This window comes from Anomalospiza imberbis, chromosome 1 (assembly GCF_031753505.1).
Source record: "Anomalospiza imberbis isolate Cuckoo-Finch-1a 21T00152 chromosome 1, ASM3175350v1, whole genome shotgun sequence".
Classification (NCBI taxonomy): Eukaryota; Metazoa; Chordata; class Aves; order Passeriformes; family Viduidae; genus Anomalospiza; species Anomalospiza imberbis.
Genome location: NC_089681.1, coordinates 9,250,096 through 9,394,274, shown reverse-complemented (window position 1 = coordinate 9,394,274; position 144,179 = coordinate 9,250,096). Strand labels below are relative to the sequence as shown.

The 144,179-nt window shown below is 38.7% G+C and overlaps 1 protein-coding gene across 2 annotated transcripts; it reads right to left on the bottom strand.

Annotated features, from left to right (window-relative positions):
• Nucleotides 1-24,903: 24,903 nt before the first annotated feature.
• ADCY8 (adenylate cyclase 8) lies at nt 24,904-143,218 on the bottom strand. Of its 2 annotated transcripts, XM_068180999.1 has the most exons (18): nt 142,290-143,218; nt 112,290-112,439; nt 95,000-95,130; nt 92,415-92,526; nt 81,307-81,434; nt 72,157-72,315; nt 67,916-68,186; nt 62,037-62,234; nt 55,725-55,825; nt 51,555-51,756; nt 49,080-49,169; nt 47,576-47,748; nt 44,653-44,734; nt 40,088-40,246; nt 36,267-36,413; nt 30,581-30,673; nt 28,302-28,416; nt 24,904-25,459 (listed from the first exon to the last, which is right to left on the bottom strand). In XM_068180999.1, the coding sequence occupies exons 1-18, from the start codon at nt 143,208-143,210 to the stop codon at nt 24,972-24,974; spliced, it is 3,720 nt and encodes a 1,239-aa protein (XP_068037100.1). In that variant the 5' UTR covers nt 143,211-143,218; the 3' UTR covers nt 24,904-24,971. The 2 variants fall into 2 exon arrangements, with proteins under 2 accessions (XP_068037100.1, XP_068037110.1); XM_068181009.1 differs by lacking the exon at nt 62,037-62,234.
• Between the last annotated feature and the right edge of the window lie 961 nt (nt 143,219-144,179).

Below are 144,179 nucleotides of genomic sequence, written 5' to 3'. Positions count from 1 at the left end.
TTTATTTGTTTTACATGAGTTTTTAACAATAAATCATCATAACTTTCATCTAAAACAATGAAAGTTGTACTCCTGCAATCACCTGCTAGAATTGCCATCCAATTTTAATTTCTTACTCTTTAAAGGTGTTTACATTGACTGCAACAACTTGTTATTGCCACCAAGTGTAAATACTTAGGGTACTTATCTGCCTCGATGTCACTGCAGAAAAATCACAAAAGTATTTAGCTGGAAAGCCTTGAATACTAAAATAGAAGCAAGTGAACACAGACTGTGCCTGGCAAGCACTACCATAGGAGCACACACAGAATGTGATCAAAGCTGTGATGGATGTAATGACAGAAGATAAGATGTTGCTCAGATGAGGGGTTAACCTTTGACCATGTCATGTGAAACACATTTTTATCTTTATATAGCTGGCAAAAGAGTAAATTCTTTGCTAACTCCAGCACTTATCCCCCTCCAGTTGATTGCAATGAATGTCTGGCAGATTCATTTCTCATGAAAAAGCAAATTTTTTTCTTGAAATGTTTTATTTCTCATTATTTCTCAGCTTGTACAAAATGATTTAGCTCAGTAGTTATATTGGCATTGGTTTTTATTGCATTTGAGGCATCATTAGCCAAGTTGATTTAGTTAATTAAAGGGCTTGTTACTAAAATTTAATATCCCAAATTTCACTTTGCATAAAACATGAATTTACATGAAGTTTACAAGGTGTGCATTTCTGGATAAAACTACCATTCCTTCCCAAGAAAATACATGAGTGTACTACCCGTGTGTGGTGTGTGAGGAGATTTTCTGTGATGTTGCATAAGACATTGCTTTCATAAAATAATGAGGGGGAAACTGACCCTGTTTCTTCTGAAGATGTAGCAAAGTCAATCACAGTTATCTTGATTAGATGGCAACAAGTATAATTGCTGTTGGAGTGTAACATCCTCACTGATTGCTGACTATGTGAATGTGAGGGGTTGAAAACACCCTGGCAGCACAGTGGTCCTTAACTCTCTTCAGCTTTTCTGGAATTTTAAAGAAAATATATGGATGTGATTGGTAAAAATTGGTATTGAAGCAAGTTATTCAGTTGTCATGTTGCACTTCTAGCACGTTATAGAAGGTAACCAAAACATTATTAAAAGACAGATATGTAAATCCCACCCTGTGCGGGCTGAGAGAGTGACCCACATTGATTGATGTGTAAGGATTGGACCTCGGAGCTTTCTCCTCTGCATGGGTCAAAACTGACATTGTACAAGGTCCGAGGGAGCTGTCCAAGGCACTGAGTTGTAAAATGCATATTAGAGGCTGGTCCTGTGAGTAAGGCAAAAAACACCTCAGGTCTCTTGTGACTTTCACAAATTCTCTGTGATCTTTCTCAAATTAGGCTTTTCATACTTTAGCACTCCTGAAGTAATACAGCTGTAGCAGTTGTCTTCTGTTTCCAGTAGCACTGATGCATGGCCTCAGAAGGATGAAAGTTAAAGGTGATTAAATTTCATCTGGGGGTTCATATCCTGTTGTTAATGAAGAACTGCCCTCCTTGGTTTTGCAGGCTGAAGTCTCAAGTCTCCCTTTAACATATCTGTACAGACTATTTTCCTTTGTTGAGGGTTTGACAGATGTCACAAAAAATCCTCCCATCCCCGGGCATGACTTGATTAACTTGAGTCTGAGGTTATTTTTAAACCTTACTTTACACTGCTTCTTGTCAGTGGTGACAATTCATTATGATAATGAAGGTTAATAGAGAGGAACTTTTTCCCATCAGCCATGAGAGATGATCTTTAATTTTCTGTATAGAACCCTTATAAAAATTTGCATTTTCCTTGAATGGCAGACATCATATTAATAACAGTTATAGAAAGGGCGTTTCTGAAGAGAAGCACATTAATATCAGCATCAATATTAGCCAGAAGATTAAACAAAAAATTTAGTCAGTGAAAAGCAAAGCAGGAAGATAATGAATGGTTATGCCTTGAAAAATAAAAATGTAGTAGAATTTTACGAGTACCTTTTATAGAGGTCATTAAAGAATAAAAGAAGATAGAATGAATTTGGAAGATCTTGTGTATGAACACTAATGCCCAGCTCTCTGCAAAGGATGGAGCCAGACCTTCCACCTTGCAGTTGTCTTTGCACAGAAGAGCTGATCTCTCATCCAGGATTCTAGTTCTGATTTGCATTTACATTTCCAACAATTTCATATGGCACCTACTGCCCCCAAAATCCAAGATGGCACCTGTGGGGGAATTTATCTCACTTAGATCTGGGTGTTTGCAATACAGACCCCTGTATGAGATCCATTGGGTGGAGTTAAAGGACTGTGGGATGTGATTGTCTGACTGCAAGGCAGGTGCCCACATTTGACCAGCTGGGTCACAACCCAGACTCCACTGACTCACCACTGGCTACAAGAGCACTTAAGCTGGTCAAGACAATACTTGATGACAATGTCTGATACACTTCTAGGAAAGCATTTTTTTTTGCTTATTTTCCCTGTGCAACAACATAAGAATAAAATGTAACTTGTCAAGAGTGTGAGAAGTTACTGTTTAGTAGTTTGGAAGCACCTCCTGGATGTAAAATGGACATTTAGATATCCTTACCTTTTTAATTTGACCAGTGGGTCTTTCTATCAGTAAACCAGTGTCTTGAGGCAGTGATTTCAATGTTAATTAAATTTTTCCTAATTAAAACAGGTGGCTGAATTACAGGTCTATTACATAGATCATTTGCTGTTCTAAGAGTGGTAGCTGTGTAATTGTGCTGGTGTTCTTCAAGCATTTAACCACAGGTTTTGGATTTTTTTCCCCTCTCACAGAGCGGGGCAAAGATTTCTGCAGACTCCTATTCCTGTGAATAGTTTCTCTGCTATCTGAAAATCCAAATCTCTCACAGCCATATCTAAATCTCTCACAGCCTAAATTTTCTTAAGCATAAAGCCAATTAAAAGTATAGAAGAATATCTCCCAAAACTACTTAGGTCTTCTTAGCTGAGCTTTTAAACCCTCCAGGTTGGAGCAGATCTTGAGGCAGAGGCATCTGCCAGGTCTGTGCAGCTGTTAATGTGCAGCCTTGTAGCCCAGGTGTTGCAGACTTAGCTAGAAAGCAATAGCCTGGAATTGTGTCACTTTTTCATGAAAGGCTGACACTGAGTGTCCTGGCATGATGCAGAGGTGAGTGAAGGTCTCTGGAGAAGTGTATCCCAGAGGCAACCGAGGCCAGCCACAGCTTGAGGAACTGCTGAGATGCTCAGGTCCTCAGGTGTGCCACACTTCTGAGATCTACAGATCACCTGTCAACCACCAAAAGGTTAAGGAGTTGTCTAGAGCTTCTCAGCATCAGAAAAGGAGCCATTGTGCTATTTTGCTGAGCACTGTCTCTCAGAGCCATGTGCAGGTGCAGGGTTCAGCTGCCTCATCAGGTATTATCAAAAAGGCTATATTTTTTCTCACTTCCCTTGAGCTGAGACATGTCTAAATGACAAAGAAATTCATTCATTTAGGTGAATAAGCAAGAGACAATAGATAGCTCTGAAAATCCAAAGAATAGTGCTCAGAAGATGAAAGGAAAATGACCCTGGAAATTGTTGTCCCTTAAACTGCAAATAAAATTACAGGGGTGTTCTTGAATGAAGAAAATACTGTGTGAAGAAAAGCATGGGACATGTTTGGAAAATCTGATTTTTGACAGAATTATGCTGCAAAGGTTTGTCCCCTGCAGCTCTCCTTAAAGCCAAAACAGCTTTTGATTTAAAAGAGATATTGAGAATTATGTGTGAATGGATTCCTACCCAAAACACAAATTCAAAATGTCTTTGCAGGCAAGTGGGCTAAAAACCACTGAAATTGCAGTGTTTTTGAAGTCATGGCTAATGGTTACAGTTAGAATCAATCTTTTTTAACACCCATGTTAGTGGTTTAAGAAGAGTGAGTAGGCTGATTGTTAATGGGGTTCTTAGACCTTTAATTCAAAGGGAAATGTGAACACCAGTAACAATGATAAAAGCACAAAAGCTACTAGCAAATAAAATAGTAGGTTTGGTTTAGAGGAAAATAAACAAAATGATCCAGTGAAATGATATTTTTGTTTAGGCAGTAGGTAGAGGAATATTAAAAATAAATGGTGCTGGCTAAAATATAGAAACGGATATATATGTATAGGAATGTTATGGATAGAGGTGACAGGGTTTGGATCAGGAGGATGGCCCAGATGTTTTCTTCCTTTCTATCCAGCTGTCTAGGACTCTGCAACTTTTCAACAAGCTACTACTGTAACCTTTGGCCACCATAAACAAACTGGGCAAAGCAAAGTAATTTAGTTGAGCAGTGTCAGTATCTGTATTCTGAGCATCACTGTACACAGGACAATGCAGTCAACACAATGAAAATTCAGAGAAAGAAAATTGAGTCATTTAGGAAAATGGAGGAATTATATATATACATACATACATTTATATATATATATATAAATAAAAGATATAGATAGATGTAAGAGGAAAATATTATATATATAAATAAAAGATATAGATAGATGTAAGAGAAAAATATTAGATGCCAAATTGATAAAGCTAAATAAGGTGCTGTAAGCAGGGCTGGGCAGAGTTCCAGAGCAGAGGGAAAGTGGCTCAGCTGTGGCATTTCTGACATGACAGTTCACTGCTGTGCAGGTCTTCCATTCGGTTGGATGGATGGGCAGAGTCCAATGGGATGAAGTTTAATAAGTCCAAGTGCCGGGTACTGCATTTTGGCCACAATAATCCCCTGCAACGTTATAGGCTGGGGACGGTGTGGCTGGACAGTGCCCAGGCAGAAAGGGACCTGGGGGTGCTGGTAGATAGTTGTCTGAACATGAGCCAGCAGTGTGCCCTGGTGGCCAAGAAGGCCAACGGCATCCTGGCCTGTATCAAGAATAGTGTGGCCAGCAGGAGCAGGGAGGTCATTCTTCCACTGTACTCTGCGCTGGTGAGGCCACACTTTGAGTGCTGTGGCCAGTTCTGGGCCCCTCAGTTTAAGAAGGACGTTGAGGTGCTTGAGCGCGTTCAGAGGAGGGCAATGAGGCTGGTGAAGAAGGGCTTGGAACACAAGCCCTATGAGGAACGACTGAAGTAGCTGGGGTTGTTTAGCCTGGAGAAAAGGAGACTCAGAGGTGATCTTATCGCTCTCTACAACTTCCTGAAGGGTAGTTGAGTCAGGTGGGGATTGACCTCTTTCACCAGGCAGCAAATGACAGAACAACAGGACACAGTCTCAAGCTGCGTCAAGGGAAATATAGGTTGGATATTAGGAAAAAGTTTTTTACAGAAAGGGTGATAAAGTACTGGAATGGACTGCCTGGGGAGGTGGTGGAATCACCATCCCTGGATGTGTTTAAAAAAAGTCTGGATATGGCACTCGATGCCATGATCTAGTTGAGGTGCTAGGGCATGGGTTGGACTCGATGATCTTGATGGTCTCTTCCAACGCAGACATTCTGTGAATTCTGTGAATTCCAAACAGGGTGAGCAGCAGAGAGGCTGGGAGGGGGGCCCTGCACCTTTCCTTAACAGCAGCTGATGCCAAGAAGGCCAGCACCATCCTGGTTGTTATCAGTAAAGAGTGAGCAGCAGGACTGTACTCGGCACTGGTGAGACTACACCTGGAATTCTGTGCCTGAGAGTTTTGGGTCTCTCATGAAAATAAAGCTATTGAGGTTCTGGAGCATGTCCAGAGAAAGGCAATGGAGCTGGGGAAGGGTCTGGGGCACAAGTCTGAGGAGCAGCTGAGGGAGCTGGGGGTGTTCAGCCAGAAGAAAAAGGAGCACAGGGGAGATGTTATCACTCTCTACAACTCTGAAAGGAGGTTGTAGCCAGGTTGGGGTTGGTCTCAGACAAAATAATGCACTAGATTCACAGAGTGTGAATAAGCAGGATTGTCTCTACAGCTTGGGAATCAGAAATTGTTGCAGAGCTGAATGTGTTGCTCATTACTGAAAATCAATAGGTGAGATACTAATTGACATCACTTCCTTCTCTCATAATTTATGTTGTGTTTTCTGCGTGTTAAAAATTATTGTGGGTCCAGTGAGTGGAAAACTGTGATTTGACATTCTGTATGAGGACATAAGAAAAATGATTGCAGAAAATTAGGACCTCAAGGTGTTGGTTTGTTTTCAATGCATTGAGCAACAGATTGGTGAAGCTGTTCCTTAAATTGAACACAAGGAAAATGATACCTTATGGGCTAGAATTTCTGCAGGTGGTAATTAATGTAGCATCAGTCAATGCAACAGAGCTACACCCATTTGCACTAATCAGTGATTTACAGAAATTTGCATTGGCTTGGAACAGTGTCCTGATTTCCATTTCACACCTTCCCCACATCTCAAAGCAATATGTATTTTTGTTCTTCATGTTTGGACTGTTTGTTAAAGAGATACGCAGCAGGCAGTGCATGAATTTACAGGTGTCAGTGATTTAAATGAATCAGTAGTTACTGTAGCAAATTACTGATGCTAACACTTGCCTGGCTCCATCATGGGGTAGTGCTGTCTCCAGCTGTGTGTTGCTACGTGGTCAGAGGAGATAAAAAAGAGCTTGGAGCTCACATGGGTGGAGAGCATTAGTGAGTTGTCAGACTATTTTGCACTCTGGATGGCATTCATCAGCCATAGAAAGGCACTCACAGTTATGTCAGACATTACAGGAACAAACAGAGCATTTTTTGGCCTGCGAGAATGCAAACATTATGCAGTTTGGTCAAGTGGGCAGAGTAAGGGTGTCCAGTTCAATGAAAGGAATGTGCTTGTTTGCTGTGTGACCTTGAATAAATTGATTTGCCTCTTAGTTTTTAGTTATCTCATCTGTAGAATTGTGGCTGTGTTGCTGATCTCCACTGAATAATATTTTGGGATACTTTGCTAGAAAAAAATCCCAGTGATGCCTACTTCATTATCTCTAGTAGAGCCCAGTGAGAGCACTTTAAATTTTAGTGCCAAGCTCATAGTAGATTAATCCCTTCCATTACAGTGATTCACCCTCTTGAACCGAGGTTCTGGCTCACAACACTTACCACTTTTGATAAGATATGTTCTATTGCTTCCTGAAAAATTAATGGGGATGTAGCTGTTCTGAACTCTTCCAACATAATGAATTAATTGCTTGCTGACGATCTTTCCCACTCCAACTACCAGATGTCCTCTCCTAGGATTTGTGGTCTCTCCCTTTAAACACTTTTAAAATAATTCACCAAATTTGCACAAATAATTTTCTTTGTTTCTCTAAATGATCACAGAGCCATTAACACAGAACATTTGTAGTTGTTCTGGATTTGGGAAGTCACATACACCAAAAAAACTGAGATACAGCACAATCCAACAGGAAGACCTACAGTGATACTCTTTGAAAATAAGTAGGTACCAATGGGAATCTTTGAAAACATCCCCTTAGGTGAACTCACTATGTTTCAGAATAGAAGGATTTTACATAAAACCTAATGTTTGCTCTTACTTTAGAAGTAGCTGTGAAGTACCGCAAAGAATGCACTTGTTTAATGAATTGTTTTTTGGGGAGGGGGGAAGTGGCATAATCTCAAATCCATTTCTTTTAGGGCTGACATTTAGTTCCCTTGGCACCCTCAAACAGCTAACTTGGCCCACTTGTGTATGCCAGCATCACCCAAAGTGGCATCTGAAGAGGGTTTGTGGTGGATTTCTGGGGCGTGCTCCTTCATCTACTTCAGTTAATGGTGACTCCAAAGGTTTTTGCATGCCCAAGGAAAGAGAGACTGGGGCATCTTCTTGAAAACTCAAGGGAAGAGTTTATGGTGGTATAACCTGCCAGAGTTTGGAAATGTCAGCCACGTCTTAAAGATGTGAGTATCTGCCTGCTGATTATGGATTTCAGCCTTTGCCATTCAAAGAGATAATTTTTAACTGGAGAGGAAAAAAGAGGCAGAAATAATCTCAAGGTAACATTTAAATTGTCTGAGCTGATGCTGTTTTCAGTGCCTTAGTGAGAGACCACTTTTATTTGCAATGCAGCACCTACAGAGCCCTGCAGTCCCCCAGGCTTTTACAGCACTGTTTCACAGGGATGGCAGAGAGACCTCCAGGCCTCTCAGGATTATGTCACACATTCTGTGGATATTTTCTTTGACAGTGGAGCAAGCTGGAGGCAGCCTTGGTTGCAGCTCATCTAGAGATTATTACATTATCTGCTCTGGGCCACCCTGTACTGGATAATAACATTTGGCTACTCATAAATAAACATCACGTGGAACCATTAGTCAGAAATTAAAGATGTTAATAAACTGGTTCTGTGAAAGGGAACTTGCCACAGCTGTAAAATACTCAGGTAAATTGTTATGATTTACCACCATAAAGCTACAGTCTATGTTCATGATGCCAGAGGACGTCCTTAAATTGCCTCTGAGTTTTGTCATTCCTATGGGCTTGAGCAATCCTTACACCATCAAATGAATGATTATTTTTATTTTTTAAGAGTATTTTCTGTTCTTCCCTATTTTGTAAAAAAAGACTGTCAGCGTGGAGAAGTGTACCTTTTATTGTCATAATCATAAATAAAAAAGTATTTAACTGATAATAAACAAGAGCTTGCATAATCTTCATCATTCATCATCTCAAGCAGTTCTACAAACATATAAACCTCAAAATTAGATTTCTTCACCTTCATTTTAGAGATAAAACTGTATTACCCTGAAGAATAAATCTCTTCTTGGAAATTCTTGGATAAAAATGTACTTACAAAAGTGACAATCATCTGTAACATGAGATGAATGCAGAGTGCAAGTGACACTGAGAACCTCAGAACTGAGGTCAAAAGTTCAGGTTTCTTATAGAACCTTGTAGGTACTGGAAGGAGATATCAGTTTTTCCTGGAGCCTTCTCTTCTCCAGGCTGAACAACTCCTCTCACAGGAGAGGTGCTCCAGCCCTGTGATCAACTTCATGGGTGTCCTCTGGACTTGCTCCCACAGGTCCATGTCCCTCCCGTGCTGGGGACCCCAGAGCTGGATGCAGCACTCGAGGTGGGGTGTCACCAGGGCAGGGTGGAGGGGCAGAATCACCTCACACAACCAGCTGTCCATGTTTATTTTGATGCACTCCAGGACACATTTGGCATTCTGGGCTGCAAGTGCACATTGCTGAATCACAATAAGCTTTTTGTCCACAAAATGAATTTCTCTCCTGTGCTAATCTTGACCCATTCCCCATCCAGCCTGTACTTGTGCTTAAATGCATGTTTACATAATACCTGTGTATGCAGTACGTATTGATATGTATTGTATGTATGCACATATGTCTATTTTGCCCCAGTTCATTAAGGGAAAAACTATTTCATGCTGACTTCACCTGCCCTGGCTGATGCTGTGTTGCCTCACAGATATTTGACATTGAGCTGCTGCACCATACAGAGACTAGAACCAACAGAAAGCCTCCTCCTGTGAAGAAATTGCATGAACTAAAACAGGCTTGTTTCACAGAGCTCTATCTCCAGTCTAGGTGAATTCATGTCAGGATATATTTTGGTGAATGAAAGCTTTTATTTTTGCTCTGAATGGGCATGTTCGTGCTGTTCTCCCACAAGAGGGCAGCAAAGGAAAATGGTTGCTAAAAGCCAAGACGAAAACATTCAAGGACGTTTAAGCGCTTTAGTTTCCCACTGTGTTTAACAAGATTCTGAAAATACCATTGTGTGGGAACTAGGAGAGCTTGTGGAAGCCACCTGGTGAGAGAAAGAGAATTTTGTTTTTTTTCAAAAGCTCTTCAAGCTTCTCAATCTATTGATAGCTTAATGAAGTTATTTGCTATTACCTTCAAATATGCTCCCCGATCATGTGATAACAGCACAGCAGCTGAGCAAGGTCTCCTGGGCTTCAGCATCCTCATCTCTAGTGTTAATTGCTCCATTATCTCAGGATTTAAGTGCTTTATCTCAAATCCCTCCTTCCATTTCTAAACACTCTTTGCCTGCGGAAGCGCTGACATGAATGGAAAGAGCTACACTTGAAGAATGACCTGGTGGCAACAAAACGATCTCACTCTGGGATATTTTATCCCAAAATCCAACCTAAGTAATAAAGGAATTCTGATTGAGTATGTGGGGGTGGGTGGAGTGGAGGTTTGGGGGGTGATGTTTGGCACCTTTACCCAGAGCTATTCAAGCAGGAGCCAGGGTGTTATAGCTGGTTCGAGCTGCTGGGGGAGTGACTGTGAGCCACGGTGGCTGTTCTGAATGCAAATAGAGGCTTAATCAAAGTGGATCTGTGCAGTAAGCTGCATTTTCATTCTGTCTTCTGTAGTCCTTACAGGCAACCAGAGCACCAGCATGTTAATTACCTATAAAATATACAGGAGAATTTTGCCCATTTTAAATGTTTCAGCTTCTAAATAGATGACAAAAAGAAAGTAAAGGGAAAAAAATTAGCATAGGAAAGTGAAAGCATCTTTCCAAGGAGTGTATTAGAGCTTGGACTTGGACCCAAGTCTCAGTCATTTTGTAGCCTCAGGATAGTGGCATTTTCTGCTACCACTGCTGCCATATTGTACCTAACAGAAAGTGTGCTCTGGGTGATAGTGGAGCAAAAGTGAGAGGGACAGGGACAAGGAACAGGTTTGTTTATTCCAAGCAGGCTCTCCCTCCATGCTGGTGTCTTCCAGTGAATGCAGTAGAATTAGAGGTGAATTGCAGCAAGCCACAAGTGAAGCCAAAACCGTGACAGTTTACCCGAGGCTGAGGATGTAGAGAAATCCCCCTTTTTAAAATAATGTCCCAGGGCTACTGAGGCTGGGTGCAAGACCTGGTCATCCCCCACCATGTGCCTGACTGCTTAAAAACAAACCCTGAACATCTGCCCCAAGGGAAGCACCACGATGCTCCAACCTGCTGCTCAGATGAAGAAAGGGACCGTCCCCACTGCCATCTGAGGTGTATGTGGCCATAAGGAGCTGTTGAATTAACTGAGACAAACCTGGCTGCCTGGAACATTGCTCTTAAAAAAGGTTGTTACCTCTATGTGCTTCTGTGCCCACCTTTGATTTTTTACTATAAACTGACCTATTCCTTTTTTTGTGGTGGAGATGTCATCTTCAAACTAAAAGAGTCACTAAGCACTCAAAGTAAAAGTGATAACTGAACACTGTACCTTGTCTGCTGCTGCTCATAGGCTGAGACAGTCCGGCATTCACTGCAGAGCATCCCATTTTGTGCAGAGCATCCTGCTTTGTGCAGCTCTGTGGAGCAGCAGGCTGGGTCTTGTCTGGGACCTGCCTGCAGCTGTGTAAGCTTCCCTAGCACATCTGCCTGACACCAGGGCACCATGTCTCTCTGTGGTCTTTGGGTCTTGCTTCTGCTGTGGCTTTTTATAGTCAGGGGCATGGCCCCATCCCTTCAGGATTGCAAGAATCAACCCTAAATTTGTTCCAGGGCAGGAAAGGCTCTAGTCCAGCCCTGGTTAAACCCAAAAGTGAAACCCATGTGGGATGCAACTATGAACACAGTGTAACACTTTAAAACAAGGGAAAATGAAATCTTTTTTGTGTTAGACTGAACATCTAAAATTGTAAGCACCATTCAGCTTTCCAGAGCTCTAGCAGATGGATGAACTGGGAGTGTTTTTTAAGCCAATGCACATCTCTCCAAGTAAAATGCCACTCTCCATTACTCTGAGTTGGAAGAATAATGAAAGAATCAATCAAATCCTTTAACACTGACAGAAAACAGACAAAAATCCATGAGTCCCTTTGAGGCTCTAAGAGGATTAAACTCCTCAGGCAGGAACTCTTCTATAAGGGTTTGTTTATGGTAAGAAAAAAGTTTGATAGATGTGTATGGTGAGTTCAAACAGCAGCCTGAAAAACCTTGTCTGTTATCTGAAGCGAAACAACCCCATTCTATAGATAACAACCTGAAATACGACTTTGATACAAACAGGCCAAGAAGCATCAGACAAATCCCTTTGGTGCTTAGAGCTCTTCACTTCCTTCCATATTCAACCCATTTGTCTCTGGTAGCAAACTCCTCAAGGCTGGCATTATAGACACACTTACAGAAGCAGCTAATAAGTGATTAATGCAACCTGAGACCACTCAGGGAGCCTCGTGTAGTCTCACTGTGCTGGATCTGTGTGTAGTGATGGAGTTGAGGAGAACCAGGGAAGAACCCCTTCCATCAGCAATGCTTTCTGAGGTGTCAACACCCCACAAGTCTGTATCAGTGCAAAAGCACTGCTGAATTCTTCCCCTCATCCACAGCATAATTGCACTGGACCAGCATTTGATAACATTTTCAGGAGCACTGAAGAGAGAACTAACTCCTTTTACACAGTGTGGAGCGGGGTTCCAAGTTTGGCTAGAGAAGATTACAAATCAAGGAGCATCTGGTGTAATATAAAAGTAAGTGTAGCATGAATGAGCCATTTCCTTGTATTTTGCTCAGGTGAGGCAATGTTTTGGAGGATATAAGGCACAGGGCAGAGTTTTCAGGATTTCCAGTGTTGGGTCTCAGGTTATGTTCTCCTGATCAAAAACAACAAAAGTCCTAGAACTTCATGGGTTGCAATATATTGTTAAGGTTGTTTTAAGCATTATGGGGAGCAATGATTTGTCTGTGCAGCTGGAACATGATGGTGTTAACTACTGCAGCATCTCTGTGATATTGACAGGGATATACACACTGGATACTTGCAATGCTATAAAGCCCAGGGCTTATGGAGGTCCATCAGGGAGATGTCCTGGGTGTTATTCTCAGTATTAATTCCATTTAGGTATTCCTAGCACATCTGGCTGTTGTACAGGACAAAGATACTAAAAAAATCTTTGGTCTGGCTTGAAGGGAAACACAGGAAATGCTGGGGATTCCCAGAAGAAATCAGGTTAGAAAAGTTCACCGGTTTTCTTCCACCTTGCTTCTTGTTTCAATTGCTGTCTCATTCACAGCATTAGACTGGTTTGGGTTGGAAGGGACCCTTAAAGATCATCTCGTCCAGCCTCTCTGCCAAACCTCAAGGTTAGTTTGGGTCTTACAGCTGGTCTGAAAACCCCAGATGTTATGTGTCCTTCTGGGAAACTGATGTGATCATTGAGTAAGGTCAGATGATTTCCATGCACTTTAATTTGCATTCTAATTTTTTTGCTCTGCTATAAATACAATAGCACTATATTTTTGGACATATCTGCATTCCTCGTTCAAGGCAGAGGGTATTGAGCATGAGCAGAGCATCTGATAGCTGTTTATTAGAGGTCCACATGAGCTTCTTTTAAAAATGATGCACTGTAGAGGAATGAAAACAGCAGATCTTTCTGCACATTAGCATTCTGTGCTGGTAAAAGACTGAGTACTATTTAAGGGTGTCACAGAAAAGCAAGAAAGAGAGAAAGTTGTTCATAGCTACCTAAACAATGATTGCACAGTAAATGGATCCCTCAGAAAATACTGGAATGATTTCTAATGCTTGTGGTTTTCCTCTGCGTGCAGCATGACAGATTTGCAGATGAATTAGATTGCAGCAGTCAGCAGATGTGATTGTTTTCCAGAACCATTTTTTAAGACAACCCTACTTAATTCCTCTGATTTTTTCAAGCACACTACCTCCAAAAGGAGCTTATTTTGTTTCTTTTTTTCACGACCACCCACAACATATTACAGACTTTAGTGTTTATTTACTTATAAATGAAGTGAGACATGAGAGCAAATCGGTTTCATGACAGCTTGTTTCAGATGAGCAGAACTGAGCCAGTGTTTGCCCATGGGTGTGTTCTGCATGCAGGTTTGCATCCTGTCTCTTTACTTGTGACTCCTTATAACTTCCATCATTTTCATCATAGAATTATAGAATATGCTGAGTTGGAAGGGACCCAGCAGGATCATCAAGTCTTGGCCCTCCACAGGACACCCCAAGAGTTACCCCATATGCCTGAGAGCTTTGTCCAAACCCTTTTTGAGTTCTGTCAGACTTAGTGCTGTTATCAGTTCCTTGGGAAGCTTGTTCCAGTGCCCAAACACCCTCTGGATGAAGATCCTTTTCCTAATATCCAGCCTAAACTTCCCCTGGCACAGTTTGAGGCCATTCTCTTGGGTCCTGCTACTGGTCACCTGAGATAAGAGAGCAGTGTCTGCTCCCCCTTTTCTCCTCACGAGGAAGCTGCAACTGCAGTGAGGTCTCCCCACAGTCTCCTCTCCTTCAGGCTGAACAATCCAAGTGACCTCAGCTGCTCCTCATGGTACCAGCTGTCTTACAAAAAAAAAAAAAAAAGGAAAAAGAAAAAGAAGGATTTGCATCTGTCTCTAACAAGGGTTCAGGTAATGCCAAGTGTGGGAAGATTCATATGCTGAAATAATTTCATATAAGTGTGCATATGAGTGTTTCAGCACCAAACTTGATATGATGCAGCCAAGTGCTATAGCATAACTCAGGAGAGGTATCTGTTATGATCTGCTCTGGAAATAGAGCTCACAGTCCCTAATGTGCTTTGGCAACCACAGTAATGAGCATCACACTCGGGGCTACAGTCCAGCAAGAGTACAAGATTCAACATGAAGAATGCCAAGATTAGTCCCTGGAGAGGCTGTCAATACTGGCAGGATGATTATTGTGATGGAAAGTCAACAGCAAAGATCAGATTAGGAGGAGAATTCACAGGGGTGTCTGAGACACCAGTAGCCACTTTATACTGCTTGTCTTGGAAAGAAAAGCCTTAGTTGAGCTGGTTGGTGCTCCAATAAAACTTTGGGCTCATTCATTCCCCCAATTCACATGACTGAGATTTGCACCAGGAGAGTGGAGACCTAAAGTGATTAAGGAGTCTTCAGACCCAGCTGAAGGGAAATAAGTTTCATTGAAGAAATGCAATATATGTACTCCTGAGGAAAGGATTAACTGTCCCCAGGCTGGGAGAGAAATTTCAGGACTTGGTAGACTGACAGGCTCCAGGTCATAGATTAAAATCAAGTGATGTCAGAAATTAAGGCTAATTTTTGGTTGGGTCATGAAACTCATTTGTTTAGATTATCCAGCCCTAGATGGTTTCAGTGTAAGACAATAAAAACAGGGGCATAACATGCAGAAGGACTGTGCCCACAGGCAGTGCCCACAGGCAATGCCCACAGCTCTGAATAATGATCCCTGCCTTTCCTTGTGGTGGCATTCTGAAAAGGGTTCATACAACAGCATTTTTTGTCTGGATTTATCCTGAGCCTGATTCCTTGCTGCTATGGGAATGAAAATTAGTAACTCGGTCAGCTGTGTCTGCTTCATCTTTTCCATCTCTCTGGCCAATAATTTCATCCTGCCTGCAGGTGAAAAAAGGAATTGCTGTGTCATTTATACTTTTTTCATGTTTTCAGTGTTTCTGCAAAGGAATAAAAAGTGATCTTCTGCAGAAGAAATACAATCTTATGTTTTCTAGGTAAATTAATCTAAAAAAGAGGTTCATGGTTCCTCTGTGAGCCATCACGCCTTGATTTTTTTCACTTATCCAATACAGAGGAGGTAGGAAAAGTTCTAAATAAAGATGTTTCTGAAGAAAGAACTCTTTACATATTTCAAGAGCAACCATAGAAGGGCACAATGGACACAATTTACTCCATCATACTACAGCTTAAACTTCAAGCTTTTTAGAAATCAATGTCATTGTATTTCAGAACATTTATGTGGACACAGCAAAAACATGACTGACAAACCCCTAAGTTGTGCTTGCTGGCATTTCCCATGAGTTATAATGATTTCAGGACACCTTGGACAAGCATCTAGCAAAGTGCTTTCCTGTTGTCTCGAAGAAGCTGCTTCTCTGCCTCAAAAACAACATTTAAGATGGTGTAAGATATATTAGGAAAAGACTGAACATCAGAACCTATGGGGTAAACTACATAAAGACAACCAATAGAAAGGAATCAGTGCATGATATTTCAGATGCAATTTTTTGCCTACATAATTAAAAAAATTACTATTTTTTACAGCATCCAAAGGGCTTGATGTCACTAATCTGTTCTCCCTCCACTTAGATGCAATTGAAAATGTCTTCCCAAAATTAACATTTGTGAACTTCTCATTTCATGCCCCTGGGCAGGACGTTAAGTCTTTAAGAAGTCTGCCCTGCCCTGACACTACCCCGGTGTGAAATAGCTGTGTAGGCTCAAAGCACTGTTCAAAGGCTTGAATCGCACTGGAAACTGTGCTCCCTTCTCCTGAGGCCCCTGACAATGAACAGTGTGACTGGGCTGTGCTCTGAGGTGAGGCACTACTAATAATTCAGAGCAGCAGAGACTTATTCTGCCTTGCCATTGTGACTTTCCAATACAAATCTCTCACCTCTGTCACTTGGTGGGAACTGCTAATCCAAGTGAAATATTGGGAGTTATTCTCATCAGAATTAGGTAACTGCATTTTGTGTAGTGAAAGGGAAAAATTCTTCTTGTCAGACTTTGTAAGAAGTTTGAGAAATACATGATGCATTGCAGGTTGTAAGTAGGTAATTGGGTTATTTGTAAGGTATTTTATGAGCATTTAATGTGCCTCTTTTTCTTCCCTCCAGACAAGTTCAGAGGTAGCTTTTCCTTTCATTCTTCTTTTACTGCATCCTCTGTTATCTGTTCCCAAGAGGCTTTTCTGGATGTAGAATAAAACTGTGCAGAAACCTTGTCAGGCTGAGTATCTTACATATGTAATAGCATATGTTTATACAAAAATGACAGAGCACATCCTTATAATAAACTACTGTTGTAGAAAACCCTTCATTTATTCACGTCAAGGCCTCATTCCTCGTTATAAGGGAAAGTGCGAACACCCTCACTTGGACAAGGTCACTCAACACCATAAACACCATAAACCTGATATCTTACTGATCCCTGTGTGAACAAATTATTTTAAGAAACAAATGCTCTTCCTCAGTGGGTCTTACAGCCTTGCTTAGGACAGCTGCAATGGGGAATGATTGCTCTGAGCACTGGGGTAAGGAAGGAAGCATGGCAGAGTGAGCAGTAAGGGGGTGGGAATGGTGGAATGCAGTTTTGGGAGTAATTCAGTTTCTTTCTTGATGCTTGACTACAGAGTTTTTTGGTAAAATCAATGAAGCAGTTATATAAGTGATTGGGAAGCTAAATAGCTTGGTGGAGTGTCTGCCAGTGAGCTGAGCCACTGGTTTGCAATGCGTCCAGTGCATTCACAAAGGGAGACATATAACAAATTATATATTTTTTCCAGGCTCTGAATCAATGCATGAAATTGAAAAGGTTTTCCTTCCTCATCCTCAGTCAGCATTTCATCTTCAGTACTAGCAAGAGCTGTGAAACATTCTAAGGGCTGAAGCCTTTGCTTCTTTCTTTTTTGGTTGTTTATCTCAGTGGTGAAGAGATAATGCTAAATTCATGGATATAGAAAACAGAAAGCTTGAAATATCCACCCTCTCTGTTGGAATTTTACAGATTGTAAAAACCACATTGTTCCCCATCAGTGGACTCAGGCACTTGTATTTGAATAAAACATAATTTCCACAAAGGTCTCCAAAATCCCTTTTTGAATTCTTCAGGAGATAACAGATCCATTGTTTTTCATTGTGTCCTGTTCCAGTGTTAGGCATATGTGTCCTGTTCCACTGTTAGGCATATTTGCTGTCAGATATTCTTTATTTCCAATTTGATCTTTTGTAGCTTTCTATCATAATTTTTGCTCTGCTTTTCTTCACTAGATTAAAGAAATCTCCAGAAATGACTAATTTTGGCCCATGAAAGCATTCATACACTGGAATTAAATAAATTAACTCCAGTGAAGCCCTTATTTCCATAAGCTACACAGCTTGACTTAGTTTTAGCACTGACTTACAGCAGAATTTTTATGAACACATTTTTGACAGTCTTAGGGATCACAAGAACATACAATCATTTAGGTTGGGAAAGACCTCTAAGATGAACAAGTCCAACCATTTACCCACCACTGCCAACTCCACCATTAAATAATACCCTAAGTTACATGCCTTCACCTCTTTTAAATACCCCGGGGATGGTGACTCCACCACTTCCCTGGACAGCTTGTTCTAATGCCTGACTATGCTTTAGGAGAACAATTTCTTTTTTTTTCTCTATCTAATCTTAACCTCTCCTGGAACAAGTTGAGGCCATTTCCTCTTGTCCTGTCTCTTGTTACCTGGGAGAAGAGGATGACCCCCACCTGGCTACAGCCTCCTGTCAGGGAGTTGGAAAGAGTGATAAGGTCTGAACCTCCTTTTCTCCAGGCTGAGCAGCCCCAGGTCCCTCAGCTGCTCCTTATCAGAACTGTGCTCCAGACCTATCCCCAGCTCAATTGCCCCTCACTGGAAACTCTCCAAGACCTCGAAGTCTTTCTTTTTATGAGGGACCCACGACTGGACACAGAGTTTGAAGTGCAGGCTCACCCGTGCTGAGCACAGGGGGAATGGTTACTGTTGGCCTGTTAGAGTAGCAAAGACTGTCACAAAACTGTGAGCCAGGGTTGAAAGTGCCTGGCTTCTGAAATGGACTTATGCAGAAGACAGGTGCCCAAATCTGAAGCTATGGCCTTGAGCAAAGGCAATGATGGCTGTTGTTTAGATGTAGTGGCTTCTACCTTAAAGGAGAACCTGGCTGGATACTAGTCTCTGCTTCAAATTAAGAATTTCAGACTAAAAAATTTTTTGCCATTGTTTTACTGGTAATTTCTTAACCTTTGGAACATGGAACAAAAACAACTTCCTAATGTATTGATGCTAGGATGCAATACTTTCTGAAATCCACAAGATATATTCCAGAAAGGGTTTATAAAAAGTGATTGGAGCTACAAGGATGGTTTTTGGACTCTTAATCAAAGAATCCATAGTAGGGTATAGAAAAGTGTCTGAAAGGGGTATTCCCCATTGCAGCAGTTACTATCAAAGTTTTATTTTTTGGATATTTGACAGGAGATGCTCCAGAGAGTCCAAAGGCTTGGGTTGCTGTGCCTAGCTGAGACTGGTCAATGTCAGTATGCTCTGCATGGGAATACAGACTAGATGTGAAGGCAGCATCAAATGTGAAAATAAAACCTGTGACATTGTGTTCTAGGGGCAATGGGTGATACTGGTGTTCTCTGTCCTCACTGTGACCTTAAAGCTGAAAAGAAAATATTGACTTTTATCCATAAAGCTTGAAATAGCTTGGAACTTTTTTCCTAGAGTTTCTCTTTTTTATTTTTTTTTCTTTTTTATATATAATTCTCAGGTTCATGGAGGCCCTTCTGCTCTAGTCCTCTAGCTCTGAAATTGATGTGAGCAGAAAGATGGGGTGAATTGGGATTGCCTTGCAAATATGCTGCACAGGAAACTTTCAGTTCATAGAGGTGAGGACAGCGTAGCTCTGGGAGGAAACTATGGTGGAAATCCACAAGCTGCAATGGGCACGTGACCTACCCTATCTGAGAGAGTAAGAGGAGGAAATGTTGTTGCTTAAATTAAGTTTTAAGTATTGGTGAGTTTTTTGGTTCTGAATAAATTTGGAGTGGATAAATAAAATGGAAATTACAAGTACTTGGATTTTTCTGTGTTCTGCAGGAAGCAATAAAAAAAACCCAAACAAAACCAGCAATAGAAAAGGAAGCTGTTGGAGATGGCTCCATAAAAACTTGCCTGCCAACATCCTTATGGTGGTTTCTGAAATGTAATGGGTCCTGCCATGTTAATTGCCAGGAAAAAAGGAGTCTCAACGGGGCAACAGGTGACTGCACACTGCAGCGTCAGCTGTGGCATGTGGGATGTACTCCCTGTACCCTCATTATCCTGAGAAAAGGTCTGGGACTACCAAGCAGCCAAGCATAACAATTTGCAGATTATTAGGCTGTTAATGAAGAATGAGCTGTAAAGGCAGAGTGTTGATTCACCTTGTGGTATAGATCCTGCTAGGATCTTCTTCCCAGCATCATTCAGATGGGAAAAGTGCTAAAGAACTGCTCCCAGCTTGTTCAAGCTTCTGGTCTTGCCTTTCCTGGGAACAGGAACACAGGGAATGAATTGCTGCCACTGCAAGACTTGGTCTTATCCACGCAGAATCAGCTGACTCTGCGACAGGGTTGTAACTCCTGACTCCTGGATGGAGCTTTAAAACATTGATCTGGGCACATCCAAAAGAGGCAATCACTCATATGAAGCAAATTACTTGGTGATTTATAGAAACTTACAAAACTGAGAGCCTGTCAAAATAGTCTCTGTGTAGAATAATGAATAGAAAGAGGCAGTTCTATTTTTTATTATTTTAGGTAACTGAGTTAATTAAAATTATACTTAATATCCTGTAGCTGTAATAATATCCCTTGGAGTACCCCATGTCACTACTTCTAGGAGTGGGTTTTGCGAGCAAGTCATTTCACACATATTTGTTTTAGAACCTTAGATATTCAGCAAACCAGCTGAGATTGCTTCTTCTTTGTCTCCATATGGCAGTGGTGGTTTTTTGTTTTCAGTTAATATTGCAAAGTTGAAGGAGGCAAAGGAGGCACTGATTTCAGGACCCTCAAAAGGTACATGGACTGTGAAACAGAAAGATGTTCAGTATATAAATATTAACATAATATTCTGTGATTCTGTGATCTTGAAATATTTCTCAACCAGAAAAACAGAACACCTTTAGGTCAGGGATGATCTGGGTCAGGAGAAGTAGCATGAGATGGCACTTTACGGGAGATTAACTAGCCTTGCATATAGCTGTTGTTTTCACATGAAAGAGCTGAATGAATCAGTCTCTGGTTGGCTTAGTAACTCTGACAGCTATCACATATAGAACAGCTTTGGGGTAAATAGACAGAAAAGAAGAATTTTTTTAGAAAAAAATTGAGCTTTATCTACTAAAGTTATGTAAACAACGGAAATTTTTTGTGGAAGAGCTAATGAGAGCATTCCTTAAAAACTGCTGTAAGCCTCAAGTGCCTGGAGATATGCATATTGAGTTTTTACCCCTTCCCTCCCATCTGCCAGCTGCTCTGCTGTCATAATTTTTCCCTCCTCCAGTAAAACACAGAGATGGGGAAAGAACAAACCCTGAATTGTGTCACTGCACAGAAGAAGATTGATGGGGAGGTTAATAAGTTGACTGTGTAATTATAACACTCACCATGTACCACTGATAATGGTTAATGTGGTTATTTCCCACTCCTCTGATTATTTTTCTGCCTGTTTTTCAAGTCAGCTGGGGAGCCAGGCTCTGCTCCCTGCCTTGCTGCTCTACAGTGAGCAGCCCCAGGAAACTTGGCTATCAGGCACTTTGCTGTGATGCTGTTTGGATAAACTCCTTGACTCCCAGTGCACTCAGGAAAAGCAACTGAAGTTCTGCTAATGAGAAAAGGATTAGATGAGATTTTTTTTTTTTTTTTTTTTTTTTTTTTTTTTTTTTTTTTTTTATTGCTGTGCTTTTCCAAATGTGAAAACAACTGTGAAATAATCAGGAATGGATTGAAGCTGAGGACAGTGAGTGATTTTCCCCCCTGTGTTTAAAAGCTATATTTTGAATTGCTTTTTTTGTTAGCACACAGTTCTAAATGATATCACACCTGTCACATTGTTCTCAGTAGAGTTAAGCTCAGTGGTTTGAGTCTTAATGTGAGCCAGGAGTAGGTACCTTGACTGGTATTGGTACCTAACTGTGAATTTCTAAATATACATTACAAAAATTGGTCAATGGCATAAATTAATTAACACAAAAATTCCTTCACTTCCCTTCAAACAAACACTCTTGCTATAGGTATAACTTTTTTCTAGAATATAAGCACGATGGTTACAAAAATGCATTTGGAGCACTACAAAGTAATGATTTTGGTACAGAACTGTTGTTCAGATTGTCAATATTCCATTTACTTTAATGATTGAGTACTTCAAAGCATAAGCTGCCCTTGATGCAGTTGATTGTATGCTGCTTTTTAGAGAAGAAAGCTGTGGGTTTCAGCCTGTTTATTTAGAAATCATTTAAGAGCTGCTGACATGCAGCTTGTGAGAGGAACTGAGGTACAAATTTCTGAGGAAGCAGCCTGCTACTGTTTGTTTCTGTGTAGACCACATTTGTAGAAAGGAATAAGGTGACATCAAAAAGTATAGTCAAATTTTGCCAAGGCTTTCTTCTAATAGGGAAAATCTATGAAAGTCCTCAAAACTTGCTAGCTGCTTTGCCTGAAGTGTTATGATATCAAGGCAATTTGCTTTTATTAAGCCAGGCATCCCTGTTTCAAGGGATAATTACTGGGTGTTTGGTTTATAGGTCCTTTTATGAGCAATTCTATCCTTTATGAACAAGAAACCCTCAAGATGGTTGTGAGGGAAAGCTGAATACACCAACAGTACCATAAAGTCGTGGAGTACAACAAGCAGACTGACACCATAAATAATAGCTGTGCTCCACAGAAAACAGATGCTACAATGAGAAATAACATTTCTGAACCTATAAGGTCACCACATTTGAAAAGAAACAAACAGTGCAATTGCTGTGGTGAAAAATAGCCAGCAAGTGTAGAAAAATAGTCTTATGCAGGGATTTACCTGCTACAGTAACATGTGAAATTCCTCACTAAAGAATTGCTCATGTCAATGAGCTGATTTAGCAACCTTTTTATCTGGTCAACATGGACTCAGGCTTCACTAGCCAGTGATTTTTCTTGGGAACACAGTTATGCTAATGGAGATTTTGAGAGGGATAACAGAGAAAGATATCTGTGTCTCTGATAAGAAGCAGGAAATTTGGGCCTGTGCTGAGGAGCAGTGAAGTTGCCCTTATAACTCCAGTCTGCAATCCTGTTATCCAGTTAGCACCTTCCACTCACGGTGAATTGTCATTACAGAGGTGGTGAGAATTAGAAAATCAGTTCAGCTCAGCTATTAGCAAGAATTTATAAATAAATATTTAGAGGACCAGGAGAAGTGAACCCATCCAGCACAGAAAAAAAAAAAAAAAACTGTTAAGGAAAGGACAGTTGTTAATGAACTGTTCAAAGCAGCCAAGGCCTCCTTATTTAGTGCCTGAAATACCACTGTAAATATGAAATTAATTTAAATGTTTCAGATGTTATCACTTCCTTGTCTTCATATCCTACAGTATCAGCACTTGCCTAGGTAAGCTGAAGGGTTTGGCATTCTATGCATGGCATAAAAGTGATATTTGTGGGGACTAAAAAGAATAATACATTTGGAATGAGAGCTCAGCTACTCACAGAAACATCACTGGGTATAACATTTCAGACCACTCATTGCTTTCTCTCTTCAGACCCACTATTCAGTGATACAACTTTCTGTGGAATTTACTTGTCTATCTTTCTTATTTTCTATTTCAGAATGTGGCACTTTACTGATAAAACATTGCCCTAAAACCCCATTGATTGGGTCACTTTACAATGAAACACATTGGTTTTTATCTCATTACAATTAAACACTTTCATGTTTTGGTACTTTTTTGTTAGCAAACAGTAGTATCTTCTAACATGTATTAGTCAGGATGTTCTAGCCAAATTGGCCATCTTCTAAAAATGAGGCTAATCCAGCAGCAGTGCTCCTAAGAATCCCCAGTTTTTATTAAGGGCCAGGTAACAGCAGCCTGCACAAAGCAAATCTGTATTTACAAAGAATCTGTATGTTGCACTGTACTGTTTGAGTGTGGTTCGTCTGGGGATTGCTGTGTGATTACAGGTTCTGCTCTTCTGAGATTTATTTTAAAGATCGTATTTTCTGAAACAAACCCAGCTCCTTTGAGAACAGACTTGATGAGAGGTTTCATGCAATTTACAGCCTGCTGTGAATCATGGCACAATATAAACCTGGGCTATATATTTACTCATGGCATATATAAACTTGGGCTATATATTTACTCTTTCCAAAGTAAAGTTGATTAGCCAGTCCCCAAAAAGTTAACTTCCTTTTGATGCAGGGCTTGTAGCACTGAGGAGTGCCCTTGTAGCATCTTGTAGGACTGTCTGTGCTGGCACCCAAATAATTTAGGGTATTCTCAGTCTTGGCTCCCCCTCATCTTGGGGCAGCTGAGTGGGAGCTTAGCAGTGAGTTTTGTGTCCTGCTGTACTTCAACATGCATTCATTTTACAGTCTCAGAAAACCCTTGTTTTGGTGACAACTCAGACTAGTGACAGGGTTAAGAGCTAAGCTCTGGAAAACAACACCAGAGAATCTGATTAGTTGATTGGCTGTACAGTTGATTCAGCAGTAGGGTCCAGACACGTCATTCAAGGTGTAACTCTGTTGTCTGTTTGTCTGTGTGAAAGTCAAGACACCCAAACTTGTCTGAGCCCTCCAAACAGGACTGATGGACATGACAGTGCCCACAAGAGAGCCTTGACCTCCTGCCTTGGGTGCAGGAGGTCAGGTGGACACCAGCATAACAGTTTTATCTACAGTGCAGTAACCCAGCTGTGAGGGGGATACCTAAGTCCATTTTAAGAGTGAAATCAATGGAATCGCTGAGTTTAGGACAAGATTCATCTCTTCTGTCTTCCAGACCCTCATACCTGGGCAAATCACACACCTTGAAGTCCTTCAGCTGCATTGTCAATATTTTTCCCATAGTTATGGGGACGAGGCAGCTACCTTAGATTGTATAAATCTACTTGAAGGAAATTAAAGGTGAGAACCTACTCACTTCTGTTTTGCTTTCATCTGAAAAATGTGGACGGTATTTCCTCCTTTTGCCATCATTAACTGCCTATACAATTCATGTTCTAAATCCCATCAGTAAGGGGTTTATTCTTGTCCCTTTCTGCAGGTAGATGACACAGCAAAGTGGTGGCCTACACCTACAGTGTCTGGATGTTCAGAGGTTAACAACAGCTGGCTGGGGAGAGATGCTGGCACCATTTGTTAAAACACAGGAATTTGAATCTCACCAGTTAAATATCACACCAGTTAAAAAAAAATCACACTCCTTCTAAAAAAAATTAAACCCTTTTTATTTGTATATTTATTTTATATATAAAAGAAATACAAAAACAACCCCACAAACAATGCTGATTATGGCAATTCAGTTTTGTCAGCCCCCTCTGCTTGGGCTGCTGCCTCAGATCCACCGGGAGTGAGCAAAGTCCTCCGGTTGTAATGTCCTTTTATGATTCCAGAGTTATTGTTCTCATTAAGAATTTGTTTCTGTTTTTGCCTGTTAAGAGACTGTACAAGTCCTAATACAACAGCTGCTAATGAATACTGTCCAGTCAGTTTTCTTGGTTGTAAGATTAGAGGATTTGGTTGAACTCTTCCTAGAAGAAAATATGTTTTGATTTTTCCTTCCTGTTCACTGATACCTTTGACATAAATTTCTCCACGGTAGTCGAAGGCAAATCCGCGATCCTTCAGGATCAGATACGTTTCTTCAGGCACTTGTATTCTGTCACTAACACCTGTGCTGTCCATTCGACTTGCCAAATTCACTGTTTTGCCCCAGATATCGTACTGGGGTTTCTTAGCACCGATAACTCCTGCTACGACAGAGCCATGGCTAATTCCTAATTAAAAAAAAAAATATATATATAAAAGAGAAGATAAACTGTATACAATAATGACTAAAACCCATGTTTGCACTGAAGAACCAGGTGAAGCCTGGTTCAGATACACTTATCTCCAGGCTTAAGAAAGAGGTGCATATTTAAAGAAATTAAATAAAAAAATCTGGAAAAGCTATAAAACATGAAAAGTGATATCAACAGGTTTATTTTATAGGACATGCTTGTCAGTGGAATCACAATACTTTTGTGTTATCTGTATTCTGCACATTGTTGCCAAAGCTCCTGAAAACTTATTCTCAGACAATAGGAAGAATTTCTGGAACTACACTTGTTGAGGGTGACCTTGTTAGTGCCATACAGTCAATAAATTGCATTCTTATGTTCTGTGAAGTGAAAATATTAAAGCATTCTGTGAAGCTATTGAAAGACTTCATTTTGTAAGATTGTTGCATAAAAAGACAAGCAATATCTATTGGTTTATTTTCTAGAACAGTGATTTAAGAATAATTTTAGTAGAGTGCAAGATATCTTTTGGAAAAGGATTTTAGTTTCTTAGGGTTTTTTTTTTAAAGTTTTTTTTTTTAAATGTTGATAGAAATATTATCAAATACTCTTGCACTCAGGCTCTATGAAATCTTTACATGTGATCCACACTTACTAAATGTGAATGCTCATTCCTTGAGAAATCTTGGGAACTATGAGTTTTGCATTCAAAACTGTTAGGAAATGCAGATCAGATAGTGATGCTGTGACCCTCTATGCTGTGACTGATGAATATACGTCAGTTTTTCTATGGCAGGGTTATCTATAAAAGACATATCCCTTCCAGGTGATTTCGTTGTTGTTGTTTTGGCCAGTGATCCAGTCAGCATGAGGTCTTTAAATTTGGTCCTGCTATGTGCCATATATTCAAGCCACTTTTTTATGTCCTATCTGTTGTGGTTTGACACGGAAGTGAATTTTCTCAGGAAGTTGGGGTCAAACAATCAGTGGTCAGGTTTGGATATTGGCACCTGGAGTGACCACTGAAGGTATGGACACGCCTCTGAGAACACAGGGGGTTAAAAGCAAGAACTCCCAGGGGAACTCTCTCTTTGGTTCCGGTCCTCAGAGAGTGCAGACCTCCCCTTCCCAGCCACGGGCTGGGCGGGGGAAGGGAAGCCATGCAGCCTGGTCGAGGTGAGCCGAGCAGGCTGAAAGATTGGAACCAAGCCAGCTCCTGCGGATGGAAGGGTGGAGAGAAACCAAGATGCCTTTGTCCCCTTCCACCACCCACCAGAGGGAAAGAGACAGAGAGTCTGACGGCACCTGTAAATTTACTGGCAGAGGAGAAGGAGAGGGGTCGGGGGGGCATGCCCAGTCGTGGGAGTTGGAGTTCTGAGCAGAGATTTCAGCCCTCTGGGGAGTCTGAACTTTTAACCCTATCCTGGGAAATGAAGGCTTTGTAAAATATTACTCCTCCTTGATTTGAAGTAGAAGATAGACAGTCCAGGACCTGAGATGCTAGAAGAAGAAATTTTTGGGTGGAAGGAGATGATGGAGTAGCTTGTGACTAGACTTTTCTTGTTAGCCATAGACTGAACCAAATTCTCCTACAATAGAGACTGCATTTTAGGGGGATGCAGTGGTGAACTGAGAGACCTGCTTCAGCAACTACCAACACAGGAATGGAGAGAACAGAGAAAAGCTGAGGAGGGTGTGGTGATGCCCTCTGTCTTCAGGAAGAAGATGATCTCTGTTCTTGAGACCCTTGGCCCCAGGGGAGGAAGAAAATGGGGGGGACTGTAGTCCCAAGATGAGAAGCTGAACTGTTGTCTCTTTTGGTCCTTGGCAAAGCATCCTTAAAGGAGCCCTATGAGCAGTCTGTCCATGCACAGTGGTGAGAGCACTGTGACATGGAAAGGAGAGTATCTGGCAGATTTTCTCCGGGCGCTTGCCATGTGTGACATGGAAGCACAGGAGGTGGCAACTGTGTTTTCTGGGGGTCTATGGTGCAAGAGAGACTCCTCTCTCCTTTGAGGGACTGAGTATTGATTATCTGAAGAGTGGCAACTTGATCGGGAATCCTGGGTGGTGTGTCACTGTGGTTTTGTTGTTAAGTTTGGGGGGGAGGAGGAGTGTTTTGGAGGGTCTTCATCCTGGATTTAGTGTGTGTGTCTTTTATAGTAGTAGTAGTTTAATAAATTCTTTTTCTTTTGTTATTAAGTTTGGGTCTGCTCTGATTTGTTCCTGATCACATCTCACAGCAATTATTTGGGAAGGTGCATTTTCATGGGGGTGCTGGCATTGCGCCAGCGTTAAACCATGACACTATCCCACTAACCATGTAGGATATTCCATCCAGGACAATTGCTTACTCATCCCAGCAATTCAGAGCTGCTGCCACTGGTCAAGTCAGAGATGGAATTCAATTTTTGTGCAAAATAGAAGTACTACTCCCAGGGTTTAGGAGAAATGACATTTTACTGAAGAAGAATGTTATGCAGGGAGATTAATTAATACTCTGTGTGAGTATCAGTCTTGGGGCTATTCACTTTCTGTGCTATATCTATGGGTTCTTAGTACAAGATTTACTAAAGACAGTAAATTAATTATGTTCCCCATTCACAATTCACTGAAACTTTGAACCCCTGCAATCCCCAAATCAGGGCCTATATTCTGCAAATAGAGTATTTAATGTTTCTGACTTTGCCTGGGATTAAATAATTTTCAAAACAGAGGATACAGTATTTAGACTCTTCTAAACTGTGCATGTCCTTGCAATGTTACTGGAGTGCACTCAGTGGAGTCACAATCTTGCAGACAAAAGCCCATTTAACTCTGGTGTTTGAACCATGCTTACCAATCCGGAGTTCAAAGTTGTTGAAGGAATGCTTGTTGATCTCCTGTATGCTTTCATTCAGAGCTATGGAGAAGTCAGCCAGAGCACACAAGTGTCCCCATTTGTCTTCACATTGCTGAGGAAAAAATTATACACCAATATGTTAATAAAGTTTTGCATTTGCCCAGTTGCCACCCATTCCTACAAGTACCAAGGGTTTGAATTTGGAATCTAGCCTCAGCATTCTAGATGAAAGAGAGATACACTGCTGTTAATGGTAATGCTTCCTATTTTGTTACACTTGTATAACTGGATAGAGAACTTAAAGGGCCAGAGAAAGTAACTTTCTGTGAAGCAATGTCTAACTTTTCTGACAGGCAATCGTGAGAATTAACAAGGCATGTGAAACATGTCTAAGGCTGAGAAAGAAAGTATAGAGAGGACTGAGACTGCTAAGACTCAAGGGTTAAAATCTATTGAGAACAAGGGATGACCCACATCAGCACAAAGTAGAGTGAAAGAAGTAAAGGATGTGTAATTCTCCTTTGCTGAAACTATTACCCAGGAAAATCATCAAGTGCTCTCAGAGTTGTAATGATGACAGGAACAACAGGACAAGCCAGGCAATCTGGGGTTGGTTAAGGGAGAGAGAAAAGGCTCTTCTGTAGCTCATTATTTGCCCTTGCTTAGGGCAGGCAAGTCACTCCCTGCTCCTTCCCTTCTATTTCCATTCCTACAAAGCAGTCAATATATAGATGGGGACCAGCAGTAGGTTTTAGTCTTCCAAGAACACCAACAGAACAGATGACTGTGGGTTTGGCCCAATGATTGTATGATGTCTTCTCATCTGTTCTGAAGCAAGGCAATTCCTTCTTCAAATTTCCAGTTCATAGTACAAAGGATTGTAAGTCTCTCCCTGGGTCATGCAGTCCAGCCCTTTGCAGTTTTCATCATCCTGTGTGTTTAATGCTGAACATGAACCTCTCCTTGGCATCCCTGTTCTGTTCACACCATGCTTGGTCCTTATCCTTCACTGTCTCTGTTCACAGCATGCCAACCTCCCTCAGCAGCCTGCACCTCTTAGGTGCTGACAAGGTGGCAGACGTACGTACGACAAGTATATTTAAAAGATCCATTAAAATTCCATTAAGCTATTATGGTTCAAGAAAAGAGATGAGTTAATCAGTCTTGGAAAGGCAGTGAAGTTTTTCTCCCTATTAATTTTTACCCCATCAAGAGTTAAAGGAAGTGATTAGGAGCTGTGTAGCTATAACCAACTATCTCCCTGGTGTTCTATCCTTCTTTGCTCATGTCAACACGGAAGCATTTTGACAATCAAAAATCCCATGCATATCTAGTTTTATGGATTTCTAGCTGTCAGCATCACTTGTTACTCTGTAGGTGGGAGATGCTCAGCTTGTTACACTCCACAAGTTTTATAATGTGTTCTTAACAAACAGTGGAAATTTTCTGGTTTATAAAGCTCATGATAATCTGGCTTCTGCTTTTCAGAAATTGTGATCAATGTGACCAAATCTGATTCCCGGCCTGTGACCGACCAGGGGCATTGCACCTCTTTTGTGCTGCTCTTCCTGGGGACTGGCACCAGTTGCCAAAAAAACAGATTTCAGCAACAGCTGACTTCTCACTAGATGTATTTTAGAGCCTTATCTGATTTGTTTCCAGGCAAATTCTTGGGTGGAATTATGAATGGATTTCTCTCATCTGACTTATGGGATGTTTATGGCTGTGACTGTGTGTGTGTCCTCTGTGACTATTTATCCCCTCAGCTTGGTTTGCTTGCTCTTCAGTTGAACCAACAACCTGCTCTCTTTTGATGTGTAGTTATCATGCTGTCTATAGACATGCTGTATCAAAAAAGAGTACAAATGCAGCATTACACTTGCATAAGTACACTGTCAGTTAATAGATCATCTCTCTTCATCAGTTATTGGAGGTTGCCAGTTATGTTCCTGTCTGTTACTGAGGTGGCTTTAGAGTATATCTGAAGATATAGATAGACCTGATCTAGATTCACATTGGTGTGATTGGAAGGAATTCTTTTTCTCCTATAAACCTAAATTTGAAGAAAGAATCCATATGTTTCTTGTTCCAAGCACAAGATGGCATTTAAATTCATCAAGAAGTGCAACTGCTGTCTGCCAGTAGCCCCAAATGTCTATTTTATTTTAGCAAAAAAAGTTTTATGAACAACATAAAGATAACACTTTTTATATTTTTGAATATGAATGGTCAGATTAATCACAAGCTTTGCTTCTTAAAGAAAATTATCCTCTTACCTGTTTTTCAGGTGACAATCCTGACACAGCCATGTACGTGCTACCAATTGTTTTGATTTTTTCAATGTCTTGAAATCTCTCTTCACCTAGTAACTAATAAATATGTAAAAAGAAAATACTGTTAAAATATTTTTTAATAAAAAATACTGAATTACTTCTTGTAATTCCTAACACAAAATGCTTCTAAAGATGTGAGAATGTATCGTTACACTTTCCAGTCTGTTATGGTACATAATTTATTCTGGGTCCCAGGGAACACTGATCTGGAACTCTGGAACATCATCTACTCACTAAGTGCATGCAAGCTAAATTATGCTGTTTGGTAAATTCCACAATGGGTAATACAAGACATGTGTACTCCAGCATGTAAATGTATCCAAGCCCTGCATTTCCTGAGGTATGATCACTGAATATTAGTGAAGACAAACTCTCTGTGTATGTATGTGTGAATAGAAGACTTGATCACCTAAAAGTGCTCCTAAAACTCTACTGGAGGAACTGAGTTTGCAAAGTAAGTGCTGCTACAGCAGCAATTATGGTGATGAGACTAATATTCAAGACCAAGCTGGTTGGGGCTCTGAGCAACTTGGTCCAGTGGAAGGTGTCCCTGACCATGGCAGGGGGATTGGAATGAGATGATCTTCCCACCCAAACCATTCTATACACACAGATGGAGATAGATGCCTCCAAAGAAATCCTGTAAGACACCAAGTCCTCTTATTTCCCCTGCTTCCCCCTACTTAGGGTCAGACTGGACACCAGCATGTCCATTGGATCATTCAATCTATACATTTATGTATTTTCCCCTTCTAACAAAAACTCCAAGAACCAATGGGAAATGGTAAATCCCTGTATGTATTTGGGATTTGCTATAGCTATGGGTGTTAGAAAGAATTTGTCAGACTGAGAAGAAGAAAGAAGAGGAAGAAAAAATTAAGTTGAGCGACTAAAGCACTGAATGAAGTGGGAGTGAAAGTTTGGTCTCTAGTCCAAGTCCATTTTTATGGTTTAACTTAAGACTTTCCATGAAATAGAAACCAGTCTTACATTCCTTGAAAGACTTTAGCAGAGTTCAAATGTGGATTCTATTAGTGACAACAGAATGTGTGATATGGGCATTAATCACCTCATCACAGGAAATTTTTTGTTGCTGGTGATAATGCCAAATACCCTGTGAAACTTTGTGATAAGCTGCATGGTATCTAATAAATTTAGGGATCTATTTGGTTACGAAGTCATGGGAGGAAAAAAGAAAGCACTTCACCAAGAAAAGGAATTTAAAAATTTCAATTCTAAATGCTCAATTTAGTTAGGGTTTAAATGGAAAAAAGTAGTTTTGTGGTCAGGCAAAAATATAACAAAATATTTTTCCCCTTTCTTTTTCTACACTGCTCATTCTTTTTTCCATCTTTTGGGTTGGAATTTCCTGTCCACTAAAGGGATTATTTCATTCAAAGGGAGAAACATACCAAAGGCATAACATGAAATATCCCCTGCCACTGAAGTAACCCCAGCGCCTGTCAGCCGGAGCGCCGGGGCCTCGGGAGCTTTGCTGTTGGTGTGCAGATATGGAACCATCTGTCTCTAATGGGAGGCTGCACAGCATTCCACGTTGGGAATACAAAGCCATATGGTTAATGGCTCTTGTCCAAGCCAGGAAAGTCCAAAGACTTGACCTGCTTCTCATTTTTCTTCAAACTGCCAGAGCAGCCCATTGTGTACCTTTCCCTCTTGCAAGGGCAGCTCTTCCAACTGCTCTCTTAGAGAAAAAATTGTTTCTTGTAGCTCTGCCTCTGTGAGCAGTCTGAGAGCACCATGTGTTTGAGCAAGGGGAGAAAATGGTCTTGCTTCAAAACAGTCCATATTTTCATTTCCAGATGGTTGTTGGAAGCAACAGCAAATAACACACTAATTAAAAATGTATAATAAATATCTAAAATTACCCTGTTTAGGAAAGAAAAAAAAAACAAAAACATTTGCTGTGATGCAATTTAGAAAAAAAAATATCCCAAGTTATGGGTTTTTTCCTCATTCATTATTGCTTCCAAATCTTCTGTTTGCTTCTTTTTTCCCCTGCTTTATATGACCTCTTCAATAGATTCTTTCCTTATTCAAATAATGGTCTATTTACCAATTACTTTCTTCACAGTATGACAGGATGATGGATTTTGATATTGGGGAAAGATATTCCAACTCAGTCCTAAATCAGCTGCCATTTGTTAAAACATTTTAAATAGGCTGCTAATTTAACATGATAGTCCAGGGACACAATTTCAAACACTAGAATGTGGTTTGTATCTAAAAAGAAACTAATGGTTTGATGCTGCAATTCATGTACAGCCAAGGTTGTGTGGAGGTCAGACCCTGGGATCACATGTACAAAATTGTACAAAAAAAGAATATTGCAGGACATAGCACACAACTGCAAAGTAATCAAAGAATCTGAAAGCAGGATCCAGTGTTCTGTTGAAACCTCTGCTTGTGGCAACATAATATATTAATATCTGTTGTAATATACACTATGTAAATCACTGTAGGATAAATAAAATACAAGAAAATATAAAAGAATCTGTGAACAAGAAAGCTCTTCTGAAAACACAAAGCCCAACTGTAACATTAACATACATAAATGACAGATTAAATAGCCTAGAAAGAATATTGCATTTAAAAAAAATTCCTTCAAGACTCATAATATCTGCAGAAATGTTATAATGTTAATTTTTTGGTCTAACATCTCTAAGAAAGGGAGTTTAGCCCTGTATGTGTCTTAGAACTACAGTCATATAAAAAGCAAGTAATTATAAAAGGTAGGTTTTCAATGTTCTTATTTGTTTCTTTTTGCCAGTCCAGAAACTAGCACCTCCTGTTCTGCCTCAGCTGGCAGGAATACTGGACAACTTGGAAGTCAAAACATTTGTGAACCATGAGGGAAAAAGAAAACTGAGTGAAGGCTGTACTTTGACAATAGTCAACCACCTATTCTGCAAAACTCACTTTTGGACCACATTCTCCCACTCCCTAAGAAAGACTCAATCACAATCGACTCCTCTGTGGGTACCTACCCCCTGCAGTTGTCAGTGACAGGTTCTGTTCCAGTATTCACTATTCATTTACTATTTTTTTTTTGTAACTGTCTTTGTCTCTCTGACATAGATCTATTACATGGAAAGCAAAGTAACAGATCCAGACTGTAACCTTTCTGTGTTGCAATAACAAGGAAAACCCTGTAAAAAGAAGAAATAACCCAAATTTCTTTCTCATGTACCTATCACATTTTCCAAAGCAGGTAAATTTGTATTTTTACCATGGCTTCCATTCAGAAACATAATTTTGGCCCTGTAGACCGATCATCTCTAATATTATTATCTCTGTAAAGAAAAGAGGCAATTCACAGTGAAGAATGTGATCTGAGCCTAGGAACTCAATTCAGTCATCTAAACATGTATGTCCAGTGTGATCTAGAGTACTCTTGCCTTGAACACCTCCAGTGGCCTGCTCCAGAACATGAGTTTTCTGGCAATGCAGTGTGGGAGCTGACAATCCTGTGTGGGTGTCACAAATCACTTAGGATGTATCAAATGGCATCAGGTGCCTCTGTCTTACACTCCTTGCTAAGTTTTCTGCATCAGGGTACCTCTCCAGAGGTGTTCATTTGCAGAGTTTCCCCATGGATATCAGAGCTGTTCTGCTCTCGAGGGGCAGATCTGCATTTTCCTCCCAGGGCTGTATTGGAACAGCAGGCAATCTTGGCAAGGAACACAGGGAAAAAAAGGAATTTTGACATTGTATAGTGTCAGTCAACAGTTACATGGAAACATTGCTAGCCTTGAAACATTGCACCTGGAATGATTTCTGGTTCCTTTTCCATGGATAAGGTTACTCCTTTCAGCTCTTCTTTCTGGCATATCACCTTTCAGATTGTTTAGACAGAGTAAGCTAATGATATGACCATGCTGCAAGTAGGTTAGCAGTCAGCAGGGGACCCCATAATTTCATTTGCTACCTGTACCAAGAACATATCTATTCTTCAACTAAACATGTCTGGGACATAACACAGTCTCTAATTAAGTTCTTTATTAATTACAGAGCAGGTGTTAGGGGCCTGAAAGTAATATTGTGTTAGGGTTTTGATTAAAACCTTGTCTTCAGTAATTGCCACAGCAGCAAAGGAATTTTGTTGTGAAGATTATATGAATGTGCATGACAAAATATCTTAATACGAAGACTATTGCTATGAATTAATTTGAGTGGTAATATTTTTAATCAGATCTGGAAATAAAAACAAAACTATTAATCAAGAAGAATGCTGACAGCTGTGCTAGATCCTGGAGGTAAGAAACAGGCATTTATACCCATGGGGAGTGCAGTGCAGGAGCTTAGCAGGCAACAGAGTTCTCATAAGGGAGAGATTTTGTTCTCAGTTAAAATTAACAGGGAAGTGTTCCCAGTGAATTCTTCTATTTCCCACTCATAGTTTTAGTATCTCACCAATTATATGGATAAACTCTAATTTCAGTGTCAGTAATCTTAGCCTTGGTGCAATCTTTATGAGCAACCCCATGCTCAGGTGCCCAGGATGGAAGTGACAGACCAATGATACCATATTTTCCCCTTCTCTTTTCTCTCTGGACCATTGCAGTCTGGAGCATAGGTCCAATCTTGTTGCTAGGTAGAGGTGGTTCCAATTCTATTTTTACCACTCAGGGATCTCAGGAGGGCTACACTCTCCTGAAAACTGCCTGCAGTACAGAGGTTAAAATTCTCTCTGCTAGGTAATTTTGGCAGTATTTTTATATCCTTCCTTGTTTTGAATATTTTTTAAAGCTCTTCATTGGCCTATGCTTTGTCTCCTTTCTTAATTCCTCTTGGGCTCATTTCAGGACATGATACTACCTGTCTAAGCTTCCTTACAAACTACTTTGCAGAGTATGCAAATTTATCCTGACTTCCTCTTCAATTACCAGGTTTTCGTAATTGCTACAATGGGGATATGACTTCTCTTCTCCTTTTTATCTTGTCCCCTCTTCAGCTCCTTTTCTGAAATTAACTGGACAGAATACCTAAAGAAATTATTTTTCCTTTCTCTGTCCTTTCCCTTAAAAAATGTATCCCTTCACCTGTGAATTCTTCAGTGAAACAAGCAGCTGAATTTAATTTATCTCTCTATAAAATCCTAACCAGACAAGTCTTTTCAGTTAATATGTCACCACTACCTTTCATTCTCTACCTAACACTTGCTTCTGAGCTGTGTGCTTCACATTTAACTGGACACTGTTTTACTCTAATATTCATTGAGTCTCCTCAATCAACACCTTTAAAGCAACACCTCTAACCTGTTTGTATTTAGACCACTATTTTTCAGAACAGTTGCAGATATGTTCATACTTCTTTCTTCTACAGAACTGAAGTATTTTCTACTTTCAGATACTCTGGTGCAGATTTGTGCTTCTATGGATGTTTATACTTGAGTATTGCTTTCATTCTCTATCTCGTTAGATCATTCAGAACAATGTTTGGCAGGATGAAGGGCAAAAAAGCAAACCAGACAATTGTAATTTGAGGAAAAAAAATCAGAGAACTATTGGAAGCAAAATAATTACCAAATTTGATAATTTAGGATGACATATTTGCCATTTATAAACTCATAGTTAAACACTATCAGGGTTCCTCTAGTAGCTGGCATTACCTCATCAAAGTCTGCAATGATTTCATTCAGTAAGCGCAGACATTCTACTCCTTGGTTATTCATCTCAGTCTGGGAATAAAAGTCAGCAAATCCAGGAATAGAAGCAAACATCACACCAACAGCATCATAGGATTGAGAGTATAATTCCTGAAAAAACAATGAGGAAAAATGAAGTGTTAACATAATGGAGAAAATGTAATTGGCAGCAATTAAAATAGCTTTCTTAATATTTCCATGCATTATGATACCTTAAAATCTGATGTTGGCATGAGTATATTAAGGGCTAGCCAGGTTCAACAGGAGGAGGCTGACAGCTCTTAATGTTTTTATTGCAGATTATATGCAGGGTTTTCCCTTTCTTTGAATGCCTTCTCTTTCTGCTTCTCAGGTCAAGGAGCTACACCAGCAAAAGTGAAATGGAAATTTTGCTTTTGATTTATATGAGGAATGACTTGAATACATTAAGGATTCATTGTCAAGTACAAATACCAGTTATCACATTTTCTGGTGGATAATTTGTACTTCACATTACTGCAGCTCTTTACAAGTTTGTTTTTTCAGAAGTTTTCAGAAAAACTTTACTCTCTGGTAAACTCTGGTTCACCTAAGGTGGCTGTGGACCTCTTTGGTTGCCTGGCTCTGGGAGATGTTCCTGCTTTTAGGGCTCAAAAGGAGGGAGAAACAGAAGTGGGAGTGGTAATAGAGTTACTGGGGAGGACAGAAAGCAAATTATAAGGGATCAGTTACAGAAGGCTATTAGGATAAAGTATGCCCTGGAATAAGCTTCCACTTACATTATTCATATAATTCACTCTGGTACTGAATGACAAATTTATTTATGAATGGACTTGTGTCATTACATATGTGAAAATGTAGACAGTTCTTGTCTGAAGTAAAGCTAATTTTTAGGAAAAAACACTAACTTCAACTTTAAAGATTCCAGGGATTGCTACCATAACTCCTGGTATGCTTTTCTTGCAGCTAATATACCACCATCATATGTATTCTCCTTTGATTTTCCTGGCTTCAACTTCTGTAGTTTTAGCTAATGGTGGACACTTCCATTTCTGTTTATGAACTTTTCTTATGTCATCTTTTCTCAACATTCTTGTTAGTGGCTTTAAGAAGTGTTAATGCACTGGTTTCGTGATAAAAATATTTACTGCTGATTGCCATACACTTGACATGAACAATTCAGGCCCTTCTTTCTTCATCCTGCTTCTCCCTAAAAAAGAATCCTGAACCTCTGTTCTGCTCTTTGATATGCTGCTAATGCTTCTACTTATCCAGGCTCTTTTGCAATGTGTCTTAGAGTAGATGTGGGGAAATTCTTTTAGTTTGCAAAGCCACTGCAAAGCTTTGATTGAGAAAACATGATTGATTCCCTTCCTGCCCTTACACTTTGTTTCACTGAAGAGCATCTTCAGGGTTGTGGAAGCCATACCCTAAGAACACTCTTATTCCCTTTTGTGGGTACAGAAAAAGTTAATACACACATTAATTTCTGGGTGCTTATGAAAGATCTGACAATGTGTGCTAGGAGAAGCACGAATACACTCAGCCATACTCGTGCCTTGGATCATGAAGATAGAAAACAACTGCCTGAGCCTTCAGTTGCTCCATTTTTCTATTTTTGGTAAGAAGCATAAGGACAGAAATAAAACATCCATAAGAAATTTCTACAGTACATATTTGGGAATTCATTTTTTTGAGAGCGGAGAAATTAACTTAATAGCCAGACATGAACTGCAGGATTGATTGCACTGAAATCTAGTAGATTTTTCTGTCTGCCAGCTCATGCATAAATCATCCCCAACTATAGTTACTCTGGAAATTGCCTTACAAAAAGCAGGGTTGGTGGAATTTAATTCAGTGGCAAATTATTGAAGCATCAGCAGTGATCCATGGGGCATCTGCTTGCTTCTGAAGATTATTATGCATGTGACCGTACATGAATGAAAGTGTAAGATGGGAAACTTATTCAGTGAAAATCCATAATGCAGATATGCCAGAACACATTGTTGACTGATATCAAGGTCTGCTCCACTTGCAATGAAACATTTGAACCTGGTTCCTTTCACACTCACATTTTCTCATGTGCATAGCAGTGTTTCTACGGCACTTTCATACCCGCAGAGTTTAAAATTTCTCAAGAGTGATTTCTAAAGTGCTTTTTCTTGGAGCTTCTCACTGTGTCATCCTTCCCTAGGTGATACTTGAAATCAGAACACAATGATTCCTCATTGTGCAGTCTAATTAGTCTGCCTACATGCATTTCCAAAATGTACAACAGAAAATGGTAGCCTTAATTCCTTTTTGCTGCATGATCAGTAGATATGTCAATGCTGGCAAAGTGAATCTTGCAACATTCTTTCCCATTATAAAAGATAATTCCAACATTGCATGAAAAAAATCCAATTTCATCATACAGTACCTTAATATGTATGTAATATTATAATATGCATTTACTTTGTTTCTAATGAGGAGTAAGTGACTTACTGCTGCTATCAGAAACAAATTCTAAAATTTACTTTATCCATCTTCAAGCTTCATTTTAGAAATATTCAGAGACTCCATTATCATGCTTTTCTTTGTGTACTGCAAACACTTTTTAGGAACATAGCCACAAACTGTTGCTGAAATGGGTGTTTTGTTATCTGCCACAAACAGGCAATTCAGGGGCAATATGAAATGGCAAAAATGTTCTCTTGTGTCTGCAGATATGAGAGCCTCAGGTCTGTTGCAGCTTGTTCCTTCCACGGTCACTGTCAGGGCTCTAATAATACTTGTGCAACACTGGGCTATCATAAACTTGCACAGACATTCTGTTAAATTCACATATCTTTTTATTAATAGTAGATTTTCATAGACTCAAATACTAGATTTTCATACACTCAGAGATTGGAACAGAGTTCTGAATCTCATTTAGTACAATTTGCTTTCTAAGCAGGACCAATTAGATAAGTCTTTCACAGCCTTTTTGATTTGAGGGCTGAGCCCTGCTCAGCCTTCACAGAATCACAAAACTACAGAATCATGGAATTTCTGGAGTTGGAAGGGACCTCTGGAGGTCATCCAGGTCAACCCCCCTGCCCAGGCAGGTCACCTAGAGCAGGCTACACAGGAATGCATCAAGGTGGGTTTGGAATGTCTCCAGAGAGGGAGACTCCATGACCTCTGTGAGCAGCCTCTTCCAGGGGCCTGCCACCCTCTAAGCAAAGCAGTTCTTCCTCATGCTGAGGTGGAACATCTTGTGTTTTAATTTACTGCCATTGATACTTGTTCTGTCCCTGGGCACCACTGAAAAGAGCCTGGCACCATCCTCTTGGTACCTGCCTTGGAGACATGTAAATGCAATAATGAGATCCCTTCTCAGTCTTCTCTTCCCAAGTGTCTCCTCATAAGAGAGATGTTCCAGGCCCCTAATAATTTCTTTATAAACACTCATTAGGTACTTGAAGGCAACAATGAGATGCTCTTTCAGTCTTTTCTTCTTAAAGTTGTAAGATCTCAGGTGTGTCAGCCTCTCCTCACGTGTTATGTCCCCCAGTCCCATAACCATCTTGGTGAATTATTGCTAGAATTTCTCTATGTGCGTCCCATATGTTTCCTACTGGTGAGTTCAGAACGTGGAAACATCACTCTGGGTGTGGTCCTAGAACCTTTACTTCAAAACATGATTATTTTCAATGTTGATCAGATACCAAATATTGGCAGTGTTTTTGCAATGAATCCTACCGAGAAATGAGTTTCAACAATTTCCTACCAGACCTATTTTTCTTTTACTAATTAGACAAAAATATCAGAAAATTGACACATACTTCATTATCCCGATCCTTCTCCAGGAAGTGACGGGCAACATGACTGGGTAAAATATTCCTTAGCATGTTTTCATTGTGCTCCCTCAGCTCCTTCATCTCATTGATTTCTTCTTTTGCTTGAACACGCCACAGAAAATCCAGCCTTGCTGTGTATTCAAGCTGTAGTTTCAGAAAGAAAAAGAGGCAAAAATAAAACCTGACAAGATAAGAGTAGAGATTGTATTGCCATCCTGGCAGACTGCTCCTGACATGTAACCGCCTTCAGTGCTGCTGAAGATCTCTGAAACAATATGATTTTCTTGCCAGAAAAAGAGATTTTATTCTTTGCCTTATATACAGTGAGACTTTCAGAGTAATCTTGAGCAAAATAATATTTGTCATATTACTGCTATGGTCAGTGGATATAAACTGTCACCAAATTATTTTCCCTTTAAGCATATCCTTATTATTTAGATAATGGAGTCTGACAGGAGATAAGGTATTGGCAGGTATTGATATGAAATAAATATGTTCCCTTTTTCATAAGTATTTTCAAATTAAATACAAAATTAGCATAAGGCTAACTCTAAACTCTTGGCAAGGATGTCCTTCTCAAGAATTAACATCTTTCAGCAAAACTCTGCATAACAGCCCAAAGTATTCCCAAAGAGAACGTCCAAATCTGTGGCAGAAAAATGATATAGTTATACTGTTGGGACATACAGTTATTTGCAACTTTAATCTTATAAAAAATAATGGAGAACATGCTATTTGTCATCCCTCCAATACTCTGTGCCTGTATTGTGGGATCAGAGTCTACAATCACAGTTTATCCATGCAAAGTCTCACTGCCTGCAGCTAAAAACTGAAGTGAAATGATTTCCAGTGCGCTGTGTGTGCAGAACAAAATCTGCGCACAGCAGACCTTATACATGCATACATATATGTGCATTGCTGAGATATATATAAATTCTTATTTATTTGAGTATGAATGGCAACTGTCTGCTAGCTGAAGCAGGGAACATGTTGAAGCATCGTGTCACTTGCCTGAGAGGCACGTGTGTGTCAGCACATGGACAACCCAATACTGCCAGAGATTTTGTGTTCATCACATTGAAGCAGAGTTTTAAGCAGGTTTCAAGGCACCGGATACTGTAGCTTGTGCAAGGGATGACTTATTAAGCTACAGTATTACTGAAAAGGATGGAAATATATATATATATATGTATATATAGTTAGTAAACTGAAAGAGAACATTTATTTGTGAGGTTTGAGATGCTCCAACCAGAGATGATAGCAGCCAGCAAAGAAGTGTATTGTGCCAGCAAATAGATTAATTTTACAATTTTGAAAGATATCAGAAGGTGCTGGGATAGAGAAATTTTTTGAAATACAATTCATATACCAAACTAAAATAAAGGAGCAGCCTGCAGTGGGTGGGAATGACTAAGAGGGGGTTCAGGCATTGTTTAGTGACTCATCTTGGCCACAGTTTTAGTCAGCAGCAGTCATGAATGGCAAACTCTTCAGGAGAGAAAAAGCAAAGCACTTTGCAAGGGACCTTGTATGTTGGTTGTACTCTAGGGAGCTTTCCTTCCTAAAAGTTAAAAGTGACCATGGCTTGATATAAATATCCAAAACCTGTATGCAACTTGGCAGTGATTTACTTGCCCTCTGGGTGCTGTAGCCAGCTTTATAAACAAACTTTTTTCTACTGATATGTTGATCTTCTGTCTTGTGACCATTAATCCCCTGAATTAATGGCAACAAAAAATGACTGTCAGGAAAGAGTATTTTAAACACATTTTTCAACCTTTTTCTCTTTCCTTTGGCTTTCTTTTATGCTAGAAGACAGAGCCCATACCAGATAACTGGCTTTTATCTCTATCAACTAACTGAGAAGAAAAAATTATCTGTAAGTTTTCAAGGAGCTCTAAAAGTGTTTCAAATATTGACTTCAAATAGGAGCTGCTACTGTATTTTGAGTCCTTTGATGCTTTAAGATATTTAATGCTACTACAATAAGAGCTTGGCAAAAAACTGTGGTAGTTTTTCAGAGTTGATTTTTTATGCTGCTCTACAGGGAAATGTCACATCTCTAAGCCTAGCTCAGAATAGCAGCAGCTAATCTTTACATTTTAGATAACATCGTTCTGGTTATTTATGATCACATTTAACATGAAATACTTTTCTTTCATCATCAGTGGACTATCAAGATGACACTATCAGCTCATAAAGAGTGATATATACGAGATTTGAAAATTGAAACTATTAAGATGTTTTGCTAAGATCTTATATTTGCTAAAACTAAAAGAATTGTAGGGTTGAATTTAAGGTCTGTTATTTGATTTTCTAAAGAAATATTCCTGGATTTAAATCCCAAAGTGTCCATGTTTTCCTGCCCTGATATGTAGCTTTAAGAAACACCTTTAATTACAATAGTTAGTGAAAAAAAGAGAGTTGTATTACACAGAAACCCTAACATTATTTCCTCTACCCAGCCTCTCTGCAGACAATTGTCACATGCAATTAAATTAAATCTAATAAAATGGTACTACACACGTTTTTCTCAAATTTCATTTTAAATTTTGGGTGCTAAATATGGCATTAACTTTAAATCACAATAGATTAAAAAAAAACCCAATAGTTAATTATTAAAAAAAATGAACATCCATAAATATCTTACAAAAATAATCCTTTTCAGTAAATCCACCTAGAATAAGACAAGTTTTAAGCTATTCTACTTCAGATAACTTGTGCAGCTTGTGAGCTGGGAAGACATGCTGGAGGACAGCTTTATTGGACTTAATGTGCTCCTCAATTCACACTTTAGAAAAGGTTTTGGTTTTTTTTTTTTAATGTGGTTTGAATGGAACTTTTATATATATATAAGTTGATAGCTATACAGAAATCTTCAGGTTAATAATAAGAAATTAAGCAATTCAATGAAATGTCCCTGGACTCTGCCTTTGGATGCTGTTAAATTGATAGACTGGCCTTATGAATCATTTGGGAGAGCATGCTGGATTTAGCACATCTCAGGGACCATTTCCAAGGGCAGTTTTAGTGCAGCCATCCTGTTTTATGTAACCAGAAAGGTTAATAAAATGGAAAATAACTTGTGCTCTGTTTACAGGCCTCTGGGCTGGAAAACACTCTTAAACCCCCCAGATCAGGCTTTTGTAGAAGACAGACATTTACACTCAGGATTGGGATCCTGAAGAGCATTGCCTGGCTTCAGCCTAATTCTTACTCCACCTAAACTTGTCTAGTGATGTTTTTCTTAGTACCTTGGCTGATTCCCAAGCCTGAGATTTTTATCTTGACTTATGTTAATAATCATTGGGAATACTATAAGGCTTATCCCAAATTTGAGTTGTTCGGTTCTTATTTGTTCCATATTATTCCTAAGTGGACTTTATGTCGTGGTGAAGACATGTCACAGTTCATTTCCATCAAATTTAGATGTGTGCATTGCGCAAAACGTATTTCATCCCTTGCTTCCCCTACTCACTCATTCCTCATTCCCCCAAAGAGAAGATAAACAGTAGGAAAATTAATAGAATATTTAGGTGGTGGTTTCTTTTTACATTCATGTGGAAGGAATGGAGGCTCTGACTTCTGGGACAGTTTAGAAAATTATTGTAATAAAGTGTATAATATTGTCTTATTCATCACAGCTTCATTCCTCTCTTACTACCACATTCCAGGAGGATTGAGAAATGCTGGAATTTATCAGCCTAATGGTCTTGAGGGGAAAACCTTTAGGCAAGTCTAACAATGTCTAAAGGCAACTGTGCTTGGTGCTTTCTTTAAAACAGTGTACCCCTTGCTTTTTGCGATTAGAAACTGCCTCAACTCAGCATGTTTCACATCCAGAGCTTGAGAGCCAGAAACACTGTGGAGAAAACACCCTGCTTTAGCTGGTTTTTATTCAATGCATTTGTCATTTTAAATCTAAATTTGCCATAGTTCTCTCTCCCTGTACATTGTGTATGTATTCCTGAAATACCTAGTTTCTCAATTCCTCCTCAAGGATGACAGTCCTAAAGCTCTGAGGCCCCTAAATCCTGTTTAAGATCTAGGTCAGTGTGAAAGGATTCTTGTAAGTGGTCCATGACACAGATGAGTAAGTACTGGTGCTTAACCCAAATTTTCCTCATTTCCTTGAGTCTGTTGGTTTTTCTCTATAAACAGAATAAGCTATTTCCTGTAGTTTCATTATTTACTGGGTTTTATTCCCTCTCTATATTTTGGGTTTATGCATACTCAAGTACACTGAAGCTGTCAGGTGCCTCCAGAACTGCACAAATGTCTAAAATAATGGTGTCCTGTTTGTTCCTTCAAAAAGAAAATTTAATATAATTTGAGTATTGCTGAATAGAATATTGCACATGTTCTTTAAGAATGCTAGACAGTGTCAGATGTGGGGTTTCTTTAATCAGATTCTGCATATGGTTTATTAAATTGTGAAAGGTCATATGCTCAAGAGGGTAAAAAGGCAGACAGTATTTTAAAAGTAATTGTTGTCACATCTTGTAATTGCAAGGGACAAAGGGAAAGGTTGAATAAAATGTTTGCATTACCTGTTGACCATGATAAAATACAGCTAAAAGGAACATTGCCATCAGTAGTAAAGACGCCTCCTTTGTACCCAGGAAGTCTGTGCTGGAGAAAACCAAACAAACAATAAAGTAAAATACAGTTATTTATTTTCCAGTGTTGTAATTGTTCAGAAGTTTCATTTCATAAGTGATAATTTTTGTTGTTCATTAAAAAAAAATACTCTGTATTTGAAAATTTAATTTAGCAGTAATTAGTTCAAGAGAACAGGAGTGTAATTGGAGAGCTCCCTGTTTGGAGACACATCTTAAGTAACTAAATTGTAGCCTACAGGAGGTACACAGGAGGTGATGAGCTTTCACTTTCAAATGTGATTTGCAAGCTGTGTGTCAGTCAGTCTCTTCCTGGGAGCTTGGAAACAGCATCTGTGGGGTGCAGGAGGTGACATCGTGGTGGGGAAAGGTCGAGGTGGAGCTGACAAAGGGAAACCTCCAGGCTGTGAAAGCAAAAGCCCAGTGAATAAGGCTAGAGATAAAGGATGAACTCCAAGTCAGGAGCTGAAATGAAACATCCCCATATTGTGAAAAGGGTTTGGAGATGACAGGGATATAGCATGGATTAAAAGAGGACCAAAAAAATGGCAAGCAGTAGCTAGGACTGGTTTTACTGAGCTACAAAGAGGACACCAGAGAAGCCTGTGACAAGGGATATAAAGGAAACCCTTGCAGACCACAGGGAAGCAGAGAAGATGAGCCAAGCAGGTATTGGCTGTATGAAATCTGCTGTATGAAATCACTGAGGTGCTGTGCATGGAGCGCAAAAGAAATTTTAAAATAAAATGAGAGAGGTTAAAAGCAGTAACAGGGAGTTTAAAGTATTGAGAGAAATTAAACTTATGTGGAAAGATGAATAAAAACTGAAGAAAATATCTCTGTATGCCAGGGTGGTTTTTTTTTTTAAAGCATGTTTCCCAGGGAACAGACAAAAGGGGCTGGGGAAATGGTAGAGCCAAACTTATAGTAAAGCAAATGAGAGAAAGAAAAAATTGGAGTTGAATTAAATAGAGATACTTGTAAATTATTTTGTTGAAGGGAGATGAGAAAAGGAAGTGGTTATGTGGTGATAAAACCTTGAAATTTTAAAAATAATAATAAATGAGTAAATAAGGACCAGAGATTGGAAGAGATTTTGGGACAATCTTTAGAATGTCTTGAGATCTAAGAACAAAGCAAAGTCCAGGTACTGGATCTGTTTTCCACAGTAATTTTTAAAGAAGTACGGAATGTTATTTGTCAGAGGACTCCTATGACAGAGAAATTAGAGAAAGAAAGAGCAGAACTTGAGACTAAACCAAAATGAAAATTTCTAGTGAGAGAGATAACTGAACTGCCCTTGTGGTCCTAATGAATTTACTGTGCTGGAAATGTGCTGCTATAGGGTGAGTCATCAATACAGAGCAAAAGCAAGCAGGATGTGACCTTGTCATCTGCAAATATACTGGAATTCAAATGTTACCTATTTTGAAGTTGCCCAAAATACAACCTCCAAATGAACACATTCCAAAAGGACCCCTTGTACGCTGGCTAAAGGCAGGAGCCTTAAAGGTCTTAGTCATAAACACACCTGTTATTGCATATTGTGGTGTTGTAGCTATACCCACCATAGCTGGATGAGTTTTGTAAGGAGCTGCAAACCCTTTTATTCAAATTATTATTTTTATAGCTAAAAAACCAATTTTCCGGGCACACAATCTTGAACTTCATTCTCCCTAATATCAGAGCTTAAGTTCATATCCTTGTTGTGAGAGTGGAGCATCTCAGCTGATTTCCCTATGTCTTGGGCTGTTGGCTACTCCAGGGAATATTCCTGCCTCTTTCGCACTCTTCTGTAATAACAGTCCCCAGAGAGTTTTATTAACAGGGAATAGAGGCTACTCTGAATTCTTCAAGCTTTTCACACAAAGGAGATTCTTTGCCATGCCTGGTTAGTGACAATTATAATGATTTCTACTTCTAGTTACTTAGCTAAAGTTTTGCTTACTGCTGTTTGTCAGATTTGCTGGGGTCTGTTCTGGATATATGATATGTCTGTAGGATGATAATTAACATTAGAAAAAGGAATTACACCCCAAGTCTCTGGTACCTTGGTACTGTAGGAAGCAAGTAAGGAAAGATATGCATGCAGAACCTCTCTATGTGTAAGGACGTGGCTGTTGTGAAAATTAATTGTCCTGCAGATCCCTGCTTTTCTCTCACTCTGAGCATCTTTATCTGCATGTACAAGCACAGACAACTGCAATACTACCCTGGTCAAGTATCAAAGACTGAAGAATTGTTTTTCTGAATGATTTAAATTACTGCTGCTCTAGATTCAGTTATTGCAACACTAATTGCATCTCTGACTCTGCAAATCATTGTGGTTCTTCTGTTCTCTTCAGTTCCTCTTCCTGGGAAAAAAAACCTGGGAGGAGGAGCAGGAGGAGGAGGAGGAGGAGGAGGAGGAGGAGCATGTCCTTCCAGTATTCTTCTACAAATCATGCCTGTATTCCTTATATCTTTCACAACTGCACATTATTTGTTTCGATTTTATTCTAAAAAATCAATTGTTCACTCTTTTCTTAAACTGAGAGGAAATTTTCGACTGGTATCTCTGGAGTTTTCAAGAATAGAAATTACCAAGTTATGTGCATTGCAATGCATATTTTTAGTCAATATTGATAGACTATACGAGATATGAAATACAAGTCCTGATCACTATTTAAATGCCCTCTTGAAAGGAACATTTTAATAAAAAGGCTTGAGAAAGAAACATTTGAATTAGTAATTGCCTGTTGCAACCATCACTCCATATTTAGCTATGGTGCTATCCAATACACTCATACTCTGGCAAGACTTGAACCATCACCTTAAGAAAAAGGAGTTGCTGAAGGGGGCTGTGGACACTTACTCTCCATTGTGGTTAAAGTTGTCATATTGCAGAAAAAGGGAAGCATAAATGGTTTCAGTCAGCAGAGAGTAGATCGCAATCATGATGAGAAGTACTGCCAGCTTCAGGACAGAGTTGAGACGAAGAAAGACTGCACAAGTCACCATTGCCAGCACACCAGTGAAGACAAAATACTGAACAGAAAACAGCACTGGTTAATTTTGATGATCAGAGATAAGCATCTATGTAAACAATCAAGTAACCAGAAGTATGGAAAGATTATTTTGGATTTCAGTGTTCAGCTAAGTCCTTTAAGGGCCCAGGGCACTTTGAAAATAAGTGTTTTGCCAAAATAGAAGTGAAATTACAAATTCTTTATTTTTCATTGTACCTCCATGTCAGCAGAGATAGTTTTCTGTGCCTTTACAGTATTTTCATTGCATTATAAGGGAAACAGCATCCTCTATAATTAAAAGAGGAAAGGGAGAGATTCTGCATGCAGTAGTTTGCTACTGTAAAGTCTACTGGGAGAAAACAATTTATATTCCTTTGGAGTCTAAATTTCCACAAGACCCACAAAATACTCAGGATGGGAGAATCGTATTTCTACTTTAATTCTTCCCATGCTACTGAAGAGAGAGGATAAAGCCACAGATTTGGACTTTATTTTCACTTTTTTTTTTATTTTTAATATTGTAGGTCTAGCTTGGTTACATTACTCTCTTAAAATGTGATGTCTGGAAGTTTTATTCATATCTTATTTTCTAATCTTTTCATTGTTTCATTTTTCTCAATGATTAGTCATCTGCCAAATGCAATCCATGCAGCTGATACTGGATAGAGAGAGACAATCATGGTCATGAGCTGTTCAGACTTAAAATAGCAACATCAACACCCACAGTCCAAATGTAGTTTAAATTAACTCCAATCACACAGCTTTAGGAGCTATCGTATTCATTTTTCTGGGTACAGCTTTTCTTTAGTGAAGTTTCTCTGTAGGAAAGTCTGCATCCCTGCTGTTGAGAGCATACTGCTGGCAGTATCATGACACTGCCATATGACTTTCTAAGCAACATACTTCTCTTATCTACACATGACCAACACATTGATTTTGTTGCCTGCTTGCTCATCTTAGAGAGGGTTTCTTTTTTTTTTTTTCTCCAAAACCAATCTTAAAATAACCATAGCAGACTAACTACTATCTTTGTCATGTAAGAAGTTCTGCTCTCCATTACATTCATGTAAATTAGGTAGTGTGTTTTATTGCACTAGGTTCATTGAATCATTGCTAGGTGTGTTCCTAGCATAAAGGTTCTGTATAATGTTCAAAGGTTAAATTTTATTTGTAATGCCCCATTAGATTTTAAGGTTAATTCCTTCTGTAAACAGCCTCTGCTTTTTCTATCAACATATGGAAATATTCCCTTCTTGACAGTGTTGAGCCCCTGACTCCAGCACAAGGTAGTGGTTGCCATATAACCTTTGTGGATCCACAACTCAGATTCAAAAGTACCCTCAGAAATACCTCAGGACAGGAACAGATGTCCGTAAAAGAGGCAGAGGAATTGAAGGTCTGGTTCTTCAGGGCTATTGGTTTGTCAAAATCACACCACAGCTGTGAAGAAATAAAACAATATCAGGGCCACGCTGTGCACTGGTGACTAACTGCTTGTCTGGCTGTCTGGGTTCAGGGCTGGGACTGGCTGACCTGCTGCTCTCCATGCCAGCTCTCCACCTGGCACCAAGGGCTGAATAAATGGACAGTAAGAAGACATACTGTGGAGATGAAATGGAAAAGGGGGAGCTATTTGTGCTGCAGATATTCAACATCTGAGTAGCCTCCCTATGCTCTCTTTTCAGAGTGGAAAGATGAGCTTCTCTGGGACTTCCAGAGGACTCCTGTTGGACTCTTAAAAATGACCTCTTAAAGTGCTTAGACTTTGTTATAAACTATAGAGAAAATTATTTAAATGGGAGCACAAAATCAGATTGAATGTGTGCCTTTTCTGCAAGCTGTTTTAATCTGCTATGGATAGTGTTATCTTTTTGGATACAGGACATCCAGCCTTCATTTTCATGATATCACACAGACCTGGTTGTACCAAACATGATGTGGTCCCAGAACAGCAACTGTGATGCTTAGAATGGGAGGGAATAAAAAGTCACTCATGAAACTATGGTTATGATAACGTAATATTGCTTTTTGTTGTTATGACCTGCATTGATTTTAATGGTATTTCCAACCATTGTCAAGTTGGAATACATTATGGTCTTAAAATGAAGAAAAAAATCATTAATTGCTTCATATTTTGACACTTAAAGCAGATGGAGTCTCCTGTCATATATTTATTTGCTCTGGGTGACTATAATAGGTCATGTCATCAACCTGGTGTGTACAAGCTAATTAGAGGTCTTTTTACCCAATAGTTAAAGAATTCATTTAATGAGGACCAATTTCTTATCATTAAATTCCAATTAATTTTGAACCTGGGACTCTTTTGTTTGTTCTTTTAGCCACACAGCCATCTCTGCAGTGCAGGAGTATTACCTGGCTGGCTGTGCACTCTTCTGTGACACCAGACAATTAATGGTACCTTCTGAAAACTTATGAGGTATAGAACGCCTCTCTGCAGGGCAAAATGTCACAAGAACAAGAACAGGTGTTTTTTTAAAGAGACTTTCAGGATCAGAAACTTAATTTTATAACAATAAGAATACACTTAAGACTCACAAGACTCATTTGCACCCCATGTGAAACCAAAGCTTTATGGCTCAGAAAACATCTGAGTCTTAGACGCCTCTGGTTGGCTGCATTTGAACTCAGTGAACACACAAAACTGTAAGACTGAGATGTTACCTGTTCTCAAATGCATGCAGGTCCCTCCTGAATAAACTATTATTATGGAAGAACTTTGGCATATAAAATAATGAGAGTATATTAGTATTGTCATCTCCTATAGAGATCAGGACTCAGTGACTCAAGTCATTATCCAGCTGAATATATAAAAATACATATGACTGTTTCCTGTTTTATGGAAAACTACTGGTGTGACAGTAAAATGTAATTTTCTTTTGACTGTCTTTGGATTAGCCAACCCAGAAAATTGCAGAGGACAAATCTTAAAAAATAATGTACAAGAAATCAGGGGAAGTAACAAACTGGGCATAGATAGTGTGTTAGAGATATTTTTTAAGATCAAGACCAATTGTACCAAAATCTTTCCTGAACGGTATTTGTTATACATGATTTTAAAACTTATAAATTCTAAAACACTGTTTAGTGATTTATATTGTAATGCACCACTGTCCTTTTTTTCAGGAAGTTTTCAGCTCAACTGAACTTCCTGACATTTACTGTATTTATATTTTTTTGGTAATGATAGAAACACATTTTTTTTTTGCTGACTTACTCTCCTATCAGTAATACTTTTAATCTCTCTGTGAGATATTTACCACATTCTTGGCTCAGACTTCAGCACCTGTCAGGTTGTCTGACATTATGATCTGCCTAAATTATGCAAAGCTCTCTCATGCTGCTGAATACATGAGTATAATCAGGGCTCTATTGGAATTTTTTAAAATTATTATTTTAGCAATTGTTTTATTTTTCTTAGTAATCTAAATAATAGTAGAACTGTAAGATGAGCTGAGAATTTATGAGAGGAAGAATTTAACATCCACAAGCATTTATTGCATTGACAGTCTCTAAGAAAGTATTTCACATGTCAGAAAATTACAAATGGTCGTCAAAGACTGGATATGTTTGACAGAAACTCGACAAAAAGTTTTAAAAATAGATGATACTCATGAGGGAGAAATAATTAGATATTTCAGAAATACACAGACCAAACAATGGATTGAATTTCCTGAAGCTGTGATGCTTTGCCTTTTTTATATTATCTAAATCACAGACAGCTTATAGATGTAGTTAGCAAGTCATGTAGCAAGCTTAATAATTCATAAATCATCTTTTACTGTATAATATTCCCTATAAGCTTACAATATTGATGATGGCTCCAAGGAAATTAATCAGAATGGATGCAAAGATAATGACATTCCTTGCCAAGTAGGTCTCATTAATCCAGCAGCAAGTTTTCCGGAGCATTAAGGGTAAACATTTGTAATCCTCTGCCGTAGTTATCAGCACGAGAGCGGAGTGCAGCATAATCAGGATAGAAAACTGAATGACCATTGGTATCACTCTGGGAAAAAAAAAAAGAGAATCCGGCATTAAATCTCAACACAATCAGTCAAGGGAAAAGCTGGACAACATGTCCATGTAGATCTAGTCAAGAGAGTCAGGAGGGCTTATCACCCTGATCAACCTTATTGTATTTTGGATACAATTCATCTCACTGCATAGGTATATGCAGATAGAAGTCACCTTGAGATTCAGATCAACTCACTCTCCAGTGGCTATACTTTGATCCCGGGTTATGGACACTGACAGAGGGTGATGCAAGATTAATTCCTTCAGTTTCCCACAGTACAGCAGTATTCTGCAACAGCCTTCTTTCTTTGCAAAGCCAAGTGCCTGCGATCCGATTTGGAACTGATAGTTTCTAACTATACCTCAGATATATTTAGACAGTCTATATTTGCTGGTGTAGCCTACCAGTTCTGCTAACCTAGCCTGACCCAGCTCTGAATGAAACCAATTTCAGGCCTTCAGAAAGATTAGGATCGAGCCTCAAGAGGTCCAGCCTGAGGACACTAAAAATTAGTACTTATTTTGGACTGCCAAACTCTATATGTAAGACCCATGTTATTGAATTAAGATACTATAAAGGGGGCATCTACACACCTAAGTCTGGAATATAAACCCAAAATTGCATAATAACCTGCTTATGTGCCTGAGCAACTGACACCTTCTATTTCTTCACAATAAATTTATAGGCAACAATTTTTTTTCCACTGTAGCAGTTCAATTAGAGATTGATGTGCTTGTGACTTGCCTAAGCCTGCTTGATTTAAAAATTAATCTGAAGGTGGCATAGTATGACCTCTGAGATTAACAAGTATCTTTGCTAAGATTTTTATGTGAGTATGCTGATAGGATCAAGTACAATAAAATTCATAGACAAGGTTAGAGGAATCTGAACAAAAAACTTTAATAATTTTCTGTCCATGAACTTCTCCCAGAACTGGGACACTGGGCTTGGATTGCCCCTTCATTCAAGAAGAGGTTCAAGACCAATTGATTTTCTTTTCAGGGTTTATCTTACTGCCAAGATCAAGTGAAGTTTGAAAAGAGCTTTTGCCTTCCCTCTTTCTGATGTACAGTCCCAAATCAACAGATTTGACCCAAAAGGAAAACTTATGTAAAACAGAAGATACAAGTGTTTAAATTAATAACAATTTGAAATCTGCTTTCTTTTCTTTCACAAGAATACCCCAGAGAAAAATGGGCAGAAATAAGAGTATCTCAGCAGTTTAGTCTAGTAAGACCTACTGTCCACGTGAGCATATAAATAGTTCATTGCAGGAAATTGATGACACTCCCAGGCCTCTCAGATGGAGAAGATGAATCACTGCAAATTTGGCAATGTAATATAATGGTTTCATAAAGGACGGTTATGGTAAAAAATATGGCATTGGTTTATATCACTTACAGTAATTTCTCCAACTCCATATTTCTGAGAATGAAAACTATTGTAAAGATTTTTAAATTCATGTACATCTGCCCTGTCAGGGAAAAATGCATGAATGGATCAAATATTTATCCTTAGGGGGACAGATATAAACTGAGATAAAATTCTGAAACTTCCATACCTATTAGATTTGAGATATGATTCCCTTCTTTAACATACAGACTAAGGTAAACTCTCTGGGAAACTCCCCAAAGAGCCTTAGTAATATATGTTCTATGACAATTTAAATAGCATTTCCACCAAATTTTCAGAAACAAAAAACTCAGCTCAAAAAATATTCACATGTCTACTTAAGCAAATGCAAAATTTCATCCTTGTTCAACAGAAATCTGAAACACTGAAAAACTCTTATATATGTCTTTAGGAAGTGGGTAAGTTACCATGAGTACTGAATTATAGCTTGTTAGTGGTTTCATGGAAACTATTTCCATGGTTTTCCATCCCACTATTTTACTTCTCTGATATTTACCAGAAGTGTAACAAATGAATATGCAGTTCTTTCAAGTATTCTCTGAATCCCAAACCTGCCTAACTTTGTGATAGTTTGTTCAATTGCTCATGCCTTGAACTGCTTTTGGAACTGCAGCTTAGAAAATTTGAACTTCCAGATTATTTTCTCATTCAATATGTTTAAGCATATTGAAACCTTCTCACTCAAAACCCCTATCCTGTTATTTTAGGGTTGCTCATCTGTTGACAGGCATGCTTTTTAAAAAACTGAAACACACTTTTTGAAGCAGAGTATCAGAAAATTAAAAAAAAAACAAGATCAAAATTTGTCTCTTTAATCCTTGACAGTGATCTTCAGCTCCTGACAGAATATAGGAACTGCCATAAAACACCCATGTGTCTCCAAAGCTTCTCTCACAAAAGAGGTAGTGGTAAATATCCTTTCCCTAAATATCTTCCCAGGTTCTAGCAACCAGCCTTTCACAGCATTCTTGAAGACAAGGTCATATTTTTTAAAAAACCTCTGCTGATTTTTCTTGTAGGAATTTATCTAATCTTAATTTTGACCTATTTGTATTTGCAGACTCTTTAACATTCAGTGACAAAAAGGTCCTCAGGGAAAAACACAAGACTACTGGCAAGATGAGAAACTAGGAGGTGAGACAGCTGCAGGCAATGTTTGTGTGACTCCTTCTCCCTCACTCCAATGGACTGAACACCCTCACATGAGTTAACAGAGATGAATCTGTGCAGGTAGAAAAAAAAGTTTTTTTTTTTTTTTTTTTTTTTTAACCTGGTATGGCAGTGATTGATATAGCAGCAGAAATCTTTTTGGAAAACAGGTTCTGTTAATAAGATCCATAAATCTTCTTGTACATACTGAGGAAAAAAAAAAACAAAAACAAAAAAACACACAAACAAACAAAAACATCTACCAGAAGAGAAGAATTTTAAATGTGTACTGGGAGAAGAACTTCTAAAAAGCAAACAAACTTACTAGGGGCAATATAGCACATAAGGAACAACAGAAGGTCACATACTACTCTGGGTACTTTCTCAGCTGAGAATTATAAAACATATGAGACACAATTGCTACAGAATGTAGTTGTCTGCCTGCACCTAACCACCACTTTGGTGTTCTCAGACATCAACCTGGTAACTCAAGTCTTCCAGAAATGATCCAAGAAATCTTGCTGCACGACTGTAACACAATAAATATCTTATTTCTTGTACTTTACTGTCAACCATAAGTCAAGGTTCATCTGAGTGCTAGAAACTACCAAAGAAATATCTTATTCTGGGCATTCTCTTTTAACACTTGCTCTGTCAAAGACCAAATGGGACGAGAGGGTTTTTACAGTGGCAGTCCTATTCTAGAAATCTGACCTCAGTCCTTGCACATACTCTTGTGATCTCATTATTAAATTGTAGACAAAAATGCTAAATGATATGTTTGAGTCTGTGAAATGTGGACACCGAGGTCTCATCTATGTCAGATTTTCATCCCCTTGATAGGAATACATTGCTTGGTCAGCCTCAAAGAAGAGCAAAGTGAAAACAGATCTACCAGATCGCCCTCGTGTTTATTAATGGCCTGAGACTGCTTTTCCCAGCTGGGCACATCACATTGTCAGCAGCAAAGCAAGCAGTACAATTCTCTTACAAAGCATTTATTAAACAAAACCGAGAGAGTCACTGATACCCAAGGTGATTATCAATAACTTAGCAAAGAGGCACAGCTATTGCTCTGGATCATGTTTCACCAGGACACACTGTGGCAAATTTTTGTAACTTAAATTTCCACTTAGCTTGGTGGTAGTTCTACTTGAAAACATAACAATACATACACAAAAATACAGTACATGATGCTGTCTCACTTGAAAACATGTAGCTGTAGATATTGTGGTAAAAAAGGAGTTAGTATTGCAAAAAAAGTGAACAAATATTTCCAAACACTTCTGGGGAACAAGCAGATTTTTTTGGTTCATTGCACATCAATCCTAAAAATGTTATTCCACCATGTCCCTAAGGCTGCCTTCAGATATATAGAGATATATTTCTGTATTTACCTGGAAGAAGGGAGCAAGCTTTGGATAGCGGTGATAAATACCAGAACAATAAATGCACACACCAAGTTTGATTTGAATACTTCATCCCGCATTTGAGAATACTAGAATAAAAAAAAAAACACAACAAAACACACACACACAGAAAAGCTGTTATACATGAAGTAATTTCATTAAGCTTGATGTATATAGGAGACATGGGGAAAATTAGCACAGTGCACCAATAAATCAATAAACCTGAATTTTGTTTGAAAATAAAACCCATCAAATAAATTGTTAATAGTCTGGTAAAATATTTTAACCAAGAGAGTAAAAATATGTAATTTGCAATACAAAATTGTTCTGCTTTGTTCAAAAATATTTGTTTTAAAAATCCTGAGGTAGATACTAGGAGCTTGTGCTGCTGTATAGAATACTAAACATTTAATTGCTTATAAAATACTTAATAATCAGAGAAACCACAAATTTCCTCACATGAAGACAAGCACTGGAGTCATCTGTGACTCTGCATGTATGATGGCACAGAGATGTCTCCATGATGGTCAAATTGAGGCTGGTCTGCTATTTTTTCTAATTTTCTTTTTTAAGAAAAGTATACAGTTAGAACATTCTGTGACTATTTGGGATGCTGGGATGCTGACACTCTGTATCCTAACAAAGTCAGAGGCTGTGTGGACACTTTGTGATATGGGCATTCTCCAAATGTAAAAGACTATTTGAGGTGCATTATTATAAAGATTTATTGAAAAAAAAAACTCTCCAGCATATCAAACAACTGAGAATACTATCAGGTCCTTTTTTAATGGAAATTACCAAGAAATGGAGTAACAGACACATCGATAGACCACAGTGGATCAGTTAAAGTGGAAATATTAACCAAGTCCTCAGCTGTTATTTATAATTGCTAATTCAATTAATCTGCAGCTGTTTATAGCAGATGAAGATTAGTCCATAGAAATATGTTTTGTAATTCTCTATATCTTTATGGATGCCACCAAAGTTTCTTTGTTTATAAGAAATACTGCAAAGGCTTGCCCCAGTCATTTTTCTTCCTCTAAACAATAACTTCATTTTGTTTAAGCCTTTGCTGTTGTAAAGGGGCTGAAAAAAAGTTTATAACAGTCAAAGCAATATCAGATACCAGAATCTCTCTCCAATACTTTGGAAATAGGGAAAACTGCTGCTATAAATGCCTAGAAATCATTATAACATAAAAAAAAATTATTAAGAAATGTGTCAAGAACATACAATGAGAGAGTCCAGCTTTGAACTGGATTTCATAGCTAATTTGCTCTTGAAGGGAGATCCTAGCTAGACTTAGAGTATTTTCCCTACATGGACCTTTGGTTGAGACATCGTCTCAGCATAAACATCTGATCAAAACAGTCTCAAGCTCCCAGATGGAAAAAAGATTTCACTTCCCTGCTCCTATTTGCCATGAGTAAGAGAGGGGGTTCATTTGCTGGTGTTCCTCATTTTGACTCCTCCTCTCCTGTGATTATACCTTGTGTCTGCTGTTGGCAGTATCAATTTGGCGTGATTTTTGATAGTGGCCACAGGTAATTCCACTTCATTTTGCTGCTGGAACCCCAGAGGCACTGACCCTGATTTCATGTGCAAGGAAACAAAACTGCATCAGTCTGCATAAATAATGGACCAGGGGCTTTTTTTAAATAGGGAAAGAGAAAGGTATTTTCCTTAAAATATAACACGAAATCCCAACTGTTCCATAGGGAAATTAAGGCAAACTAGATGAATAAAACACAAACATAGAATGGCCTGCTGTGTTGAGCATTATGTCAAAAGGATGGATGCTGTGTTCTAATCAGTAGCAACATTGTGATGAGGAATTGTTGGCATCCCTAGGCAGCACTGACATAAATGATAAATGTAGCAGCTCTATAGTAGCCTACCCCTTAATGACTTGGAGAAGTAACCGAAGGATTCACTAAGCCTCAAGGCCCTTCAAAAATCATGGGGAGGCATGTAGCCAAGCAGAGCTATGTAGAGTGGTAGGAAGAATTGTGATGTGACCTTGTCTGCAGTGAAAACCTTCCCTGCAGCACCCCACAGAGCCACCTGTGTTTCTGTGACTTGCTCATGGCCCAGTGAAAGCTCCCATGGGGCTTGGGCCATTTACCTGCACTGCTGGGAAGGAACTGTTTATTCATGTTTATCTTGCCCAGCCTGCTGGCTGAAGCTAAGAAAGGCCAGGATTCTTCTGTTGAGTAAGCTGCTTATTCCTCACATTTCTCTTCCAAAGCCTCTTTGAAAGGGGAGCACCAGTAACATGACAGGCTTCACATGTTCCCCTAAAGAAAAGGTTTGTGCACTGGGGAGGAAGGTTTTTGGTCTTATCTTCACTGCTGCTATTTGACTCAGAAAGGACCTTAGAGATGAAAAGGGAGACCAGGTTTGTTCTTCATCAGAGTAATGTTGGAAAAGTTTCTGCAATACAGGAGAGGAATGGAAGAATATATTTCAAGAAGTCTAAAACAGAAGAGGAAATGAAGGACTAATGAAGAGATGTCTACTCCTGAGAAGACCAAAGAGTAGACAGAGATCCAGTTGCTGACCAGCAATAGAAATGTTGCTGAACAGGCACAGAGTTTGCCCAGTGTCTCTTGCAGACCTCCTTGCAACTGGAATTTTCTGAGTTGAAGGAAGGAGGTGATGCCTGTGTCTGCTGAGATACAGCAAGCAGGAAGAGCAAAATTCTTTTCCTACTCATGTAATTTCTATTTATCTTACCAGTCAGAAATTCTGAAACAGAGAAAATCAGATATTTAGGTCTAATATTTGAACTAAGAAAACATGTACTTTGAAATTCAAAGCTCTTTTGATATTTCCAGTGTGCTCACCTCACAGAAAATACGTAAATGTTTCATGTCTAAACCTAGCCCGTTTTCTAATCCAAGTACAAATATGCAGGAAGACTTTGAATATCTTTATACAAACATTTACATTGGAAACTTTATTTAATAAATCCCTACCAGCATGTAAAATTCCCTGTCCTGTACCTCTGGTTTACCCTGCATGAAAGTACATGGTATGTATATTTTAAGGTTGCTGATGTTTAGGGAGATCATCATGATGATATATTTTAATTATTGGAGTAATCTGTAGTAGTATCAGATTTTCCTATGAACTATTATATAATTGGAAATTTTAGTATCTTTTCATGCTGCCATAAGAAATACTTTCCTGTGATGAGTTGCTCCATCTGCCTACATGCTATTTGTGAAAAAAACCTCTAGTAAAATTGAGGGTGAATTGTCTCTAAATGACATATCAGGCATTAATGAGTCAAATACAGGTTAGTGATGACTAGTCCATTTCAGTAAAGAATCTATAAAATATACCAGGTGGAGTCCTGCACAAATCCTGTGAAAAATGAAATATTGCAGAATTCCTATGGAAATACACATAATGCCTCAGAGAGTTAACCCATTCTCTAATGTAACTGCTACTACTTGCTGTGGAATACACATTTATCCTATCACCATAGAAGGACAAAGAGCAATGACAGAAGAGAGGAGTGGCAAGATGCTCCAGTGGCTTAAACTGCACTGACATAGAAGTTATCTAAACCAAAAAAAACCAGGATCTGTGCTAGCTCCATGGTACTTTTGTGCATGTTGATTCCAGAATTGTTTTGATTTTTTTTCCTAACCTTTTGAAATCTTAAAGGAAGAAATCCAGAAATTTAATGGTTAGTGTAAACCTGATATCTGGAACTGCTTTATAGTGAAAGAAATTCAACGCAGACTGTTTAAGCAGAAGCCCAGTCTTACATTTCAGATCCATTCATGTCACCCTGTTATCCCACATCAAGGTAGTCCTGTTACTAATGCAAGAGGAAGAAATATAGTTTATTGTTCATGTGTTTACTCACTTTTCTATCCTTTGAGGTACAGAACACTAACACAATTCTCACTGAACAAGGTAAAGGTAACACTTCTTGGCCAGAATCTCAGCTATTTAAACCTGAATTTGCTGTGTTTCCTAAATGGACTGGAAAAAGGGAGAAAGTGGTAGTAACAACATGGGATGGAGGAAATAGCTACTTTCTGCAGGAAAATAATTCAAATATTACTTTTTTCCATGACTTCCTGAAACCTATGGTTAAACACTTAAGGTGATAAGGACAAACCTGTAATTACTGTACAGGCATGCAGGAGGAAAGGGACATTTCCCATGCTGTCCCACGAGATAATTGCTCCTATCTACAACAAAGAGGACACTATGATTCATGATTCATCTTCCCTTAGTCCACATCATTCCTCTGTATCCTGGTACATTTCCCATAACTATCTGAGCACACTCATGATGTCCCAGCACCCTGAGCAGAAGCAAGGAGATTGCTGACCAGAGGCTGTCCAGCTGTTGGTGGGGGATGTGCCATAACAAATAAAGCAGTAGTGATATTTTTTAAAACTTTACTCTTTCCTAATATGAGAAACCAGATTAATTTATGGAATGGAAAGAAGATTCAGTCAGCTTTGCTGAACAGATTTTATATTTCTATTGCCTGTGCAATAGTTGGGACTAACACCTGAGGAAATATTGAATGAAAGCATAATTCTCCAAACACTGCAGCCCAATTCTCCACTGGAAATATCTTAGTGGGAAGAAAATGTAGCAAACCTGCTAAAATTTTAACATTTAAATAGACTTTTTTCATTCAGATGCAATTAAAAACTTTATTAATGTTTTAAATCTGACCTATGTAATGTGATGGATTAGGGCATGGATCTTTTTTAGTTTCTTAAATTGCATTTAAATTGAATTCTAGACTCCCCTTATAGTTTTTCTTTGTGCCTGACAATTGTGAAACATAAAATAATAAGAAAGTTTATTTTATGCATATGGGATCTGATTCTGGGCAGTGCCCTTTTACACCAGCCCATTCTCAGGCCTTGTGTGATTAAATAGCACAGTAAGGCGAGGTGAGCCCCTAACAAGTTTGCTCATTCATCAAGTTGTTTGTGATCAGGCTGTTTCCTCCTTTAACCAAAAATAATTCAAATTCTTTCACCATATTTTTTTATCTTGTGTCTTGAAAAGACTAAAAATTATTCATGACTTCTGGGACTTTATGTAAGTAATTAATTTGATATAGGAGATCTTGAATCATGCTTGCTCTGGGTCCCTGTCAGCTTCGCATGAAGATTGCACTGAAAGAAGTATCTTCATATCTTCCTTTTCAGCAGATAATTATTTGTGGATAATTTGGTTTTGGGGTTCTACCTTGTGTCGGTGTAAATAACCTCATGAGGAAATGCAATTTTGTATTTCTGTTTTAGCAAACATTTGTTGTTTCTTCTAAAAGATTACTAGAACAATAAGGGCTTACGTATACTTCAAGCAGAATTTTTCTTTTCCAGTTGTCATGATAAAACTCTCACTAATCAGTCTTGCTGAGGACTAGTCTCTCATAAATCAAGTAAAAATGTCAGTTTTTCAGTGGAAGTTAGAGTGATGATGGAGAAGTGAGCCTCAATGCTTTCAATTCCTCACTATTTTTATTTCCTTTCAGTCAAGTGCACATAGTATTGCAGACCTGCTGTTGCTGCACTGTCACAGCATATCAGATTATCAAAAAAAGTCAATGAAATTATTTGAGATCTGTGCAACTTCACCCTGTGCCATCAGCTTTCAAGGAGTTTTCTCCCATTACCTTATCTTTTAAAACTTATAATTTACATCTGGATGTAGACTGAAAGAGAAGTTAATGAGATCATATTGCTGTTGAGAAGCAGCAAAGACAGGAACCATATTTAGCTCTTAGAAACAGGTTTTTTAAGAAGGATGTTTAAAACAGAGAGTTGAAAAATTACTCTTGACTTGAAATAAATATTGCAGATGCATAGAGGACATCAGAGGGATTCTATGACTAAGTGGAAGGAACATATCTATATAAATATAGATATATATTTTTTGAATAGAAATATAAGTTTTTTAATATGCTCAATTATTGTTAGTGCCAAAGTAACCTGTCATCTGACAGAAAACTGCTTGTACTCGATACCAAGTTCAACCCAGCCAGTGGTTGCTGTTTTCAGAAACTGAGTTCGTTCAGTGTACATATTTTCCAACAACGAAACGCAATCATTTCAGCATTATAGCACCTGCATCATGTCACTGTGTATTATGAACTCTAGCTCAGCCCCACCTTCTGAAAATTGAAACAAAAGGAAAAAGAAAAAGAAAGCAAGAAAAAACAACACAAGCCAGAGCCTACAGCTTTTCTACTTCAGTGAACATTTATTACAATTTGAGTTGTGAATAATGTAGCTACCAAGCCCCAGCTACCTTATGCTCCAGGCTGGAGTCTTTAAACATCAGTGAAAAAGGCTTGATATGCTCTCTTCTCAATTTATCGCCACTCCGTAAGTCGATGGTGTGCTCTATTCGCTTGTTAATTTCCTCAGGCCCAGACTGGACATGCAAAGCTTGTGCAAGATGGTTTGGAAGCAGATTTATTGAATTTCTTGTTAGGGCAGCCAGAGTCTAGGGGAAAGCACATGCAAACAGAATAAACCTGCTGGTCCCCTTGGGTTAAAAATGCAATGTTTTAGTTCATGTTGCATTGCAAACCATTACAGCATTCCATGCAATTCATTCAATGAAATCTACAGAAGTGTAAAATAATAACTCTGTTCCACTAGACACATACAGTACATTAAGGGGAGCATTTTAATGCCTTCTTTTTTACCAACTAGGAGGTTTGTTGCTGCACTGAGCATTAGGACTATATTCCACTTTCAAAATCTGATATTTAATTATTAAAGCATGCATGAGGGGAGTACACACCAAAATCACAGCAGGATATCTGACTTGATGGTGTGTTTTAATAAATAAGAATGGAAGCCATATAAAACAAAACCCACAACACGGGACTTGTGACATTTTTCTTATCTCAGAGTTACTGGATGTGTGTAGTTAAGGAACAGATAACGAGTCAGGAGTGAAGAAGGTGACATTTCTGATTACTTCAGCATGTGTTTTCAGATAATATGTTCTTCTTCACTACTGGTATATTTCAGCCAATCTACATTACAGTTAGGCTATATGATTTAATTTAACTGTAATTCATATTAGTATTTAAAATATCATCTCAAGTGCATTATTCCTTTGGTATTTCAATGACTAATCAAAGAAAAAAAAATGAAAATACTTTTGCTTCACAAAGGAATTCTAGCAGATATAGTATGAAGGGTGTTTCATCTTCAGCAAAGAGTTAGAGTTTGCTTTCATAAAGAGAATAACTCATTCCCATTTTATGGTGCCATTTCATGACACAAACCACAGTGAAGCAGTTCTGTCCCACTTGAATGGGAAAAGAAACTCTACTACTGTAATATTCCCAAGGGTTAAGAAATGTTAATGAATGGAGAGGATGTGAAACTTCATACATCATAGCATAAGACATTTCAGCATTATTATGGGTGGGAAATAAAATTCTGCCTGAGAAAAGTAATTCCATAGGTTCTTCCTAAAAAGACCTACAGCTCTATCTCCTATTGGGCATTGTTGCAACAGGAGCTTAGGATGTTTTGTCATCAGATGCCCCTGGAAAGCCAATTCTTTTATATCACAGGATTACATTGGGCAAATGCTATAGGGAGGTTTCTTTTGTTCATATTCAAACCATAGTAAACAAACATATTCTAATGAATGTTAGGCAGCACATTAAAACACAGGAAGGGTCTCAGGTACCCACTGCCAAAGCCCAGGTGACAACTTTCCTTACAATCCTAAAATCAAGTCTATGGACTCTGTAGTCACAGATAGTATTTCATATTCCATCTTATTAACAGTAATTTAAGATCCCAAAATACAGGCAGAAAATCTTCTCTCTGTTTCAAAGTGAAAAGCAGTTTTCCTGTTTGTTTAGTAAAAAAGGACTTCAGTAGTGAAGGTTTGGGATGACACTCTAATCGAAACCTCCCTTCTTCTGTCAAGCAAATCACTATTATCAACATTAGGAGAAAAAACAGTATCAAAGAAACTTTTCTCACACTTAGGTTTTAGATATGTCTGAATTCATATCCTGGCCTTGGAGGAAACAATCAAGGCAAGTGGATAAATGCTATATTATTACACACTGTGATACTACTTTAGTTTAAGTACTCCTATCTCTTATTAAACTGAGCTAGGAAGAAAAGCTTTTATCAATTTTTGGTGGCTGAATGGGCATAAGTGTGTCTGAAGTCCCTGTTAAAGGGTAAGATCACATCAGATGGTGGTGTGTAAATTGATTCTTCAGAATTACCTTGTATTTCTGCTTCTGCACTGGAAAATAGGGTGGAGAATGTCCCTAACGTTTTTGATGAGCATTTTGTTTTATTCATACAATGCAAATAATCTCAGTTCATCCTAGTAAGTGACTATATTTTGGTTAAAATTCTATTTTTAGCTGTGATTGATATGAAGGCTTGACTCCTTGCTGAATGTATGAAGTGTTTTACAACTCATGGTATATGAACATGACATGATATCACCACTATGGCCATGGTGCCTGTAGTATTTTGAAAAAATAGACTCTGAATTTGCATTTATATTCACAATATAACAAGGAAATTCATATTTGTGTTTCATCATTTTCTCTCCCTCATATACATGCACATACTTAAGAAAACTGCTTCTCTGTATTTAGAAATAAAAAAATGAAAAAAAAATCATGCAAATTATAGTCTCAAGAATAAGTCCTAATCACATTTTGTCTCTTATCCCCCTCTTTGCTTTGCATCTCTTAAGACTTCTTTATGCAAGCACAAAGAAATATTGATTCTTCCTATTATCTCTCCTACACTTTTGTGAACAGCTCCGTAGAAGACACGGCTATGAATTCTACATTGGGCTTTTGAAGTTTTCTGAGGCTGACAATAACCATTCATCATACAGGAACAAACACAAAGTTCTGTTAAAAAAAAAACAAAACCTAACCAAACTTACATCTGAAACTGATAGAAGATGAATTAAAACAAGCAAATAATAAAACTGCAACTTCAGACACATTTTATAGAGACTTTAAAAGGTAGCTTAGATTAGATTTTACTTCTTTCTTGGAATTTTTCCTGCAAAAAGTCCAAGCATCCTGCTCTCAACAAGAAGGGAAATTTTTAATTAGAAAAGCATTTAGAAAACCTTAGGAAGGTTTCAAATTATTTTTTTCATACTGCAAGCATCAGGTTTTGGAAGGACATAGGAAAATAAGAGGTCAAATGCTTAAAAACAGGTTGCAGATAGGATTTAGCTCAAGAGAAAGACACCTAAATGAGAGTATGTACAAGTTTGGTGTCTACATGCTCAGTGTCTAAACTTCTATTTCTTCCCAATACACACTCCAGATACTTTAAGTTGCCCAATCATATGTAGCTGTGGTCAGCAGAGATGCTTTGGGGACAGGACAATAGTCAGGAGCCAGGAGATGTGGCACAAGACACAGGGACACCATGTACCACTGGTCAGTGGAGAGGACAGCTGGGGAGTGCCAGGGCCTCTCAGCACAGAAATAACAACAATAACAATGGGGTAGCTGTAACACGTGGGTACCTGGGTTTTGAACTGATTTCCACCCTTTTGTTTGGACTTGTCTGTCATCTTGGCAAGCTTTTAGTATAATTTCTGTGCTCACTGTTAAGCTTCACTGCAACCACTACTAAGGTACACCTACAGAAGATAGACATTTTAATATGCTGTTTTTTCCTCGTTCACATCCAGAAAGGCCCATCAGGTGCTTCCACGAGCACATCCAGTGACCATGTTATCCTTTCAGCTACTCCTTTTTTAAGGTATGTGGAAGAAATCCAACTTAAACAGCCATTAATTCATTCTAGAAGAGGAGGCCTTTGCACTTTTGAAAGAAAGTGACTTCTGTCCAATTTTCATTGCTTTGAGAAAGAAGCCCAGACACTTATTTAAATAACAGAAACCTCCATTTATATTGGGAATGTCTGAATTTCAGACAAGAACTTGCACCCTTGGCTTACCTCACGATCAGAGAAAGAGCACATAGTGATACTTGGGCTGTAGTTGTAGTTTTTGCTAATATCTGTGACTGCCTATATAAAAAGTGGTTATTTGTTTCTTACTCACATAAACACATCTACAATTCACTGATTCAGGCTGCTCATAGAACACAAGTTCGAGGTAATGAGTGTGGATTAGGATAAATTTGTTTGGCTTAAGAACACTCCAGAGATTTCTTTTCACATGCTTCATAACATAATTAGAGTTAAAAGTAAGATACATGTGATCAATTGCTCAAATTTTGTTGTAATTTGTGTTGGGTAAAGAAATAATTTAAATTCTATTGGCAAATATTCAAACATACAGAGTGATTCACTGCTGGGTTGCTGCTTCTATGATTCTCAAAGCCTGCTGCTGACAGTGACCTTTAAGCTGCTTAATTAGTGTTATTAAATGCTTATTCTGTCCAAGACTGACACACCTCTGGAAAATGCTACTACATCCTGGTATAATTTTAATCTATCACCTGCATTTTTTAGCTAAAATACATTATTTATGAGCATTACCGCCTATTGTCTCAACTGTAAATTAAGAATTACATAATAATTGAATCATACATAGAACAGCAGATTTTTAAAATCTTGTCTCCACCAAAAGCTTATTGTTAAACTGTGTTATATAAAATTACAGCTTTTCCCAACATCACTTCAAATTCTTTTAAAAAAACTGTGAGAAACTGTTCTAAAAGTAGATTGTTTATTACCATAAGAAAAAAAAAAGTTTTAAAGAAACAGTTAAGCTATGCCTATTTCAATTACTTTCAAGGCCCTTTTACTAGTACTAGGAGTTGATCAATAATTGGATAAACTCACTAATCCATTATTTTTTTTCTTTGTCTTTGTTAGCATCAAGGCCAGGTTTAGCTGAGAAAATGACCAAAAAAGTGAAAGCCTACTCTCCACAGATTTTTTTTGACTACATAAATTGGAATATCTTAAAGGGAAAGAAATAGAGAGAGATCACAAGATATTCACAGCAGCATGCACCCATATCTCTATTCCTCATAAAATGACAATATAGAGACAGGTCAACAAAATACAGAGAATACTGTAAGGCAGTGTACATGCAGATACACAGATGTACAGAACATATATAAAACAGGTGTTTTATATAACAGCAAACTGTGCCATGCTCAAATTTAGTTTGAAGAAATGAAGACACTCCTGTGGGCTGACTGATTGTGAAATTTAATCACTTCTGAGCACATTTGTAAGAAGCAGAAGACGGTTGACACAAGCAAGACCTCCACACAACAATGCTTAAGGTTCAACAGACAGTTCAGACAAGTAGCAATAAGGATGTGCAGCAGAAGAGAGGATTCATCATGTCATTACAGATCCCTCAAAGAAAATGAAAGAAAACTTCAGCTGATCTTGCATCATAAAGACTCATCAATCTTCCAAGTGCAGTGAGTGGAGTCTGAGGGCATTTTAACTTTTCCATCTTTAATTCCTCTAAACAGCCAGACTTCACAAAATTATTTTTTTTACCATACAAGAATTGTTGGTTCCCAGGTTTCTAGCAATCAGTCATGCAGTGCTTTTGGAAAATATCTGGTCAGGAGAAGTTGCTATTATCTCATATTTTTATTGAGCTACAGATGTCCTTATAGTCTAACTCATCTGCTAATTAACTTTAATTGTATCTTAGAGTATGAGTTTTTAATATTTATTGTTACAAAAGTGAGAAATGAAGAATTTGATTTCACAAGGTGCTTTTTTCCCCCTTCCCTCATATATCAATAAACTATGTGTTTTCCTGTGGGAAAATGCCCTTTCCCTCATTCCTTTAGCCCTACAGTGAAGCTATGCAATGAGATATATATTCTGACTAGAATGTTCCAACTAGTTTAGTAACATTAGATTTATTTTTAATTACTTCTTCATGGAATGGTTCAATTAAAACTAAGCCATGCAGCATTTAATTTCAGTTGATAAAAAGAAAAAAAAAAAAGAACCCAAAATCTCTGCTTCACTGGCATTTTCCCTGTTTAGATACATGATTTTTTCTGCCTTGAAACAATTTGTTCAATCCTCTGCTGTTACAGTACACGTTAGAATAAAGGTTAAAGATGAAGTGCCTCCTCTGAGGCCTCCATTGTTGAGTGCACTCAATCATGCATTCATCTCAATGACATTAAAGGAAGTTTGACTTACGTTTTGTTTTCCCACTATGTTATCAAATGGAAGTTCAGGGCTCCAGGATCCCTCGGTAAACGTAGCTCCACTGTTTCTCCTGTCAGAGGAGCTGACAGCCTCTTTCACAATATCTTCAGGTAGAGTCAACAGACTCTCCTCAGGTTGTTTAATTAAATAAGTCTCAATGTTATGTTTCCTCAGGAATTCATTGCGCTCTTTGCCGTGCCCTTCTTCAACTTTATAATCCCCATTCAGGCAGTCCAGAGTGGCTTTGGAGATGTGAATCCTCCTGAATAAGTGAAATAAGTAGTAGCAAATACTGATTGTGCTCTACTACACATAGCTTAGAAGGAGGTTTTGAACTCTATATTGTTTAACATTATGGAAAAATACAAGGTTTTCTATTGCAAACAATGAAAATTAAGTAGTGCATTTAAAAACATGAGCTTTTTTTGTGGTCAAATAATCTCAAGACATGTTTACCTCAGTAAGATGTCATTAATGCACAAAGACCCATCACAGGAAAAACACTTTGACATTCACACCTGATACCTTTGCTCATAGTTAATATTTTAATGGGAGACCTTCCCAAGTAAAACACTATTCTGAGGGAAAGCAAACTGTACTTCAAGGAAGTATGTAGAGAGAAAAATAAATGGTAGGTGTTAGAACAGTTTATGTGAAGGTCTTTAATTTCCTTCAGTTTCCTGAGGTACCTTAAACATTTAAAATTAGTAGTCTGATTGCACCTGAAGTGAATTGGGGAAATAGGGGAACTATGCAAAGGCAAGCAATGTAATAATTTCTATTAAGACTAAGCAATGAGTTCAATAAATTTTGGCCAAAGTGAAGTTGAATTTAAGAGATTACATGCAAAAGAGCTCAAATTTTGCAATGGTATGATAGGAATTTGGATGTCTTCCAGCTAAACCATTTTTAAGGAAACTTCAAGTTCCTGCATATAGGAAAATTGCAGACACCTCTAGAACCCATCAGCATGGTTGGCTATACTATACTGTACAATGCAGCATCATGAATGCAGTAGGAGCTTTGAATTAGGCATTTATCTAGCCCAAAGAAAATAGTTGTAGTGACTCTTTAAACCAGATGATTTTTTAAACTTTGGATGTATGTCACTTTCTGAAAGACAGACTTGCATACAGATTCCTAATATTCAGAGTGAGCTGAAATTCTTTATCCTTTCTTGATGACACATGCTGTATTGCTTTTCTCAGGCACCACAATTTGGCTTCCTCCTGTGAAGGAAACGGTCCTAGCACGCCCCATGGGAACTTCCTTCTGTAACTCAAAGGATGCCAACACAGAACTGAACTGCAAAATATTTTGATGGAATAAAAGACTATAAGGGCATATATGATGTGTATGCAATGCTAGAAAATAAAGTACTGGTTGTATTTAAGCAGTGTGAAGTGCCCAGGAGTATTACAACTTGGCACAAACTGCATTAAATATCAACATCTAATTAAAAGATAAAAAATTTGTATCCCAGCCATTTTTAAGCTGTCTCAACTTCCCTGCTTCTTCCCAGGTTTTCTATATCTTTCTCTTTCTAAAGTCATGTTATAATGATCACAGAGATTAGTAGTATTTTGTAGTGAAAAATCACTAAAACTAATTATAAAACCCAGTAAAAATGTTTCTTAGATATAAGCAACTTTTGGCCCGGACTTAAACAGCAAAGCACGTGACCTCTCAGAAAGATGATGAGTTTCCTTGCTCTAAGAAATCCAAATAGGCTAAATTGATTTAAGTAAAGTACTAACCTAAAACAAAAAAAAATAAAGAGAAGGTGATATACTAGTTGTCAAGGTGACTATCTCTCTCTTTAGATTCAACTAATATAATTTAGGAAATAAAGCCCTGAAATATGGATTTTGTGATGGATATGATAACAGCTTTACCAAAGTATGGAGATAGCTATTAATATGATATCCTAAATGGGCCAAATATTAATAAATAGTGGGCAGATTATAATTATTTTCTGGCTTCACCTTTTGTACTGCTTGCTTAAAAAGCTTAAAATGTGGAGAGATACCTTTTCATTTTCTACAAATACAATACATTGGGAACGTGAGTATTGAAGTCAAAAAGTATTGCCTGACCTACTCTTGAAAGCATATCAGGCCCACAGTGTTAGATGATACCTGCCATTGAGACATCATCGAAAATTAATTATTACCTAGGATTTATGCAATTCAATACTGGAGAGTAATTAGATATACTCAGTAAAAATTATTAGAAAATGGAATCCTGGTAGAAGATTGTCACTGATTACAAGATCACAAGATTTCCTTCTCAGGTGTTGTGGACACATTTTTTACTCTCAGAAAAATGGGAATTACCATTTTTTCTCAGTGCTCCTAACTGCCTTCTCCCATGGCAGCTGGCCTGTTGGCTTATGCTCCTTCTGTCAGGTGCAATCTCTCCCTGCATCACCCATGCTCATGGGGGCTCAGGGGGACAGGCAGGCATTGAGGCAAAGAGCTGAGCCCCTTCTTTCCTGCTCTCAGACTGGGTAAAAGGATGTTTCCCATCCTCATCTGCCTGTCTTCACTGTGCCCTCAGGAAAATGCTGCAGTTCATGTTTGCTCTTGTTTTACACTGTGAGAGCAGGACTGCTCATAACCCCAGGGCAGCTTTCCTGGTGAAGCTGCTCTAGGAATGGAAATGACCTCAGCATTACAACATGTAGGGGGATTTGGATGCTGGTGGCAGGGAGAAGTAAGGAGAGGCTGAAATTAACTTAACAGATCTATTATATCTGCTCTGCACACTAGGAAACTCTGATGTAAATCACTATTCTGAGGGACTTGGTTCATTGCTATCCTATACAGGCTTTGTTCTGCTGGCACACTGATATCCAGGAAATCACTCAGCTCTGACAGACTGAAAACCTGCCAGACATTTTATCTACATCATTTTATATGTGCGTTTTCTGGGTTATTCATTAATAGCCACACGACTTGCACACATCAACAGCAATACACTTGGCTTTTTGCAGGTGTGAATGGTGAAACTTAGATGATCCATTTGCTCATGTGAACAAAGTATCCTCTTAGTCATCTGGGGCTATCACGTGGGATAAGCAGCAGACAATGAAATTTTTTTCAGAAATTTTATACATGGGTGACATATGCAGAGTACAGAAGTTGTTGTCAAAGCATGCAGAATTTAATTTTCTGCTAATTCCAAGAGTATATATTCAAATAAAGATTTACTATGTAGAACTGTGGATGGGGCCTGCATTTGCAATATATGAAGCAAATTTCCTTCCAATTTCCTGGGAACATGACAGCTTTGACAGATCCTGATGTGTGTGTAGGGAGGACAGCACATGACTCAGTTTTGATGACTTAAAATCTCTGTCATTCAAGGTGACAGCACCGTTTAGATTTTTTTTCACATAAATATGTCTGCTGCTATTGCTTCCAAATTCCATGGCTAAAATTGGAATTGTCTAGGTGATCTTTTCTACATCTTTCAATAATGGCAGGTGGAACTGAAAGTGAACAGAAGATTCCTGTAATCACTACTGTTCAAATCTAGGATTTGTAGCTTCCAAACTAGCAAGATATATAAGTCAAATCAAGCAGAAATAACATTCAACTTTCAGGTAAATCAACCACATCAGCCACTGCGACATAGAAAGAAACTAGGCTATTTTTAGTGGAAAACCATACATTTTCACATATAGACAGGTTAAGATAAATATCTCAAAACATCTACTAAAGCATCAAATTATTCAAAAGACTTCCCAGAGATCCTGCTGTTCATAACAAATTATTATTGGATTATTGACCCATGAACACATAATTCTTCCCACAGTTTGTGCATTATGAAATAAAACAAATTATAGCTTTGTACCTCATAGTATCATTTGAATGAAAAAGGTGAGAGAATGAAGCCTGGAAAATCTCATGAATGGTCAACATCTAACTGGGAAATTCGGGCTACCTCTGAGGACTATGAGGGCTGAAAACAAAAAATTGATCTTTCTGAGAAAATCAAGAGTAACAAAGAAAAATAAATATTTTTGTCTTGTCTTTTCAAATGGCTCTACAAGCAGACCATTTCTACCTTTTTTGGCTGTAGCCTCACTAATCCTTGCCAACTGCAAAATAGCAAAAAAAAAGGTCATGGTTGGTGAAATGACATAAGATAGTTAATCTCTAGGGCAAGGTTAACAGTGTAATGTGCTGGCAAAGTTTTCTGACTGGGAGAAATACACTTTGCCTTACCCAGGAATTCCACCTGACTCAAGTTTGTTTGCAATATCCACGTCCCACGACCAGACATCGAACTGCCACTTTCTCAGGCCCAGCACTCCACACAGAACCGATCCAGAATGAATCCCTATTCTCATGTCAATGTCATGCTTTGTTCTTGATCTGACATATCTGTTAAACAAAACACACAAAGAAAGAAAAAAGACCAGACTTATGAAAATATATGCCACAATTTTCCATATCATTTTGAAAAGGGTATGATGCAAAATATGATGTCAATTAGCTGTAAAGTGCAGTCTAGCCTGTAAAATGAAGAGAGAACTTTCTAAATAGCAAAGGTAGAAGTAGTGATAAAATTATTCTAAAAGCCAGGTTATCATTAAGCACTTAATTGCATGCATGGCTCAGTGGCACACTTATTTCAATCAGACAGAAAGGGAAAGGTAGAGAGTGAAAAAGATATCTGAGTGAAAATATTTTGTTTGACTTATTGAGTGCTTTAGCTTGGAATTATGAAAGGTTCAGGAACAGTACAGAACTGTTGGAACAGTATGGAACAGTCAGGAACAATATGCATAGTTCAGGAACAGGAACTATTTTCACCAAACCTGTCTATTATTTTATGGTGTGTATTTTTTACTTAATTTCAGTTTTTTAAAAAATGTTATTTTATTGATTGGGATTTTCCAGAGTTACTTTTTATCAAATGATTATTTTCATTAGATTTGGCCAGAACACCATTTGCTCTGTCATGACAACCATGTGAGTTTAAAATCTGTTTTGCCCATTCTGTGGGTGGTGGTGACCATTTCACCTCTCAAAAATAAACACAAATAAGCATATTTGTTAAGAGACTGCTTTTCCAGTTCTATTTGTGCGACAAAACCTGTTTGCACCAGAAATAGTATTAGAGCTTGTGTTCATTAATCATTAAATTGTGTGCTCAGGATAGGAAAAGCACATTGCTACTGCTGGTCTACAAACCTGCTGTGTCTCTGTAAAGGGCCTCATCTCTACAGTCACTGAAGTCAATAGAAGCACAGCAAGATGACGATACAGAGCAGGGAAAGAATAAGCAGCTCTATTTCGCTGCTCTGAAGTTAACTGCCATTGCCTGAGATGCATCAGTAATGACCTTGACAGATCCTCTGTAGAGGAAAAAAGGGCAAATTTCTTTCTGCATTCAATACTTGAGCTTTCATTGTTGCAACGGAGCATCAGCTCAATTTGAAAGCAGGAAAAAAAAACCCAAAACCAAAGAGTTCTGTAATGGAAACTAGTTGCACAAAAATGTGAAAAATTGAAAATAAGGAATTCATAATTTCTGTTCCCTTCATGTTACGAATGCTTGGAGAAAGGCAGGCATATGATAAGTCTCAGTGCAGTAGTTTGCCTACAAGACCTGTTTATCACATCAGGAGCCCAATATATTTCAGATATCTAAGAGAAAAAGGTTTTAAATACTTAATAATAAAATAATAAAAAAGAAACTTTGAGAAGGGTTTTATCTGCATTTTATATTTAGAGCTTATAGTTTTCATTTACAAATTTCTTCATTTCATGCAAGCAAGAGGGCTTGAAATATCAAAATTTTACAAACAATTACCTGTCCCTGGAAGATGGGATATGCAACAACTCCTCCACATTGAAGCACTTTAAATGCTGTGAGAGCAGCTAATAAAAGTGAGACCAATGAGATTTTAATCTATTTTGAATAATTTTTATATGCTACAGAAATATCTAAACTGACACTCATAACTGTTAGAGGAATTATCACAAAACTCCTCTCATGATTGTTTCCCCAGTCTGCCTTTTCCTTTTGTTCAGACTAAGATAATTATTTTTCATTTTACATTTGATTTCCTTATCTTGAAATAAAGAATAATTGTATTTAGAGGAATAAGTGAACAAAAAGCTTTTCATTGAAAAATGCAATCCATAAGAAGGGTTTAAGTTTAATAAAATGTTTTAATAGCCTATATTTATGTAATCTTTCTCTATACATATATAGACTCACATGCTATTTTACCAATTTAATTTCTGTTTTACCAGCTGTCATGTCCTGTGAGGAGCAGCTGAAGGCTCTAGGTTTGTCTAGTTTGGAGAAGAGGAGGCTAAGGTGTGACCTCGTTGCTCTCCAACAGCTTCCTGAGGAGGGGAAGAAGAGAGGAGATGCTGAGCTCTTCTCCCTAGGATCCAGTGACTGAATGTATGGGAATAACTCACAGCTGCATCAGTGAATGTTCAGCTTGGACTTTAGGGAACATTTCTTTGTTATGACTGTGGCCAAACAGTGACAGGCTCTCTACTGAGATGACTGATGTGCCAAGCCCATGATCAAGAGGCATTTGGACAATGTCTTTAACATGCTTTAACTTTGGTGACCCTTGAATTGGCAGGCAGTTGGACTAGATGGTCACTGTAGGCCCCTTCCAACTAAAATAGATTTCCATTCTATTCTATTCTATTCTATTCTATTCTAATAATTTTAAATACTGTAAATTGTGGTCTTGCATTTGTATCTTCTATGAGAACTAACACATGCAGGTATCACTGGCGAGACCAGGTACAAACGATGGTGCAAAAGAGCCATGTTCCCCTCTGTTTCCAGAGTGCTCACAAAGGATTCCTGGAGTTAACTTTTCCCTTGTCATAAAAATGTGGTGATGGGCTGAGAAGGCTTTGGCATCCTCCATCAGCCACACAGGACTTCTGCATTTGTCCTAAACCTCACAGAGCTGTGCTGTCCACTCCACCTCCTACAGTGCACTGCAGACACAAATCAAGGTCCTCTCCCCCTTGCCTTATTTGTCTTTCGCAGTCACCCAGCAACTCTTTATGTGCTGCTCAGGTGATATTTAATCTCAGCTCCTCATCAGCAGACAGAGGGGATTTGGCCTCCTGCCTGCACCCTTTGGCTGAGGAACATTCTGTTTTTGTCTGCTGCAGTGCTAGTGCACATGCAAGGCTCTGTCTTTGCATCCTCCTCTTGTCATGCACAGCAATGTGTTCCTATGTGGATAGGTGGGAAAATAGTTAAAGGAGGGGACCTGATTGCATGAAGTCTGACAGATATTTAAACAGCCCTGTCCAGGACATGAATCAAAGCACAGGAGCGATCTAATCTTGCTCAAATGACCTTATTATTTGCAACACAAGAGTGAAAGCAGAACTGCTGATAACCTGTTGTGAAAACAATAGTCTTCATAAAATTTTTTTTTTGTAAGAAATATCTTACAAATTTAATAAATTTAATTTTAATAAATTAATAAAATTGAACAAAGAATAAATGGTTTGCTTTATTTCAAATTTTTTCTGCAAAGACGAAAAAGTTTAAAAGTGAGGTGATTTGTTAGTATGTAAGAAGTTATGGAATTATTCTTTTTATTTAAAATTTGGAGTGATGTGGGTTGAAAAGGATTTCTGAATTTTATGTAAAGAAGGGGACTTAATCATGGTCAAATCTAACTCTCTAGCAGCCAGACTACCACATACTTTTGGAGGTCTTGTTTACAAACAGGGATAGGAAAAACAAAGCCTGAAATAACAAAGCCTGGATCACCTTCATCAATAGTGGTAGTTCTAACTTATTCAGGAAAAAAAATTCTCAGAAACAATAGCACGTACTAGATAAAAAATATAGAGAAAAAATATTAAGCGAGTCCATTTTGCAAAACTCAGGTATTCCACATCTAGATCTTCTCTCTCTTAAATTTATTCAACTGTCAATGAAGCTTCTAATTTAAAAAAATGCATTTTCTTCAACTACTTCACAGGCTTTCTGCAAAGTGCATGCATAAAGATGTATTATTGATGATCTATAAAGCAGCTCTCTTTGCCTCACAAGTGCTTTGATATCTTATCCAGGATAAGGTAACTGTGACTGGTGTTATTTTTTGCCATTCATCTCATTTCAGTCTAGCCAGAGATAAAAATATTCAATGATTTTAATTGGATCTTGGCATTTCCTCCTGGTCAGCATTCTTTGATGGGTATTTGATTTTTGTGGTGTTAATTGAAACTTTTCTTATTTGCATGAAGAAGGTGAGCCAAAAGTCAGAAATTTGCTTTTCAACATTTTCTGCAGCTGTCAAAAATCTGAATGCCCTGGAATTCAGGCCCTGAAGATTGAAAGTGACACATGGGCTGCTTCTGTGCTGACCAGTTCAGTTGTACAGAGTTATGACTATGCTTTGAGATACTTAAAACAGAATGCTTTTTCATTCTCAACAAGCCCTTTCACATCCTGTTCCAGACCATTTCCAGTAGGTAATTTGAATGCAACTTCCTGATTTTGGAAGCAAAATGACTTCAGAAGAGTGGAGTTGGCCAGCCTGTTCCACTTTTTCTTAGTGATGGCTAAAATTCTCTGGGGTTGTTCGATTTATCCATCAAGACATAGTAATTATCATCCTCATGCAGGTGAAATATGAAAGTCCATGTATTCTGGTTGAAGTAAATAAGGGTTTTAGCTGACTCTGCTGAGAGCAGAAGGATGGACAGGTGATCTGTGTCTCCTGCTAACTGAAATGTCCTTTGATCATAAGGTTCAGTTATACAGGAAAAAATTTTGGTTGGATTCAACAGAATTATGGAATTTTCCTAAAGGAATTCAAATGCTTTTTGATGCTGACATGACAGGAGAGTAGATGAAGTGAGGTAAGTGATCTTTTCAGAGTGACTGGGAACTGTGTCATGCCTGTGAAGGAGATATCCATTATTTTAAAAAAGCTAGGTAACAGGATACACTAAGCTACTGAACACTTTGAATGGTACAGTGCAGGCAATGTGATTTGTGGGATATAACATTTTGTAGATGAACTTTACACAAGTTGAATTTGCAATTTAATGTAGATATTTTCCCAAGGAGCCAATTTAAAATAGTACCAGGATGACTTTACCTTGGATTTAGAACTGTAATCTAATATAGGCAGAAACTATTAATTGGAGAAGCTTCATATTGTCAGACCTATCACTAATATAGCTGACTTGCTCTGAGTTCAGACAGAAACTGTAGCTACATGGGCAGAGTTAATAGTGCTGCAATCCTCTTTCTTATGTCAATCTGCTCTGAGAAGCAGGAAAATAATACAGTACAAGGGACCACCCACAATATGATTAGAAGTTTGCTTTTTGATTTGAAAAGTATGTTATAAAAATCTATATAATCATATATGTATGCATATACATATATATGTATATACACACTGTCCTATGCCATTTTTCCAATTTGGCCTTGACTGTGTTTCATGGTGCATTCAAAGAGGTCACAGAAGTACATTAATTCATTCATCTCAGCCTGATTTAGTACATAACATCATCCAACAGCAAAAATAGGAAAAAAAAATCTATTCTGGTGTTCTCTCCATTCAGAGTCAGTGGCTGAAACAGACATGTGGAGGTGACAATATGATCAAGTCTCAGTGAGAAACCTATATTCAATCTTAGAACTGTCTAAAAAGTGCTGGCTGAATTTGTGAATATGTCACAATATCCCTTTCCAGCACCACCCGGCAATGAAGTTAAGCCTTAGTTTTTGGGTTTGTGAATACATGCTCTCTTCTGTGAATCAGAGCTCATTGCATCATAGGAAGAGCCTTGTAGATCACAAGAGAAATAATCTGTGGAAGGAATCCAGAACTGGATGAATGATATTAATATATGATTACATTCTTAAATAATTTATAAATAATGGAATATGAAAACAATTCCTGCCTTTTTTACTGCCTGAGTAACTTCTTTAACAAGAATGGATCACTTCATGATTTTTGTTAATACTCAACAGATGATAATAAAAGCAGTTTTTTCATGTTAAAGCAGGAAACCTGCCAGGGCAGTCAGTCTTCTAAAATAGTTGAGGGTTTTTTGGTTGTGGGTTTTGTTTGTGTTTTTTTAGTTTTCCTTTTTTTTCCCTCTCTCATAAATTTGCCTTAATATTAGTACTTAATTACAGACTTTTAATGAAGACAAGCTGTTATCTAATTTCTGCAGTTTAGCCTTTTTTGCATGCTGGGACCATTTATTCTGTCATAATAGTCACTCTTTCAGATGATTTTAGTGGGAAATGAAACAACAAATGAAACAACTCAGGACTTCTTCATTTACCAAACAAATATACCAGCACAAATGTTTGTTTGAATTTCCACTGTTATATGTATTGTGCCATTTCCATCATTACAGTATGAAAGTGAGTCCTTGAGGAGCTGAGTCTCACGCAATCTCCCTTCCACTCTACTCCCAGTCACAGAGGTTTTAGGAATAAGGACATTTGAGAAGGCGGTGTTATCCCTGACAAAAACTTAGCTTGGGTGATAATTGTTAAAATGAATTATCATGAAATGATAATTGTTAAAATGAATTATCATCTTGTGGCTAAACATTCCACTGGAATCCCATTTCCATCAACAGTCAGTACAGACAGGCATTGATAAATAAAATTAGACACAATGGGACAATAAAATTAAACACAATGAGAGTTATTGCTGCATGTGAAAAGATGTGAAAACCAGTTGAAAAAAAACTCCTTGTGAAGAGTTTGTCCTTTTTATTTTAATTCACATTTCCAGATGCAGATAAACAGAATTTACAGGTCTTTGGGTATTGCAGCACAGTTGGAGTAAGTATTTTTTCTCATGCCCAAATGTGGTGAAGCAAAACTGCCCTACTTTGGAGTAAATATCAGATTCTATGGAAATTTCCTGTGGTTAAAAGTTGCCCATCGATTGTTCTCAAGAGTTAAGGGAGCAAAGAACAAGAAGACAGATTTGAACAACAATAATAATGCTGCTTTTATGGGATTTTTAACAAAACATGGTGATGCAAAAAAAGAACCCACAACACATTACAGAGAAAATAATGATCTTGAATTATTCTGTTGAGTTCTAAACAGTTCTTTTCATCTGCAAAAGGAGTAGTGGAGCTGCAAGACTCAAGCTTAAAATCAATTTGTAGAGTCTTAATTAACAATAAATTAACAATTTAGCTGTATGGGTACGAGCTGTGTGAAAACACTCAGAAGTCCCTTGTGAGCCAGTCTGTCCATGTAGATGTATTTTTCATGTTGTGTAATGAAAGGATCTGACATTCTTCTTCATTCCCTTTGACCACGGAGACTTCAAGGACAATAGAAGGAGTATTCAGCAATGGTATCCTGAAATAACGGGGTTTTTTGGGCGCTGCCTCACCAGAAGGGTTGTACTGGCTGGTACAACATTACCAATGTCAATGGAGAGAAATGTTTGTCTGTATAACTTCAATGCAGCTCTCCAATCTGAATGATGGTTTTGCATATCTTAGGTCATCTCCCTATTATTTTAGATTTAGAAATATTTATTTTATGAAATCTTCTGATGATGATAAAAATTTTTCTAATCATCAAAATGTCATTTCCGTCACATTTTAAATATGGTAAAATTCTGTGGGGACCAATGTGATAAAAAACTCATGTTCATAAAGAGGATTTTTTTTAATCTTAACTGCGAGATATATATCTACTTCTTTAATTTTAATTAATAGATTGTAGATAACTCCAAATTCTCTCAGAAATGGGGGCAGAAGTATTTCTAATATTCCATGGCAGGATTGGTCATCCCTGTGAACTGTGTGAACACACATTAAGATAAGCAACACAGGGCTCCTATACTCTGAACAGAAAAGCCTGGGGGAAGAACCATCCTCATTGCATAGACAGAAAATCAGATACTGGGATTATCAAATAAATTGGGGGTAATCTGAACTGAATTAGTCTGTGATGGATGACCCAGGTTCTGATGGACTTTGGTGTCACAGCTCCAACTGATTGTAGCTGTCATTTAAGACACTAAAAATAGAGCAATATTTCTACTGGATTGCTGCCTTCAAGACCCTGTTCATTGAAGGGCACAGGATGTTACAGACTTCCACTTGTGTAAGGAGATGGAGAGAAATTTGCTGTCTTAGAAGAAAAAGAGCTTACAATGGGTTGTCTTCAGGTGGTCTTACCAAGGAAATGCAAAGATTTGATGTGTGTATCCAAAAATTTTAACAATGCTGGTAGATTTTTTTTTAATCTCTGTGTTCTCTAATTCATGTTTCACTTTCACTGTGGGGATTCCAGAAGCAAAGTATTTATTACTTTATTCAACATTTAGCCTGTGATAATTGAATCCAGCCTTCTTAGATATCAGTGTTGCATAATCATTATTCAGTTACATTTTCCATTAATTAATTTTAGTCAAATTCTTTCTCTAATAAGAGCTCAGTAATGCAGCTGCAGTGTGCATTAACTGTCTGATGTATGTCATGAGAGAGACCCAGATAAAAGGTGCAAAGTGGTCTGGACAAGAAGCAGACAAAGAGTCTGGACAGCAAAATATCCAGGGAAAGGGGAGAATGCTCACGTTAGGCAACACTATTTTAGGGAAGACAACAACAGAAAAGTATTTGAATATGATAAGCACAGTAATTTTTTATTGATATGTTGTATCAGTAAAAACCCATACGTTTCAAAAAGATGAACAAAACCTCTCTTGGAGTACTAGATGTCAGTCAATGTCATGGTAACTCATTGGACAAGCTTTACCCACAGGCTGCTGAAACATGATTATTATTAATTGTAATTGCATCAAAATACAATAATCTACAGCAAGATAATTATATTTACATGATGGGAACACAATCCTTCATTAAAATACTTCCAGTGCTTGTGAATTTAAGCAAGAACCTAATTTAGCAGGTAAAATTTGTTCATCTGGAAAATCTCAGTTCATATGAGTTTGTCTATGAGCTAGTTTCCAAGCTAAAGGATCGCCAAAGCAGTCCATTTTGTGTTTATATTGTGGTTTAATTTTATTAAAGGGATGATAGGAAGCAATTCAGACTCCTCCTCTTCAGTCTCCTCTTGAAATTGACAACACTACAAAGTGAGAACTGCCAAGAACTGTGAAGCTCTCAGCTGCACACACAGCTGTTGTGTTACATCTCTGAAGTAGCACAGGTTAATAAAATAATTTTAGTAACTGTTCCCATGCATTACATGGATCAAAAAAGTCCTGTCCTTTTTGCAGTGATAATGCTGAGATTTTTGAACCAACAGAATAATTACTTGTCTAATGACAGCATTCTCAGGTAAGAAGTTCAGAACACTGCCAGAAACAATGAATCAGGGGGAGAAAAAGGCATTACCTGATAGTCTTGATCATGCTGAGCCCCATTTCAACACAGCAGTGTGCATGGTCCTGGCGAGGTTCTGGGAGCCCCGACACGCAGTAGTAACAATCCCCCAGGATCTTTATTCTGAGACAATGATGTTCCTACACAAAATGTATCAGAGAAAGAAAATATTTGTATATTTTTCATCATTTTAAGGTGAAAGTAAAAAGTGGTTGAAAAATTACTGTTAAAAAAACCCAAAACAACCCCCCCACCTCGTTTCTGGATGTTTCCTGCTTGTCATTAGTATAATTGTGATTTATATCACTTTTGAAATAAAGTACCTTTACATTTGCAGAAATAAAAGCTATAGTGATTTTTCTTTTATGCTAATCAGAGACGTTCTTGCTGATGGGGAGAAAGGTTTTATCAGAGCTAGGTGGAACATAGGCCAAGGATTCAGAAATGCCAGCTGAGATAATGAATAACCCAATTTAAACTATGTTCCTCCAGGGCATGTTTTCCTGTCCATTTTTTACACTGGAAATAAATTAAAAATCTCTTTCCTCCCACTGAAATCCCTTCCCACCTACAGTTTCTGCAGTCACACTCAAATATTCCCAACAGCTATAGGAACTGATCAAGTATCTGCATGGCAGGGATCTCAAAGAAGCTGTCCTGCATCAAGCTCATGCTAGGAAAAATGAGGTTTGGCATCCTTTACCCTAAGAGCAAATAGTGAATTTAATTTCTAAAATACATATTAACAGTATCATTACATACTGAAACAGAATATAATTGTGTGATTTGACCATTATTTTAGAAGATCCTTTTCTAGTGAGCAGAAATACCTGAGCTGCTGAAATTTTGCAGTTCCCAGACCAGCATGTGATTCCATGATTACCTGTAAATTTGCCCAATGTATTCTGCTGGTTGGGCCCTCACAGGAGGCAATCAATGCACAGGAACAGAGAACATTACAAGTTGTGGCAAGGAAATGTTTTTATGATGGAGAGTCATTGAAATATTGAGTGTAGTATTAATAATCAATCAGTAAAGGCTGCAGTAACAGAAATTTAAAAACAAAAAATTTAAGTAAGATCTAGGAGCAAGTGTGAATGCTGCTTCTCCCAGGAATCAAGTATCGGTTCCCTTCAAAGTTTACCTTAGGAAGAATGAAGGTTTGCAGTCAACCTCAGACAAGCCTTGCACAATCCTGGGGTGACACACGGAATCTACACTCTTTTACCCAAAGCTTTTTGACAAGTCAGCTGAAGCCTTAAGCATGCCAGCAAGGGTAAAATCTGCTCTGGGCATGTGGCCAAAGTAAGCTGATTCACCCTAAAATCTCCTTAAACCATCAGTAGGAACTGACAGTGTTTGAAGCTTTGGTTGTTTCCAGCTAAAACCAGTGCTTGCCTTGGATAGCAATGCCTTGCTATCCAAATTTCACACAAAATTCCAGACTGAACTCGGGCTTCTAAAATGTCAAAATTCATATGTAACTCTCCTCTTCCCTCCTTCTTTTCAGCCCCTCTGCAGATCCACACAAGAACACTGGGAATTTTTCATATTGCTTCAAATGAAATTGTACATCCTAAACCCCTCCAAAAAACCTTTTTTTTTTTAAACTGCTCCCCCTCAATGGAAAGAATTAGAGATCTGATGTTGCCACGTTTTCCACCTGTTTTTTTAACTATAGAGTGAAACTATGAAGCATAAAAGTTAATTAAGAAGTAGGTAGGACTCAATGGCATAAATCAGTGTATGTCAAACAGTAAGTGGGCTTCCTTAAGCTTCTCTTTGTGTTCCTTGTTTAGATAAAATGCAAAGAGAAGAAGATATAAACCACAGACTCTAGAGTTCTTGGGTTTTTCTAAAGGTCCCATTCAATTGATTCTTACTATAAGTGATGTCTGCTTTTACATCTACAAGGTAAAAGGATGGTGTATAATGTCATATTGGTTTGACTGAGGCGGAATAAATCAAAAGGCAGCACTTCATTCAGAGCCACTGCAAATACTTTACAAATAATAACCTCATAGTAGAATAGAGGGGGAAAAAGGAAAACCAGTCAATGTTTAGGACAGAAAGACTGGAATAAAAGAAAGAAGAAATATATATCTCAACTATTAATATACTTTAATTTTCAATTACACTTTTAAATTAAGAATTTATTATACCTATCTGACGATATGGGAAACTCCTATTAAGTGAGAATTTATTTCAGCACAGTTAAAGACCATAGTCTTCAATAGGATAAGACTGTTGTTTGATTCTTAATGCCTCACTACAACTGGCTGAAGTGCTGGTTTCAGTAAATTCAGATGAGACTTGTATCACCTTCCTGCATATCTGAAATTCAGAATAAAGCAAACTTCAGAGGGATGTGCATTTTGTAAGAACAAGAATCTTAACACATGGCAAGATCTGCTAATGAGGATCTGATATATGCAAATATGAGTGCATGTGTTTGACACAGGAAATCCATTCAACTCCTCATGAATGTTTTCTTTTCCTTGTCATGTGGTGTCACCTTACTCATTTGCCAAAGCTCAGGAAGTTATCTGTGGAGTGCAATATCCAAGCGGAGATGATTGTGTCAGGTGTCTCTATGCCAGCTAGCAGTGGAACCCAAGGAGAGCCAGGCAAGGCAGTTGGGGAAGCCTGGGGACAAATTCAGCTCACAGCTAAAGCTGTTGGCTGGGCTTCAGTTCAGCTGTCTGTACCTAAACTCACCATGCATCTGTAAGACCCTGGGTATGTGAAACACCCACATGACGCTGTTGAGCCAGGGACGGGCAAAATGACTTGTACGATTTTGGAAGGCAAATGAGTGTTTATTCAAAAGCACTTCTCTCTTTTATTAAGAACATTGTGAACATTAATTCCATTGGTCCTAAAGTAAAAACATTTCACCTGATTGGTGCACTGGGCTTAGGTCAGTGTGGTAGAACATATCTATAAACAATATGAATGGAGAGCAAGATAACAGATTGTTTACATTCCTCTGGACTTTTTCCCAGGCTTAGGCTGGCGGAAATCTTTCTCTTTTTCTCTGTGACTGAAGTGAGAATATCCACACCCACACAGGACTAACAAATATGACATAAGATTTATGTCCTGTGGAACATTACAAGGGTCGGGCAAGGTGTCTCTACTGGCACAAGAAACCAGAGGGAGCTTTTAAATGATTCCTTGTCTTCCTGTTTTTTTTCTTGTTAATCAAATTATTATGACTGCTAAATGTGATCTGTGTTACAGCCTGACTACATTGCTTTTTCATTTTTTATTCTTCCCTAATTATTCCCATCATACTAATTTCAAAAGTAAACTATGGGCTTTTAATCACTGGAAATATATCATCTAGAGGAAGATAATTCAACGACTTTCAAGAAGGACAGGAGGCTAATGGTATCTGCCTTTGGCAGAGGTGAACTGCCTGGTCTCCTGAGATTCCCTCAAATGACTTGGTAGCTTAATCACATCTACAGTTTAGACTCAAAGCTTTGTCAGACTGGTTGTACAAGAGCATTAAGGTTAGATTCATGGATAATGTGGGCAGCCATGCTCTAGTTTTAAATCAGAGACTGAGTTTTTTCAGGGCCTGCCCACATTTCAGTGGTATAAAATGATATTAGTATCAATCAAGATTTTCCTCACACTGTAAAGCTCAAGCCCACTTCCTAAAATTATCTCACTGCAATGATATCTAAGAGTGGCAAGTTGATATTAAATGAAAATGAATGAAAAGTCTAAATATGTATGAAGAAACTGTAAAATGAGTAAATTATTTAAATAAGAGAAAATTGTCATACAGGAACTTTGATACAGGAAATATTTTACACAATAGTGTTAAATTCTTACACCATTCTGAGGTTATTATAATCTCATCTTTAATTTATTCTATTCCTCTTCTCTTTCTCATATGCAATTCTAGAAGTTGTCCTTGGGCATGTAAATGGCAGCTAATATTATACAGACATTTACATCAGTATCCATCAGTCTCACACCCCTTCCAATATTCACTCATTAATAGCATTTATTGAAGGGATCCATTAAAATCTCAGCATGTCACAAATAGGGGCTCTTTTCTCCCCTCATTTGCAGCTTTTCATTTGCTGCAAGTGGAAGATTAAGGGGCCAGATTCTGCCAAGATCAATTTAAATCAGAATTTTTTGCTGAGGATATTGAACAGACTCAAACACCCAACTATTTTAATAATAATTCTAGATTAATTCAGCCACAATGGATAAGAACCTTTTTCCAATTCACCCAAATCCAGAGAAAAAGAAAATATGCGGATTTTTCATAATTACCTCATATGTGGGGAATGATTTGTTTGAGCTTATTAAATATACCCCTAGTGTCTGGAAAGGAAGCAAAGCAAATTGGCATAAGGTGGAGCTGCAGAAATGACTTGCTCAAATATCAAGTTACTGAAAGACACAGTCAGAGATTTCATTAATATTTCTTGTTTCCTTGGGCTAAATTTCTGACAAGGGAAAAAAAGTGATTTTGTTTTATAAGCTATGCCACTTTTTCAATTCTGCCAGTGCTGAATTAATCATTTTACCTAGTTTTGAAGGCAACCCCATAGGACAGTGAACAGAACACAGAAAATTCTAAAATTTTTGCAAGTTTTATAATTTCAAGTTCATAGTTTAGAATTATGGGGATGAAAAATTACTGCAACTGAACTACAGAACAAAGAGAAGTCATACACCAAAGTCTTCTTTTAAAAGGCAGCCAGAATAGAAGGAGAAAGGACTTGGCCTTTGTGTACAATAGCTCAGTTCCTGAAACATGTGCTAAAGGCAGAGGAAACCTGGATAAACCTCATTTCTCAGCATGAATGGGGGCTAGGCCAAAGTTCTTAATCAGCAGTCTGTTATAGGGGGGTTGGTGAGAGAGCTCAATCCAAATTCTTTCTATTGCAGCTCTGTCACTTTGGAAAAGAGAACTGGGACCTTGAGAGAGCCAGATGGAGAGGGGTTCTCATGCCTGGCCTTGTAGGTAAAAAAGAGGACCAGATATGATACACAGTTACAAAGATTTTTTCGAATTTTTATACACATAAAGGGAAAAATATGACAGCCTTTCATTTGCCTGAATTAGGGAATATATAAGTATGGCCCTATATTAAACACTTTCTACATATTTTAACATACTGTGCAAGAAATGGTTTTTTTTTTTTTCTTTAGAATAACCTATAATGGAGTGGTTAGAATTTCTCTGTGCTGCCAGAAAAAAATAGGTTTGAGGTCTCTCATGCTGCAGAAGGAATTGAGGTACATTGGTGAATGAGCTTTATAATTTATTATATTGACAGCTTTGTTCCTTGACATATTGTAGAAGAAAACTGCTGTGACTGTTGTGTCTGGTGAGCAATTTGCCTTGGCAGCTCGTGTTAATTAGAAGACTATGCTTTAAGTGATTTCGGGGACAGAAATCCACTTGAGAAAGATTCAAGATATTTCTTTCTAGCTAAGGCAGGAACAATTCTGCATGGAAATTCTGCCCCTTAGGAGTTTCTAGAACTTAATTGCTTCAGGTACGTGGGACACTGCTCGACAACATTGGAACATGAGCCAGGGTGTGCCCAGGTGGCCAAGAAAGAGGTTGTAGCCAGGTCAGGGTCAGTCTCTTCTCCCAAGTAATGAGACAGGACAAGAAAAAATGGCCTCCACTTGCACCAGCGTAGATTTGGATTGGATATTAGGTAAAATTTCTTCATCTAAAGGGTTGCCAAGCATTGGAACAGGCTGCTCTGGAAAGAGGTTGAGTTGTCAGCCCTGAAGACATTTAAAAGACACGTGGATGTGCTGCTTAGGGACATGGTTTGGTAGTGGCCCTGGAAGTGTTAGGTAAACAGCTAATCTTAGAGGTCTTTTCCAACCTTAATTATTCTGTGATTCTATTAAGGATGAGTTGGAGAATTCCCAAGAATATGCTTGCAAAGACTAATTTAATTCAAATCCCAATTTAGTCACCAAGTGGAGCTTCTTTTTGGGGGAGGTTGAATTTGAGTAACTCTTAGTTTATAAATCACTGGAAAATTTGAAACAAATTTTATTTTTTCTGTCATTTTCATCTGACTTTTTTTCATAAAAAACCTATATACTATCACTTCTAAAAGTGTTTTGTGGGCTGGGGTTTATATGACTGCTTAGAGCTTTATATAGGCTCTTTTCCATCTGAAAAACTGTAAATGTAGGGAGAAAGTGGTAAACAAGGTTGTTTATTCATTAGGCTGAGCCCATTAATTATTGACACTGGTTGGGAGGAAAACATCTCAGAATTAAGCACTGCAAAAAGAGCATTCACTCCATCCCTTTACTATAAATTCATACAATGTCTTTATAATGAGATAAATATTATATATTCATACTTGTAATCCAGAAACTCCACTTATTGCTACAGCACCCCAAACATATACACATGAAAAAAATTCACACCTGGCATATATGTTTAAACAAGGCCTTTTAGGAAGTCTCTGGAATCCTGTGGGATACATGTTTGAAGAAGATTTCACCATGGAAAAAAGCACTGCCAGCTCAGAGCTGAAATGTGGCCTGGGACAGTAAAGCACTGCAGAGGAAGTGTCTTTATCAAGGAACAGAAAAGCCCCCAAAACCCTCCAATCTTCCCTTCCTGATACCAACAGGTGAAGGTATTTTACTGGGGCTATGGGGTGACGTGTTCTTGTGGAGCCTGGCAGTCAGGTTAGTTTCCACCCCTGGAAACAGCAGTCACAAGATTGGTAATAACACTGTTGGAGGAATTTTTGACAGCTTGTCTGCAGCACCACAGGAGACAATTTAACCAAGGTTACAGAAAAAGATTGCCTCCTTAGAAAAAAAATAAACAAAACGCCCATCAGTCCTTTAATAAGTTTCTTTTCCTCTTTGTTGTATCTGAAACTGAATCTACAAAGACTGTAGATTAATTCAGAAATATGATAATTTAAATCATGGTATTGGCTGACATCTAGCACTTCAGAGAAGGCAGAGGAAAAACAAACATCAAAAATAACTATTACTTCACCAAGGCAGGACTTTTTTTAGGCTTAAGTATCTTGCTGAATGTCATCTCATTTCCCTTCTCTTCTCAAAATTTCTGCCTAAGGAAAGTATTAATATTAATTGAGTTTCTGTTTAGGCCTTTCAGTAGATGAAGTATCTATAAGGGAATGTTTCCTTCAGTTCTGTTTTATGCCAACTTATTTTTCTTCTTTTGTAAATGTCACTTTTCTCTTTAATAACTATAAATCTTTTACAAATATCACAGAGTGATTAGAAATGGGAAGTAGCTGTAAAAAACATATTATTACATTTTTTTCTTGGAAGAAATATTGAACTGAGTTCTAATTTTTGTTCAGAGTATTCTGTGATAATGATACAGATACTATGGATTTTTTTGTTATTAATGATATGCATCAATATATGCTATAAACTTGATGTAATTTAGGGAAGATTAAAAAAACAATCAGCGATTTCTCATTAGTTCTGTATTGCTTAATAAAGCTTGATAAGAGAAAAAAGAAACTTAATTACATTTTTCAGTATGCTGTGAAAATGTCTTCTTTAATATTATATGATTTGTATAAGATGTTCAAGCAGATCCAACAATCCCTTACATAAGATTATAATTTAATACTTTTATTTAGAAGTAAATAAGGATTTATACATTTTTTCCCTTAAAAACTAAAGAAACTGCCTCAAGCTTTCTGCAACTGACCTCTTTCCTCTGATGGTAATTCTTAGCAAACTCCAAGAGTCTGAGAAACAGTGACTATTCTAAAGGGTTATGATAATGCTAGTTAAACTGATTAAGAACCAGTTAAGTGATAGATCTGAAATCTAGATGTGATTGTGTAATCCTCCTTAGTGGAAGATCCTTCTAGGGAGGCCTTGAAAGGACCACTTCCCAAAAGTCCTGTGAAGGATTTACAGGCAAGTAGAAAACTATTGCTAATGACATTTGCAAAAGTAATAAGACCAGTAAAATAAACAATTACCATGCAGACATGGTGGTCACAATGTGGCAGCAAGACCAGAAAACCCAAAAATAATATTTTTCAGTACAATAGTGTTATCACTGTAAGTTCAGAAACATGGTATTTGGGCAGTGATCAAGGAAAGAGAGGTTAGGAGGAATTGTGACGATCTGCCTGCTTCACGCTCATGGAGGTTAGCCCACGAACAATGTTTTCAGTACTTTTTAAAAGGGATTATCAACAACAGGAGGTGTTCCAGAAAAGTAGTCCCGAAAACTATTTGAATGAATAAATCTTACAGAGTAAAACCCTTGCTATGAGTTTGGTCGATTTCTTTTATCAAAAGGAAACCTGAGAAGCCCCTCGATCAAACCATCCAGATGCATTCCCAGAGGAAGTCAGTGGCTACAAAATGGTTCTTTCGTCTGGGAGTGATTGGCCAGAACAAGAATCAGTGGATGTAATTCAAAGTCAGAAAAAATCAAATGAGAAAAAACCCCATACTGAATAAACAGTGAGAGTTTTAAGGCACTGGAATACTACCAAGATGGACAGTAATAAAACAAGATCATCTCTTGGTGCATTCAGATGAAGACCAGGAATTTTTCCAAAAAATATACCTTTACTAGGTGTGAAAGCTTTATGCAATATCAGATGGGTAGGTTGATAGATCCATGTAATTCACAAGTCCTTAAAATTCAGGGTCACTCAGTGTCCATTTCCAAAATTTTTAAAAGGAAAAGGCAAAGTTCAATATAAGATTTAGGCCCTTTTGTTTTATGCAGCTGGTCCCCTTCATAAGAGTCCCGTGTGGAGTCTTGGTTTCCTGTAAAGTGCAGAGGGAGAATTTGTCTCCTTGAATTGGACAGAAACACCAAACCCTTTCTAGGGAAGCAAGAGAGGTTCCTCTGTGTTAGGCATCTCTATTGTCAGGGCATCACATAAGTATCATGACATCCAGGTCACAGAATCCACAAATAAGGAATACTATCAAAATGTCTTTTTACTAAATTTTAATTATTCATGATCATATAATTTTAATCTTTGCAGGCAAAATCTGTTCAATTTCTCAAGTGGTTCTTCCCTGTTTCTTCCACCTTTCGGAGGATTGTTCTAGACCAGTGGATTAGTCTATTCACTGACGTGTTAAAAAGTGAAGTAAATTCCCAGACTAGGAAAGGAAATGCATGAAGGAGCCTAGGGTCTTGAATTTAGTGACTGGGACATTCACGTGAGAGGTGATCATCCTGATAATGATGTTTTGCAGTCACAGATATTCTTTCATCCCAAATCAGAGATTTCTGGACAAGAAATTCTTGGCTATGTAAAACAGACTGATATATTTATTACCATTTCTTTAAAATAAACTCACCCACATTTTTGGGACATCTATTATTGTGTGGCATATTCAATGTTCTCGATTAAGTTTTATGAATTTAGAATTGCAACAGAAAGGTTTCTAGAAGGTTTAAGTGGAGCTGTGTGACAAGCCGCAGGGAAGGGGGAAATGTCTAGGCATTTAAAGAAGCAAAAATTTCAGTTCCCATAAAATTTAAAAAAAAACCAACCAACCAAACAAAAACAAATAAGAAGGAAGTTGACATCAGGGTTAAGTGACAAGTGAAGGAGGATTCACTGGATTAGACTTTTAAATGTAAATGCCTTCCTTGTTCCTAACTCCTTTACTGGATATAGTCATTCTATACAAATCATTATTGGTAAATATAGTTTATGGAACGGTTATAAAATATGATTAATAATCATGAATGCTGGCCAAAATTGAAATGTGAAGCAAGGCAATAAAGCAATTTTTTTTACATAGTCTTCCTAAAATATATTTCTGTGACATACATACATTCTATTTTGTGCAAAAATGTTTCTTCAGTTAAAGCAGCTTTTTTTCTCAAGCCATAAAAAAGCAGACATTATTCCTATGAGCTTTCTAAAAGACAGGACTGAGGTAATTCTTTCACCTGGCTTGGTTTACAGTGTAGACCAGAGGTGATGAGGGGTTTTTGTTTGCAAAGCAGATATTGTAGGTTGCATTTACTAATTTGCCACTGCCCAGACAATGGGTTATGACATCACTCTGTATAAGAGAAAACACATTGCTATTTGAAATAAAAATAGTTGAATCAAAAGAAATTTCAATAAGTGTGCAAGACTTGCTTTTCTTGACCTTAATGAGTACGATGAGAGAAAACCACAAGGATCTTACTGATACTGTGCAATATGTGTACAAATACCCCATAACCCTAATTCAGAAATGTATAAAAGCCAGTGAGGGATGCAAATCTCTACATCAGGCCAAGCCACTTTAGGTTTCCTTTATAGTAAATAGCATGGTCTATGATATTCAGTGCAATTAGCACTTTCCCATAGTATGTACCTATATTTGCTGGGATAAATGATAAGATAAACTACATGAAATATACTTCATTGCCTCCACTTAGAAGCCTTAATAGTCAGCTTAGATATTGACACCTAAAGATAGCCATAATAAATTAAATTTTGACCAAAGAAACATGAAAAAAATAAAATATACAAGCCTAGCAAAACTGAGCATGTTCCACTTGTATTTTTGTGCCTCACTTTTTTCTGATCAGTGCTAATTAAGGAGCAACTAATTTTCCTGATGTACTAATTTCCTCCGCTGTGTTTAATTAATTTCATTGTTGAGTTAGATAGAATCCAGCTTAAAGACTATAAACCCTGCTATTAACTAACCACTGCAATGACTGTGAGAACTGATTAGATGACCTTAAATGAATATGTCTTTTAACCTTCCTCACTTTGCAGAAGAAAAGACAAATAAAGCTAGGGTCTTAAAAAAAATTTCCAGCAACAATCCAAAATATGAAGCTTCCTTAGAAACTGTGGTAGGTGATCTGCTTTCATAGTATTCTCTGTCCAGCACTACAGAAACCTAATGTTCTGATGACAAACTCTGCATTCACTTGCTATCAGAACTCATCATTTTTCATATAACTTTGTCAGTATCTTCCAATCTAAATTACTGTATAAGATCCCTGTGGGGAGAATCTGGATATATATTGTTCAAATTGATCAGAGGGTATTTCCCAAACCTCCCAAATATGGAATTGATTTTGTGTTTTTGGAAATAAATTGTGCTCAACTCACATGTGCTAGTCGATCGAATCTGGCAAAGAGTTCATTCAGCATTCGGACCAGCTCCTGGGCTGACAGAGTTGTGGAAAGGTTGGTGAATCCTTTAACATCTGCAAAAAGAATGCTAAAAAAAAAAAAAAAAGAAAACATATTAATATTTCTGTCTATTTCCTTTAATTACTGAATGTTTTAAGTTACCTTCTAGCCTTTTACTAGTGGAAGGGTCATTTTATTACCCTTGAAGTAACATTACCTCTCTTCTATACTTCTGTACATACTGGAGCACTGAATATAAATATTGAATGAACTAAAAAAAAATACTTCTAAGAGTGAGAAAATGTTTTGCCAAAAATAGGAGTCATGTAATTCTAGATTTTCAAATCATACAAGTCTCAAATCCTAAGAGTACAGGAGTACAGACAAATCTGTGACAGTCTTGATATATACCAGGCTAAGGCCACTTTTATTTAGTCTTATTTTAGGCACTTGACAGAAGTACCTGAGTTAGAACTATAGTGCTCTCTTTATAAGGTATGAATCTTAATTGGATAATTCCTTTTTCATTCTACTGACTTTACAGGAAGCCAGTGTGATCATACTTTGAATTTAGGTGTATCAACTTGTGTTCTTGAAATTGTGGTAGGATCTCCATTAACAAACTACTTGCACACAGAATTCTAACCTGTGTTTGAACATCCAGTTATTTTTCTTGCCTTTTGACTGCTCACTGTGCCTAATATGACCACATGTTTATATAGAGAAACATAAACACACACAAAGTCTGTGGTGTGCAAGATCCTACCCAGAAAAAAGCATGTAATAGCTCAGTAATTATTAGTCAAAGAAAGTATTGGCTACCTTATAAAGCAGTGATGTTCAAAACGACACATATCATTCAGGCACAAACCTTGTTAGCATTTGAAAGTCAACCAATAACTGGTATTATGACCTGAGTACCAGAAGATTTTGTTTCACTTTAGCTGATGACTTGTGGTGAACAAAATCACAATTTGACAGCGTCTGAGAATTACCAATGTAACCACTAATAAATACAGAATGATCAGGTTGACTGACCATACATCTTCAAGTGTATGAACTGGTAAAGGTTTGGGTGAGGTTTGAACAAGATACTTAAAAACTTGGTAAGATTTTTACCAGTGAGAAGTAATAAAATTTAAAGGTAAAGTACCAAGCTACTTGAAGAGTAATGAATAGTAATAATAGACTAAATTTACAAAAATAAGATTTTCAAACTACTATTTTCTACACTTTTAATTTTCAAGCCAACAGAAATTTCTAACTGGAAGCTACTTTTAAGGATTCATGTAGCATTGGTTTAGGTAGTGTTCAGTACTGAACATTTAGGAAACAAAATGAGGTGAATGAAACCGTGTTTGAAAAGATCTAGTTTCTGGCAGCATGTATAGAAGCCAACCTGTATCTGTATTTTAAAGCATGCATAATTTTAATTTCAAATTGCTTTCAAGTATAAAATATGTTTTGACTTCTCACCCTATCTACAACCCTTTTTCTGTTAAAGCAAAAGGGCCATCTTCTCCATATTTTGATTCTTCTGCAGCAACACTTACTTTGAGTATGAAAAAGGTTAATGGAAGACATTTTAATTTAGTGCAACTCAAACTGTTATGAGGGTCCTTGATACTTTCACTCAGATTTAATAAAATAATATATCGGTGCTAATGCATGGGCACAGAAGACCATAATAATAATCAAGTTATTCTTCTGCAGAAGTGCAAATTATTTTTATTGAACTTGTCCAGACAAAGTTATATTTTGGTTTCATCGAAAGGCAAATTACTTGCTTCCCAAGCAAACTATCTACCATCATATCCATGCTTATTTTTCACTTCCTTCAATGATGATTTCAAAGATGGTCACTTAATGATTTACCCTTGTGTTTTGGGAAAGGCTTATGGAAAATGTTATTGGGTTAACAAAATATTCTGATTTTCAGGAAATACAATAAAACCAAGATTATGTAATGTCATGGAGTGAAAGTTGGTCAATCTGGTGTAAATGTACAATTAGGACTAATTACCTGGAGTAATTGAACTCATAGGATAATTATCACCCTTCTCATAGCTTCAGGAAAGAAAAAAATTAGAGAGGAATAAAGATTAAGAAAATAAGAATAAGACTGATCAAATGAAAATGGCTATAAAACAGAGGAACCGTATAACAGAACATCTTACAGGTCTCCACCTTATTTTTCAGAGTGTGGGGTGAACCATCATGTTGTGGCAGAATATGTATCCACATGTTGGCAGGGCTCCCCTTCCTGTGCAATCCTGACCACTTAAGTCAACTGAGTGTGAAAAAGTGAAAAAAAGTGAAAAAAAGACACAAATGGTCCAGATTCAGTGTTTAGTTCAAATGGGTCTTCATATTGTCATGGCATCCACCCATCCTGATGAGTAGAAGAAGGCATCAAAATGCTTCTCTGCTAAAACACTAAACAAGGCTACACTTATTTTCTGATTTATGAGTGAATAAAGCAACAGAAGGGAAACCCTCAGACAAGAGTAATTTAGCAACATCTGAGACCTTAAACATTACAGCAAGACTACTTCACCCACCTGACATTTTCATAACGATGAATGTAGATCTTATGGAACTGGTGCTGCAAATGTTCATCTTCTACATTGGTCATATCATTTATCATTTCCAGGACTACAAACCGTGGTAACACAGAGAGCACCAGCCGTTCCTAAAACAAAGAGGAAACCAGCATCAGTCTGAACTGATATTTCACAATGCCCAGTTTAAGGATCTGGATAACTGGTTATTCAAGATGTGACCCTCCTCTCTAAAAATTCTAGCTCAGGCTATTTGTGATGATTCACTTTATCAGCCTGAGTCCAGAGACCAGGACACCTCTGGTTTACGTAAGGAAGAATAAAATGAGCTCACATGCAGCCATTCAAACCAGTCCTCTTGACTAGGAGGACTGGAGAACATATTCAACGTTTCTAATTAATTTTGTCTATGTTTCAAGGACACTCAGGAAGAGTAAACATCTGAGACATATGTGTGTATATATATATATATATATATATATATATGCATGCTTATTTATAATGTTAGTAGAGTGTCCATGTATATTAGTTTATTATTAGTGTGCAAACACAGTGCATCAGTGCATATTAGTGCACTTCTAGTATTAGTGTATAAAGGACATATACATATCCACACAGGTGCTGTTTCCAGCCCTGTCACAATATAATTAACCCCAGAATTTTCATAGAATTTCACCAAATATTCTGAGTTGGAAGGGACCCACAAGGATCTTAAGTGACTGGCCTATATGGGGAATTGAACCTGCAATCGTGGTTGTTGTTAGCACCGTGCTCTAACTAACCACATCTTAGTAGAGCCAGGCAAGCCCTCAAAAAGCAATCAAATTCTTTCATGAAAACCCTAGATCATCCCCTGAGAGATTTTAGACTGGCTTCAGTGGCTCATCAGTTTAACGGCTTTGATAGATTTTTGCAAGTATCCAACCCAAATCTGTTTCTCTGCAAATTAAACCATTTTATCCTTTCAAGTTGGGCATGGATAATTATTGATTGCTTCTTTCTCTGTAATAATCTTTCTGTACTAAAATACTGTTATTGTGTCCTCTTGCCCTCAGTCTCCCCTTTCTTTCACATTAGAAAGCTTTGTCCAGTATTGGAATTTATCACTACCAATCTTTCTAAAGCAAAGCTACAATTTTTCACTTTTCTTTTGCTTTACAGGATTGCAAATACTGAAATATTATTGAACTAAAGAAGAGAATGTTACCAGCTTGTATGTAAGCTATTTATAACCAAATTTTGAACAACATTTTGGGGACTAGGATATATCTAGGGAAAACCAGATACAAACTTCCAAATCAGGCACATATGTAGACTACGGAACACATAGATGAATAAAGTCCTCTCCTCTCCTCTCCTCTCCTCTCCTCTCCTCTCCTCTCCTCTCCTCTCCTCTCCTCTCCTCTCCTCTCCTCTCCTCTCCTCTCCTCTCCTCTCCTCTCCTCTCAACTGATGTTGAATTTGTTTTGAGGCAACTTGACATCAGGAGGATATAAAATACTCTCATACTACACAGGCTCTGTGTTATGTCCCTTCTCAATGGTGAAAATTTGTTCAGAGAGAACAAGAAAAGCCAAAGAGGAATGATGGATGGAATGAGAGAGACAAGCAAACTAATAATGAAAATAATGATTTTTATGCCAGCAGAATTCAATGTTATGTGGTTGAAATGTTGCCATAGATAAAACATCTGAATAAATGAAGGAATCCCTTCCTAGTTTTTAAAGAAAGTGATATCACTACTAACTTACAACTTTCACAGTGTAGATCATGAAGAATTCTTACTCTGAACAGTCTTAATCAGCAGTTAGTAAACAATCTTCAGCTCTGATGGAAACATGTTGTGGATAAACACCCCCATTTGTCTAGATGGCAGCACCAGCTGAGGTGAACGGTATGTTTGTTTAAGAGGGGAGAACACACGCTGCCAAAAGCTGCACTGGAGCACTGGAGTGTTTCACCACTGGAGCACAGGAGTGTTACACCCCCTCCAAGAAGGTACTCCTTCCTGCATAACATGCTGACAAAACATGAGAGAACTGAGAATCTCCTAATATTTAATTTATCCACCTATTCTACAAACCTTTCCTAAATCAAGACCTGTCCTTGTGAGGAAGAGACAAAATATTATACGAGTGATGGCTGATATAGAGCAGGCTGTGAACTATAATGCAGCGAGATCATCCTTTATTTTGGGAAATACCAAGCTCAGACTTTCTGTTTCCCCATACAAGGTGGTTCTAATTTTAGCACATCTGCTTTGTCTTGGCTTCTTCCACCCTTTCCGCCTGGGAATTCTGCAATCCTTCATTCTTCTGATGTGTAAACACTGGATGTGATGCTTGTGATAGCAAGAAGTAAACCAGTCCCTTAGGAAGTCCTTCATACTCCTGCAAAACCAGTTTTCACAGGAATATCTAGTCCTCAGGTAGCTTTGCTCACAAGCAAATGTCCCATGGTTTCTTAAGATGGCATGCTAGAAAGAAGCTGCTGATTGATAGTCTAGAAGCCAGAAATAGTTTTAAAATTTTGTGTCCTTAAGCCTTCTATGATAGAAGACACTTAGAATTTCTTATTCCTTCACTATTAAGATACATAGCTCAATATGACCAAAAATAAAACCACCTTCTGAACAAATCAGATCAGTATTTCAGGGAGTTGTATGAATAAAGTGTCCAATGACTTCTTGTGAAGATACATTTAGACTAATACTAATTTTTTTTTCACTGTAAAAAGAAATACGTTATTTCCTAGCTTACGCATGAAGGATGACAGATTGGAATACAATTTTTTTTAAAAAAGGAAATTAAAAAAAAAAGAAAGTAAACCGAAATCCTGGCTGTTATTAAGCTGTTCATGAAATCTATGATAAAAGAACATTGAAAAAAAGATCAGTTCCTTCATAAATATATGGCTTAAATAGGGAACGTACTTTTTTTTTTTTTCCCAAAAGGAAACGCTTACATTCCTTATTTGCATTCACCTAAGGGGGTATTGAGCAATGCTTCTAGAAAGTTTATTTAAAATACAACATAGTTGGCTTGGCACATGTTCACTAAGCCAAGAAAAATGTGCCTAGGACATTTGATATCTTAACCTTCATGCTACTCATTAAGGTAAGTTAAATGTTCTTGTCTGCACATAAGATCTGGCAATGACCCATAAAACTGAGGTTAATTATTTTGCCTCTGTAGCAGCCCTCATCCATTAATAGTGAAGTGTGTGATGAGCCTTTGTCAGAATCACGATTGAAGGCTCATGAACAGCTCGTGTCACTTCTCTGCATGATGTATGTTGTGCTAAGGAAGAGCACTGCAATAAAAACAGCATTTTACTGTGTATGTGTGTATCTATACACACATCTTTTTGAGGAACTTCAGTTACCATCAATTCTCTGGTACTGAAACATGTCAAATGTCCCTTGCTATGCCAAGCTCCTCTGACATCACACCACACTGACAAGATGGTGGGGATGTTGAACCAGGCTTCTTCTACAAGGTGAGAGCTGAGGTGGGCTCTAGTGTGGAACATTTCCATTCTTTCTTTTCCTACAGCTGATTCTAGTATTCTCTGGACCAAGATATGTCCTTTTTCAGAGGTCTTTCACATCACTTTTCTTTAATCCAGAAGTCAAGAAAGATTTCCGGTTATTCAAGAACGAGTGTCAGGTCACTCTTTACTTGATATACAGATCCTTGCCACATAACTCCCCTTCAAGCTACTTAAATACTATTGCTCCTATTTCACAAATTTAGATACAGATTTAGAAGAACAGTACAAATGTGTGGAGGTCATGTACAAAAAAGCAGTAGCTAATTCCAGGGAAAAGAAAATTTTTTTTATTGTCCTCTGTACCTTACTATTTGCATGATCAAAGAGTCCTCACATTTCTAGTCAGTCTCTCTTGGAAGGCATTTTCAGAGTTGTAGGGAAACACATGAGAAAAAATTTCTTCTCTTACAGATAAAGCCATAATAAAATGTTATGAACTCTAGGGTGAAGGAAACTCCATTACTCAGATCTTTTGAAAGCTTACTAGTTGAGCAGTGGGCTAAGTGGAGACAATTCAAAGCAGCAGTGGTAAGTGGTTTTAAAAGGAACAGAGAAAAGGCATAGAAGAAAAGACATGTCTTTGTTCAAGAGAAAAGACATAGAAGAAAGAAAATAGCAATACAGGAATGCTGGAAAAGAGCTGGTGAACTGTTCTTCTAATAACCATTAATGACTTGAATCAACCCCAGTGTTTAAGATGGAGAAGTCAGAGTTTAGAGTAAATAAATTTAAAAAGTACCTTTAACGTGAAGAATAACTATGGTAAAGACAAAAGACTGATAGGAATCACTAAATGTAACAAATTGATGGTAGAATTCAGGTCTGCATTTGGACACCTGAGTTTTGTGACTCCAAGGTAGTTATGCCCAAATTTCCATATAATCCAATGAATGTGGAGAGATATTCAGCCAAGCAAATGACTCCTTTGTGTCACTATGGGTCTCTTTGGGTTCTGTTGCCTGTTTTGACTAGATCTCAGTCCATGGTAGTAGGAGCTCATAGATGTAAAGAGTGTGTAGTCACTTAGTTTAGGAGGTGTCAAATATGAAGCTGACTCCTACCCAATCTACGCCTTCAGAAAATTAGCAATAGTGAAACAAATCCTGCAATGATAAGTAAATTAACTTCATGAGTCATCCACATCTACTTAAAGTCCCAAGACTGCAATTTAACATTTATACTGCCTCTAAGGCCCTTTTATTGTTTTATGCATCTGCAATAGTCATTCTTTGTAGGACAGCTTTGCTGTGGTCTGCATGCACTGATCCCTTGGGTCACTTGTACTGAAATCAGGGGGTACCAATGCTATCAACTGCACAAACATAGGTAGGCACATTCGTGGAGAAGTGGGACATGGCCCTGATGAATAAATAATGACCTTTGCAGCAGTTTTTGAGAAGAGTCAATTAACTAGTGCCCAAGGCCTCAGTCTTGTGAATAAAAACCAGAGACCTGTCCACTTGGGCTGATCAAAGAGACCAAAACTCCAACAAGCACAAAACATTGACAAGCAGTTTGGGTTCTGGAAAAGATTGCTAAGAGGAAGATCAAACTCCCTGAAATTTCTCTGCAGGTCATGTAAGGGAATCACCCTGCAGGGTCTGCTGTGTGCAAAGGCTCCATGCACCAGTTCCACTTAGATGGTATAGATTTTAGTTTGTTCCACATAATTTTTATTGGGGATAGCTTTGCCAAGGCATGAAAAGCCCCTCTTGACTGATGGGTCAGTTCAGGTTTTTCTCTTCTTCCTCTACACGTACCATCAAAAGGGGGAACCTACAGAGAAGTCGTGGGAGTAAGTCTGGGTTTGGAATCATGCTGATTATTGCTGTTCCCAAGACACTTGCATAAAATTGAAGTGGGTGTACCCCAGAAGTGTTTAATGATAGGTGCTCTGAGAAACTGTTTCACATTTTTCATCTTGAATTTTAAGAATAATTTTTCCAGAACCATCAAGCTTGTCTTTAACAACATTTACAATTAATATCAGAGATTTTTATTGTCATAAACACTGAACTTAATAGGATACGAAAGAGGCCATTTAGGGCAGGACTAGTTTTAGTCTTTCTGTAGCACATGAGCTTTTATTACATTTAAGGGAAAATAAATAAAAAAATGTATTGTTTTGTATTGAAAATCTAACCATGTTCAGAATAGATGTAATTATTGTAGATGCCACTCTGGAAAATGGAAATTAGTACTTCTCATTATGATGAACTGCTATGAAGAGAAATTCCTTTGTGCTTACTAAGTGTACAGTGGACAGTCTATTTGCAGCTGTTCCTTCTTGCATTTCATCAAGACAATGGCAGTTAATTAAAAAATAGTGAAGGAACTGCAGTACCTAATTCATTCAGACTTGTGGGGTTATGAGGCTGCCTTTTAGCTTTTACCAGTTTTGCAATGTTTGATATGAGCAATATCAGCTTTGTTTTATTTTAATTCTGGCAATTAGTATCCCAAATTATCCCATACTTGGCTGCATGTTTCACTTAGGTATCTGCTGTTTTCAAAGAGAAACAAGGCCAGATCACACAGAATGTCTTGGAGTCTCCTTTTATTTAGCTTTTTCTATGAAACATATCTAGAATCTCAATCAAACTGATAACCCAGTATTTGTGAGAGTGAGTGAAAGTGAACCTTTCATGAAAGAGTCAAATGAGACATGTTACAAAGTTTGTGGCAATGAAAGTAGGAAAAAGCTTTTTCTACACAATTCCTGTAAGAAGGACATGTTATTCCATTGTTTCCTCTATGCTGCTGTCCATACCAGCATAAAACAATATACGTAGCACATGCTGAAGGGAGGAACTGCAGGGTACTGCTGGTCCTTTGTTTTGGCTGGATAGGGAATGATTTGACAATTCAATACTTACCCTGCAGTGCCTGAGATGTAGAAGGATAATTCCAGGCTGCCAGTTTTGGTTTTTATGCCTTCCCAGTATAATTTGGCTTCATAAATAGTTAGCTTATCCTGAATCTTTCTGGGAATTGGTAGAGCAACACTTTATGGTTTTGAGGGGTTGTTTTTGCATGATACTTGTTATTGCTGATGCATGTATATTTAATAAAGAAAAATTATTCCTCTTCAAAATATTTACAAAAATACTTATAGAATTATCTTTAGAAGTAACACAGTTGATCATGAAGCTAACTGAAGGCAGTAATTACACTATGGAACAGGTACAACAAACCAACTTGTCATAAGGCTACATGAATACCACTAACTTGCATGAGAGTGGATTGGAGCACATCATGAAACAATCTCCTGATAGTGCTTTGTTTGTTTGAGTTGTCTTTTAGCTTAGGCAGTAGGAACTAAAGGTCTCAGATTAAGCGCTCTCAAATTAAGTATCTGTATTGGATACATGCAATCGTTAATAATTCCAGATCCTCTGAACCCTTGCATATGACTTTTTATCTCCTGAATAAAGAGCATGTTGGATTTACATTTCATTGTGAAACCAAACCATGTTAGAAAGATGAGTGGTAAAAAGCAGGAGTTACAAAACAATTTGTGCTAATGCCCTGCCTTGTAGACATGGACATTTATCATAGAATCATGAAATGGTTTGGATTGGAAAGGCTGTTCAAGAGCAGTCAGTTACCACCTCCTGGCCATGGGCAGGAGAACCTTACTCTAGACCAAGTTGCTCCAAGTTCCATCCGACTTCCAGTCAAGGGGCATCCACAATTTCACTGGGCAGCGAGTTCCTGAGTCTCATCACCCTCACAGTCAAGAATTTCTTCCTAATATCAATCTCAACCTACTCTCTTTCAGTTTGAAGCCATTTCCCCTTGTCCTACCATTATATGCCCTTGTCAAAAGTCCTCCTTCATTTCTCTTGTAGCCCTTTTAGGTACTTGGAGGTTCTATAAGGTTTCCCTGTGGGCTTCTTTCCCCCAAACTGAACAATTTCAAATTTCTCCAGCTGTCTTAATAGCAGAAGTGCCCCAGCTCTCTCTTCATGACTCTCTAGATTTTCTCCAACAGGTCAATGTCCTACTTATTGCTGGGGATCCCTGAGCTAAGCAAGTGATACTCTTCAGCCCCACAGTAACCCATTAGACTCACCTAATAATGGAAAGGCATATTTTATAGCATTAATTTTGTTTCTTCCAAATATCATGATGATATTTTTGTTATTTATTCTTTATTAAACAATACTGGAGAACACAAATATTCAGAAGAAAAAGATTTATATGGAAATAAGACCCATATTATGACAAAAAGCTTTGTACTATCTTCTTGTGTATTGGCTTCCATAAATTTCAGTTAGTTTGCAAGGAAGGCTGGAGTCAGAGCTAAAGAACAGGAGAAAGATAGGCACAACACTGATTTAATAATGGTATAATCTTAAGCTTTTCCTTGTTGTGCTGGGATAGAAAATGATCACAAAACAGCTCCTACAATTCAAATTTGTTCTGAAATATCAGAATGGCACCATCTGACTTTAATGCTTATTGTGCTGTACTTCTCTGGAACAGCTTGGACTTATCTGCTGTTAAATCTTCATTTAATTCTGCTGTACTGGTTCTTTTTTCTATTGATTTAGATGTCTCTTTTTCCATTTTGTTACTTTTTTTTGGGTTGTTTTGAAAATTTCTAGACAACTTCAGTAAAATACACATTTGTCAGGGGTACCCATGACAGCTAATGACATGGAAATATCAGAAAGAATGTTTTTGTGCCTTTTTTTGTTCAGCTTTCTATGAATAAAACACTGCAGACGCCAAGATAAGAGCCACAAGGTCATATTTTCTGGTCAAAACAATGGATGCACCTTGTCAGAGAAATACAAGACTTCAGTACTAAACAGAACAAACAGGATAAAACTTCCTTTCAGTAGGTGGGAGAAATAGTCACCTCCTGAAATCAAACCCCTTTGAATAGGTTATAAATGGGCAGTTGAACACAGGTGATATTGTTGCCTTTTTCCTAACCTGGAAATGAAACTTGAGATAATTTTAGCAGGGAGGTAAATGTAAATGGAGGTAAAGTAAAAGGGGATCTTTAATGAAGGCCTTCAGAGGCAGTTATGGAAAGATGCCCACAAAATCCCTCTCCTACAGGGATGAGTACACATTTATTGGTTTTAGGAAATTAGCATAATTGATAAAAAAGCACCAATTAGAAGGACAAGTGGTGATGCAGTTCCCCCCCAACCCATGGTCAAACCCTTTCTCTGGAGTCCCTCCTTCAGCACTAGCTGTACTTTGTCCATGAGAATAGATCTCAAGGAGTTGTTCTCACCCTTGGTTCCCAGCAAGAACCAAGATAGCACGAAACCTTCTATCACCTGCAGATTGGAACTCTGGAATTTGTTTTGTCTTTCTGCTCAGGGAAAGGCCATGGAAAAGTACCAGGAAAACTAGCTACTAATACAATAGGTGACAGCGTTACAAATATATCTGTGAAGAATAAAGAGAATATATAAAAGAAAAAAAGGCAAAACCCAAACGGCATCAATATGAAAGACCATTAGCCTATTTATAAATGTTAATCCAAATATTCTATTTTACCTTAAATTATCTCAGTAATGGCATCAGTAACTTGACTGTTTATCTTGGAATTGGTACTGCTTATGGTTATATGATTTAAAACCATTACCTGGACTACAGAGTCCCTCTATTAATTAAGGATCTTGTAAGGACATTAATTTTAGAGTCTTCCTGCAGTCCTTTTAGGCACTACATGTAAAATCTGACTTTACAATCTTTAGATTTCTACTGCAAATGGGTTAAGTAGTGGGGTGTTTTTAGAGAAGATGTAGTAAATATACATCCTGGTATCTACAGAATCATAAGTGCATGTAAATATTTCTTCCCCCCAACAATAAGGAAGAAAAGTCTGTTATTGGATTTAGAAAACAGGTCACCTACTAAATCAAAATATGGAAATGGATTGTGAAGAACAATATAAACTTTTTACATTCCTTTATTTGTTGCATTTACCAGTATGTTATACTTTGAGCTTGATCATCTAAGTGCTGATGGAGCAACATGAAGAAAAAATTTCTGTGGCAACCATGGTTCTTTAGAGAAAAGTACTAAGATGAAAGAAAGTCTGGACAAATGTGAAGCTTTACTTAGAATCTCACAGTTAACAAATTGGTTTCTATCAAGTAGAAAAAAAAAGCTTAAAATGTAATATCTAACCAGAGGTTTACATAGTTTTCTTTTATAAATTGTGAGTTTATTGTTTGCCCTTTTAAAAAAAAGGCTCAGTTATTGTGGTCATATTTTAAATTATGAAGCACATTAAACTATTTTTATAAAGACCATGTGCGCTCTAAAATTAAGATTATTCTTTTTTTTTTAAATTAAATCTGAACTTTGTCATACCAATTTAGAGAGATTTTAATATTCTTACCACCACTGTATATATACATATATATATACACACACACACACACACATATATAAATACATATATATATATACATATATGTGTATATATACATATATACAAGACTTCATGGTGCTTAACCCTCTTAAAGTGTCCTTTCCAATCCCAGTCCAATCTGCTTTTATTTTAGATGTTGCAAAGTACTGACAGTTGATTAAATTCTAGCTTTATGAGAGCTTGATAAAACCTACATAACATGTAAGCTGCTTTAAAAAATTAAAAAAATAAAAACCAAAAAGCAAACTAGAGTTCATCAGTCTGCAGAGAGCTTCTTAAAGCCATGGGAAACAGATATTGTTGCAGAGGAAAGTGTGAAAAAAACATCCTCTGGAAGTAGAGGTAGAAGGAAACAAATGGTCAAACAGAACAGGTTTTTAATGAAAAAAGAGCTTAAGGCAGGATTACAGTTTTTCCAAAGATAACCGCCAAAAGAGACTAAATATGCCAACAGCAGATTGTTCTGAAGACTAAAGGCTGTCTTCTCGTTTTCTAGCCCTGATACCTATACTAGGAAGAAAGAATGTGTGATCATACCTAGAAAACAAAGCTATCCTCTTCTCACCTGGACAAATGGTCCTTTCAGGTGATGAGCTCTAATCCTTTATGCAAATCAAGTTAAACAATATCCAAACTGTTTTGGCTTTCCAAATGAGTTTTAATTGGATTTGTGGAATCCCCTTTGAGAAAGAGATTACCTGGAATGTAGGTGCTCAGAGAGCCAGTGGCAGGACTTGCAGGGAGGAATTGTCTGTAGGGTATTCTCTTAGGGGACTCTTCTCATTGCACTATTTAATGTAGAAAAGTTTTTCTTCTTTCTCCCCACTGGTCTGACTCAACCCATAATTAAAACTTGCAGATGCCCATCCTTGTCCTTCCTTGATGGGAAACATCCCTAGAAGCCCAGTGGATTTGGTTTGATACCAGCCAGGACCTTCTGGCCTGAATACTCCTTGCAAGACTGGAAACAGGCAGTGCTGGCTCCCCACTTCCCTCCTGCCTCCAGCCTTCAGCTCCATTTCCTCTGCCTGTATGTTAGATACCCAAGAACATTTCCATAAGAACTAAGGAAGATGCTAAGAAGGATCTTTATTTCCACATAAGAGGACCTTCTCTTTGTGGAGTTTGAGATTATTTCTGCAGAGAAATGGGCCTGCTTGCTGAAGACTGTCTTAGAGAAGGATTTAAACAATACAACTAAAAAGACTAATGTGTTGTGGCTTTAGTAACTTCTAGAACTATGTGCACTGAAACGACACAAATGTAGTGCTAAAATTAGAATAATTTTCTCCATTTGGCTTGTCAAGACTTAAAACCTGAAGGATTTGTTTCTGATTTGAGTTCACTCCCTCCCAGTAGTTTATCACAGCAGGGTCAGAACAGCCTTGCTGGCAAGTTCTGTGTAAGAGGTAAAGAGATTTCTCATCATGAATGATGCATAACCTGCTACACAGAACAAGAATGAACACCTCTCCAGAAGATGAATGTAAGAGTCAAACAGATATGGACTGTTTTTCCCCTCTGATCTCAAAGGACTTCTGTATAAAATGTTATTAGGTGCTCTAAATCTACTAGAAATAATGCAAACAAAATGTTTCAGAGAGGATATATGTTGGGTTTTCTGAACATTAGTCCAGACCCCAGGTTATTCATGTGAGTAAGATACAGTTTAACAACTTTGTTTATCTTAAAAACAGCTTCCCATGCATGTTTTCCTATTGCTTTGTTCAAAGTTCATTAGTCTCTTTGGTCTACAGCAGTCTTGGATAGGGAGTTGAAGTATGGCCATGACACCAGAGAAGTTTCTAATTATGTCTAAATGCCTTTTCTGTGAATAGCTGTCCTGCAATGTTGTGATCTTATTACAAGAGAAGGGGTAAGGGCTGGACTGATTTTTATAGTCTTCTGGCTATAATAAGTATGGCTATTTAACTTTTGTGATTTTCCCTGTATAATCCTTTTAAGGCTTCATTTGCAGCTTCAGTTAGTCAAATATTCCTGCACCAGTTTTATTCATACAACAATATTCCTGACTTCACTACACAATAATTGTTTTCAGATATGTATAACTTGACATATGTATGTGGGGTGTAGGAAAAGGCAGCATGACAAAGTTATCTGAGACACTCTTTATAATTAAATTGTAGTATTTCAGGGTTTAAGATGTTATGCAAATTTCAAGTAAAGACTGGAGAAAGAGCAGGTCAGGACACCTAATATATATTGAATGCAATTCTACATAGAGCCATCATTTCAATATGTGTCTAGATTTAATATGTCATTCATTTAAAACTCAGGGATTTTGTATCCTGAGAAATAGAAATGAGAAAGAAATTTAGTGCAGGTTTCTGCTCTTCATTAAGGAAATTTCACAGCATTTTCACAATGAGGGAAATTACATACTCATTGGTTTTGAAGGGTTTTCAGTAGCTAATTAAGAAAGTGAGTTAGACTATCTGTTTTCATTGCCCAGATATGATGAAAGCAGAATTACCTGCTGTGTCTTTACAACAAAATCAAGCTAAAAACAAAGACAGTGTCTTTAAAGTGTTCATTAACAAACTATAGCACTGGTTCTCAACATTTTTGATATCAAATGAAAGTATTAAAATTTCAAACAGGTGGTAGCAAGTTATGATATTGTTGGTATAAAATGGATTTATGAAAACTAAGTAGCCTTGTGTTTGTTTTTTATTCATATTTGCAATGTTTTGAAAACAAAATCAGAGGACATTTTTGATGGCCATATTTGGATGCTTGATAAAAATATATCTCTTAAGAACATGCTGCTAACCACATTAATTAGAAAATATTTAAATTCATTATTCTATCAATAACTGCTAAACAGAGGATGGTTTTACAACACATTTGTCTGTGCTGCCTCCTGCAGCTTGCTTCTCTGATATTTTCATCTTTTGATGATAAAGTCTTTCTGGTACTCATCAACTCCTTTAACTATGTCAAGTTCTGAAATGTTTTAGATTTGCACAAAAATTTTAGGTTTTTAAAGAAAATTAGGAAATAAGTAGACACAGATGTTCCCTTAGTTTCACAGGGTGCTGGGATTTCCAAATGGAGTCACACAGATAATACCATACAGGTGAGTGCATAAACATCATTAGCAATGAATGCTGGAGTAATTCTCCTTTGTAGCCACACCGCTGTTCATTTTCATAATAGAGTAATTAGAGTTAGGAAATTCAATGCAATTGAAAATGCTAATATGTACTTCTAAATACCCCGGGTGTTTAAAAACAAAAGGGTAACAATAGAAAATCAGATCCTTGATGATCTTAAAATACAGCTGAAAATCCTGACTTTCTGAAACACTTCAGAAAATTTTGTCTACAAGTCTGAGAGTAAATGGGGATGGGGAGGCAGAATGAAAAAAGATGTAGAAGCTTTATTGTGTATAGCCTTTTGGAAACAGACACTGGAAACTGAGTCACTTCAAAACTGGAGTCAGGTTGCCCTGGATCAGCCATGCTCCATAAAGTCTTTTGCATCATCCAGGTCTGCACTGCATTCTCTTCCTTCCTGTACAGTCACTGAATGAATTGCAATTGGTGTAAAAGCTGAATTTATACCTGAAGATATTTTCAGTGGAAAATGAGCCTATGGAGCTAATTCAGATTTACAGAGACCACAGGCCAAGACATTTCTGAACAACACAATGGCTTTGACTGTCAAACTGGAAAGCTTCACAGCAAAAATGAAATAGCTCAAGTGATTCTTGAACCCTGAAAACCCACAATGGGAGACACTGCTGGAAGATAATAGCATCTGGAAAACACATGACATCCAAATTTCAGGTTAGAGGAACATGAAGAACAACAAAAATGTTTTTTCATCCCTAGTGGGAATTTGGTGATTTCACCTCCTATTTTCATCCCTCCCTATGCAATGGTTGCAAGTGAATAAATGAAGCTGCTTTCACTGAAAAAAAAGTCAGCTTATATACATGAAATATATCAGGAAATATAGAAAAACCTCTTGTTTTTCATCAGCCGCAGAAGCTGACACAGTAGAAAGTTTATATTTGTATTCCAGAAAATCTTCATATACTCATTAGAGGATCCTTAAAAACCTCTGACAATGAGAGATTCTTCCTTGTGACCATTATTGTTTCCTTATACACCTCCACATTTCTAATGGTACCTCTTGCTTTTCTCTAAAACACAGTTCATAAAATGTTTGTCTCACAATTGGGTGACTTTCCATGACTGCCTCTTTTAGGCATTGCACAATACTACATAATGAGAGCAGTAGCATCTATCGTTATTAGAATGACAGATAATTAGAGATTATGAATCCAAGGGATATTGAGACATTGGAAGAGTCATTTTGGGAGAGCAGAAACTTAATTTCTTGGTTTTAACAATACACAGTAATGAATAGAAATATATCTGAAGCATTTATATAACTTCCATGATTACATAAAATTGGAGCCACGTTCTGTAATTGTTTATGGACAAGCATACCACTCCTTGTTGTAGTTTAAAACTTATGTTGTTTTGTTCTTACTTTAATTTTACTAGTCTTCTGATTTAAATAAAGTAAAGAAGTAAGTTTTTTACTTTAAGTAAAATAAAAAACAGGCCTTACAGGATCTTTCTGGCGAGCTGTCACACTACATATGACATGCCATACATACAACATGTCAATAAATTTTAATTTTCTATTACTTTCAGTTTAAGAAGCAGAAGACATGTGGGTATGAAAGAAGCCTCAAGAGATTTAAATTAAGTCATCCACTACTATAAAATTAGCAGTACCACCACTGAAAGAAACAAAGACCTTGCCCTTACTGTAAGTATCCTTTAGTTTAAACAGCTTATGGCAAGTGAAGGGAAAGTAAAATGAAGTGGAATAAATTTGGAATGCCTGGAATTATTGTCTGGAAGAATGACACAAATAATTATTCCTCTATTTTCCCTGCAAATTTTTGTTCAGCAACAATATTTCTAGAAATTTTTAGAAGCCACATCACAACTACCATCTTGCACACTCCTTTTCCACCTTTTTTCCCCCCTTCATAGGAAATTAAAGTAATGGAAATAATTTAGTAAACTTTAATCTTTACTTTTTAAAATTTGATGTGCATTAACAGGCAATAAGTTTTTTTACATTAATCTGAACTACAGATACCATTTATCATGCAATATTTGTCCTCAAGATGGAAAATGCTAGCAGCCACTGAATTACTGCCTGTGTACTCATTAAGTGAGCATGAGCAAGCTGCTAAAAAAAGTGGTCACCTAAAATGTGACCTTGTCAGTCTTCTTAAAGCAGATAGGTTTAAAAATTTTGTTAATGAGATGTTACCCCAGAAACAAAGGGAAAAAAAAGAATGCTGAGGGAAACAGTCTCTCCCTTCCTCAAGATGTTCCAGTATTGGAATATTTTTAATGCTGTTATTCCAAATACAAATGAAAAGCTGAAAAGTTTCTGAAATATTTTCATATATAACGGTGTGCATAATAGCAAAATTAGAAAAAGAAAATTAATCAGAAATATTTCAAATTTTTTTGTTTTTATTTCATAAAATAATATTTCAACATTTTGAGCTAGTTTATTATAAATTAAGTTTCAGAAGAGATCTTTCATTTGATGATGTCATTTTGTCTGTATTTTTCTCCTGTAGGTATTTTCCTTGGCCCAAGGACATTTCCCCTTATGCATTTCCAGTCATATGATGCCTGTGACACACTACTTTGGTTATAGCTGAATCTCAGCTGTAGTGAGGTAACACTCCAAGAAGTTCTGCCCTCAGGGAACAACACAGCCCCGAAACCTTGCAAAAAAAGGGCCCAAGACAAAATTCACAGTTCAACCTGACTTAACAAAAACAAATATTTATGATCCAGTCACTACTTCTGCCCTCAAAAAAAAAGAAAAAAGAAAAAAAATCTGCCCACCCAAATGGAACCTATCTGTTTTCATTTTCCTATTAGATAATACAAGTTCAGCAAAATTGGATTTCTCAAAATATTCTTCTTTGCACTACCTTCATTTTACATGAATGGATAAAATAATTCTAATGGGAAAACCTCAGAATAATATGGAACAAGGAAAACTTTTGTTAGTGATATAAAGTTTTTTACAATGAACTCTAGAAAACTATGGTCAAAGTAAAGCTTACAAAATCATGGTTTATGAAAAATAAGACAAGAAGGAAAAGGCAAAAACCCCAAATACCCAAAAATCCCAAATAGTCCAAAATCCCCAAAAGGCATGAAAATATGATCCTGCAGTTAAAAAAAGAACAGAGCATCCTAGATAATATCCCTCAAAGTCCTTTCAGTCAGCAATGGCTGAAGAGATGTTCTGGCAGAGACACCTGGCATTACTCAACACAGTCATGTGTACTGAGTCATTAAAGTGCAGAATAGGACATCTTCCTAGAACTCTGTGTAAGAGCATGACTTTCAAGGGGCAAATGAAATAAATTTGAGAAGTCATATACATATTTAAAAAGCAGGGCAAAATGAAAGGCTAAATTCATCTTAGAATGATACAGCAATGTAACATATGCGATACGGGTGCTGCTCCCTTGGTGCAAAATAACAAGCAGCAAACTTCTTTTTATTCAATACTTATTTTGGATCACAAAAGATGATTACCTAAAATCAACCATACCTGTTCAGATCAAAAGTGCCCCTAACCCAGTATGCTATTGCACACAGTGGCCAAAGGTTGATTTTTCGAGAGTTTAAGAACAGAGAAACAGAACAGTGATACTTTGCTGCAGCTGCAAAAATCCATCTCTGAGCCTGAAGGGATGTTTTAGTATTTGCTCTACCTAGATAAAGTTCACTTCCATGAACTTGCTTAGTTTTGAAAGACTCACAGAAGCAGTCAGATTGAAAGGGACCACAGTGTGTCATCTGGTCCAGCCTTCCTGTTCAGGAAGAGCCATCCCAGAACACATGGCACATGATTGCATCCAGATGGTTCTGGAGTATCTTTCACTTGACTAACACAAGTTTTAATATCTACAACACTCTGAAACATGAAGTTCCCCAACTTAAATCCTCTTGTGTAAAGCAGAAATTTTTAAACAGCTGCCAGGTGCTGTTTCATTTGATGGCCTCTTCTGTGGGAAAGGATAATGAACAGCTACTCTATTCATCCTGTTTCCTAGGGGAAATCTTTTAGATGCCACATCAACTCAATAAACACCACACCAGCACAGTAACAGCATAAAACTCACTTAACCTGCACAAATCAGGTGGTACCACACTGGAGCCAACAAGGCTACAAAAGCCTGGTCTTGTCCAATTATCAATATCAGTTAATACAAAAATAGGCATGTTTTTCCTGCGACCATACCTGTCGTTGGTTTTCTGTCTCTAGTCTCAGCCTGGCTTCCACGCATCTCCTGGTCTCCAGGAAGGCTTGGCGCTGGGCTCTGTCTGATAGGTAGCTAATGAAGATTCCTGCAGTGTTCATACACATAAATAACACTGCCTGAGCTGCAATCTGCAATGAACAACAAACAGGATTTGATTAGACAGGAGAAGCAAAAATATCTGTTTAAAAAATGAAAGAGGGATGAAGACAGCTTTGTGGGCTGCAAAAAATAGCAGTTAGGAAAGCTTGCATAAAAGAATGTCTTGGATCTTAAGTAGAGATATCAACTTTGTAAATTGTCTCTGCCTCGAAGATGAGATATGCAGTATTTGGGGGCATTAAACTTTGGTTGAACCACAAATTATGTTTCCAAAAATTGACTCACAGAGCTCTAGCCAGGAATGATTACAAATGTAATTAACAATTTGATTTTGCACTGCCTCTTCTACAAGAGAAACTTTGTGATTTGCTTCATGGCTTTAGTTTGGGAAGCAAGCCATATTAAGGAAAACAAAGAATATCAGTTAGCTATGAATTAATATCACTGATAATAGTTATTGTATTATTAATATCAGTGACAATATTTATTGTATTATTATCAACCAAATAAAATACATTCATTTTCAGCTGATGCCAAAGCACAAATTTACACAATCTGAATTCTGAACCATTCAACAGAGGCAGCTGAAAGGAAAAACAAATTCTTGCACAGCTAGTGCCTGTGTACACAGACTTTGCTGAAATCTATGCAAGAGCTGTACTGCTTTTCCTTGTAAAAGCTGCGTCACAGCTTCTTCCTCTTCCATATGAACTCAAGAGAGCCAAATGGGAGTGCATCCATGGGCAGTGTAAATTTCAGTGGATTATTTATCTGTCATTGACCTCTCTGTGCTCTGCATGTTTGTAAGGCAGGGCACATCAACACCATTGAAGTGAGGATTGGTTGGGAAAGTGAATAAGAAACTGGCAACATTTGAATGCACTAGAGACAGGAAAAAATTCTGCAGCCTCGGTACCTTTATCCAATATCTCATCCTTGTTATTAGTTAGGATTTCAAAGGCTTTGATAACGATGAGTGATACATACAAGATCATAACAACACCAGAACAACCACAACAAGGCAGATCAAGTGTTCATCATTCAGGATACTCTCTCTGTCCAGGCAGGAGTAGGACAAAACAGTAGATAATGTGTACAAAGTACAGCAAGAATTCAGTGATGTTTTGTCAAAACAGTCTTGGACACTCCAGCAATCTGTGATTGCTGAACATTTTGGGATAGACACTGAATTTTCTTACTATCATCTAATAATCAGTTTTCCTAAAATCCAAGTGTTGTCTGTCCTAATAGAGGACTCCCTGATCTCAGCATCATTGTGATGCTTTGACTCAGATCTGCAGGACTCACTCCCCACAGTCATGTGGGTTTCAAAGTGAGATCTGATATCAGACCAAAAGTATCTAGCAGAAACTTCAGCTTTATATATTCCCATATTTCTGAGTCTGGAGTATTGTTCTACTATAATACAGGGAATTAATTTGCAATTTATGTGCCATGATTAAATAATAATGAATATCCTGGCTCCAGATGAAGTTTTGTTTAACCTTTTCCAGAAGTAGATGTCTAGACAGGGCTTGTGAGAAGTAAGGCATGATTAGCATGATCCTTGCATGTCTCTGTCTTCCAGGATCCTCTAAGCTGGAGGTGGCATACTCAGTGCACCTGCACAACTTTTCCTTATGCCTTTATCAAGTTAATAGTGCATTTGGCTCCTATGTCACTCAATATTAAAGATTTTTTTACAATTTAATTAGGTCCTTTGTGATAAAAATGTTTCCTGTTGTTTCCTTTAGTTCACAGTTTCATCATTTCTGTAAGTGTTGCATCATGTTTATAAACATTGAGAAACCATTTCCAATTAATTTGCTCATCACTGTTCTCGATTTTACTGTCTTAAAACATGACCCCTTACTTTTACTTTTTAAATGGGAGGAAATTGAGATTCTTTACTCGCTCTGTATGTATCACTATTCTCTCTTTGTGCTTTCTGCTTTTTTCCTGTTCTTTACTATACACTGTTTTACTGGAGACATTTTGCCCTGGACCAGCCAGCTTCCCCCAGACACTCTCTGCCTTTGCTCCAAGATAAATCAGAGAAGGCAGTAATTTTTCTATGAAATAACTCCTTCTGGTGCAAGCTACTAAGAGGTGTATGATGAGCTGACATGAGATTGAGACTCTCAATCAGAACTAGTTCAGAACTGAATTATTCAGCAGGACAACTGAAATCAGCTGCGGAATGTTGGAGGAGTCAACTTTTCAAACCTTTTTGACTGACTTTAACTCTGACCTGGAATGTATTTTCACACGTGTAAGGAAGGTTAGAGTACAGGGTGTAAAAGAAGAAAATCCCTCCAGAACATTTGAAAAGTGCATTTCAACAGTGAAAGCAGTGACAAGTTGGCCTCCTTTGCTTGCAAATTCATTTGCAATTTCCTTATGAGCCCAGTTCAGTCACCCATCTCTGCTAATGCTTAGGACTTGTTCCACTCACTTCAGCAGATCTCCTTAGAGCAAATGCACTAGAATTTGGCTTTCAATTAGATTTCATGAGTACCTAATTTGATTTGGACAAAGGGAATAATGGAAAACATGTTACAGGTAAAACAACAGCTTATGCAGGGGCAGAATCGGCTTTCCTGACGCATGGTAGTCTGTTTGAAACCATTCCAAAGAGTAAAGCACTTTGACTTGCAAGGCATACTAATCTGGGGCTCTTGTCAATAAAATAATAAAAAAGACATATAAGACTTGAGTCTTTACTTGCTGCTCCTTTTTTTCTAGAGCTTACTGGGGAAAATTCCAGAAGTCTCGGAGGATTTTCTACAACCTATCAAGGCTACAAGCCAGGGCAGACTCTGTTTTCGAAGAAGTACAGAGTTTCATTCTTTTTGACTGACCTGAAAATAATCAATGCTCACACTGTAGGTAAGCTGAGGCATAATGTGAAAAAAGAACATACTTTCACAACATTTATAAGTCTAAATAATAACAGTACTTAAATAATAAACAGTAGTAGCACAGCAAGTGATCTTAAAAAGCCATGAGTGTTGTATTTTGATTTTAAATAGGGCTCTGATGAGGTCTGCTTCTTGAATATTTAAAAAATGCAAAGAAGGTACCCTTCACCACGCTGCTTGTGACTATCTCTGTAACAGGATCGTCACTGTCCTACTGAACCTGTACTTACACATAATCACATAACAGGATGAACAGAGCTAAAGGAAGTCACTTAACAAGGTCACTGAGGCAGTAGAATCACAGAATCACAGAGTCATCAAGGCTGGAATAGACCTTCAAGGTAAGTAATTTCAAGCATCAACCCAACAGCACCATAATCACCCTTAAATAACATCCAAGGTTCCACAATTAGATGCCTCTTGATTAATTCCAGACTCCACTGCCTCCTTGGTCAACTTATTTCAATGCCTGACTACTCTCTCAGAGAGAATTTTGTTTCTAATATCTAATCCTGGCACAATTTAAGACCATTTCCTTTTGTCTTTTCACTTGAGACATGGCAGAAGAGACTGACACCCACCTCACTAAAACTTCCTCTCATGTAGTTGTATAAATCAGTGAGGTCCCCCTGAGTGTCCCCTTCTCCAGATCAAACAAGCCCTGTTCTCTGAGCCACTCCTCACAGGACATGTTTTCCAGACTGTTCACCAGTTTCATTGCCCTCCTTTGGACATGCTCTAGCACCTCAATGACCCTTTGGAAGTGAGGTGCCCAAGAAGAAGAAGCCATTAAAATTCTTGCTCCAAAACTCTGCTCTTCATTTCTTTTAGGAGGTGATTAAAAACTTAGTTCACATAGAAATCACTTGTCAAATAAATTATCACTTCTGAAGTGTCCTCCATACAGGCACCTCAGAACCCTTAGCAAAATCATTATGAAAACTAGCAAAAACCAAAGGATATGAAAGGAGAGGATGCATGTCAGACAAGTAAGCTTAGTTTAAATTTGACAGAACACATTGACTGAAGTAACATAATTTTTATCTGTCACTCATATAAAAAAGGCTTTGCTAAGACAGCTGAAACCAAGGAAACATTTTGAGTTGATCTGGGAAACACCAGGTTTCAAAGAAACAATTAAAAGGTACCAAACATGGCTCATCAGGAAGAAGTGATAATCAAAGCAGGTACAATATAGTAATGCAAGAGAACAGGAAAAGGAAAATTAATTGAAAAGATGGCAAAATAACTCCTGTATCTGTTGTTAAGTGGTAGGTAATCAGCTACAGACAGTTTTCAAGGCAGAGTTGAATCTAGTTCAGGAAGCTGGAAGTTCAGAAGGGTACAGGTGAGATACTGGACTAAGCACAACAATTTTTAGGCATTTCTGCTATTAAGAGCACCTAATTGAGTTGGCCTTCCTTAGGAGTTTACACAGAATCCTGTGAGCTTATGAATAACTGGAAGCAAGTTAAAGAAGGTTTGGCAAATGTCAGAAGTTTCAAGACTTCAAAAATCATAACTGAACTGTGGTTTATTTTTACCATGATTTCCCTTTTTGAAACATGCAGCTGCCCATCAGGGATTTTGGAGCCATAAGACCAGCCATTAACAGACATTTATGGAGTGCATAGTGATTGGCTGAGTTCCGCACTTCCAAAGAACACATAACCGGAGGAAAAGTGGATATTTATGAACATTCAACAAACCAAATGGATTGGAAATATGTTGATTGATAGATGGCCCCTAAAAAACTGTAACTGATGCAGGCAATCTTCATCATGAAGTTGAGACAACAACAGCATACATCCACAGGGAAAGCACAGGGGAGGCAGAGGAGAGAAAGCTGAAATTACTCTGAAATCCAGAAGGACTGTGAACTTGTGTGTTACTACCTCAAGTGCAGAAATGCACTCTAGAATGTTTAGCAGAAAAAAAACCATTATTAACCTCTTCAGCAGACCATTTTTCCTGCCATGTAGAAACAGAGCAGTGTCGGGATTGATGTCACTCAAACACATGTGAGAAGTAAAGTGGTTTTCAATGTAATCTCCAGCTAGACATTCTCAGGGCTTTAGAAATAGATTAGAGTATTTCTTGTCTATTTTGGAAAAACAGGGAAAGTAAACTTGTGTTTCTTAGAGAGTGTTTTCAGCATGTGCCACATAAAGAATGGGTTGCTATGGTAATTATTATTGGATAACTGAGTTTGGAGTAGCATTTTGATTCTTCATTAGTTGTTTAACTAAAAATAGAAATTCACCATGAGGTTGTTTTTTGTAATTAAAATGTCTCAGAAAACGCTCTCTTCCTTCTCGATCACTGTCTTGCTTGGGTTATTTGAGGGGAAATAAATGCTCTTATAAGAATTTATCACCAGGAATGGACTGAGAGTTGCACAAGAAGACCTAAATGCTCTACTTTTTCTAAAATAGGAACATCTGGCAGCACAGACTCTACAGCTCTCTCACTGCTGGGCTGCAGCAAGCCTCTCTCTCCCACTGAGAGTATGATTTTATGAATCAAAGCTCTTGGCAGAGAAACTAGCAAGTACCTGTTTCTCTGTACTGCCTTATGCCCACCTTGATCCCTCAGTACAGCTTCCCCTTTGCTGTGCCAGATCAATTATTTGTGGGACCATACTGTGAGCTATATCAGGGAACTTAGCCAACTTAAAAAACAAACATTTGTTGTTGGCCATATCTAGAGCAATTGTCTGATTAAGTTCACAGCACAGCCTCCACAGGAAGGGGAAGCATGTGAACATTCATAGCTGGCACTGCTGCCAACTCATTAAACGGAAATCATTGCTTCTTTATTGTTAAATCACCTTGTAAAGAGTGTTTTTATTCTTAAGGTTCACTCATTCTGACTTCTCCTGGGTCTAACTGCTAAATTCCCCTGGCTGTGATAATTTTGTTTGTTTTAGTTTGGGGGTGTTTCTTCTCTAACTTTTATTGGAAACTAATCTGGCACACAAAGGTACCCAAACTGCTGCCACGACTTTCCAGAAAACTCAGCTGTTCCTGATCCTCTCTATTTTCCAATGCATAAGTACAACAGATGTTTAACTCCTACTCACAGCTGGAGTGAGTGCTACTCTTTAATCAGATCTACATATGGGTACTTTACTGAAAGACGGAAATATACCACACCCCTGGGAAGACAGGGATGGCGATTAGCATAATGTTTATTTATTGTAAAGTTAGACAAGCACAGACTATGATAGCTAAGAACAGCTTTACCCCACCCACCCTTGATTTGCTACATGTGAAAGAAGCCATTTGTACCAGTGTCACCATCTGATCTCATGTTTAGAACAGAATGTTGTGGTTCAGCTGTGTACAACTCCCATAGGAGCACTGGCTGATTCTTCAAAGACTCTGATCTTATTTGTGCCTCTAGGAGAGCTAAGACCTTTTAAGAGGCCTGATCTTTCTACTACCAGAGCTGTCATTAGAGGACTTCACCGCGGGCTTAGGAACAGTCTGGCCTCAAAGGTGCATGAAATGTGCAGCCTGCAAGCAGGTTGGCGCTATCAAATCATAGGGTGTACCACAAGAAACTATTATGCTACCTTCAATGAAAACAATTGGTTTCAGACAAAGTTTTCTCCATCCTGTTGCAGAATATCCTAACATGAATTTTTGACCTGTTAGTGATTTAGGAAACAAAAACTGTTTTCCCTCTTAACAGCTACATATTTGCATACAATCAATTGTTCCAGTTCAAAATAGTATGTGAAAATATGTATCTTTAATATTCAGGAGTGTGAGTTGTTATTAGAAAAAATAGCTGTATCCTTTTTTGTTCTTCCTCCCATTGCATTAATTAGAAATGTAGAAAATTGATTGTCTGATTAAGTTGCTTATAAATATCTAAAGCCACACAAATTTGGTAAGTCAGCTACCAACTATGCCTAAACTTTTGCAACATGGTGTGATACAAGATATCTTCCAAGAAAATTATATCAATCATAAAATATCATAAGAATATCATATATCATAGCAGACACAAAAAGACTGACATAACTGAGGGGTGCAGAGGCAGTCAAACAAATACATAACCCTGCTAGTGCCATCAAGCAGCCTCAAAGTTTCAACATATCTCCTCCTAGTCCCGTTGAGTTTGTCTAAAATTTAGAGTTCAGGAATAATTTCAATAATAAAATAAATATATTCTGGGACTTTGGATAATCTTTTTTTGTACTTTTCTTTTTGTAGATGTTAAAATGACAAGACATGACTGGGACAATGTCAGTGGCAGGGTCATAGCCCATGCATAGAGGGGAATGAACAGGGATGGGAAAATGACTTTCACCTTTTAGAAACTCTTTCCCATGGCTATAAGGTATTTAGCTAAACTCTCTGACACTTACTAGGAACTGATCCTGAACTATGCAATGAAATCTGGTGATCACATCTCCAGTTCACTGAGCAGCACAGCACCCTTTTGTCATCATTTTCTATACAGAATGCTGTCACCTCCAGATATTTAAAACGTTCCCATTTAGAAAAAAAAATCGTATCTTTTTGACATGAATAACTTTCTCCATTTAGTGTTTTCTGTGTGTTAGTTAGGTATCTTTTTCCTCTACTTTGAGATAGTTGTATTGCAGGGCAATTACAAGGAGAAATCTAAAGACAAATATTCCAGACATAATTATTTCATTGACAAAAAACATCACTTTGGTGTGTTTATAAGTCAACATAAAGGGCTCAGACAGGAATCTCTTCTCTTCTCCAAATATATGTGACCTTGAAACCACAGCACATGTACTACAGAAATACTTAATACTTTAAATTACCTGTGCTGTCTAACCAGGAGTAGATCCTGTAACAACACACACAAAAAAAAACAAAAACAAAAACAAAAACAAAAAAAAAAAAAAAAAAAAAAAACAAAAAAACCACCCAGCAAAAACTAAGGCACAGAACAACATCCTGTGCCGTAGAGAACACTGGAAGCAGACTGTGGCAGTCAGGGAAAATTAGGAAACAAAGAGATAGTATTTCCCAGTTCATTGCTCAGAGGGGAGTGCAAAGCAGCTGTTTCTCTTCCTGCACACTTACACTTCCACATTTCAGATTCATGAAGCTCTGTCTGACTCTGAAATTTCCCCTATACTTTTCTATTGCCTGTGACAACAAATTGGGAGGAACTTTTGATCTCTTGAAGGCAGAAAGACCTGGACATGTGAAACATCTGGGCAATCATCAGCTGTATGAACTTCAACAAAAACAACTACTGGAATCTGCACCTGGGACTGGGCTGTGGAAAGGGACCTGGGGATCCTGGTTGATGGCAAGTTGAACATAAGTCAGAGGTGTCCTGGCAGCCAGGACGGCCAAGAGTGTCCTGAGGGGCATCAGGCACAGCATTGTCAGCTGGGCAAGGGAGGGGATTGTCCTGCTCTGCTCTGCACTGCAGCAGCCTCTCCTCAAGTCCTGTGTTTTGGGCACCAGAGATATTAGAAACATATAAAGCTATTAGAAAATGTTCAAAGGGAGGTTATGAAGATGGTGAGGGACCTAGAGAGGAAGACATATGAGGAGCAGCTGAAGTTACTTAAGGGGACTGAGGGGAGATGTCTTCATAGTCCGCAGTTTCCTCACGAGTGGAAGTGGAGTGTCAGGCACTGATCTCATCACTCTCCTGACCAGTGACAACACTCAAGGGAATGGCCTGAAGTTGTGCCAGGGGAGGTCCAGGTTGGATATTAGGAAAAGGTTGTTCACTCAGAAGGTGTTTGGGCCCTGGAACTGGCTCTCCAGAGAAGTGGTCACAGCCTCAAGCCTGACAGAGCTGAATGAGAATTTGGACAATGTTCTCAGGCACATGGTGTGACTGTGTGAGTATTCCTGTGCAGTGCAAGGAACTGAACTTCAATGGTCCTTGAAGGTCCCTTCCAACTCAGGATATTCTATGACTTTATGAAGAAGCTGCTCTCCCTTACAAGCTGCATATTTACTGTTCAAAACAAATATCAACATAATTATGTTCAAAAAGGAGCCACATTCCATTTAAAGCTGCTTGAGAAATAAATTACTCCAACTGAAAGTTATGACATCTAAACAAAGATTTATAAGAAATTAATCTGTAATGTGGAAGTACACCCATGACTTCCTTGATATTGAGGATTAAAAATAATACCTCTGGGTTTTTTGGAAAGAACCCTTACAAAATATTAAATTTTCCCCTTGCATTACATGTGTGGTATCTGAGTTGTAAATAACTGTCTCCCAGTAGAAATGTACCAGTATTTTAGAACCAAGCATCAAACATCATCTCACTGAAAAAAAATTCCAGCTGACACTTCGTCTGGAAAAGTCTGCAATCATCCCTGAGCTTAGGATGAGCCTAGACAACCTAAAACTAGGATGCCTGAAGTGAAAGCCACTTCTGGAAATTTTATTCAAATTATTGCAATAGTTTTACCTAAGTCAATATCAGATAGCCAAAGCAGAAGAATTTCTAGTAGTTCCCTAATTAGATGATACAACCTCCAAGGAGTACTGGAGGAAAAAAAAAACAACACAACAAAGCTGTTTTACAACGTTGGAAAGAGTTTCACTACATTTTAAGGAGAAATTAATTATGTAGTGTGCGCTTCTGCTAAGTATTTTTGGGGTGTTCCTCTGCACAGCTGTTTTTATTGCTCTGGATAATGGCTCTTATCCAAAGTAAGGTGGCAAAACATGTGACCACCAATAATTATATTTGTAGAGCTGACAGCCGTTCCTCTTTTCTGGCATACCTCATTGCTCTTTTCATCTGATGAATTGTATTCATGTCCCAGAAATTACCTGCAGAACATACTCCATGGCTCTTCCCACTGAAACTGGCAATTGTCGTAGTTTTTGTGCAGGTGACCCTACCCTGGTGCATTCTACAGAGCTCTAACAACAAGAGAAGCTTTTCATTATTCTTCCTAGTTATGTTAGGCCAGGTTGCATATATTTTCCTCTGTATTAACAAGTATCCATAGGACAAAGAAAGAAGCAAGATTCTGCAACCCATTTTTTCGTTATGATATTACAGTGGAAAAAATAAAGTACTAGCAAAATGTAATGATCTGAAATTACTCTTGAACTCTTTATCAAGAAATAGACAACCTTATGAAATCCACTCTAGTCTGTGTCAGAGTGAGGCTAATACCTATTAAAAAGTGAATTGATTTAACTGCAACAGTACTGAGAATACTGCTAATGAAAAATACATGAGGGATATCACAGTGTTGAGTGTACTTTCCCAAACAAGCCTTCAAAAACTGCTTGTATTCTGATGGGAAGCTCTAATAATTACCTGTGTGTGTTAATCAGCGATTCCTGCTGGCAAACAAACTATCCCTTACAGCTGTTCTTTTTTCAAACTATTCACAAAAAAAAAAAAAAAAGAAAAAAAAAAGAAAAAAAGCCAAAACAGTGAAGGACGCAAATGTTCTTTGCACTTCATTATTAGCATTTTTTACAGCAGGCCAATCTCAAGGCCACATTTTCCTCACAGTTTCACATGTAAGTGGCTGCCATTTTGTATGGGTGTCATTGGTGATGGAGTTTGCCCATTGAATTTACAGCTGATTGATTGATACGTGACACAGCAAGAATCAACTTAGAGTCCCCAGGTCAGGTTTTATCTTTGCTAGACCAGAAATGATATGGAAAATACCTTCTCCTTCCAAATTTCTCATCATGGCTGCTCTGCTTCCACTTAAAATTGTTTTTTTGAAAAGTGACCAGAAAGCGCCAATAAAAGAAATTGATATTCCTGTCTTTATTTTTTCCCTCGGTATCTCCTTTTGTTGCTGACTGTGATGATCTGAAAACCAGGAAAAGACAGAACTCAACAATTCTATTTTTAGAGTCCTTTCCTAGCAAAACATTGAAAAACCCCAAAACAAAAAAAGCCCCAAACATCTATTTTCTTAGCTGTCCCTGTTGAGCTGTAAACATGAGACTTACACTTCCTTCAGAGAAATCTTGGGGATATTAAAAGAAGTAGTTGTAGTCTGACTTCAGTGTACACAGAATTTCAGGCATCCTTAACCACAATGAGAACCAGTACTAAGGCCTTGGGAGACTTCAGGAAATGGAGAGCCCATGAAGATTTGGATGAACTTGCAAGGAAAACTTTAGGATGGCTGGGGATTTGTAATAGGGCCCAGAAATCTTTGCCCTCCAGGGCTGAACTGAAGATGTCTTAGGCACAGCAGACTACATGAGTCACACAAGGTTAAACAGAAATTTTATTGATATCTAATGTTATTTGATATTTCTTTTAAAATCTGCTTTATCTCAAGCTTTTTAAACTATCATTTAGGGGATATCCTGGACAGAAAATAGGGAAAGGACATGGGAGCAAATGGAAATGTACCAGACAAAAGCCATGAGAGGTTACAACATTCCAGACCTGCTGGATTAAAACTTTATCTCAGAGAGTTAGGCGAGGACAAACATTTTCCTTTGTGAAACCTGTGGGTGTTGTTCTGCTATTAGTCATGGTGAATGCTTCAGTGTGGTGAGCTAGAAGAAGTCAAACTGACATCAAAAGTACAGAGAGTGCTGTGGGAAAGAGTTGATTCAGTCCTTGGCTGACAAAATATACCAGAGACAAATAATGAAGGATTAGGCTTCTCCTGACACTTTGCTAGCAGAGGAGACACATAGTGCAGGATTCATTTTGCACTGACAGTGGTGTGATTTAGGACTAATTCCTTTGAAGGCAGTGGCTTATTCTGGTTTAAAACAAGGATGGGATTAACTTCAAACCCTGATATTTACCGTGAGCCAAATTCTCCTTGCCTGACAATACAAGCCATGCCTTTGTTCTCCCTGCTTGTATAAGCATGAGAAACAGAATCTGGACTGTTTGTGGAATATTAAATAAATGACACAAAGCAAAACAACCTCTGTCTCTGATGTTGAATAATGAATCCTGCTGATACAAGGAATGCTGCTGGAGACTGTTAAAACTTGATGGACATAAACTAACAAGAGAAGCCCCTCAGATTATTTACATAATGACAGCTGTGTACAGGGTTTGATGCAATGCACAGCCATGAATGATATGGACATTTTTGCAGTTTGGGTTGTTTAAAGGAACCCACTCAGGGGGGTTTCCTTTCCCACTCAGCAGCAAGGTCAGTCTTTACCTGCTCACGCAGAAGATGATTGTCTTCAAAAGAAAATTTTTTTGAGCAAAGCAGTGTTTGGTTTTAGTGAGTATTTAGCTCACAGATTTAATATTTAAGTCAACATCGCTGTAGTCAGGATATGTAAATATTGTGCTCTTAGGAGCACTCAAGCAGAGCAGTGCTTGAAAAGAAAGCACCTGGTTTTGGACATGCTGGTATATGAATACCAAGGCTGATGACACTGTGTTTTGTGGCACAAAAACCATTTCATAATTTTAGCCAAGAATTAGCTGATAAAGTTGATTTCTTCCTGGAATTTCAGGCAGGTGAAAGAACATACTTCTGAGCTTTAAAAATGAAAACCATAGACCGGTCTTCCAACTGGTTAATATTTTTTGAAAGCCAGACAGTTCTAGTAGTTAAATTATGAAAGGGTTGAAGGAGAAAGGTCACAGGTAATGACAGGGTGAGACACTTCATTGAGTTTAACATTTGATCCCAATTCCATCTGTTTGATGGAGATATTCATCCTGGTGCTGATGGTTTTTTAAGCAGTCTGTTCCAACTATCTTGATCTGTTAGATATCACAACATGTGAAACAAAGCATTTCAGATATCCTAAGGAATCTTATGGCTCCTTCCTGATAACAATTTGAATATTTTGGTATCCCTACAAGGATGAAATCAGTTCTTACTGCACAAGTTCTTCCACTTAGCCAGTTAGCATTGATCAGATTGTTTCAAACTTAAAAAAAAAAAAAACCAAAGAGAAATTTTCTGTTCTTAAAGTAAAATAAGGCCCCAGCCAAGCTCCATTGTTCAAGTTATTTTCTTCTTGTTTAGATAGTGTGGTGCTGAAAGCAATTAAAGCCATGTATGTAGACAGCATTTTGAACTCACTGGTTGTTGATATAAAGCTGATATCTCATGGCTGACACTGCTGCATTTCTGAAAACCTCAGACTTTTAGGTGTGGAAATGCTTTTTTTAGGCTGATACATGTCTGGTGGCTCCCAGAAGGGAAAATATGACTACATAGAGATATTTAAGTTTCAGAACACACCTGCAGCATGTGGGAAGTATGTGGCATTCCTCACCTCCCAGTTCAACTGGAAAACTGAAATAGAAGAATCATTGCCACTCAGAGCTGCAAAATCCCTCCTCTGGGAGGTGTCAGCTCCTGCTGACCTCAGTATTCAATAAAAACTCTTTGCTGGATGACAAGACATCACTGATTTGCAGGACTTACAATTGTGAGGGTGTAGCTCAGGAGCCAGTCAGGTCAGGAGCACAGCAATACCACTGCATTTGGATGGGATGATCCAGACATTTCTGGAGAAAATGCATCCTAGTCCATACACTGTCAATGTGCACATCCTCAAAATTTTTATTATGATGAAAAACCCAGGATGCCCTACCTTTACCTACCACCTGAATTCCACTAAGAAGAACAAGAGTAACTGTGTTTTGCCTGTGTGTTTAATACCATGCTCCCCCTTGAACAAAAAAATCCAGCATAATTTGCAAAGTACTCATTTTTCAAAGAGAGTCCTGTGTCTGGCAGGAGTAGAAATGGTTGTCTGAAAATATTTCATTAAAGTTGTCTGCATAATTACTCTGAACGAGAACTACTGATTTTCTAGTCTATAAATGAAAGCATTTTGCTGAAAGACTGAATCGCCCTTCACAACATGAAAAATGGGATTAAAATATCCTGCCAAGGTCGGAGTTTATTGCCCTTGAAGAGAGCATTAGCCAACAGGTTCTCTGAATTAAAATTGTCTGCTATGAAGGCCTTTCTTGTTATTGGAGAAGGAAGGAAATATTTTGTGTCTGTTCCACAGTAAAAGCCCGATTCCCTGTTGGTGTCAGAGTGGGATGCTCAGCCCTACGGAAGGAGCTCTGTTACTGCAGTGACAGAAAACATCCTCAGGTCCAATCAACCTGTTGGGGGTGTCACACATGGAGAAACTTGGCAAGAGACAAGATGTTCTGTGAGCATTCCCAGAGTTTAGGATTGATTTAGATGCAAAGTTAGAGACAGGACTTTGCAATCTCTTAATGATGCTCCAGCTACTCAGCAAGCATTAATTATTCTCTATATTTACTTGTGTATTCCTATATTGTTTCAAATTTTTTCATGTGCACCACATATCTAGGAATAGTCCTAAAGTCAGCTGTAGTCCAAAAGATTTCTCAGATGTATCTTTTAATGTACACAATTGCTGAAATATTTACTTAGAGCAGGAAGAACCAGGAAAATTCTTATTCTTTATAATTAAGTGGTATATGCACATTTATATAATAGAAAGAATCTAAAATAACACTGCTCCTCTAAATATATTTATGTGTATATATCCATTAAAACAAATAAATAAGACCAGGTTAATGATACAAGATGAGGAAGATTAAAGGTGAAGTAAAATGAGATGATGATGACCTAAAATATACTTTTCAATGGACAAAAATAGCCCCTATTCAGTCAACAGATTCACTCTTCTCTGTTTTTTTGGCTGTAAAGTTTGCATTACTTTATTAGCAATGCAGTCTCTCCACCAGTTGTTACTCTCTTGGAAGAGACAATCAGATTCTGTCATTTTCTTGCACCATCAACAATATTGGCTAATATTTCATCCAACATGTCTGTAGCAAACCACAGATATAAATACCTGAAGCTGTGGCATTTCAGGCTGCATAAATGAAAATAATTCAGACTAATCCATCAGCCTCAGGGCAGCAATTATTATATATATGAAATGGTTTACTTATTTTGAAACTGGGGGTGAGAACACTTTGCATCCTAGTCAGAATTAGGAGCAAGTATCATTTAATTATAGAAAGTAGGACATGAGAGGACCTTGATAAGTCACTTAACCCATGCTCCAGGGTCCTGAATATTACCTAAATCACTCCTAAAAATCGCCTCTCTAAACTATTTAATTATACCTCAAGGTAAAGCTTTCCAAACAAAATGAGGCTATTTAAGATATTGTTATTAGGTTGTTTTTTCAAGATTTCTCCTATTATTCTTCGAATAACTATTCCTTAGAATAATTTAACCCATCATGTCATGATCACTCATAGATGAAACAAAGAGCAATTTATTTCTTCCTCTCTGTAGTGACCACTTTCATATTTTAAAGGTGTCACAGCTGTCTCTTAATTTTCCTTTAGAGTAATCCTCTACCCTGAGAAGTAGTGAAAATAAGCAGAATCCACTGTGACTGAAAACAGTATGTTTAAAGATCATCGGTGCTTTCTTGGGAGTTTAGTTTCTACTTTTATTTTTTTTTAAAGGATAATATCTGTTGCTCAAAACATTGGTCTAACTTTGATAGACCAACTGCCTGAGGGTAAACCTTCTTCCAGCTTTCTTTGGCACTTAAGACTGCTGAGAAAGCCCCAGGGAGACCACAGTACACACACACACACACACACACACGCGCGCACACGCACACACACACATACACATCTCAACATTAACATAGCAATCTCACCATGTGAAATTGAATGGTTGGTACTGGTAGAGCAATTTATATTTTGCTGGTAGAAAGAAAGACATGTATTACTAACATTGTTCAAATTCTTCCACCTGTAATATTGTAAAGACCACAAAGATCTAGGAAGTGGAGACAGAATTGTTCCCCAAAAGAAGCATGGAGTGAGCACGTGTCTGATGTTTGCTGTAAGCTTGTGCTCTGGCAGTGCTTGATGTCTGTAAATGGGGATGGGGAAGATAAGGTTGCTGCTTTGAGCAACCCCTTATGGGCTTTGATAAGCTCATAGAACAACTCCCATGAAGAAATGAGAGCTGATGACATGTGGTAGACTCTGTAGTTTTAGGTTTGTGGTTAGACTTGATGATCCAAAGTGTCTTTGTCAGCCTAAATGATTGCATGATTCTATGATACAGACCTGCAGGCAAGTCCCTCCTATGACTTGGGGCTAGAATGGACTGAAGTATGTGTAGAAGGCACAGCATGTAAACCAGGTCTCACCCTATGATCACAGGAGATGTGCCTTGCACATGACCATGTAACCATGTTCAGTCTGGGTTCCCATGTTAGTTCTGCCCTCCAGATCCCCAGGAAATCTTTATATCTGCATTCTTGAAGCAATACCTGTACTGCTATCACAGAATCAATGAGTTTGGAAAGGACTTCTGGAGATCATATTGTCAGATCTTCCGCAAAGCAGGATCACCTGCAAGCTGCTTAGTATCTTGTCCAGTCAGATTTTGAATATTCCCAAGAAAGAAGACTTCACAATATCTCTAGGTAACCTATCATAGGCTCATTCACTTTTACAGTTAAAAAAAAAAAAAAAAAAAAAAAAAAATTATGTTTAAGTGGAGTTGACTGCATTTCAGTTCACACACATTAACTATCATCCTGTCTCTGGGCACTGCTGAGAAAAGTTTGTCTTTGTCTCCTTACTTTAGAGTAATCCATTCATACATAATAATCAGATTACCACCCCTCACACACCCCTGTTCCTTCTCATTCCAACCTGAACACACCCCATTCCTTCTCATTCCAGCTCTCTCAGCTGCTCCTCATTTGGCAGCTCCTCATAGTCCTTCTCTGGACTAACTCATGTGTCTCCTGTGCTGACACTCCAGATGTGTTTCAGGAGCACTGAACAAAGGGGAAAGACTGCCTTCCTCAACCCTCAACCCAATGAGAATGTACTGCCTAAGGCAGCACAGGAGGCCATTGGTCTTCAGCCTGTTTGTTCATGGTCGGTTTGGTGTCCACCAGATTCTCCAGGGCTTTCTCTGCAGGAGCTGCTTTCCAGCTGGTGAGCTGCCAGTCTGTTGTGGTGCATGGGGTTATTCCTTCCTAGGTGCAGAATGCTGCATTTCCCTTCTGCTGAATGAAGCTGGGGAAGGGTCTGGAGCACAGGTCTGATGAGGAGCAGCTGAGGAAGCTGGTGAGGCTCAGCCTGGAGGACAGACAGCTCATGGGGCACCTTATTGCTCTTTACAAATCCCCCACAGGAGAGTGTAGACAGGTGTGGGTCAGTCTCTTCTCTAGGTAGTAAGTGGCAGGACAATAAGAAATAGCCTCAAGTTCTTCCAGAGAGATTTAAATTGGATATTAGTAAAAATTTCATTACTGAAAAGGTGATCAGGCATTGGAATAGGCCACACAGGGCAATGGTGGAGTCACCATCACTGGGACTGTTGAGAAGGCAAGTGGATGTGGCACTTGGGGTCATGGTTTAGTGGTGAAAACAGTGATGGACTGAGCGCTGGACTCAATGATCTTAGAGATCTTCTCCAACCTTAAGGATACTGTGATTCTTTGACTCCGTGATGGTCCTGTCAGTCCATATCTCCAGCCCACTGGGGTCCCTCTTAGCACAGTGGCAGCACAGTCATTTGGTGTATCAGTCATTCCTCCCAGTTTTGGGTTGTCTGCACATAAGACTATTAAACTATTGAGTTTGGTGGGGTCTGTGAGTCCCACAAGGCACGCTTAAAATCACTCAGGTGACTTACAGAGCTGGTGGAGTGTTGAAATTTTCCCCTCACTACCTTGATATATTTTTAAGTTCCTAGATCATTTTGAAAAATGGGCTTTAGTTCAGATTACTATCCTGGGAATAATTTCTGTGACTATCTATCCTTCCATGTTTTGGAGACAGCAAGTTTTGTCCGAAGTCTGCAAGAAAATCTGTGGGTTTTTTCTGTGTATTTATGTGTTTATGATTTGGATTTTTAATTATTTCCTTATTTTTAGGATGCTCTAGCATTTTCGTTTTTCCTTGTCTGAGATTCCTTGAATTGTCATTCTGTAGTAAAGGGTACTAAGCTTTGACTAAACACCTTTCAAGCTCTCTTAAAATCTGCAGCTGCTGAATCCATATTGCTGTTAGCCAGAATATGACAGTTTGATTTCCAGATTATAGTTTAATGATACTAATTAGAAAAAACATCTCTTAATTAATGCTGTGCATATTTTCCATTTTTAAATTGCACCTATAAACCATCTTCAGATATACACAAACTTTAGGGACATAGTAAATAATATTTTGACTTGCAAATGTAATTACTGAGCCTGAAATTAAGTTACAAATAAAAGGACTAAAGCATGAAATTTTACAGCATTACTTTTGCTGAGTATTTGCATTATATAGTAAAAAAAAAAAAGTAAATTCATTAAGTGGTCTGAACCTTTAGAAATTTAAATATGAAATCTTACTGGATATATATATATATATATATATATATATATATATATATATTACTTTTAGATTAAAAAATTTGACTAGGTCAAGTCAAATTACAGAAGCTTTGCAGAAGAAAACCAGAAGTGATCTCTCTTCTCCCTCTTCCTTCTTGTACATCATCAGAATTGTTCTTTAATAAATTCACTGGGACAGACCATTTTTAAACTGAGTGTGTAAGTTAGCATGTTCTGGTGTCATGGAAAACAATGTGGCCAGCAAATTTCTGTTAACTGCTTGAAGAGGCATAGAGCAACTACCTGAACAATCTTTGTACAAAGTCTAAGGGACATTGAACAACTTAAACTTATACTAATCTTTATGTATATGAGAGTTTTTCTTGAGTTTAAAATAATTGACAGGTTAAGCTTCATTCTTTTACACTTGTTCTCCAAAGTCACATTGCCTTGGAGAGTTCTGTACTTAAAGCTTTTACATTTTATTGTTTTGATGGTCAATTAGATTTGAAGTAACTGAATGCTTGTGTTAGATAATCTACCATTCGGTGTTAGCAAAGAAGAGATGTTGTCATCAGAAAATGTACCTTAAGAATAACCAGACACAAGTACATTTTTACAGGGAAGAAAGTAATAAGTCATTGAAAAAATAGTTTCTAAGCAAGAAGAGCTATTGAGATTATAAGATTAATGGAGGCCTACCATCCTGTACCATCACACAGAAAACAGGAACACTTCATGTGTACTTCTGGTATTTCTTACAGTCTCTCGGGTGGCTAATGAAACACAGCAGACAAAAGCAATTCCATTAGCACAAATTAAATACATGTAATAAATTCTTCTCTTCCGAATGTTGTCAGCAAACTGCTATTATGCTCAGGATTTCAGAGAACATTAAAATTGTCCTAGCATCAGTCAGAGCGACATTTGGCTACATTTTGGAATGTCAAAAAAGTCTGACAGCAGTTAAAACTGTTAACAGCAGTTAAACTTGTACAGCCCTTTAGGCAAGTTTCATATGACTTAAATTCTACTTAAGTCTCAAAAAAGAATTTTCACTGGCTTCTCTCAAGGACTTTCAGATCCTGTAAATCTCTCCGACCATTTTGAGGTATGCTACACCCTTAATGTTTCAAGAATAAGTTACGATAAAGAATCATAGAATCAGGTTGGAAAAGACCTCTAAGACCATCAAGTCCAACTGTTAACCCAGCACTGCTAAGTCCATCACTAAACCAAGTCCCTAAGTGTCACACCTACAGGGCTTTTAAATCCCTCCAGGGATGGTGACACCACCACTCCCATGCACAGCCTGTTCCAGTGCTTGATAATCCTTTTGATGAAGATTTTTTTCCCTTTATCTAATCTAAACCTCTCCTGGGGAAATTTGAGGCCACATCCTCTCCTCCTGTCCCTTGTTACTTGGGAAGAGGCCAACCCCCACCTGGCTGCAGCCTCCTGTCAGGCAGCTGTAGAGAGTGATGGGGGTCCCCAGATCCTCTGCTCCAGGCCAAGCACCCCCAGCTCCCTCAGCTGCTCCTCCCCAGACTTGTGCTCCAAACCCTTCCCCAGCTCCCTTGTTCTTCTCTGGACACATTCCAGCCCCTCAATGTCTTTCTTGCAGTGAGAGGCCCAGAAGTGGATACAGGATTTGAGATGGGACCTCACCACTGCCCAGCACAGGAGGACAATCCCTGCCCTGGTCTTGCTGGCCACACTATTGCTGACACAGGCCAGCTGCCATTGGCCTTCTTGGCCACTTGGGCACACACTGGCTCATATTCAGGCAGCTATTGACCAGCACCCCAGGTTCTTTTCCACCTATATGACACCTACTTTTACATCTTCTCAGTACAGGTGGATATTAGAGTTACTGACGATCAGGCTGAAGTAGAATAGAATAGAATAGAATAGAATATTTCAGTTTCATGGGACTTACCTTCCAGTCCAACTGCCTGACCACTTCAGGGGCCATCAAAAGTTAAAGTACATTATTAAGGATATTGTCCAAATGGCTCTTAAAAACGGACAAATTTACGGCATTAATCACCTCTCTAGGGAGCCTGTTCCAATGTTTGAACACCCTCTGGGTAGAGATATGCATCTTAATGTCTACTCTCTGACTTCCCTGGTCCAGCTTGGAACCATTTCCATATACTGTGTCAATGGATCCCAGGGAGAAGAGCTCATCACCTCTCTCTCTCCCTCTCCCTTCCTCAGGAAGCTGTTGGAAAGCAACAAGGTCACACCTCAGCCTCCTCTTCTCCAAACTAGACAAAACCAGAGTTCTTAACTTCTCCTACGACATACATTCCAACTCTGAAGAGAATTATGTGAAACCAGGTATTTAAAGAAAGAATAAAGTTAAATGCATGCATTCCCACTATATTCAATAGATTCATATTTCAACAAAATGTGCATGGCTGAAAGAAGCCAATGCAGTATTCCTCCTTTGATGCATCATAGAAGATGTTGAGATGTTTTACACAAGAATCTCAAAACAATTGAACATATTAATTACAGCAGCTGAGGAAGGCAAATTTTTAAATCAAATAAAGCTCTGAAATGCATAAAGATGTGTGTGGGTCACCACGGACCGATGATTAATTTAGTGATGGAATGGGCATGATCCTCATGCCCAATCCCTAGCTGAAATCTGTGGTGAATATTACTCCTTCCTCTAAAAGAATATGCATATATTCACATTAAATTATACTGAGCACATGTGGGATGATTTCTATGTCAATTATAACCCTGTCTAGTATGCTTATGAAGCTTATTAATATTAATAAGCATTGGAGATACTTTTCCATATGACAAGAGGATCAGGATAAAAGAACATGTATATCTATATCCTATGCCATTATTTGAATAACTTCCTTGAGATTTAAGTAATTTATTTACCTAAAATCCTAGCTCCAGAATTGTATAACCTCTGCTACATGTAATATCATTTAGTTTTTCTGTGCTGATTAATTTTCCTGTTTTTTTATTATTTCTTCTTTTCACTGTGGTGATATTTATGGGTATATGAATGAGCCTTCTACTGTGGCAGACCTAATGCAAGGAACACAGAATAGATAGCTCCATCCCTGAATAGTTTTAAGGTAAATGAAGCAGGAGAGTTTGAACAAAGGAGAAATAGTATAGTGCCTAAAGATTGGATCCACCCAAAGACATAAAATGATTTTCAAAATGAAGATTCTGACAATATTGAATGTTTCCATTAATTTAATTAAAGAAGAATTTCTGCATTTTTAAGGGAAAGGAAAGCAAAGATAGAGGAAAATACAAAACTGTAAAATTATGATTAAATCAAAATTAGAAAATAAAATTCAAGTAAAAATTATATTATTGAACTCAGACATTATTTCATTTATACTGGAGGCTACTGTTATCCAAATTTAAACTAATGCATCATATAAAATTATAATAACAACATCAGAATATTTGGAAGAAGTACAATTATTTGTTGTGATTGTGGAAAAAAAAAAGGCTCATGTTAATTTGATTTTTTTTCACTGATATACTTCAGCTGCTTTTCAGACAGACGCAATGGTCAATTAATGAACTTTTCAGCTTTCCTCTCTCCTCTAGATCTGGCTGCATGAAAACTTGCAGCAGAAGAAGCTGGCAAATGAAATAGCAACACTTCCTAAAATAGTTGCTAATAAATACAAGTCGTATGACAAGACATTCCTCAGTCAGCCAATGGCTGCCTGGCTTTGCACTTTGTCCTGTGTACAGCTCCTGATATTTTTGTTCTAGGTTAAGCAGCACCACACTGGTATCTCTGACAGCAGACCTGGCTGTTTGGAGAGATAAGCATGACAGAGAGATTCCTGGAGGAGCTGGCTGTCTACATTTGTGTTCTTTTTCAGAAGAACTGTGGATTCAGAGCATAACCTTCCCTAAAGAGAGTACTGAGAAGTCATCTTCATGGTTCACCTAAAAGTCCTTATATCTATGGGATTCTTTATATTACATTCTGTGGGCTTTAAATCAAGGATCTAAAGGAAGCTGTTGGAAGCCTGTGAGTAAGTCAGGTCTTAATAATATCCCTTAAAAAATCTTTAGTTTCAAGAAATGCCAGATCCTCAGGATTTTTTGTACTTGATCACTTTTGATGATCCATGTCTCTTCCATCCCTGATTTGAATGACTGAGACTGCTAACAAAATGCTCAAGATTCACTGCAGCACTAACCCAGTGATTTGCATTCATCTCCCTCCTTGGGTCAGACTGAAACTCCACAGTCCTTTCTGCACTCATGATAGGTACAAGCTGCACTGCACCAAGAACAGAACAAGTGACAGAACTTGTCTTTATAAGAAAGGCAAGATGAAGAAAAACTGGCTCATAAGCCACAAAGCAAGGTCCTTGAGCAACTCATTTGCAGACACAAAACTAGCAGAGTTTAATTCAGAAGCCTATGCTGAATGCTACCATACTCTTACAGATGCTTACACAGTATGCAAAAAGGCTCTGCAACTATGAAAGGCAGGGAGTATGTCTAAAACCTCGATTTTCCCTAATTTCCCTCAATTTCCCCAATTTACGGAATCATTGTGATGTTTTCCCCTATATACTTGGGCTTTTCAGCCCTCTGAAAAAGATGTTCAAAATTCATCAGGTCAGAATGGACATCAAACAGTACAGTCTGCTGGCTGGGACCTGTGTTCAAAGGAATGATTTAACAACATTATATAAAACACTAAAATGTTGAGTAAGGACACCTCCAGTGATGAATTTCACAAACAGTTGATTACAGAGTCAGCATTCGGTTTTTTAAATTTTTTCTTTTTTAACATGTAATCTTAAACTTTTATCTTCACAGAAGAACAGTTGTGCTAGGAATGGGTTTGCTTTGGAAATTCTCTGGTGAAGTAAGAGAAACAGACTTCCATCCCCTCTAGGGAAAAGGAATTCAAACCTTGGTCTACCATATCCCAGGAATATTTTCATTACTACATTTGTTACACAGAAGAAGAGCACAATAACCTTCTCTACTGACTTTGACATTGGACTGGTGCTGTGTGTGTAGTACAGCTGCAAAATGTGTTCCAAGCACAACAGTTTTTGGATGCTGGGTAGGGTAGGCTGCCTGGTAACTTAGAGTTATTGAGGCTCTTCATGGGATGCATGGAAACAGAAGCACAGTTAAGGGCAAGAAGTCTATACTTAGACAAATGTGATCATATAGTCACAGACACATTGAATGCAAGGTTGGAGGGGATCTCCAGGATCATCTGGTCCAGCTTTTCTTGCCAAAAGCACAGTCTAGACAAGATGGCCCAGCACCCTGCCCAGACGAATCCTAAAGGTGTCCAATGTCAGGAAATCCACCACTTCCCTGGAAAAATTATTCTCATTGCAAATATTTTTCATCTTGTGTGCAATCATCATATCCCCAAGACTTTTACACATTACCCCTCACCTTTTCCATATGACTCCCTGTAAGAAAGGAGTCTGATCTTTGTTGCCATCCTTTAAATACTAGAGGATGAAAATGTCTCCCCTAAGCCTCCTTTTTTCAAGGCTGAACAAGCCCAGTTCTCTCAGCCTTTCCCCATATATCAGGCTTCCCCCTTTTTTGCTCATCTTTGTGGCCTCTCTTTGGAGTCTGTCCAGCTACTCCACATCATTTTGTATAGCTGGGACCAAACCTGAACACAGTATTCCAGGCCAGGCAAGTGCTGAATAAAGTGAGATAATGACTTCTTGATCTCTGCTGGGGATGTCCTGGTCGATGCAGCCCAGCCTCCTGCTGCACACTGGTCACCCATTCTGAATTTGTTGTCCACCAGGACCCCAAGATCCCTTTCCATAAAGCTGCTTCCCAGCCAGGCAGATTCCCAGCCTGTGCTGCAATCCTGGATTATGATTTTTAGATGCAACACCTTACACTTGTCCTTGTTGAACTTCATAGGGTACTTGCTAGCCCACTCTTCCAGACAGTCCAGATCTTCCTGCGGGGTGGCTTCTCCTTTCCTTATTCATTTTGGGACTGTGGGCAAACTTTACAAGAATACACGATCCCATCTTCCAGATCACTTATAAGGACATTCAGCAGCATTGAGCCCAATATTGATCCCTTGGGGACCCCACTTGTAATAGGTTGCCACTTGGAAAAGGAGCCACTTGCCACCACCCAGTGGGTGCTGCCTTTCAGCCCATTCCTGGCCACTTGCCCAGAACATTACATACTGTGTACCTACAGGAATAGAGTGCCAGGCAGGAGCTGATTAAGGATTTTTAGGTTTGGAGTTTCCATCAACCAAAGCATTAATTTAAAAGCATAATTTCTTTTCTGTTTACTAAATTTCACCTTTTATGTGAAACACTCTAATTTATCTCATGCATAGCCAGATATTCTGGAAATAAGGAAAAGGCAGGAAGTTGTTCTCACCTCAACCTTCCCTGTCTTCTGGAAAAAGACTAATCCCTTGAACAATCCTAGTTTTGCCTACCTCTTTTTCCTATTCCCATGACATCATTAAAGTGCTGAGAAGTGCAGTAAGAAGCTGAACTAGAGATGTTTATCCCCTTCAGACTTCTGTACAGGCTAATAAGGATCATTCAAACATGATCTGCTGTTAACTGTGAGCTGGAAGTGCAGTGCTCTGGAATGTGATTATTTTACATTAGATGTTGCTGTTTTGGAGCACATGCCTCTTTCTAGGCTATGAAAAACAACAAAAAAGCAATAAACAAACCCTTGAAAGCAACCCAGAAGTGTCTTGACAGCAGAAAAAATGTAATATCAAATCTAGTGAGGTTTTAGTGAGAACAAGCACACTGACTGTAGTGAGCTAAAATTCACTGATGAAAGCAGGTTTCATTCATGGTTTTGCCTGAGTTCCTATATATTGGAGGAAATTAATCATCAAATTGTAAATATACTTAGTGCATTTGCCCTACTTAGCCCAACAATGATGCAGTTGCTCCAGAGAAAAGTGTATCCAATGCTAATCTAATTAAGCTGTGACCCACTGATACTGGTCAGGTGATAATACAGGATATAAAAGGAAAACAGTTCATAATCCAATCTAAAATCACACACTCAATTTATTAAATGTCGCTACAAAACACTATGGCAGAAAAGTGCATAGCAAATAATGCTACAAAAGCAAACATGAGGAGAAAGGTTGAGTGCTTTGATTCTGCTTCTCAAATGGTAGCTAACTTTGAAATGTCCTTATATTTTACAGATTGAATAGATTTTCTACAAGCATTTAGCAGAAATTTTGAAGAGATAAGTGTGTTTTGCATTTATTCATATACTGATTTCTATGATCAGATTTTGGAAAACATGTAACTGAAATACGCATACAAAAGCTGTCAGTTTCCATTGTAAAATTACACAGATTTATCTCTGTAGGGCTCCTTGTGCCTTTATAAATTCTGCCTTTCCCTCTATTAATAACAGAGAGAGAGGATCTGGGGAAAAAATAGGCAGGGAAAAAAATTAATTCACAGAACTGTCTAGGCTTGGAAAGATAGAGGGAAAAGGATGAATTTACCCAGTCTTAGTATTATCCACTTTAAGGTTATTTCTAAATGTCTTTTTAAAGTTTTATTTAATATGCATAATTTAGGACTTGCCTCTTCAAGGTATCCCTTATATATGTGATTTAGTAATGAGAGCAGTCTTACTGACTCTGGTCGAATTTACTCATGTGAATGAAGAGTGCAAAGGCAGAGGATTAAAATCCAGAGTATGTGTGTAGCTTACATAATTTCAAGCCTGTCAAAACTCATGTCTATATTATCATCTGCCTATGTTACATAACATGAAGGAGCTCCGAGTTGTTTTTCTTCCCCATATGCCTGAAACACACGTGGTTTCAAAATTTCGGATTGCATACATTGTTACCCAGGAAAAAGTAAAAATACATGCAATACAAATAAAACGTTCATTTTGGGGAATGTCAGAGACAAACACTACCCCATCATGGTATCTGGCCAGGCACACAAATCCATGCACTGCACTTGTTTACCAGTAAGATCTTTCATTCTCATTTGCTTCCTGACCCAATCTTTAATCAGTATCAGTGCAACCTTTACCTAAGTCATGGTATCAGTCTCTTTTTCATGGTTCCTCTCAAGCTGAGCAGCATTCCTCAGCATTTTAGGCTGGAGTCAGATGGGTTTAAGTGTGATCATATCCCCCCAGAAACACTCAGCACTTAGGATTGAAATTAGTGAGTCTATGTTTGGGTTTTTGTTCTTGTTACTTTACAAAAATCTAGTTTCGAGCCTTTCTCCTTCACCTTTTTCTAGGATGCTAGGGAAGAAAAACCAGGTGACATCCTAAGAGTTACTGCAAGAAAAAAAGGTTAACAGAATAAATTATTTATATTCATGATAATCCGTGAAAACTACAACAAATAGTGAACCAGGCAGCAGTACTGTATGCTTGTACAAAGCATTAGTAATGGTTTGACCTGCTTGTAAACAAACTTATCAGTGAAAACAAAACATAATTAAGAGGTTAGGGGAAAACACATCGAAGGACTTGATTTTCCTTTTGTGTAAACTGCTGCAACTTTATGAGTTTAGACAGATGTATGGCTGACTTACACCTGTGTGACTGAGGAGAGAATCACAACCATTTTGCCCATGGATGCTACTGGGTCCAGTAATAAATTGACTCAAGATTTTTTTGTTTGTTTGTTTAGAATTGAATTCAGTATTTTCACCTGTATGAAATCCAGATTTAAAAAAATCAGTAGAAAACCTATTATTTGTAGCATGATCAGTTTTACCATCTGCTTTTGCTTTCATTGCATACTTTAATTCTTGCTTTTTGTCTGGTGTGTGTCTGCATCCTGAAGCAGAGCAAGATGCTCACAGATATTGCTACATAATCAAATAGCACATTTAGTCTTGTAAGGCTTCTTTGAAGGGAAGATGCTGTATTTTACCTGAGAAAATAAGCCTTGTGATAAAAGAGAATATTTTGCCTGCAGGAGGAAGAAATCTTTGTTGGCCCCAAAATTTCCTACATAACCTTGATGACACAGTCATTTAAATTATCTGTCTTCACCTGTGAAGCAATAGCTCTATATCCTTCATCAGCTGCAAAAGCCCTCATCCACTAATGCTCGAGAGGGCTCAGCAACCCTCTGCCAAAAGTAAGAAAACGGTGCAACGCTAGAAAGTGCCAAAGTAGGACTGTGCCTCACCGGGCACCAGGTCCGGTTCCCCGGGGCCGAGCCCATGCCCGTCCTGCGAAGGGTGGCCCGGGAGGGTGGGGGCCGCGGGGTCGAGGACGCGGCGGGGCGCGGGGTCGCGGGCGGGCTCGGTCCCCGCGGGGCCGCTGGAGGGAGCCCCCGGTCCCCGCGGGCCGCTGGAGGGAGCCCCCGGTCCCCGCGGGCCGCTGGAAGGAGCCCCCGGTCCCCGCGGGCCGCTGGAAGGAGCCCCCGCTCCCCGCGGGCCGCTGGAGGGAGCCCCGGGTCCCCGCGGGCCGCTGGAGGGAGCCCCCGGTCCCCGCGGGGCCGCTGGAGGGAGCCCCCGGTCCCCGCGGGGCCGCTGGAAGGAGCCCCCGGTCCCCGCGGGGCCGCTGGAGGGAGCCCCCGGTCCCCGCGGGCCGCTGGAAGGAGCCCCCGGTCCCCGCGGGCCGCTGGAGGGAGCCCCCGGGCCGCGCCGCGCCGCCTTCAGCACCGCGCGGGCGGACAGCGCTCGGGGCCGCGCTCCGCGCATTCCCCCGCATCTCCGCGCTGCCCTCCGCGCCCGAACCAGCGCCTCCCCGACCCCTCCGAGCTCCTCTGACATCGGGGAGGGAGCCAGGCCCAGGACGGGGAAGGGTCCGGCCTCTCCCGCAGGGGCTGGAGGCAAAGGGCCGAAACGGCGGGCTGTTAAGTGGTTCCTGGGCAGCCGGTGTAAATCAGCACCGATGTGTGACAAGCTGCGTGGATCCTGTTAAGGAGATTTATATATGTAGTTCATGAAGACAATCATCTGGCTGGCAGCCTCTCATTGTGCACCGCTTCAAGGCAGTTCGTTCACACAACTGGCTGCAAAGCGAAGATACTAGTATCTCTCCTGGGAAATGTCTGTGGGAAACGTGTGTGTTGTGTGTGTGTGTAGTGCCTAAACAGCTGTGATACTGGTGCGTAATGAGATAGCAGCACATTACTCATAGCTCCAGGAGAGGACATGGAAGTAAATTAAGAAATCAGCATAACTCACACAGCTTTTGACCCATCACAAACAGCAGCAGCAGTGCATGGGAGTAGGACATGGTGTGTGGCTGCAGTTCATTCATCAGCACATCACCAAGGGCTGGGCAACAACTCTGACACAGCCTAATTGTCTCACGTCCACAGGGCTCAGCCAGGCACAACACACCGGGGCAGCTTTTTCTAAAACAGGGAGAGCCCAACCACTGGGACACGAGGTCAGGGAGCCCACAGCTAACAAGGGCATGTGGTAAGGGCATGGGCAGGTGCGGGCAGGGGTTTCAGGAGGACAAGGGTCTAAGGAAGGTATATGTTTCCCAAGAATCATGGACATCAAACTTCCAGGTGCAGGACCAGTCACTCCCCAGGTGCACATCCCAACACTCATATCAATAACATGCCACCAGCAACAAATTCCTCTGTACCATCCCTCCCTCCTTTTGGGATTATCTGACAGTATCTCCACCCTTTTCTCCCTGATTCCGTGGAGCCAAATGGAGATGATAATCTGCTATGAAATATCACACTGAGATGTGACAGACTGGAAATGGAAGGAAAAGGGAGCATCAAGAATCTCCGGGATTCAGTTGTCCTAGTACCCACTATTTTCTTGCGTTGCAGGGATATGGGGAGTTTGGTGCATTCTCACTTTACTGTGGAAGTCATCTGTGTGTGAAGTCAGGTGAGACCTGGTTTTAACCCCTCAGACCTATCCTGACCAGTGCCTCTCAGCAGTCTGCACCACACAACACTCTACCACGTAACCAGCACTCTGTCCTAGACATCACTTGTAAGGATTTAGCACAACAGTGTTTGCCCTTTGACCACTGGCAGAAAAGGCTTATTAGTGTTCTCTAACACAACCTAGGAACTCACACCAAATCCTCCAAGGGAGCTTTGCTCTGGCTTCACTGTGGTTTCACTGGTCTCTTGCAAAAGAGCAGCATGCTTTGCTCCTCTTTTCCCACAGCTCAGATCAAGCTACTCTTCACCTATAAAAGTACCAGTTGCTCCAGCAGATTCAGAGTTAAAAGGCATGAGCAGTAAAATGGTAGTACTGGAAGAGTTTGGCCATGACAGAGTCATCTCAAACCCCAAACCACTGCTTAAGTCAGGGAGGGGAATAATAAATGACCCATTCTCCCAACTTGCCCCAGGAGCTTCTCTCCCCAATGCTATTTCAAGAGACAGCAATGTAGTGAACACAAGCAGAGGGGACCGGATAGTTAGAAAGTCCCAACTCCCAGCTTGAGGTGAAATACTGGGATGGGCAACAGGAGACTGAAGAAGAGGAATCAAGAAGGTTGATTTTTGCCTATGATCTCCCCTCCAGGTAATGAACTTCTGAGCACCTGATTAAAAGGACAGGGATCTTTTGGGACATCCCCCCACACCTCCTCTCACTGAGGGTGATGGAGAAAGAAGACTGCTCCCACCCTCTCCTCACCACAGTACCTGGTTGAGGGAAGTCACGGCAAACCTGGGGATAACCAGCTGCATGACGAGCTGCAGGACAGAGGTGACCAGTCCAGCCAGGATGGCCCAGGTGAGTGGCAGCGGGAGCATGCTGTAGGTCGCAAAAAGCGTGAAAAGCACATAGCCAATGCCGTCCCCAAGGAGGCCACAGCCCAGTCCTGCTGCCAGAATTTGCGTGGCCATGGCCACCCAAGTGACAACACCGCTGTACTGCAGGTAGGTGTATGAGGTCGTGTCCTTCCTGACCACCACTAAGGCACAGATCACCACCTCGATGCCAGTGAAGAAGCCCAGGAGGATGCCCTTAATGGGGTCCATGGGAGCAGAGGCCAGGGTCAAGTGGAGGAACAGTAGGGTAAGCTTGGTCAGCACATCCAGGATGTTCATGACCACCTCAGATTTGCGCCGTTGACCCAAGAAGTAGCGCTGGTAAAGGCGCTCTAAGTCCCGAGACTTAAAGGAGTTGCGGAGAGTGGGGAAGATCACCCCGCGGTACGTATAGCCCCAGTTGAGGAAGAAGTCGGAGTTGCTGGGGGCACAGTCCAGGGGCAGAAAGCCCAAGTCTCCGCTGCTGCTTGTGCCCTCTGGGAAGACTTTGGTGCCTCCGTTGTTGTGGCGTTCGTTGCCCAAACCCCGTCCGGCCGACTGCCGCCGGAGGTGGTGCCGTGGGTGCGGGTGGTGGTTGGGGCAGCAGGTCTCGTCGGAGCTGAAGCCCTTGCCCCCGCCGCTGCTGCTGCCGCCGCTGCTGCTGCTGTGTTCCTGGATGAAGCGCTGCTCGGTGATGTGGCGCACGGCCGTCTGCCACAGCAGGCGCTGGGGTCTGCCGCTGCCGGGGGGAGTCCTGTTGATGGTGTAAAGTTCATCGCTGTCGCTCAAGCACCGCACCTCCGAGAGCTCCATGGCGGTGACTGGCGGGGGGCAGAGCACCGGCTGGTGGGGGGGGGGGGAGGGGGGGGCAGGGGCGGGGGGGCACGCACCGTCTTTGGGGAGGGGAGCAGGAGGAGGGATGGAAGGAACCGCAGGAGAGGAGGGAGGGGATGTTGAAGGGCGGGTGGCGGCGGCGGAGTGGCGGTGCGGGGATCACATTTGTAGGCAGGTCCCTGGGTCTGGCGGTGCGGCTGGCGGCGGGGCTGGTTGGCCACCGGGGTCCAGGGGGCGGCTGCGCTGGCTTAGCGCAGGCGGTCCGAACCCCGTGCCCGCTCCCGCGGCGCCCCGCGGAGCCGCATCCCGCGGAGCCCGGCTGCGGCGCAGCCCCGGCGCCCCGGCGGGCTCGGTGCGCGCCCTCCTCGGAGCGGTGCGCGGGGGTGAAATCGAGCCGCGGGTTCGGAGAGGAGGTGGAGGAGGGAGGAGCGGAGCATCTACGGGCGCAGCCTCGCTGCCCGGTGGGCGATCCTCGGCCCCATCCGGAGGCCGGAGGCACGGAGGGGTGGGTGCAGCCGCCTTGCAGAGCTGGTCACAGCGGGGAGCTCCTCTCTCCGGGGATCCCGGGGCTCCGCTCCGAGGTCTGGTGCCCGGGAGTTGCTGTAATTCCCGCGGCTGCGGTCAGCGGCAGCGCTGCGAGCTCGGGCAGGAGGGGAGAGGCGGCCAGATCTCGGGCATCCTCGGTCACGGCGCCAGAGCCGCCGGCCGGGGGCTGCCCGCCCGCTTTCCCCCGGCGGCGGGGCATGCCCCTGGCTCACGGAGCGCCTCTGCCCGGGGGGCACTCGGGGCTCCCATCCATCGCAGACACTCGGCTTGCTTGGCAACGGGAAAAAAAGGGAGGGAAAAAAAAGAAAGGAGGAGAAAAAAAAAAAATCACATCAAAACCCAAATCTAAAAAAATCGAAAGAGCGGGGAATGGAAATCCCGCCCTAAACTCAGAGCTCTGGG

What these genes read in the sequence shown, in the direction of transcription:
- ADCY8 (XM_068180999.1), bottom strand. Translation starts at nt 143,210, where the DNA reads ATGGAGCTCTCGGAGGTGCGGTGCTTGAGCGACAGCGATGAACTTTAC. An exon ending in ACATAGTGGGAAAACAAAAC is followed by an intron (nt 62,235 to 67,915) that starts GTAAGTCAAACT and finishes GCTTTCCCCTAG; the next exon opens with ACTCTGGCTGCCCTAACAAG. An exon ending in AACTTTAACCACAATGGAGA is followed by an intron (nt 44,735 to 47,575) that starts GTAAGTGTCCAC and finishes GGTTTTCTCCAG; the next exon opens with CACAGACTTCCTGGGTACAA.